Below are 144,179 nucleotides of genomic sequence, written 5' to 3'. Positions count from 1 at the left end.
TTGGAATTCGGAAGAAATGAATTGAGGGCCATTGTCAGATACGAGGACATCTGGAAGCCTGTGTGCAGCAAAAATCCCCCTCAGTACTTGAATAGTCTTTGCAGTGGTGGTGGAAGAGACAGGTACAACCTCAAGCCATTTTGAATGGCTATCAACTAGGACCAAGAAGAATTGACCCTGAAAGGGCCCAGCGTAGTCAATGTGCACCCTAGACCATGGAGACTGTGTTTCCTCCCATCTATGTACAGGAGCTTGGGGCATTTCAGGGCGCGAGCGTTGACAAAGGTGGCATGCATGCACCTTAGCTTCAATGTCTCTGTCTAACCCAGGCCACCACAAATGGCTGCGCACAAGCGCCTTCGTACGTACAATGCCAGGATGACCCTTGTGGAGGGAACCTAAGACCCTAGTCCTCATTGAGGCAGGAATGACAACTCTGCTCCCCCAAAGCAGACATCCCTGGAATGTGGATAACTCGATCCTTTTGGACCAGAAACTCTGAAACTCAGTGCCTGGACAGCTCTCTGGCCATCCAGATAAAACCCAAGAAAGGACACGCGAAAGTGTGAGATCTGTGGCTGATTCAGCAGCCACATCCCTGGCATCTAAAGGGGACTCAGGGAAGGCCTGAATGGAGAGGATATTGATTGTTGGTACAGGGTCAGCTTCTATTACCGGCAGGGGTAATCTACTGAGGCCGTCAGCATGGCCCATTTCTTTCCCAGGTTTGTGAAGTAAGGAAAAATCATAGGCAGACAGAAAGATAGACCATCTCAGCATTCTGGGGGAGATGATTTGGGGAGTTTGTTTATGTGTGGTAAACAGCCCCAACAAAGGCTTATGGTCAGTGAAGACCGTGAAATGCCTGCCATATAGGAAATCATGGAATTTTTTGATTCCAGCAACAACAGCTAAAGCCTCCCTGTCAATTTGAGCATAATTTCGCTCTGCAGAAGACAAGGTTCTGGAGTAATATGCAACAGGAACCTGAGTTCCATCTGATCTGAGGTGGCTTAGTACGGCTCCCACCCCATAAGGAGAAGCATCACAAGCGATGCACACAGGAAGGGATTCATTGAAATGTGCAAGCACACTGTTAGAAGTGAGTAAGGCCTTAACCTCATTGAAACTTGCTTCGTGTTTTTGTGACCACTGCCACACTGCCTGTTTGTCCAAGAGCCTATGAAGAGGCTCGGCTACACTAGCCTTGTTTGGAAGGAAGGAGTTGTAGAAGTTCAGAAGGCCCAGAAAGGCCTGTAGTCCAGCCTTGGACTTTGACCTAGGAGCATGCATAATAGCTTTCAATTTGGATTCAGCAGGGTGAATCCCGGTAGCATCAATTTTGAATCCCAGAAAATCTGTAGAAGGCACCCCAATTTTACATTTGTCCTTCTTAAGTTTGAGGCCCGTTTTCCTGAACCTCAGCAGGACAGCCCTTAATCTCTCAGCTAAGTTGTGTGTAGAGTCTCCTGCAATTAAGAAGTCATCAAAATAGGGGCAAACCCCTGGTATACCCCGTAGTGTGTTTTCCATTACGCTTTGGAAAATTCCAGGAGCGACATTTACTCTAAATTGTAACCTTTTTACCTTGAATGCCCCCCTGTGGGTCACAATGGTTTGAGCTACAGCAGCAGCATCATCAACAGGCAGTTGTTGATACGCCTGAGCAAGGTCAAGCTTTGCAAAAACGCGCCCCCCCCTTGAGGTAGGCCAGGATATGACTGACCACAGGAACAGGATAGCATGTTGCTGCAATGCCTTATTCAGAGTGCATTTGTAATCTGCACAGATGCGAATGTCCCCATTTGCCTTAAGAGGTGTGACAATGGGGGTCTCCCAAGGACTGGAGTCGACAGGTTCTAAAACTCCTTGCTGAATCAATTTGTCCAACTCGGTGTCAATTTTACCCTTCAAAGCAAAAGGGACCCTTCTTGCTTTAATTCTAATAGGGGTGACAGTGGGGTCTAACTTCAGTGACACAGGGGGTCCTTTGTACGTGCCCAGCTGGGGGCTGAAAACATCTGCAAATTCTTTGCAGACTTCTTGTAGGTCAATTGTTTGCCCTGTGATGTGTATTCCCAAGGCCTCAAACCAATCGAGTCCTATGAGACTCGTTCGTTCACCCCCTACTACTATTACATCTAGTGGATCTTCAAAATCCTTATACTGCACGTTAAGGGTGGCCTCCCCCTTAACACACACTCTGGAGTTTTGAAAGTCTGTTAACACAATATCGGAAGGCCTCAGCTTGGCCTGAAATCCGCTGCCAGAACAAATCTTCCTAAACGTGTGCATGGAAATGATTGAAAGTGCAGACCCCGTATCCAGTTCCATAGCCAATGGAACCCCTTGTAGCTTCACTTTAAGTGACAGCTTTTTCTTGATGGGCTTGTGTGTGCCTGTCCTATAAATGCTTCTTTGCAAAGCGCAGAAACCCACCCCGTTTTGGCTGGGGACCCTGGTACCTTTCAGCGCAATTCTTCCCGAGGTTGTACCTTCTGACGGCCCAGACACACAGCTGCAATGTGTCCCTGTTTTCCGCATGCTCTACAGATAGCGGAGCGGAATCTACAGTCGGTCCTCTTGTGGCGACCTCCACAACCGAGGCACTTGGGGAGAGCTGAAGAGCTTTCTTTCTGTTTCCTTTCTTTCGTGGGGTAGAGATGGTCTACTTCATCGTCAGGATCCTCCTCTGGGTTCCTTTGGACTCCTTCCTGGTGCACGGACACAGCTTCTGGAGTGCTTCTGATCGGCCTCATGTTCTTGATGGCGCCACCCGCTGCCTCTTCTGCAGTAACCTCTCTCAAGGCATCTTGGAATGATAAGTCTTCTTTAGCAAAAAGTCTCTGCTGTAATTCTCTATGCCTCAATCCGCCTAAAAATTTGTCTCTCAGCCGTTCTTCTAGATCCTTGAACTCGCAGTGTTTAGCGGCTTTTCTCAGCGCAGCAATGTATTCTTTGGCTGATTCTCCGGGTCGCTGATCCTTCTGTTCGAAGGTGTGGCACCAAGCGATGACGGACAACTTGGGCTGGAAGTGTTCCTTTAGGAGTTTTTTGAGATCTGTGTAGTTAACAGATTCTAGAGGTACAGGTGCTGCTATGTTTTTAGCAATTTCGAATGCATCTTGACCGAAAACGTACAGCAGGGTGGTGGTTTTTAAACTATCTTCTCTTACTTGATTGACTTTAAGATAGTTTTCCACCCTGGCTACATAGGACTCCCATCTTTCCGGATGCGAGACGTCGAATTCTGAAAGTCTTCCAACTTTTGCCATTTTTGTAGAAAAAGGAAGGGTCTATCAGTCAGCCTACCCCCGATGTTCGCTAGATTGGCGGGTAGCTGCCGAGTCAACGCCGTTCCTACTGCTCAGCTTACACCTGTCTTCAGTCAATGTAAGGCAATCTCACCTTCGTCGCCAGTGTTAAATCCTTCGCGAAATGGCAATGACACGAGAAGCAGTTGTAGTTCTCAGGAACTCTTTATTTCTGTTCAGCATACTGGTTACAAGACGCTGACAACGCCCAAATCTCCCTACCTCTTTTATAGGCGCTTCCCGGGCCAAACTGCAACATTTGGCGTGCCAGCACCCGCGCATGCGCGCGAGTGCTGGCGACAGCCAGTCTGGTCCCGGGCAGCTTGCACCTGCCCAGGACCATTGCAATGCCCCGAGCCTGCTTCCACAGGCTCAGGACATAACAGTCACCATGACTATTTTTGAAGTGACAGTTCTATCTTGAAGACTGGAGGTAAAGATGCCAACATGTCCCAACTCTGAATTCTGAATTATGGGAAGTGCAGTCTAAATTTGTATACTAATATACTTCTGATAAACTTGTTCTTTGTTATAAAATCTTGCAGAAACAAATTCCATATATTTTATTATATATTGTTAAATGCTGATCCTGATATATTGTTAATCAATTTCACCACTTCTTATTCAAAAGCAAGAATTATTAAAATAAGCAGAGTTGCTGGGATACTTTCAAAACCAGATAGAATGAGTTGTTCCTGACTTTTCCAGTCATCAAACAGTTCTGAGCCTTGCTGAGCAGAATAAGCAGCAGCATCCAGAAAGAACAGGGCTAACAACATATTTTGAAAACTGGAAGTCCATTTTGAAGAAACGCTATCTTCTTTATGACATTGACAAAATATAAGTAAGTACATAATCTAAAATATTTAAATATACCATTGTTCATGTTGTAATTCCTGTTAAGAAACAATAGTTTTATATAATCTGGCTTTGGGATTGTACTATTATCAATGATACAATGCACTGATACAGTTTTCTTGTTTTTCTCCCCGAGGCTATTTTAAATATTATCAACTTCAAATAAAGATCTCTCAGAAAGCTTTTCTGAATATAATTTTTGTTGTAACCAATAAAATATGCAATCAATCAAAAACAAGCAAAACAATAATAAAAAAGAGCCTTTCTTCCAGCTGAAAAGAACACAAGGTGGAAAGACTATGAAAAGGAATTATATACTGTATCTATAAATGATGCACAAAATGAAGTCTTCCAACTACATCCTATTAGAGCAGCAGTCCCAATCTTTTTAGGACAGTTTTGTGACAGACATTTTTTCCATGGACCAGGGGAGCGACGGTTTCAGTTTTGCTTGCTCACCCGTCACTCACCTCCAGCTATGTGGCCCAGTTCCTAACAGGCAAATTGGTTTTCAAAATGGGTTGCTTCACATTTGTCAATATTACAAACATTTACATCCTAGTAAATTTGTTTTTTTCCCCTCTTTTTTCTGACTTTTCAGTATCCACTAAATATACATAGATATCAAGATTCCACACTTCCAGCTATTATAATAAAATTAAAAGCTACTTTTGAACAAAAGGCCACTATTCAATCTTCCAGTGTTACAATATTACTTAGAAGATGACAGCATTGTAAAATAATAGACTGCAAGAAAACCAATCTGTGAAGTCACATTTCATACAGAAAAGGTAATTCATGCCAAAAGTGCTTATAAATCTGGAAGCAATGTGTTTGCATTCCAAGAATAATGACATGATTAAATGCTACAATTAGTTCTATTAATATAAAGCTGTTATGATTAAAATTAAAATCTGTGAAAAGCTATATTCAGAATACAGAAAATAAATGAAAAAGTTAAATCTTAACAACCTTCTTGGTTCTTTGAGGAAGAGAGAATGGGGAGGAAAGGATAGAATAGACTAGCACTGTTAAAAGACAAAGTGATGTGGTTTCGTCAGGTATCATCTATATTTGGGAAAAGAGAAATAGGTATTTCATACCCTGTTTGGCAATATTTAAGGTAGTCTACTGCTTCTTACCAGTATTACATGGAGAATGCTATCCCTTCAGTGACACTGTAGAAAGATTAAATTGCCCTTCCAATCAGTTTTTGCACATACAATATACAAAATGAGGAAGCATAGCTTCCTGTTCTCTACTCAGGTAATAAAATCTATCAAGGCAGCCCTAGGAAAAACATGTTGCATTAGGGTCTTCTATGCTGACCCATCTTAGCCAACTCTGTGTAACTTTTATCCATGCTTGTAACAGTAGTGATAAAAGGCAAAATATTTCACATAAAAGTTGAGTTTATGACACACAGAAGCATAGTCATACTCTAATACAATGAGATGATTAAATGCTCTAAGGCAACTTAATTAAAAGAGCTTAACTGCATTATATCTAATATACTGTAATTGTGGTTGTTCGTCCATCGATTTTGATGAGGACCTTGACATCTCGTGGATTATGGGCCATCAACGATGTATCCATAGATGGCTGATAAGACTGATTTTAGCACGGAATGTTCTGCCACATATTGAACAAAGAAATGTAGACACTGTTACTTCAGCATTTACAGCTCTGGCTGTGTGGAGTGCTCGCTTCTTTTGTGCCAAGATTTTCCTTCTGTGTTCATATGTCTGGCAAGCTTAGTACACCAAGGTGCGCCATGTCGGTTGATCATGCGCCAGAAGTTCCCAAGAGATGATGTTAATATCCAGGGACTTAGGAGAGGCTTTCAGCATGTCTTTGTATCGCTACTTTTGTCCCCTGTGCAATTGTTTTCCTTGAGACAGCTCACCATAGAAGAGCTGTTTAGGGATGCGATGATCTGGCATCCTTACAACATGGCCTGCCCAGCGCATCTGGGCTTTCATCAACCGAGTGTAAACTGATGATAGGCCTGCTCTGGAGAGGACATCTGTGTCTGGTATCTTATCCTGCCACCGGATCCTCAGAATTCTACGAAGGCAAGTCATGTGGAAGTAGTTCAGTTGCCTAATGTGCCTCCTGTACACATCAGGCTACAGATTCAGAAAATATCTTGTGTATTCATTCTGTATCAATGATTAAAAAATGGGTTTAAGAAAATAAAAGGATTTTGATGAACTTGGTAGAAGGATTTATTTTGAATTTATTATTATTTTAGTAAGGCAGGCTTTAAAGAAGTGTCACTGCTATCTGTGATCCTAGTTCACATTAGTTTTCAGACTAAATATTAAAGTATAGCATGACAATTTGGTTGTATCTCTGCACTCCATACATTTCTCTTTTTTTAGAAATGAAACAATAAGTATTAGTGTCTACCTTCATTTCCATTAGTTCCCTTTTTTGTGTTAAAAATAATTCAGAGCTACCTGGAGTCCCAGTAATGTACTCTGATCTGGTTGTGCTAAAAAAATCAAACAAAATGAATTGTGGTGGAAACACTGAGTAGTATCCATCACACTCTTTGCCATATTATGTTGCCTTGTATCTATAATGTATTCTGAAATAATTTAATATAATAAATTCTATTATCTATACCAGTGCCATGTCTCTTTATTTTTGAAATACATATATTTAATTATACAAGGTCATATCTGAAGTGATAAAACTCTTAAAGAGCAAGAAAATGGAACTCTTCCACATCCAATATATATTTCCTTTCTATAAAAAAAGAGCAGATTTTTTTATAATGCTAAAATTACATGATATTATCTTGAAATGGTATATGCTTTACTTTTATCTTGCAAATCCCTGGAATTAGGCTGAAGGATAAAAGAAAATGAATGGTTCTGAGAATTGGCTGCTCAAAAAAGAGTACACTCTCTCATTACTCATTCTTTTTAATTGGCAGTCTACCATAGGAAAAGAAAGAATGTGTCCACTGCATTAGGTGATCAGAGTTAGGATCTCCTCTTTATGATGTAGCATAAAAAAATATAGCAAATTACAACAGCTGTTACGGATGTATTACAAGTGCCAATATTCTGTTAAAAGATTTTCTTCCAAAAGATCTTGTTCCAAATTCTAAATTTAGAGGGAATTTGCCAAGCACTAAAAAGCTTAGAAGTACCTTTTTGTCATGCAAAGATGTCACAATTAAGTATGTAAAATGGCACAAAAAGAAAAGAAAATGGAAGCTATGTTCTCATGTTTTCTTTTTGGGCTACATTTTATTACCTTAAATTGAGAAGAGGAAGGATTTTTTTCTTCTGTTCAATTATGTCCAATTCTAGGAGACTACCTGAAGAAATCCCTGAATTTTTTTTGATAAGCTTTTTAACAAGTGGTTTGCCATGGCCTCCTTCCTAGGCTAAGAATAAGTGACTGGCCCAAAGTCACTAATTGGCTTTGTGTCTAAGGCAGGACTAGAACTCATGGTCTATTTAGAATCAGAATCAGAGTACAGCTGGAAGGGACCTTGGAGGTCTTCTAGTCCAGCACCCTGCTCAAACAGGAGATCCTATACCATTTCAGACAAGTGACTGTCCAGTTTCTTCTTAAAATCTTCCAGTGATGAAGCACCCACAAGGAAAGCTGTTCCACTGGTTAACTGTCCTCACTGTTAGGAAGTTTCTCCTTAATTCCAGCCAGAGGCGTCATTGAACCAGCAAAATCCCAAATGGGGGCTCCGGTGTTGTTTAAGATGGGTCGCTGAGGCTCTGCGTAGATTATAGGGGGTTAAACTGTGTGAGTGTGGAGAATAAGTACCCCTTCCCCTCCTGAAGGACCTACTAACCCATCTAGCAAAAGGCCGTATCTTCACCAAATTAGATCTAAGAGAAGTGTACTACCAAGTAAGAATAAAAGAAAGAGATGAATGGAAAACAGCTTTTAACTGTCTACTTCTGACCTTCTCGATCTCGAAGCCGAGTGCAGACTCCGGCCTGCCTATAAAATGACTCTCTCACACCCTGACGGTCCAGCCCTGATGATGCCGGCAGATGACGGCGAAAGCTTGGCGTTTTTAAATTAAACTCTTATAGTTTTAATCAATACCTTGGTGTTCATTTTATTTTAGATACATATATATATACATACATATATATATATATATATATATATATAATATATATATACATATACACATACATACACATACACATACACACACACACACACACACACACACATATATATATATATATATATATATATATATATATATATATATATGTTGCTAACAAAGAATAAAGAGAGAATGGTATAGCTATTTCGAGTTCCTTTAACTCTCATCAGCCAAACTTACTCTTTTGAGATTCGAACCTGGGCTATCTGCATGTTAGGCAGTTGTTATAACCTCTAAGCCACAGGTTCTCCTCACTTTGTCAGCTGTATCAGGAGAGAGACAGGGGGAGGAGATTTTTACCTTGAATGAACACCCTGTCAGCCCAAATATGGGAGAAAGAAATCTTCTTTCTTTTCTTTCCTTTTGCCTGTATCAGCTCAATCTACAGCCATCCACAAGCAGCAGTCGCCAACTGCGACATTATTTTACATTTTTAGGTTGCTAACAAAGAATAAAGAGAGAATGGTATAGCTATTTCGAATTCCTTTAACTCTCTTCAGCCAAACTTACTCTTTTGAGATTCGAAAGATCATATATATATATATATGATCCCTGGGTATATCCATATTTAAAATCAAACAAATAAACGTGAGGGAGTATTTAAAAATTTTTTAGTAAAATTTAATACAATACCAATAAAATCACCATAAAAATTAATAACTAATAAAACGCCTAGCTTTCGTCAGCAACTGCTGACATCATAAGGGCTCAAAATGCCGGTCAGTGGGAGAGTCCTCTTTTATAGATTGGTCAGAGTCTGCACTCAGCTCCTAGATCTTGTCAATGGGCCTGATGCAATAGTCTGTTTCTCAATTGCCGGTTTCTTATTGGCAATGATTGCTTTCTTGCGTTTTCTATTTGTGTAGTTGTCATTGGGTGTTTTCTCTTTGCCAAATTCGGGGTCTGATAAGACATCTCCCCTCTCCTTTTTTGCTTTACTGTCACCCCTATTTCATTTAGCTGCACCCCCCCCTCTCCTCCCCTTTTTTCACTCCATTCTGGTTGCACCGTCACATCGCACTGTCTCTTGTTTTCTTTGTGTTTTCCCCAGTCATGGTCTCCGCAGATGTTGTTCGAGTTGATTACTGTCACGCCCCTTGTTTCCTCCTTGCTCCTTGCTTGCACGATATCATTTTGAGAGCTCTTCCGTGCTGTCCGTTGACACGGGCAGATCGGCGTTGCAAAGTGGGGTGGGCGGGTTTTATCCTCCAAACATGCTAATGAGGTCATTCCTCCCCTTTTGGAGTACGATCTGGTAGTTGTTGCCCCCAGACGTCTCCTTTCTTTATCTCCGGTCTTGGTGTGTTCCATCCCAGCTCTAATCAACTCTCCTTGGGTGTTCTCTACATGGTAGCCAGGAGCGTCAGCCCTCATTGCTCTCTCTCCTCTACACTCGGAGTTTCTCCCATGCTTATCTTCATCGGGTTCACTCCATACCGCCCGTTGGCATGTTTGAGTCGATGTTGCTGAGTGGAGCGATCGAGTTGTTATAGATGGTAGGGCTGGAGAAGCTGCCCTTTCCTCTCCCAAATGTGGTAGGTGATTCAGCACTCTCGCCAGAGGTGTTTCAGATGTGGGTCTCTTATCGGGTGGCACTCCCCCCTCCAGGTGTCCTGGGGGGTGCGTGCAGTCCCTCAGTCCACACGTTGGTGCTCCTGTGTCTCCTGGCATTTCTCCAAGTGCTCGGAGAGGCCTAGCCATTCTGGAGGTGGAGGGAAATCCCGATCGTTGTCTACCTTCCGTTTGAGTATTCCTGGGCTGCGGATGGTGAAAGGGGGAATTCTTTTCCACAATCCTCTCCATTGGTATACTCCGTATTTCTTTAAGATGTCTCCAATGGGGTGGGGAATTGCCCATGCTCCAAGCTCTCAGCGTTAAGTGGGCTGGGCAAAGATCGATATGCCAATTGATTGAGTCCTTATTGGATAGCCATGCCTCCTTGAGCAAGCGGCCCCCTTTCGTATTGTCACTAGCCAAGACCTGTACGTTTTCAAAATCAAATCGGTGGCCTGATTCAGTCATATGTGCCGCAATCTGTGAGTATTGTTTGCCCCTCTTTACCGCTAGTTTATGTTCATGGACCCTAGTTCTTACTCTCTTGGCGGTCTCCCCAACATAGTTCTTAGAGCAGTCCTCGCAGTCGATCCTATAAATGACTGCTGACTTATCCATGGTGGGGAGTGGGTCCTTGGGGCGCATGATTGCGGCACGCAGCATCTGATTGGGTCTATGGGCTACCTTAACATTGTATGGTGCTAGTAATCTAGCAGTAGCTTCAGAGACGTTGCAGATATAGGGGAGGGTAACCAGTGTCGTCTGTGGTGCAGGTTCATTTGTACACGGATCTCTTCGAGGTTCAGGTGGCACACTGAAGCGCCTAATGAACCTTGTTGGATATCCATTACGTTTACATAGACGGAAAAGATGGTTTCTTTCCTCTGTTTTTGCTCTGGCAGTACTACAGTGGGATTCCACCCGTTTAAACAGGGCTCTAATGCAACTAACTTTATGGGCCACTGGGTGATTACTCTTATGATGGAGGATTCTGTCTGTACACGTTGGTTTTCGGTATACCCTGGTGTCAAGAGTTCCATCTGGCTGTCGATGAACTAATACATCTAAGAATGCCAGTGAACCTTGACTTTCTTCCTCCATCGTGAATTGGATGTCTGGGTATACCGAATTCAGTATGCCCATAAAGTTAGTTTTTTGATGCCTCTTGATGACAGTAAAGGTATCATCGACATAGCGGGCCCAGAATTTAGGTCGATATTGGGCCATTGCTATGCACTCCAACTGTTGGAGTACTACCTCAGCAATTACACTGGAGATCGGAGACCCCATAGGTGTACCTTTAGTTTGCTCATATATGGTACCCTGAAAAGTGAAATATGTCTTCAGGCATACTTTCACTAACTTTATGAGGTCTTTGATTTGGAGAGAGTCCTGCTGTTGACCCGAGCCCCTTTGGTTCAGGCGGTCCCTTAATACCGTAACCGCCAGATCCTGTGGGATGGAGTTGAAGAGTGAAATGATGTCAAAGGACACTATTAGCTCATCCTCCTCCACCCTCAGGAGTTTTATCCTATCCAGGAACTCTTCGGCCGATCTCACAGTGTTGGTGTTATCATTGGTCAGGTGGCCGATGTGATTGCTCAGCCACTTGGCCAGTTCTGAGGTAGGGGTGCCCTTAAATGCAACAATGGGGCGGAGTGGGACGTTTGGCTTATGAATCTTGGGCAGCCCATAGAATCTAGCTAGTGCTGAGTCATTGGGGCGTACCCTTCTCAGAACGTCCTCACTCATTCTCTTGCCCCGTTTTATACCATCTAGGAGTTTATTGGTGTGCTTCCTAAGTGCGATCATGGTGTCTTTATCTACCACTCTGTATGCCGCTCTATCTTTGAGCAAATCCAATGCCTTACTCGTGTACATCGCCTTGTCCATGACAACTGTTGCTCTCCCCTTATCTGCTGGGAGTATAACAATGGAATCGTCTCTTTTGAGTTGTTCTAAAGCCTCCACCTCCCTTTTAGACAATGTTTGGTAGCCCCTATGGCCCATCAGAAGCCCTGTAACTTGTTGTTTTAGGGAATTTTTAGTCTCTTCCCCTGCTCCAATGCGAAATATGGCGGGCTCTAATGCTGCTACAAAATCAAGTGCTTTGGCATCTCTAAGGTTATAGCCCACGTCTCGCTGTAATAGAGCGAGCTGCGATTGAGTCAGTGTCTTAGTTGACAAATTACATACCAGCCTGTCGGGAAAATTATTACCATTCCACTCACGCAGGCTGTTGATTCTGCATTGGAATACTCCCGTCATATGCTGGCTTGTTCTTTCGGCGGTTATCCGAATGTGCCGGCTCAGTGCCTGGAAATGTTGGTTGGTCAGTTCCATCTCGCACTGCTCTCGATGAACCTGTACCCATGCTTTTAAGCTGTCTATGTGCCTATGTTGGTCATTGATGAGCGCACGCATGGTATGGCATTGGAATTGTTGAACTGCTTGCCGGCATTCCAAGGAATCAATGGTGGGTTTTCTCCTCAAAGATTTGGGGGGTAGGTCTTCTTTGAGGCAGTTGTGCAAAAACGTCAGCTTACAGTAGTTAGTTGTAATACGCCGTGCAAACTTCTCCCACTTTCTGGCCACGAGCAAAACTGCTCTGTCATATCTGTTAACAATTACACTAAAAATATGATCCCTGGGTATATCCATATTTAAAATCAAACAAATAAACTTGAGCACCAGGGAGTATTTAAAAATTTTTTTAGTAAAATTTAGTAAAATTTAATACAATACCAATAAAATCACCATAAAAATTAATAACTAATAAAACGCCTAGCTTTCGTCAGCAACTGCTGACATCATCAGGGCTCAAAATGCTGGTCAGTGGGAGAGTCCTCTTTTATAGATTGGTCAGAGTCTGCACTCGGCTCCTAGATCTTGTCAATGGGCCTGATGCAATAGGCTGTTTCTCAATTGCCGGTTTCTTATTGGCAATGATTGCTTTCTTGCGTTTTCTATTTGTGTAGTTATCATTGGGTGTTTTCTCTTTGCCAAATTCGGGGTCTGATAAGACATCTCCCCTCTCCTTTTTTGCTTTACTGTCACCCCTACTTCGTTTAGCTGCACTCCCCTCTTCCTCCAATTCACGATGGAGGAAGAAAGTCAAGGTTCACTGGCATTCTTAGATGTATTAGTTCATCGACAGCCAGATGGAACTCTTGACACCAGGGTATACCGAAAACCAATGTGTACAGACAGAATCCTCCATCATAAGAGTAATCACCCAGTGGCCCATAAAGTTAGTTGCATTAGAGCCCTGTTTAAACGGGTGGAATCCCACTGTAGTACTGCCAGAGCAAAAACAGAGGAAAGAAACCATCTTTTCCGTCTATGTAAACGTAATGGATATCCAACAAGGTTCATTAGGTGCTTCAGTGTGCCACCTGAACCTCGAAGAGATCCGTGTACAAATGAACCTGCACCACAGACGACACTGGTTACCCTCCCCTATATCTGCAACGTCTCTGAAGCTACTGCTAGATTACTAGCACCATACAACGTTAAGGTAGCCCATAGACCCAATCAGACGCTGCGTGCCGCAATCATGCGCCCCAAGGACCCACTCCCCACCATGGATAAGTCAGCAGTCATTTATAGGATCGACTGCGAGGACTGCTCTAAGAACTATGTTGGGGAGACCGCCAAGAGAGTAAGAACTAGGGTCCATGAACATAAACTAGTGGTAAAGAGGGGCGAACAATACTCACAGATTGCGGCACATATGACTGAATCAGGCCACCAATTTGATTTTGAAAACGTACAGGTCTTGGCTAGTGACAATACGAAAGGGGGCCGCTTGCTCAAGGAGGCATGGCTATCCAATAAGGACTCAATCAATTGGCATATCGATCTTTGCCCAGCCCACTTAACGCTGAGAGCTTGGAGCATGGGCAATTCCTCACCCCATTGGAGACATCTTAAAGAAATACGGAGTATACCAATGGAGAGGATTGTGGAAAAGAATTCCCCCTTTCACCATCCGCAGCCCGGGAATACTCAAACGGAAGGTAGACAACGATCGGGATTTCCCCCCACCCCCAGAATGGCTAGGCATCTCCGAGTACTTGGAGAAATGCCAGGAGACACAGGAGCACCAACGTGTGGACTGAGGGACTGCACGCACCCACCAGGACACCTGGAGGGGGGAGTGCCACCCGATAAGAGACCCACATCTGAAACACCTCTGGCGAGAGTGCTGAATCACCTACCACATTTGGGAGAGGAAAGGGCAGCTTCTCCAGCCCTACCATCTATAACAACTCGATCGCTCCACTCAGCAACATCGACTCAAACATGCCAACGGGGGGTATGGAGTGAACCCGATGAAGATAAGCATGGGAGAAACTCCGAGAGTAGAGGAAAGAGAGCAATGAGGGCTGATGCTCCTGGCTGCCATGTAGAGAACACCCAAGGCGAGTTGATTAGAGCTGGGATGGAACACACCAAGACCGGAGATAAAGAAAGGAGACATCTGGGGGCAACAACTACCAGATCGTACTCCAAGAGGGGAGGAATGACCTCATTAGCATGTTTGGAGGATAAGACCGGCCCACCCCACCTTGCAACGCCGATCTGCCCGTGTCAATGGACAGCACGGAAGAGCTCTCAAAATGATATCATGCAAGCAAGGAGCAAGGAGGAAACAAGGGGCGTGACAGTAATCAACTCGAACAACATCTGCGGAGACCATGACTGGGGAAAACACAAAGAAAACAAGAGACAGTGCGATGTGACGGGGCAACCAGAATGGAGTGAAAAAAAGGGGAGGAGAGGGGGTGCAGCTAAACGAAGTAGGGGTGACAGTAAAGCAAAAAAGGAGAGGGGAGATGTCTTATCAGACCCCGAATTTGGCAAAGAGAAAACACCCAATGACAACTACACAAATAGAAAACGCAAGAAAGCAATCATTGCCAATAAGAAACCGGCAATTGAGAAACAGCCTATTGCATCAGGCCCATTGACAAGATCTAGGAGCCGAGTGCAGACTCTGACCAATCTATAAAAGAGGACTCTCCCATTGACCGGCATTTTGGGCCCTGATGATGTCAGCAATTGCTGACGAAAGCTAGGCGTTTTATTAGTTATTAATTTTTATGGTGATTTTATTGGTATTGTATTAAATTTTACTAAAAAAATTTTAAATACTCCCTCACGTTTATTTGTTTGATTATATATATATATATATATATATATATATATATATATATATATATATATCGCAGGTGTTTGTAGGTAGGTCTTTGGTTATTCGGGTTTTCTCCCACATAAAATTGGAAGTGTCTTGGCGATGTTTCGATGAAGTCTCATTCGTCATCTTCAGGCTGGTGCTTTCGGCTTCGTGCTTCTAGGAGCAATGTGTGATTGTAGCTGTTTCCTCCTTTTAACTGCCAGTGGGGGTATGAACTGATTGGATGAGAGCTTGGCTGTGTTCTGATTGGATGGAGGTGTGTTCTGATTGGTTAGGAGCTTGGCTGTGCTCTGATTGGCTGGGGGGGTTGGCTGTGCTCTGATTGGCTGGGGGGTTGGCTGTGCTCTGATTGGCTGGGAGAGTGTTCTGTTTGGGTGGGGGCTTTGTTGTGCTCAGGTTAGTCTGAGTTGCCGGGGGGTTTTAAATGTTGAGCTGCATTGCTAATTTTTAGCTTCGCGTTCGTGGTCGTGCCTCATCTTCATGGTGGGTGTCAGTTTGCTTCATGTATGGATTGGAGGGGTTTAAAGTGGCTAATGATGCAGCTGTGGTCTGGCTTCTGGTTTGTAGTCGTGCCTCATCATCGGTGTGGCTTTGGGTTTGCTTTTTGCATCGATGTGTGGTGGTGACATCCTGCGTGGTTTTTGTTAGTGTGGGTCTGGTGTCATTTTTTGTGTTAGGAAGTCGTTTGTCAATCAGGGCGGGTTTCCAAATGGCTGGTAGGCGGGAGGTATCATCTCATTTGTTCATGATGTGTGGGCGTTTTTCTATCTCAATGGCTTCTCTGATTATTCTGTTATTAAAATGTTCAGTTTTGGCGATAGTTCTGGTCTTTTTGAAGTCAATTTCATGTCCTGTGATTTTTAGGTGTTGGACCAGGGAAGAAGTTGGTTCCTCTTTTTTGACTGAGTTCTTATGTTCTTCAATGCGTGCACTTATTCTTCAGAAGAATTAAACAAAATAAATTAAACAAAAGATTTACAGAAACACAAGGAAGAATCTATTTGCCTATCAAAAGAAAACTAAAGTGATTTCAGTTGATTCTTGATAGGATAAAACACAGTTATCTAATACTGACCACTTGCCCCAAAAGCTGAAACAATTTTTTTGCTAAATTAATTCTGATTTGTTCTCTCATAATTTCAGAGTAAAAAAAGACATTTCTAATTAGGCATTATTACACTGTGAATTTCTTATAGTCGTGCAAATGTTCTTCAAAATGATATCAGATGTTGATTCATTCTCTCTGAGTTGGTTTTCAAGTTGTTTCATTGTAGAATATTCTGATTTGTTCTGTAGTTCTCTGAAAAATCAATGAATCAAAACAAACTAATTTGAAGGTATTGAAATAACTTTGAAATTTCAAAATAATTGTTATTTTAGTGACCTTTAGATGCCTTGCTATGTACAGAATAAAGTATATGTGAATGATTGTTTATTTAAATTACTGCTAGAATAAATTGATATCTCTTAATTCAAGAAGAGATTCTCTTTTTAATATCATTCTTCAAGAAACTGAAATTGGGTTTTGTTAGAGAATTTTAATTTCTCTGTTGGTGAAAAAATAAATCAGAAACTCTCACAGTTGACTGCATTTAGCTGATTCAAAATAACTTCTTTATATATATATATATCAAAATATTTACAATACCATACATTTTTCTTTACAGCAACATAGCTCAATTGAAGACTTCTTACAGAGAGATACAGAGACAAACCTGAGACTGGAAATCCAGCTCCTAATTCAATACTCTTTTTCACAGACTCAGTAGCACTTTCTTCACATTGGCTGACTGAGTTACCACATGACTCTTCCTGCTCATGAATATTCCAACAGGTTTTCTGCACTGCAATAGTGAACTTTCTCTTGTATTTATGAAATACATGTTGGATCATTTTATATTATTTACTGATAATATCTTTCACCTTTCTGAAAAAAAGGTTTGCATTCTCTGTCTTCATAAAGGATAAATGCAAGACTAGGCAAGAAAGCAGGCCCTGATTAGCTGTGGAGATATAAATATGATCTGATTTTAATAGAAAATCAACTCAAAATATATGCTGTGTTAAAATAACTTTATATCCTTTTAATCACAGGGTAACAGAAAACTGCAATATTTCAATACAGGCGAAGTACAGAACAAATGGGAAAACACTGATAATATGTATGATGATGCAAATGAAACATGCAGTTTTCCTAATAAAAGCAGAGGAGAAAATGCTTATACACACACACACATAATAACATAATAAAAAAGGACATAATAAAGCTACTGAAATAGAAAATATGCAAATCCCTTGAAGCCAGTTGCACAAAGAAAAAGTTGCTCTATATAACATCTGTCTAAGAGCCACTGAAAACATGTGCTCTGTTCTGTAAGGAAATATTGGGAGACACAGATCATCAGCTTGACTTCTTATAACAGGGCTTAAAGCAAGCATTATGCTTGACAGATAAATAACTGTATGAGACTAAAGGCTAGAAGTTATAATGCTATTCTTTATATCAGCCTGAAATTTGCTTTCCACACTCTTACACCTATTCTGCTTCTACTGTTTGTTTTAAATCATTGCTAGATGGTGTCCAGGACATAATAAGCAAAGTCACAGTTTTAATTTATTTTTATTTTTTTGCATCTGCAGCAGGCCATCAGCTAGTGGCTATCAGTCCCAGCACTATACAAGAATGGTCTTGACTTTATGACTCTTTCAAGCTTTTCTAACCTCTTTATGTATTCATCCTCTTATATCCCATTTTGTCACAGCTGAAGCTGAATATACTGTATGTATGTGTACACACACACACACACACACACAGAGAGAGAGAGAGAGAGAGAGAGAGAGAGAGAGAATCATCAAGAAAGCTGAGCCACTGAGAACAGTTTTATGGGGAAAGCATTTTATTTAAAATTTCTTCCTCTTTGCTTTCAGCCAAGCTTTTAGCAAACACTTCAGCAAAGAGTATTTGCTAAAAGCTTGGCTGAAAGCAAAGAGTAGACTTCCAGTTCTGGAACACGGCAATGCCAGTCGCGCTTGGTAACTTCTCTCCAGGCCGTCTGGAGTTTCCTTCGCTGGTAGACCCTGGAGGAGCGACCACCGAGGAGGAGGCCGGCTGGTAGATAGGGGAGGGTGGCAGCTTCTCTTAGGGCCGATGGAGCAAAGATTGGCCTATAAGATGGCCAATCACCCTGCTGCACCAGCCGAAAGTCATATCGTCATCTAAGCGTTAACGACCCACCGTGGATGATCCAGGTGAGACCCCTTTTGTTCCTCTCCATACCCCTGCTGTTTTTGCCTGTAGAAGCTGTTTGTGCTATTATTTCCCCGTCTGGAGAAAGCGGCTTTAGTAATCGTGGGAACAAATGCGTTTTACAAAAAGGACAGAATAAATAAATAAATATTCATTTAAAGACTATACTCTATTCCTACTTACATTGTTCTGTAGAAAAAACTGTTTTTTGTATTTTTTGGAGCGGTATTATATCGGCAGAGTATTTCTTTTTCTATTCTCCCTTTAAAAGATAGAAAAAAGGAAAAAAAACTGGCGTTTGAAGTTTTTTCTAGCTCACTGAGGACATCTACTGGTCAAAAGTTAATATTGGATTGTTGTTTATTTGGAGATGAGAGAGCTTTGGCCTTCAAACTGTTTTTCAAGAAAAAATATAATTTGAGCTAGCTGTGTGATCTGTGGGGGTGGATAATGTTCAACTGTAACCTTCACTAAAAAGGAAAAGGACTCTTCTTCAACTATTGCTAAAATGGAGAAGCCTCAATCAACTTAAACTGTAAACTTATACTGGAAAAGATCTATGATGCTAAAGAAGAAATATGTACTACAATAAAAGAGGCTACTACAGAACTAAGAGCCAGAATCTCTACTTTAAAACTTAAAACTGACTCCCAGACTACACTTGACTACTCTACAAAACAGATTATACAAGAAGAGGTTTTAACTGAGGATAAGGAGAATCTTATTTTGCCTTACAAATAAGACCAGGAAAAGCAAAGACCGAACTTTGGACTTCTGAAGCAACGAGGCTTTATGGACAAGAGAAACAGAGGATTAAATCAGAGATCAAGAGGGTCGGTATCGAATCAAGTGACACTACAAGCAGCAAAAAGAGACCTATTATCTGGAAGGGAAGCCCTATTATGGAAACCTACTTGGCAAAAGAGGAAAGCTAGAATAAGATTGAAAAATGAAATTTAAAATTTCTTAAATTGGATTAAAGGCAACCTAGAAGTATGGACTGATGTAAGGACTGAGATTTTGAGTTTGAAGTAAAAAGATGTCTTAGAGTTGGAGTGAATCAATAATTAATTGAATGTTAATTAAATAAGACGATTTGTTTGTCCTATAACACGTGAAATTTAAACTTTACTTAAAGGATTGAAATGATTTAAGGTTTGATATTAATTTGTTAATTCAAAGAGATTGATTAAGTGAAGGATTAGATATCTATAGAATAGTTTGATAAATACATACATTTAGATGTGTCTAGGATAGATTAATATTTTTGCTTAAAAATGAGATATCTTTCTATATAAGGGATTAAAGACAATTTAGAATACTAGGAATGTTCCTTTTAGAATGTTAGGTTTATTTCTATGAAAATTATGATGTAATGGAATGATGAAAATTGAAGAGATGTTTCAGATTTGAAGTAAACTAATAGTTAATTGAAATTTAATAAGATGATATGATTTTCTGATGATATGGACGTTATTAGTCATGATAATTAATTGGAGATTTGAATTTTGTTTAATAGAATGACATGATTTAAGGAATGATTTTTTTTTAGCTTGAAGAGATAGATCAATTGATAGATTTGATAGGTACAGGATAGATTAATATGTTACTCTAAATAAGGGAGAGTAATGGAAGAAGAAACAAATAAGATTTTGATAAAATTAAGAAAGTAGAACATATGTGGAAGGGATATTTGAATTGAAAATGTTTTTATTTAAAGTTAATTTGATTATGGTAGAAATTGATAAAACTTAAAAACAAGTTCAGGTTGAATAAATTTAAGCTAGAAATGGATATTCTAAATATATTATGCTATTTGAGGGAAAAAGAGAGGGAATATTTGACATATTTATTATATTATGTATATATGTCTTGTTTTAAGATGTTTGATTACCCCAACACCATGGTGTGTCCTGAATATGTTGCTTTAAGAACTTAAAAAACCAATAAAATTTGTTGAAAAAAAAAAGAATACTATGAACTACATCCAGGGAAACAACTGGCACTAATATTCCCAGATGCTCAAAAGGCATTTGATAGCATTTCCTGGCAATTTATGACTCAGCAATTACAAATAATGGACTTTGGACAGAACTTTATAAATATGATAAAAACAATATAAAACAAACAAACAGCCAAAGTTATCGTGAATGGAGATTGTACTGAGAACTTTGAGATAAGAACAGGGACAAGGCAAGGATCTCCACTATCTCCATTGTTATTCATTTTCGCTCTGGAAGTCTTAAACAGAAATATCAGACAAGATATAGAAATTAAAGGACTGGAAATAAAAGATGAAACATATAAACTACAAGCATTTGCGGACGATCTAGTATTTATCTTAGAAGAACCTTTGGAGATGATTCCTAAATTACTGGGAAAGGTAGAACAGTATGGAGAAATGGCAGGATTGAAAATAAACAGAGAAAAAACTAAGATAATAGTTGCAGATAAACAAAAAAAATGTCAGAAAAAAACAGAACTACAGATAGTTAAAAAGATTAAATATTTGGGTATTCATTTAACAGCAAGATGTTCAACAATAAAAGAAGATAATTATACAAAATTATTGAATCAAATAAAACTAGATTTGGAAAAATGGAAAAATTTGCAATTGTCAATACTAGGAAGAATTGCTACAGTGAAAATGAATGTATTGCTGAAAATCTTGTTTTTATTTCAAACAATACCCATAAAGCTTGAGAATTTTTTTTTCAAGATTTAAATGCATTAATTTTAAAATTCGTTTGGCAAGGAAAGAAAGCTAGAATTAAGATGAAAACATTAGAAGATGCTAAGGAAAATGGGGGATTTGGCTTATCGGAGTGGATTTTGTACTATCAAGCATCTGTATTAACATAGGTAAAAGAATGGATAACTCTTAGAAATAAAAGGTTGCTATATCTGGAGGGGCATGATTTACAATTGGCACGCTTTTCTATGGTATGGTAAAAATAAAATTCATAAATATTTCCAAAACCATTATATAAGAATTGCATTGTTAACAGTATGGGAAAAAATAAAAAGTAAAATGTATTTGAAAATTCCAGGGTGGTTGTCAACTATGGAAGCATTTTTTTTAATAACAAATTTTATTGGTTTTTTAACTTTTACAACAGAATGCTCAAGACACACTGTGGTGGTTAGGTGGTCAATCATCCAAAAACAAAATCATATACTAGCTCAAGTAAATACATTAAATGTTCCCTCTCTATTTCCCTCAAATGATATAATCTATTTAACATAATCCATTTCTATATTACATATCTATAAATCCTAATCCTGTTTTGAGCTTTATTAATTTACAATTACCATGGTCCAATTTAACCTTAGATAAATGAATTATCACTTCGGGTATCCCTTTTAAAATACTAATCCAGATATATTCTAATTCATAATCTCATAAACCAGTGATTTTATCACAGATCTCACTTAATACTTCAAATAGCATTTAAATCTCATTCAAATAATTATCATATTTAAAAAAACCACACCTATTATTACACAAAACATCGTCTTACTAACTTAACACACTCAATTAGTTGTTAAAGCTATCTGAATTTCTAAAAGCCTCTTTCATATTCTTATTCTCATTCCATTATGAAATAATTTTCATACAAATAAACATATTATTCAAGAAAATACATTCTTACTCTGTTTAACATATATATTCTAATAATCACAAATGTTCAACTCTAAATCTTAATCCTTAAATCAGTCCTTTTAATCCATTACATATAATTTTAAATTTCTCTTTTTAGTCTTATTCTGGCTTTCTTCCTAGGCCAAGCAGGCTTCCATAACAAAGCCTCTATTTCAGCAAATAGATCTCCCATTATTGCTTGTAATATCATTTGGGTCAGTAAAAGACCTCCCATTCTCTGTTTTTGATGCCTGGTTCCTGTCTGCTGGATAAAACACTCAATCATGTCCAATTTTATAATTAATAGTTGATTATCAAGGTTGTCATAATTCTCCAACAGTTCAAGTCGATTTCTGTTAGTTTTGCAATTGTAGATAGTTTAGTTACAATCATTTTTTGGTCATCCAAAGTCTCCGTAGGTTGTATGTAAATTAATTCTTCTTCTGTTGCTTTTTGGTCTGTAGAATGATCAAGTAGAGTCTGCAGGTCAGTTTGTAAATTCACAGTAGAATTTCTGTTTATTATTTCTGCAGTTCTCTCTCTTATTTGGGAACATATTTCCTCAGTAGCTTCATAAATTTTTTCCAGTATGAGTTTACAGTTGAATTGTGAGTATGATTTCTCTATTTCAATAGTAACACAAACAAAAAACAATTACAGTTAAATTTCTCCACAAGATGTCCTCAGTAAACTATAAAAGTCTCTTCCAGACATCAAGAATGAGATTAGCAAAGTCAGAGCTATGGAGTCTCTTTTCCGGTTTCTCATAGAGTTGTTGTTTTATTCAAACAATAAAGATTTATCCCTTTAAAAAAGTAAGTCCAGAACATAGAAAGACACTATTCTGCAGATTAGAAGATATAATAATTAAGTTTTATGACAAGGATTTTTCCAAGGACCCCAAGTAGCCAAAAGTAAAAATAGTCAATAAGAAGTTTTTTCCTTTGTTATGGAAAGCTTTTTTCCCAGATAAACAAAGGCAGCTCTTTCAAAGCAGGGAAGTAATTCCAAAAGGCTTTTGACAAGAGAGTAGTTAGGCAGAAGGAGAGAGGGAAAAATCTCACCGGGATCATCCACGATGGTTTCTTAATGCTTAGATGTTCTTTTGACTTTCAGCTGGAGCAGCTAAATAATCGGCCATGTTACTGGCCGATCTTTCTCTCCATCGGCCCTGAGGAGCTGCCTTGGACCGCGGAAGGAGCTGCTTCCTCCCCACCCGCAATCAACAAGAGTCCTCCTCATTGATAGTCACCCCTCAAGGGTGACTTTTCGACCCAATTAAGGGTCTACCGGCAGAGGAAAAGCAAGTAACGAAGAGAGAGAGCCTCTTTGTGTGCATACAGCCACTGCAAACCAAACCGGAAGTCCCAACTATGGAAACATTTGTATACCCAAATTTGGTGGACTTTGAAAAAAATTTGGACATATAAAGATATTTTAAATTCTGAAGGAAATCTAAAATCTAAACAAGAAATGGAAAATCAGGGTATCAACCTGTCATGGTGGGCACATTTACAAATACAAACTAGATATGAAAAAGATGTGAAACTGTATGGATTTTATAAAGAACAAATGACATTTGATAAGACTTTGTTAACTTGAAATTGAAAAAATATTTAGAGTTAACTCTTGGGTTGCAAAGCAAAGAAATCTGCCAAGAGATGTGGTAATCTATTTTGGAAAGAGATCTCTGCGTAATGAAATCATACAAGCTTTTTATAATAAGAGGTTTCAGATTGCTGCTCAAGATGTCATCAATTTAAAGGAGATTCCATCTAAAATTTTAAGAAGAAGAAAAGAGTTTGCTTTCTTAGCCAATGAACTTAAAAAAAGTTTGATGCCATTTAGATGGGAGATTCCGACGGGCATCGTGGTGAGTCATGGGGGGACGCGCTATAGACTTAACACTGTTTCTAAAGCAAAGGAATTTTATAAGTCGGTCCTGGGAGCAGGCTCATCACCACCTATGATGCAGAAAGTTTTGGATGGCAAGGAGGTGGAACAGCAGTCTGAAGAAGTAGTATTGATGGATGTTGGAAAATCACAGGCTGAGTGGTAGCAACAAGCAGAGATCAAAGAGCAAAAAATGACTCAAGCAGCCCATAGACGTAAAGAAAAGGAACAACAGAAGAAAGAAGTTAAAGAAGTTCTACAAGAATTTGCTTCGGTGCCTGTGGGAGGAGCAAGACCTAAGAGCTCTGCAGCACATTCTTCAATGGCAGATCTTCAAGCAGTCTTCTCCAGGCTTTTGGTCAAGGGAGATGGTAAAGCTCCTGACGTGGAATGCTAATGGTCTCAACTCCCCCCAAAAGAGAAAGAAAATATTTCATTACCTAAAGCAACATAACAATGATATTATTTGTCTGCAGGAAACACATATTATTTCTAAAGATCAAAAATATTTAGTTAATTTCGTTTGGGATCTCATTTTGTATCTTCTGCTCCCGGGAAAAAAGGGGGAGTAGTTATTTATGTTAAGCAAAATTTACCAGCCTGTTTAGTAGAATCTGATTCCCAAGGGAGATATGTTATGATTGAAGTGGGTCTGTATGGCAAGAAAGTATTTATAGTGGGTTTGTATGCACCAAATCAACAACAGGAACAATTTTACAGACTGTTACATCAAAAACTAATTTTGTTGGGCTATAGATCTGTTATACTAATGGGAGACTGGAATGGTGTTTTAGATACACAAAGAGACAAAAAAGGACCCTCTATTTCTTTTAAACAGGCTAAATTACCTAAAGCTTTTTTTGATTTGAAAGAGGACTGGGAGCTGCGAGATTACTGGCATGAACATAACTTGGAGGAGAGAGACTTTACTTTCTTTTCAGACAGACATCAATCTTTCTCAAGAATTGACTTTTTCTTGATTACAACGGATTTATATTTTAGGGTGAAGAATGTTAAGATTTTTCCTAGGACATTGACAGATCATAGTCCAGTTTGGATGGAATTGGTTAATGAAAAAGAGGAGAGGAGATCTTGGAGGATGAATGAAAATTTATTTAGACAAGAAAAGAATGTTCAAAAATTAAAGGAGCAATTAAAGGATTATTTTGCTTTAAATATGTATAAAGGAACTTCAATGCCAATGGTCTGGGATGCAGGTAAAGCTTACATGTGGGGGATTTTGATACAAATGAATAAGGTTTATAGACAGAAGCAGGTGCAGAAACGTAAGGAGTTGGAAGATGAGATTAAATTAAAGAAAAAGCTTTGATTTTAAACTCCACAGATGAGAAGATTAAGGAATCTATAAAATTGCTTAAATCACAATTTAATATGTTGATGGCTGATCAAACTGCAACCAATTTACTGTATATGAAACAAAACACATTTTGTAATGCTAATAAACCAGGGAGATGGTTGGCTTATCAATTGAGAAAGAAGCAGAAACAGAGAACTATAGATAAAATAAATTATAATGGTAAATTGGTATATCAGAAGGAGTTGATTAAGAAATCTTTTTTAGAATATTATCAAAAATTATATACGAGTACTAAAGTACAGGCTTCAGATATAGATAATTATTTAAAAGATGCTAATTTTCCTAAACTAACAGAAGATCAGAAACAAGAAATTAATGGCCTGATTACTAGTGAAGAAATAGAGATTGTAATTAAAGAATTAAAATTAGGTAAAGCACCGGGTACTGATGGATTGACATCTATTTATTATAAAACTTTGGCACAAGAGTTGATTCAACCCTTAAGGGAGCTTTTCAACAATATATTACAGAGTTCAGAGACCCCTTTGTCATGGGGTAGAGCTTTTATATCTTTGATTCCAAAAGAAGACCAAGATCTCACTTTACCAAAGAATTATAGACCTATATCTCTTTTAAATGTAGATTATAAGATTTTTTTCAAAAATCTTAGCTAATAGACTTATGAGGGTCTTGCATCACGTAATACATATGGATCAAACGGGTTTTATAACTGGAAGGTACATGAAGAATAACGTTAGACAAATTATTAACCTATTAGAATATTTAGATAAAAACAATCAAGTTTCTGCAGATTCATATTTTTAGATGCTGAAAAAGCTTTTGACCAGCTGAACTGGCAATTTATGTTAAGATTAATTGAGAAAATGAATTTTGGAGAAAACATATTACAAGCTCTTTGTGTTATTTATCAAAAGCAAACAGCACAACTTATAGTTAATGGGGGTTTGTCAGAGGTGTTTTCAATTCAGAAGGGGACTAGGCAGGGTTGTCCATTGTCACCATTATAACAGTGCCTTATAGAATTAACACCAAAAAATGATGTCCTTATCATCATGAGGGATTGGAATGCTAAGGTAGGAAGCCAAAAGATAACCGGAATAACAGGCAAGTTTGGCCTTGGAGTACAAAATGAAGCAGGGCACAGGCTAATAGAATTTTGTCAAGAGAATACAATGGTCATAACAAACACTCTTTTCCAACAACCCAAGAGATGGCTCTACACATGGACATCACCAGATGGTCAACATAGAAATCAGATTGACTATGTGCTCTGCAGCCAAAGATGGAGAAGCTCTATACAGTCAGTAAAAACAAGACCAGGAGCTGACTGTGGCTCAGATCATGAGCTTCTTGTTGCAAAATTTAGGCTTAAATTAAAAAAAGTAGGGAAAAGCACTAGGCCACTCAGGTATGAACTAAATCATATTCCTGATGAATATACAGTAGAGGTGACAAATAGATTTAAGGAATTAGATCTGATAGACAGAGTGCCTGAAGAACTATGGATGGAAGTTCGCAACATTGTACAAGAGGTAGCAACTAAAACCATCCCAAAGAAAAAGAAATGCAAGAAAGCAAAATGGCTGTCTGAGGAAGCTTTGCAAATAGCTGAGGAAAGAAGGGAAGCGAAAGGCAAAGGAGAAAGAGAAAGATACACCCAATTGAATGCAGAATTCCAGAGAGTAGCTAGAAGAGATAAGAATGCCTTCTTAAATGAACAGTGCAAAGAAATAGAAGAAAACAACAGAACAGGGAGGACCAGAGATCTCTTCAAGAAAATTGGAGATATGAAGGGAACGTTTCATGCAAAGATGGGCATGATAAAGGACCAAAATGGCAGAGACCTAACAGAGGCAGAAGAGATTAAGAAGAGATGGCAAAACTACACAGAAGAACTATACAAGAATGAGCTTAACATCCCAGATAACCACAATGAGATGGTCACTGACCTCGAACCAGACATCCTAGAATGTGAAGTGAAATGGGCCTTAGAAAATCTGAGCAACAACAAAGCTAGTGGAGGTGACAGTATTCCAGCTGAGCTATTCAAAATCTTAAAAGACGATGCAGTAAAAGTGCTACACTCAATTTGCCAGCAAATTTGGAAAACTCAACAGTGGCCACAGGATTGGAAAAGGTCAGTTTACCTTCCAATTCCAAAGAAAGGCAATGCCAAAGAATGTTCAAACTATCGCACCATTGCACTCATTTCACATGCTAGTAAAGTTATGCTTAAAATCCTACAAGCTAGACTCCAGCAGTATGTGGATCGAGAACTACCAGAAGTACAGGCAGGATTTCGAAGAGGCAGAGGAACTAGAGATCAAATTGCCAACATACGCTGGATCATGGAGAAAGCTAGGGAGTTCCAGAAAAACATCTACTTCTGCTTCATTGACTATGCAAAAGCCTTTGATTGTGTGGATCACAACAAATTGTGGCAAGTTCTCAAAGAGATGGGAGTACCAGACCATCTCATTTGTCTCCTGAGAAACCTATATGCGGGTCAAGAAGCAACAATGAGAACCGAACACGGAACCACTGATTGGTTCAAAATTGGAAAAGGAGTCCGGCAAGGCTGTATACTGTCACCCTGCCTATTTAACTTATATGCAGAGCACATCATGAGAAAGGCATGGCTAGATGAAACAAAAGTTGGAATTAAGATTGCCGGGAGAAATATCAACAACCTAAGATATGCAGATGATACCACTCTAATGGCAGAAAGTGAAGAGGAATTAAAGAGCCTCTTGATGCGGGTGAAGAAGGAGAGTGCAAAAGTTGGCTTGAAACTCAACATTAAGAAAACCAAAATCATGGCATCCGGCCCTCTCAATTCCTGGCAAATAGATGGGGAAGAAATGGAGGTAGTGACAGATTTTATTTTTCTGGGCTCCAAGATCACCTCAGATGGGGACTGCAGCCAAGAAATTAAAAGACGCTTGCTCCTGGGGAGGAAAGCTATGGCAAATCTAGACAGCATTCTAAAAAGCAGAGACATCACCCTGCCAACAAAAGTGCGTATAGTCCAGGCCATGGTTTTCCCAGTTGCAATGTATGGCTGTGAAAGTTGGACCATAAGAAAGGCTGAGCGCAAAAGAATTGAGGCCTTTGAACTATGGTGCTGGAGAAGACTCCTGCGAGTCCCTTGGACTGCAAGGCGTTCAAACCGGTCAGTCCTAGAAGAGATCAACCCGACTGCTCTTTAGAAGGCCAGATCCTGAAGTTGAAACTCAAGTACTTTGGCCACCTAATGAGAAGGAAGGATTCACTGGAGAAGAGCCTAATGTTGGGAAAGATTGAGGGCAATAGAAGAAGGGGACGACAGAGAATGAGATGGCTGGATGGAGTCACTGAAGCAGTAGGTGAGAACTTAAATGGACTCCAGAAGATGGTAGAGGACAGGAAGACCTGGAGGAACATTGTCCATGGGGTCGCGACGGGTCGGACATGACTTCGCAATTAACAACAACAACAAGTGATTGGGTTAATTTAACAAATGTAGAAATACTCCTCTTGGAGGGCTGGGATTTACTTTTTGGATGGCATGCCTATTTAATTTTTAATAAAAAGGTTGATAGGGTTTTTAAATCTCATATTATAAGGACTTCTTTATTTCGGGTTTGGAAGAAATATTATAGAAGTGATTATAAAATTCCCTTATGGGCTATACCATGGCATGCGATAGAAGGGATAAGGAGAGGAGTTAAGATGGATAATGTTTCTTATGCACAGCTACTTAGATGGGATGGTAAAAACTGGCAATTAAAATCTTTGGAAGATTTAACACAAGAAAATATTATTTACTCATGATTTCAGTATAGACAAATAGTGGAGAGGTGGAAGATAGATTGCAACGTGGGATTGCTTAGAGAAGATGAGAATTTGTTAAAACAAATAAAAGATCAAAGACGAACTCATATTAAGAGAATTTATGGGGTGTTAGTAGAATTGGATTCAGAAGCAGAATTAGTTAAAGAATGTATGGTTAAATGGGCACAAAATTTTGATGAACCGGTTCTATTAGATACTTGGGAGATTATTTGGGTGAGGAATGTTAAATTTACACAAGCCCAAAATTTAAGGGAAAATTTTTATAAAATGTTTTATAGATGGAACCTTGATCAACAAAAATTGTCTCGTATGTATCCTGATTTGCAGCCTAAATGTTGGAGATGTGGATGTTTGGATGCTACTTATTATCATATTTGGTGGTCATGTAAAAATATAAAAGCTTTTTGGATTAAGATATGGTGGAATATTCAAAGAATTTTCAGAAGAAGGATAAAATTTACCCCACAATTTTTCTTGTTAGGTATCGTTTCTGATTGTGATAGTAAAGAGACTATATTGATGTTAAATTTAATCACAGCCGCCAGGTTGTTAGTAGGGCAATGTTGGAAGAAGGAATCTTTGCCTACTTTGCAAGAGTGGTTTCTTAAAGTTTCTTATTTGGTGGAAATGGCAAAGATTTCGGCTTTCTTGAAAGATCAATCACAGGAGAAGTACCTCCTGGTATGGAAAAAATGGATAGATTTTATACAATATAAGTTGGATATAAAAAAATATTATTTAGTTTTTGAATAATTTATATTTAAAATTTAAGATATTTCATAGACATTTTTTTTTAATTTTTCTTCTTTTTCTTTTCTTATTGGATTTTTTTCTCTGTTTCTCTTTCTTTCTTCTTGTATTTTTTTATATATTGTTGTTAACTATTTTACAATTTGTTTAATGAATGTACTTAGATTTGCTTATGGTTTATATGTATCTTAAGATTTTTCTTAAAATTTTTTAACTAAGCCTGTATTCAGCTCTGGGAAGGTTGTGGGAGGGTAGGGGAGGGTTGGGAGGGTTTGGGGAAGGGAAATTTTTTTCTTTTTGTAAAATTTAAAAATTTTCAATAAAAAAAGACTTTGTTAACTTCAAATGAGAAATTAATTAAGAAAATGTATAATTTTTTATTAACTTTGGAAATGGAAAGCAAACAAGTTAAAGAAACAATAGGCAAACAATTTTGGATATAATATAGAATTAGAAAAATGGCAAATTTATGGGAAAGGGATTATAAACTGACAATGTCAACTTCTTATAAAGAATATTTATACAAAAATGTTTTATAGATGACATTTGTCACCAGCAAGATTAGCAAAAATGTTTAAGAATATGTCAAATAGATGTTGGAAATGTAAACATAAGTCAGGCACATATTATCATGTTTGGTGGACATGTGATAAAGTAAAGAATTATTGGAAAAAGATACATATTTGGGTAGAAAAGATGTTGGGAGAACATGTAGATTTTAAACCTGAACTTTTTTTATTAGGTATAATGCCAGAAAAGTGTCAATGCTAATAACATCGGATGTTTTTGCTTTGACAACATAGGGAGATGCAGCCTTTTTCTCTCCTATGCTTCACTCTTAGAATCAGATGATACTGGGAGGAGGAATGTAATGGGAGTTAGTTAGACATAACAATTCAGGGGCTTTTGAAAACAGAGATGATAAAGAAATGGCGGGTTGGAAAATGGAAGGGAAAGCTTGCATTTCAAACTAATTGGAGAATGTGATTTATTACTGTAAATCAGAGGAGGGAATTGTGCTTTGATACTATGTGTTTAGAGGAGGGGAATTCAGATTTTGGCTTCAACCATGTATGTACCAAAGCTATGCTACTTGAAAAAAGATTCTTTAAGGTAAACAATGCTTTGAAGTACTTTGAAGAGTTTCATTTGTCGTAACCATGATATTAAGCCGAAATCTACAACTTTTCCAAACTAGCTAGGGGTCCTGAACCCCAGTCACTGTTCCCAAGCTTGAGGAATAAGCTGATGAAGATTCAGGGAAGATTTCATCATGGAGAGAGAAAAATTGCTTGAAGTCAGCACCTTCGCAGCAGCTATTACCCCGGGGGGGGGGGAGCGACAGTGACTGAGCTGGAGGAGAAGGACCTTTTTCAAGCCTCCCAGCTGGGGAGAGCCACCAGGATGTCTGTCACTGAGGACTCAGGTGAGTGAAAATGCCTGTCTGCAGCTTGTAGCCAGTCACTAGAGAGATTTGAAGGGCTAGAGCAGAGAAGCAGAAATCAACTCCTGCCAAAAGAAACCTTCCAGCCCCTGAAGTCCCCTGCCAGTCTCCAGGACAGCCAATTCTCAGACTGGTATGCATATCAATCACCCAGTCTGGGCCCCCTGTAGCAATGGAGAATATGGCAGCCCCCGCAGGTGGAAATTCAGCAATCCCTGAGCTTGCAGCAGCTAATAGAGGCCTTACAACACCTTGGGGTGGTGCAGAAGCCAGGAAATCAGCAACTGGTGGGAAGATAACTGCTGCAAGGAGGTTGGTCACCGCCCCCGAATGTACAGCAACTGCTGAGGGGCCCACAAATGAGGGAGATCCAGCAGCAACACCCACCAATCCAACAACCATTGAGGGTACCACAACTCCATGCTGACCAGCAACAGAGAGGTCAACAGCAGCCCCCACCCAGGCAGCTGCCTTTGGGAGACCCCCGGCAACTCAGGAGGCTGCAACTGCCAGTATTGCAACCACAGCAGGGGGGTGGCCACAGCCCCCAAAGGTGCAACCCCTGGGCATGCAGCAGCAGCCAGGGTCGGGCCAGCAGCAACTTTGGGTGCAACAACCACAATGGGGGCCCCAGCAGCCAGTGATTGCTCCACCTTTCAAAGCAACCTTCGATGGGGACTCAGAGAAGCTGATTTTTTTTCTCAACAAAGTGTGCTCTCATTTGAACTGCTGGGCCTATCTCTACCCGGACCCAGCCGCTATGGTCGATGTGATTGCGTCCAGCTTAGAGGGAGAGGCATCCAAATGGCTGAATAATTTATACAATGAGCAAGCCCCCGAATTTGAGGATCCCCACCTCTTTCTCCTAGGACTGAGAGAAAGATTTGAGGACCCTTCCATTCCCTCAAAGCAGAAGAACAAATCCATAAGATCAAACAAGCCGGCAGAGTTTTGAAAGATAGCTGGTCGCATAGAGGAGTGACCTGAGCAATCCCTTTAGGATGATGCCACTGCTGAGGCACAAACAATAGTTACCCATAGAGGGGCATTCAAGGTTTGTCACCTGCGGTTTGGGGTCAGTGTAGCCCCAGGGCTCTTTCAGAGCATGATGGAACGCACGCTCAAAAATATTCAAGGTTTGTGTCCTTATTTCGACAATGTTCTGATTGCTGGGGAGTCAGCAGAAATATTAGCAGAACGTCTAAGGGCTGTTCTTCAGTGTTTCCACAAAGTGGGGCTGAAGTTCAAAACAGACAAATGTCAAATAGAAGTGAACTCCACAGAGTTCCTTGATTTCCAGATTGATGCTGCAGGAATACATCCTGCTGACTCAAAGCTTAAAGCTATTCTGCAGGCTCCCTGACCTAAGTCAAAGGGGGAGCTGCAAGCATTTTTAGGGTTACTTGACTTTTACCATGTCTTCTGTTCTGTTCCGAGCATTGGTAAGGCATTGAGATGAGACAGGAGTAACAACAGTTGCTTCTTTATTCAATCTTCAACAGAACAACACAAAATGGCACTGATCCCTTTTATACCCCCTTACAGGGAACAGCATCAACCAATCAATGCGATGTATCTTTCCTGCCTTGTGCATGCACAATAGGCTGGAGACAGCCTGTCTGGCCTGGGCAGCCACGTGGTCTGCCCGGGTCTCTTTGTAGCTTCTTGCATCTGCTGTGACAATCACAGCCCAGGACTTAACACCTTCCTTCCATATAAGCCAGCATTAGCAGAGCCTCTGCATAGGCTCCTGGATAAAAGGGCACCAGCATCCATGAAAATAGTTCCAAAGCAATCAAATCACTGTTGTCTTCAGACTCTGTGTTAACACACTTTAATGAAAACTGCCTATCAGTATTGCATGTGATGCTTCATCATATGGGATAGGAGTAGTTTTGAGCGAATTAATGGCTGATGGGAGGTAATATTATTCAATATTGCCTCCCATCAGCCAAATTCAAATAGTATATTATTCAAGGACACTTTCCCCTGCAGAAACAAATTATGCACAAATTGATAAGGAGGCATTAGCCATAGTAGCTGGAATAAAGAAATTCCACAATTTCCTTTATGGTCGCCCATTACGGTCTTTACAGACCACAAGCCTCTTCTAGGTCTGTTTACTGCAGACAAGCAAACCCTCAGATCCTTTCTCTGAGGATGCTGAGGTTGTCAATATTTATGGCAGCCTACAATTACAGGCTGGTCCATAAGCCTGGCAAGGAAATGGGCCACACAGATGCACTCAGCAGGTTGCCCCTGCCTAATTCAGAACCAGACCCCGCACCTGCTGCACACATCCTGTCAATTCAGGATCTGCCAGAATCTCTCCTTCATGCAGTTTTGCCATTGACAAAACACTCAGTCATGTTTTGAACTGGGTGCTGAGGGGGTGGCCAGGAACCAGTCTTGGGACAGAATTTCACAGCTTCATCAGAAGACAAGATGAGCTATCTGCATACAAAGGATGTTTTCTATGGGGAAGCAGGGTTATAGTCCCACTCACATTAAGAGCAAGGGTCTTAGAATCTCTGCATGAGGGACATCCTGGAATAGTCAGGATGAAGGCACTCACGAGAAGCTACCTGTGGTGGCCAGGGTTGGATAAGGAGAGAGAGGCTCAAGTTAAAGGATGCCAGGTTTGCCAGGAGACCAGACCTGGGATGCCTCAAGCCCCAGTACATCACTGGGAGACCACACAAACTCCTTGGTCTAGGATTCATATAGACTATGCTGGACCCTTTCAGGGACAGGTGTTCCTCATTGTAGTGGACAGTTACTCCAAGTGGCTTGAGGTAGCATCTGTTCCTACTATGACTACTGCCAGGACCATCCAAGAACTGCTCAGGATCTTTGTCATGCATGGCTTACCTGATGTAATTTTATCAGATAATGGGGCACAAGTTACTGCTGCTGAATTTTAGTCCTTCTTATGGACTAACATGATTAGACATGCTACCTCTGCACCCTTTCACCTGGCCTCTAATGGTCAAATGGAATGGATGGTCTGGACGACCAAGGAAGCACTTAAAAGGATAATGTCGGGTGATTGGCATCATCAGTTGGTAGACTTTTTGCTCTGCTAACACACAACTCCATGCACTTTAATGGGCTGTAGCCCAATGGAACTGAGATGGGGACGTCGGCTGACTGTGAAGCTGGACCATCTCCATCCAGACCGAGTAGCAACAGAGATAGTACAGCCCAAGCCTCTGATGAATTTGCAAGTGGGCAACTGAGTTTGGGCAAGGAACTACGGTCAAGGGACATTTTACAGATAGGTTGCTTTATGTTTATCTTATTGTCATATATAAATATGACAATAAGAATCTTATAATCAGAAAATGTGCACATGATGCTGTGAATGGTCAAGGTAAAATAGTAATTTAAAACAGTATCTTTCTGAATGAAAGTTATGAACAAGAGAAATTAAAAATTCTGAAAACTTTTGCTTTCCTTGTAAAGTTTATGCTAGCAACTAGATGCCTATAAATTATGTGTAACAGACATTGCTGTAAAATCTTATATATAGAAGAATAACCCTTTTGGCATCCAAGTAGAATATTTTTAAATGGTTTCTGAGGACCACAGAAGGCATGGCAGTGAAATGATGATGTCACTATCAGGTATGAAATTCATATTCTTAGTTGTTCTTTTTGCTATACCGGACTTTAGATTTTTAAAAAAGAAAATGGTGGTGCCTATTTTACATGTGGGCACATACTCCATAGACAGAAATACTATGCCAAAATTCTCATAAGATTTGGGACAATATCTTTAGCGGCACAAAAAAAGGAAAAAAAATAATCCAAAGAAACAAAGTAAACAAAGCTGAAAAAATTATTTACTTGTTTCAACTTGTTTTTTTCCTTATTGTTTTGTTTCAGTTTGCCAAGAATATATTTTAGAATATGCATTTCTTCAGACAACATTCTTTCAGTTTTTTTCTTGTTGTATGCTTAAAGCAGTGTAATCAAGGCCAATGATCCAAGTGAGTAACAGTCACATAAGCAATAAGATATTATGGAACTGGTAGACACCATTGTCACATTCCCAAACTGATCTGTAGTTGATCTTTCACACTCATAGTCATAGCAAACAAAAGTGTGAACACTATAATAAAGAATAAATAATATATCAAAGTTAGCTCTTTAGAGTATCTTCTACTAAATTTGATGAGATTGCTTTCCCCCCTCCAAAGCTATTCTCTCAACCTCAATCAGGAATGTATAAAATTAGATATCCTATATTAGATACACACAGTTCAAATATGTGAACAACCAGTTCTCTGTATGGATGTCGCTTCTGGAAGTCCATTCTGGGCCTGGGCAATAAAAAATTAGCTATTGGTTCTGCCAAAGTGGTGCGAACCGGCTGAATCCCATCACTTGGTACATACCTTTTCTTCATAGATTTTTTGCTTTATTACTAGGACAAGTATACCCTTTCTAACAGATTTTATACATTACTATATTAGACGCAGCAAAATATTCTAGCAAAAGAAAAATCCTTATTATAACTGTAGAAATGAGATTGTATTAAATAGATTAATATCTGCAATAATAGCATCCATGGATATTACATTGCTTTTTGATCCTAGTTTTTAAAAATGCCCGATTTCATTTACACTTCAAAGCTAATAAAAGGAATGTGACATCACTTTTGTACCTCTAATGTAAACTGTAAAATGCTTTTCTGCTCAAAAACTGTTTGAAAATAAATTTCAGGAATAGTTACAAATAAAATATTTTCTGAGAAAAATATAAACTATAAAATCATATAAAGCATTTGTGCAGTTTGTATGAGGCATGTGGAAACAAATAATGCAGAAGCAAGATTATATTGACTATATAAATAGACATATGCATAATGAATTTAATATAAGCATACATCAGTATGTGTCTAAAGTGTTTGTGTTTCTGTAATGTATATGTCTGTGTATTCATAAAATTATTAGAGTGCAGAATTAGACAGGACTTTATATCCCTGGCATGATTATGTTACCTAATAACAAGTGTGACAAACCATTAGGTAACCAAGTTTTTCTTAAATTGAAAAAAATTGGTGCATTTCTTTTGTTATGCTGCAAAAGCAGTGATAAAATATTTACTATGCAACTTTGAATATTAGTTGATGTAGTATGTTAATTAAGCATTAACATTTATGAACTAATAATTTGGCATAATTGAAATTTTCCTATAAAAGTTCATATAACAAATGCTTTAAAAAATGTGACCCACCTGGCTTTCATTTCAACTAATTTCTAGTTCAGCACTTTACAGCAGCCTGGCTTTCAATTAATTCAGTTAATTTGGTTGTTATTTATATATTCTGCAGAGATATTGCTCTTTTTAATGATAGTAAGCCATAAAGGGAAGGGTCTATAAATGCCTTCCAAATCTGATTTGACTGTGACTCCCATAATTTCCTACTTCTCGCTGGGGTTGGTGGCATTTGTAGGTCAGCATTTGTAGAGTTACATTTTTTCTATGAATACTTTGTAGAAAAGCCAAAAGATGAAGACAAAGATGAAGATCACAAAGAAGAAGAGGAGGAGGAGGAGGAGGAAATAATGCAATGAATGAAGTTTATACTCAAAAAACTATAAACAAATAGATGACTTTATGTAAAATTATTCTTGTGATTACTTATATATGTGAAGTTCAGATAGTCCTTGACATGACTGTCACTTAATGGTCATTTGAGGTTATGATGAATCAGCACTCCCTGATGATAGCACAGAGATGCATAAATGTTTGTTTTATATGAGGTTTATATTTTAAAAGTTTTTTAAAAATATATACCTCATAGTCACTAAAACATCTTCTGAAAAATTCTCTGCTCAGGCACAAAAGGTCAGAAAAGAAGGATTTTAGCTCTGTGTATCTGTTAATAACACGTGAGATCACTTAATGACTGCAATTGAGAGTGTTGAGATTGCAGTCATTGAGTGATCATTGATACGTTATTGAACAACACTTTGCTCAATGACTGGTCCCAATCATAGTCATTAAGTGAGGACTACTTCTATTCTTAGCAAACCTACAGCCTAATTTTTCAATAGAAAACCCTTTATGGTCCAGTTACAGAACATCTATTTGGATGCCCCCAAAATCACAAGGTCCAAATGAGTTTAATCTAGCAACATGGAAGTCAAAAGAAATCATTGCTTGCTTTTCTTTCTAATATTTCACCCACCCACACAAATTGCCTGTGATGACCCAGGGCACAGCATAGAGGCAATGCAGTCAGATGGCAATTCAAACCACCCTTTAATTGCTCCACATTTTCCCCAAATACTTCCATGTTTCTGGCAAGCCCCAGAACAAAGTAAGACACACACACCTTCAGCAGCCTCTGGCTGCAAGTAGTTTCACATACAGTTAGATTAGAAGAGTAATTTACTCAAGGCCACATAGATAACAAGGAATGAAACATACATCCAAAATCTAATGAGTCTGGAAATACAAGCTTGCCTGAGCAGTTTCAGAAGAGAAGCCAAAATACAATCTGAGGTCTTTGAACACAAATCAAGTTTTCAGCCAGTCCAATGGTCAGAGTTTCAGGGTTTCCAAGCAGAAACCACAACACCAAACAAGAGATCAGAGAGTTGTTTCCAAGATCAGCAACAGCACACAAAACTCCAAGAAATCAGCATTTGTTCCCAACAAATGCCCCTCCCCACAGCGTCTCCTTAAGTCTCAGTCTCCAGGTGTACCTTGTGGAAAGGGGTGAGGTGCTCTCCTCCCGAGTAGTTGAGCCTGCCTGCGTTATTCCCTCATTCTCTCTAGTCTCTGTGCTCTAGGATCAGGAGGGGGTGGCCCTTGCTCATTGCCTGAGCTCTGTCTCTCAAGTTCATCCTGCCCCAATCCTGAAATGCCCTGGCCTGCCTCAGTCTGCTCTTCCCCACATTCCTCTGAAGCCACAGACACCTCTCCCTCAACCTCCATAGGGTCCCAGTCCAGCTCATTTTCCTCAGCAGGTTTAGGCTCTGACGGAGGCATGACATTGCCCTCCTATTTCAGTGAGCTTAAATTATTTTAGAGAAATTCCAAATCCATTTTCCCCCCATACTTTTAAACCTGGTGGTTGAAAAGCCTTCCCACTCTAGGTCCCTTTTTTAAGTACCCTAACACTGTGGATTATTTAGAAAGCTACCGTAAATGCCGGCGTACAAGGCGACCTGGCGTATAAGACGACCCCGTCTTTATAGCCGGGCCTCATTCCTAGAACGTCGTCTTATACGCCGGAAACTACCAGTATTTCCGGCGTATAAGACGACTCGGCGTATAAGATAACCCCAAAAACTATAAATATGACTAATATTTTTTTATAGTTATTGATTGTGATACAAAGGAGGTTATATTGATGTTAAACTTGATTACAGCTGCGAGGCTGTTAGTAGGACAATATTGGAAGAAGGAATCTTTGCCTACATTGCAGGAATGGTTTCTTAAAGTGTCTCACTTGGTGGAAATGGCAAAGATTTCGGCTTTCTTAAAGGGACAAACGCAAGAGAAATTTCTTGCTGTTTGGGATAAATGGATAAAATTCATACAATTTAAATTTGATATTAAAAATACTATATAGTTTTTTCATAATTTTTAACTTTATATATATATATATATTTCCTATTTTATATTCTTTTTTTTATAAATATAATTTTTTTTAACTTTTTTTTAATTAAGCCTATATTCTGCTCTGGGAGGCCCTGGGGGGGGAAGGGGGGTTTGGGTAGGGGTGGGGGAAGGGGGGGTTTTGTTGGGTAATGTTTGTTTTTTATTTGTATATGTTGTTTCTTGTTTTTGTATTGTCTTTTATTTTCTGTAAAATTTATAAAACTCTTTAATAAAAAAAAAAAGACAACCCCCGTCTTTGGCGCCGATTTCAGCGCTCGCGGAAGTCGCCTTATACGCTGGCATTTACAGTATGTTATAAATTCAATACATAGTTCTGTATTGATTTCTCATCATTCTTCATTTCACATCAAACTTTTAATTCCTGTAAAGTTCAATATTTTTTTTACTCTGCAGGCACCAATGAATCAATAACTTGGATCTAAGTAACATCTCATTATCTGACAACTGAGTTACTCTTTTTTTCCATTCAGTCATCAGTCACTCGGATCTTTTTGCCTACCATTTTAATCAGTGTAACAAAGATTGTACTCATTCATGATATAAGCTTTATCAGTTCAATACTGTTTTAAGGTATTGTAATTTAGCAAGTTTTTTGGGTCACAGTTAAAGAATACTAGCAATAATTACATTTAAAAGAACTCAATCACAATTCAGCTAGGTTAAATGCACATTTCTTTTTTATGTTTAATCAATCATATCAGATTTTTTTCTATGTATGTAACCTTAATGGGCACCTGGCACAGTTATATTGGCATAAGCCCATGTTGGATGATTCCTACAGTATAGGAATATTAATCTGGGGAAAAATATTAGTCATAAATGTTTTATCATTTTTATTGAAAACTTGTATATACTATTTAAATCACACAGCTTGGTTTTAGTGGTAAATTTAGCATAAAAACAGTTGATCTAATAAATGCATTAATAGTTATATTGCCTTTAAAGCAGTGGTTCTCAACCTTTTTAATGCCGCGACCCCCAACCGGTCGTAAGTCAAGGACTACTCAACCAGTCGTAAGTCGAGGACTACTCAACTGGTGCAACACTGTTTGCAGAATGGGACTTTTGGCGGGCTCAGCAGGGCAGAGACAGCCTGGACAATTCCTATTGGCTTTTGAAAGCCAATAGAATTAGACTCTATTCAAGAGAGTCTATTCTATTGGCTTTCAAAAGCCAATAGAATAAAAGGGAGTAGCACAGCTAAGGAAAAGAGGAAAAAAATGGCAGACTGCGTTGTTTGGCGACCCCCGTGAAATGGTCATTTGACCCCAAATGGGGTCCCGACCCACAGGTTGAGAACCACTGCTTTAAAGTATTTATTTATTTATTTATTAAATTTATATGCCAACTATCTCATTGTTGAAGCAACTCTGGGAGCTTATAATTAGAAAAATTGATAGGGTTGCTCCAAATTCTTCTGGTGAATAGTTAAATAATCAGTCTTTCTATATTGAAAAGAATTGTTCTCCTGAAACTATCATTGACAGAACTGGGACAATATTTTGTTAGTGTATGAAATCTACAAGAGACAGGGGGTGAGGCATCATTCACCTTCTCAGATTTGTAGTTCTGAATTAAAATGAAACAAGCCAGAAAGCAAGGTCCAAAAGGACAGTAATACCTATAATAAAAATACCCATAATAAAAATGGTAAGACAAGCAACCATTCAGATACAGATGATATGTGATTTAGTGATCCTATTTCAGAATTTAGTAAAACTGAAGATCAGTAGATGACTCCAGAAATCTTTAGCAGAAACACTAGCTAAATGGTAATAAACTTTCACTGAACTTTCATTGAACTGCCTCTTCTTGCTGATTAACATGGCATGTACAAGCTCATAAGGGGACAATACGACTCCATATTATTCTTTATGACTTTATTAGTCATGAAGAACATGACTACAAATGACAATCAGTCATGGGCCACTACTAATTTCCTTTGTCACAATCGGCAAACCCTACTTGAGGTATTTGCCTGAACAAATGGAAAACAATATGCTCTATACATTTCCTGCCTCTCTTCAACTTGCCCACATTCAGGCAGGAAGTTTGCAGTGCTTTTGTTCTCATAGACCTGAAAGCACAGAGGGTGGTGAGAGACTGAACTGTGGGAAAGGCTCCAGTCTCTCCATACTTTGAGCCCTCTATATATTTAGACAAAAGAGACTGCAACTTGTTCTCCAAATTGCTGTTCCAGTTCCAGTTGTTGAGCAGTATGATTGCAAATGTATTTCTGGGCTTCTCACTTTCAGTGTAACAAAGGAAAAGTGGAACTTGGAATGTCCAGTGCTCTTATTCAGGATCACAATAGACAGCCGGTTGGCTAGCAACTGATTCTCTCAGATTTTATTCTTCCTATTTCACCCAGGTTACTTCTTAGATTATAAAATAGGATTAACATGTTTTGCCTATTACCTTTTGTGGTTTCTAAACATACCTCCATATGATGTTGGGAAAGGTATAATTTTGGCTTCATATCTGAATAGAGTATTAGTTGTAATTCAATGTGCTCTTAATAACATAAATATGTATTTGTTCAACTGTAGCTTGTTGGTATCTTAAGGAGATCATGGTTGCTTACAATCCATCAAACAAATGAGAAAATAAAATACAATTTTCAAGAATTAAAGTAATCCTCTTCCCTTATCTATTTTATTCTTGTAATAATTACCTAATCACACAAGATTACAGTGTCACCTGCCACTGAGTATCTAGATCAGTGGTTCTCAACCTTTTTAATGCCGTGACCCCCAACCAGTCATAAGTCGAGGACTACTCAACCGGTCGTAAGTCGAGGACTACTCAACTGGTGCAACACTGTTTGCAGAATGGGACTTTTGGCGAGCTCAGCAGGGCAGAGACAGCCTGGACAATTCCTATTGGCTTTTGAAAGCCAATAGAATTAGACTCTATTCAAGAGAGTCTATTCTATTGGCTTTCAAAAGCCAATAGAATAAAAGCTAAGGAAAAGGGGGAAAAAATGGCAGACTGCGTTGTTTGGTGACTCCCGTGAAATGGTCGTTCGACTCCAAATGGGGTCCTGACCCACAGGTTGAGAACCACTGATCTAGATGATCATTGTCACAGTAAAGAAGATACCATAACAAGTGGCATTGTACAGAGAATAACACCATATAGGAAACGGCAACACCTAGGAATAAAATTCAATTAATGTAGTGCACATTTAAATGGATGGTGAACAAGCTAACCATTTTATTCTTCCTTTTTACATGCTCTGATAAATACCTTTTAGAATTCCAGAAGAAAGTAATACTTGTTCTGAATAAAAATGTCTGTAATGATAACAATGAGTACTCAGACTGAATTTTTAAAATAAGTTTGATACTCTATAAAGAATTCAGCACTGTCAACAGTAGTAATTTATTTTCATCCAATTAACATCTAAGTAGGGGTGAAAAAAACTTACTGCAGACAATTAGAGTGAAAGACACAACTACTTGACAAATGAGGATTTCAAAATTATTCACTAAGCATCAAGTGTTAGTTGTTGATGGGATTGGCAGTGCTAATGCAGTCATTAAGGAAAGAACAAAGGACTGACTTGCAAAGGTCATAATTAGCATATTATCAAAAATTGTGTTTCTAGCTAATCTTGTGACCACCATAGAACAGATTAATCCTGCTAAAAGCAAGGAAAACCAATTATGTCCAAAGGTCTGTCTTATGTCAAATAGATGTTTTTAATGCTCTCAAATGGAAAACAAAAATGTTGGCAAAGATGTATCTTGATGCAGAACTTAAAAGTGGGGAACAGGATATGAAAGACAATATAGCCCTTGAAAGAGAAAATGCAGGCAAGGGATAAACATCCAAGCTCTGTTCCTCTTGTCCTTCTGATCACACATTACAAGAAGAGGGTGAGTATACCACCCTCTTTTTTATCATGTTGACACTGCTTATGATAGAATCCTGCTCTTCCAACAAACAGTTACACTCACAGATTGAAGCAGCCTCTGATACAGTCAAGTAAAGTGAATGAGAAAAAGGATAACAGGCAGAAATAATGAACTTGTCTTCGCCCTCTATAGCTGGACCAAACCTTTTGCTTTCCTTGAAAAATGGTGCTCCTCCCCCAAGTCAAAGCATAAAGTACTCAAAACTAATCTATTCCTTGTGGCAGATAATCCCATAAGCAGTGAAAAGCAACTGCAGTGCATTAATAATTGACATTTCACTGCCTCTAACTATACTAGAATTGTGCTGCCTGAGGCAGCCACTTTTCAGAGAATTAGTTTGATTTTTATATAGCTGTCTTCCTCTCCTCTGACTTGAACTTTGCTATTCTATTGATAATCCTGCTATCCTGCTTTAAAAATTAGTTTGTTATAATGGAAAGCCTCCTCCCCTAGACCCAAATGGCCCCAGCCACATTGGCCTTCCAAAAGGCCTTAACAACCTGACGTTTCCCTCAGTCATTATGGCCATTGTTAACTTTGCCTCTCTCTCTCTCTCTCTCTCTCTCTCTCACACACACACACACACACACACACAATGTTTTTTAGACGTTCTGGGATCCCTCATCTTCTTAACAAAGCCCATTCCATTCAACAGTGCCTCACAGATAGAGAAAGGGAGGAAATTTCCCTTTGCCAGCCCAGTTGCATGCATCAAATTTGGAGAGTTGCTATTTGAATAATAAAGAAACAAAAATACAGTTTCTTCAAATCTCTAATCTTCAATTCAGACAAAATCAGGTAGACATATCAAATTTACAAAAATATAGGATAATATTTCTGTGTGAAATTGTAAGTTTTACTCAGGCTTTTGATGCATAATTATCAGGAAAATATTCTAAAGATTTTGAACATTGGCTTAGCTTCCATTTCTCCTTTTTATTTATTTTATTTTATTTTATTTCACTTCATTTATCAAATGTGTTTGCCACCCAACTCACCGTTCAGGCAATTCTGAGCAGCTCCTTTTCCCTTTTCTAACTATTCCAGGAGTCTTGCATAGTGTTTTCAAGATTTATATTTGTCCTTCCAATTCTGTGTAGTTTAAGTACCAGAAATGATTATTTTAAATTAAAGATACTTACAGATTTTGGGCCCAGGGGAAAATGTATATAATCCACAAAATAAATTATCAAAGTAGTTTGGCAGAATATTCAATGATATGCCATGTGCTGAAACATTTTTCTAGTCTGTCACAGATGGTTCTTTATATGTGTGTCTATGTTAGCATAAGTAAGAATATAAAAAATGAAATGCAGAACTGCCTCCTTCCTTTATGCATTTTTACAGCCATGTTATGGAGTTAAACATTTGTGACCTTGCAAAATATCTGCAGTTTTGATTTGCATGTATCTCCACTATTTCCTTTTAGCACATTCTATAAAAATATTTTTATAATAAAAATTCTTATTATACAAAATCTTAGTTGGTCTGAAGACATTTAAGGAATATGAATGTAGTAAAAATTACCAAGCAAGGAATCCTGGTGTTTGGTGGACAACTCAATGAAAAGGTTAATTCAGTGAGCTAATTCTATATTTGAGAATATTAGAAGGCAACTGACAATACTATTGTCCTTATAGAAATTCATGGTAAGACTACACTTGGACTATTATGCACAGTTCTTGTCACTGTACCTTGTAAAAGCAAATATAAAGCAAAAAGGGGGCAACCAAGAATTATTAAGTGATGGAACAGTTCTCTGACAAAGAAATGTATCATACAAGGACAAAACTCCAGACCATCTTTTGGAGCTATATGCGGAGAGATTTGGAACTGACAGAAAGAAATATTTGTTTCACATAGAATATTAATAAATTGTTGCTTTTTTCTGGTAGGAGTTGTTGTTTGGATCTAGTATGGATCTTTTCCATAGAAAGTGACTACTTGGAATGTGGAGAAGGGGTTCACATATAAATTTAGGGATATTACTTTATTCTGTGATAGTAATATATGTCACCATATAATCTCAGAATTGGTGAATTGGTATGATAAAACATATGCCATAGTGTCAGATTGTGCAAGTTTGAATAGGGAAGAAAAACCTTACTTCAGCCCTGGCAAGATTGAGCGACTGCATGTATTTTACCCATCCAGGTTTGGAGATGTTTCAGCTTTAGCCCTTTATGTGGGGTTGCATTTTCCTCTTAGTGACTGTTGTGCAATTTGTACTCACAACTATTCCTTGAGGGGCAGATGGCAGATGAGGCTCACACAATGGCTTCATACATTTTTCCAGTGTACCAATTTTGTATCAGGAGAGCCTTATGACAATCATCATGCTTTGATCATCCAGTATGTGTATTACTGCAATTTGGTCTACATGGGGTTGCTCTTAAAATTCCACTGGGAGATGCAGCAGGCAGCAGATTGAACTGTATGGCCATTATCACAATTTTGCTTTGTGAGCTGCACTAATTACTAGTAGGCTTCTGCTGAAATTCTCTCTGGTGTTCCTACACAGATTGTTCAACAGAAGACTATTGGTAATCAGTGCAGAAGCTTAGATGTCTTTTCTGGACTCAAGGAAATACTGTACACAGGTATTGTTTTCATTTCTCATTTCCCCTTTTTCTCTAAAAATGTTGGTACTATTACTATATATTTACCTCAAATCACATAATTATTGTGGTCATAAACCAATGAAAAGCATATATTTAGCCACTCCTTCTGTATATCACATACCAACTTAGCTTCAAAACTACAAATTCAAAACTATGTTTTTGAGGCACATCTTATTTCTTTCTCTTAATTGTGCAAAAGATAAGATTTATCATCCAAGAACAACAAAATTCAAATATTTCCACTATCTATAGCATTATTATAGAAAAAGTTTGCAACAATTCATCTGGAGTAAGATAAGCATTTCATCCAAAGACTGGAAATAGTAATGAAGACAATATTTGCATCTGATAAATGCTTAGTTGCTATGGACGAAATCACATCTAAAGCATGTAATATCAACCTTAATAATTAATGCAACATATTTGCAACAAAATAACAAAGTTGATTTTACATCAAATTACAAAGAAACAGAAGTTGCCCTGAACCAACTGTTAGCAACAGATATGAAAATGAATTTTTCACATGTCTGCAAATCTTCTAAGGAATCAATGAAATTATATCTATTCAAACTAAAGATAGAGGTGGAAAATCTATTTTTTTTTTAAGGAGGGTTGGTTGCAAAGTTCCCAAGACAGCGATTTCTAACCATTGGGTTTCTAACTATTGTTAGAAATTTCAACTTTTGAAACTCCTTCTGGAGAATTGCAACTTTCGAAACTCATTCAGGAGAATTGGAGAATCCAAATAATATTGGAGCTGATATGGCAGGTTTTATTTATTTTTTAAATTTATATGCTGTTTATCTCACTATCCAAAGTAACTGTGGACATATAACAGTGATATAAAAAGCATAAATAAAAAAGAACTAAAAGCATTCAAATTAACAACTAAGAAAAGGTTAAAAGCAAAGGTTATACAAAAAAGAGAAATATTTTAAAATGGTACCCTACCTCCAGGAAAGGCTTTTACTAAATCATTTCTCTTTTTAAGATATAAAAGAAAACGTTTGTATGCAAAGGAGATTTCAAAGGAATTTCACATAGTATAAATAGGTCTCATATTAAATAGAGATACTCTAAATCTATAAATCACCCAACCTGCTGATCTCAAAAAGCTGAGAAAGATTGAATCAAATTAGTATTTGAACATAAATCTCAGAATTATAAGTTAGACTGGGAGGTAAAAAAATAATAGCTTGTGAGATGACAAAGCTTTTCTATATTGAGGCTAAGCAAACCCAGTGGACATATCCATGAAGTTACTTAGAGTTAAATCTGATTCAGCAGCTTTACTTTTTTTGTCAATCTGTTTCAAGAAATGCTACACTAGAATGCAAGTTGCATCAATGCATTTCACCAGGCTTACTCTGAAACATAGAGAGTATACTTAGGATCATATTCTAAACCTTAGTAAAAATGGGGTATATTTAACTGGAGATTAAATGTGTTTCACTGCAACATTATACTTTAATTTCAAGTGCTGTTATTTATGTGTTTGCAATATATAAGTTGCTTTTCTTCTAAAAAGTGGATAACCATAAAAATGGCTATTTATATGAGATGAATCATTAATATAAGCTCATAAGGAATTTTGGGCACAATGATTAGTCTTGTAAAAACAATGTATAAACACAGATTTCAATCTAAACCTCTTACAGGTCTAGTCTAATGCTTTAAATATTAATTACATTAGTTCTCTAATAAAGTAGAATAATGAGTACAATGAACATACATAGAATTTTGTTAAGTACAAAATTTAGTTCCAAGAAACAGTAGATGGAAATGCATCTGATTTTGCTGGATTGGTCCCAAAGAATTTGAGCTTACTCATATTTTTTAACAGTTTTTCTTTCTAGCCCTAAAAAATTGAATTTATAACATTATCATTCTAATGTACTACCTCATTATTAGGGCACAACTGTTAATCTGCATCATGCAATAAAATATAAAAGTTGTAAATCTAATAAAGCATCTTTATTAAAAGGTTTTCATTCAGATGAATACTACTATTGCTACTGCACATAAACAGGCATGCACATACTCACACTTATCTAGAAAACTACAAATACATTCAACAATTTAACTATTCTATCTTAGAGGAAAGGAAACACAAAACTTCTAAGCCTTCCTTTGTCATTTCTACATAATGTAATGGGAAAAAAAGAACTAAGCCAAATATTTTTTTTACTAATAATACCAAACTGAACACAAAGTTCCTACAAGAAAAAAAAGATTTTCCCCAAAGAAGAATTATAATTTGTAAGAAAATTGTAATCAACAATTGTGATGTGAATCTTGTTCGCTTTTTTCCTTACCTCTATCACTGAAGTCGTCCACAAGAATAATTTCTGCTATCAGGCTATTTGGTGTCCTGTTGATAATGCTGTGTATAGTCCGCAGAAGTGAAGTCCAACCTTCATTATGAAATGGGATAATTATACTAGTGTTTGGGAGCTTCTCCAAGTATAACTTGTTTTTACAGCTGAGGATGAAAAAAAAGAGGTACCATATAAAAATGTAAAAAAAGGAGAACTACATTTTCTCATTTATCTCTATCACTTTTTCCCAGTATATATATATATAGATATACAGATATACAAACAGATAATGATTTTTGTAATGGAAATCCTCCACTACATTATCAGTATTGGACATTCAAAATCATTCTAGACTGAAGAACTAGATTTTTGTTCTTGTTAAGACTGGTTTATATTGTTTGAAATGAAAATGCCTTATTTTGGTGAAATATTTCATTTTGGATAACATACTATAAAATATAAATATGTAATATAAAAAATAACCACTACCTAAACTCTTACTTCAGAATTCTCCAAGACTACTTTATATAGTATGGTAGGCTTCATATAATGAGCAAAAATACATAGATGCAAATAATCAATTCTTTAGTTTTCTAAAAACTCTAATATTATTTTATTTATTTGTATTCTGCCTTTGTTTTACAAATAATTCAAGCACACACACACACGAATCAGAGAAATCTTATAGGAAATTGTTGCCCAAACATCTTTGGAAGGTATGAAATGGATAAGCTGTATCATAGGACCTGACTGGAATCATTGTAGTACTGATATACAAAAGAAAAGGAAGTAGACTTGACCCTGTAAACTATAGGCCTATTAGTTTATTAAATACAATAAATAAACTTTATGCCAGATTTTTATATACAAAGTTAGTGGATTGGGTACAAAATGGAAATATTATTGTTGAAGAACAGGCTGAATTTAGGGAGGAATGTTCAACACTGGATCATTGTCTAATTCTGCATCATTTGGCTGAAAAATATTCTACCCCCTCTCATGGTTCTCTTTATGCAACATTTGTTGATTTTAAGTCAGCTTTTGATCTAATACCAAGGGAGAGATTGTGGTATAGTCTAAGACATTCCACGACTGATAAAAGGCTGTTGGTTCTTATTCAGTCACTCTATTCAAATACCTCCCTAAAAATTAGATGTACCCCCAGGGACATTTATCTAAAGCAGTTCCAACTTATAATGGTGTAAGGCAAGGTTGCATATTAGCTCCACTACTTTTTAATCTGTTTCTAAATCCAATAATGCAAGTACTTGCTGATCCAGCCCATCATCCACCTATCTTGGCTGATCGTGCAATTCTAGCACTATTGTATGCCGATGATATAGTCATTTTGTCCACTTCTCAGGTGGGAATGAGAAAAGCACTTAGGGCACTAGTTTTATTTTGCACAGAATACAAACTTTTGATAAATTATGAAAAAACTAAAATTTTAGTATTTGCCTCTTACCATCATAAGATCCATAAATGGCAAATTGATGGGACTTCAATTGAACAGGTGCGTACCTATAAATATCTTGGAGTGCAATTTCATGCCTTCCTATTCTGGAATACTCATTTTCTTTATCGGGCAAGTGTAGCACAGCATACCTCATCAGCTATCATAAAATTTTATCATTCAAAGGGAGCTTACTTTATCCCGGCAATTTGTAAGGTTTTTCAAGCTCAGGCAGTCCCTCAGCTTCTTTATGGCTCGCAAATATGTTCACTTGCAAAGCTTAATGCTATTGAAATTATTCAAAATAAGTTTATTAGAGCCATACTATTGGTACCTAAAAGTACAGTTTCATTGGAAGCTAGAGCATGGTTCCTTCTTCTTACCTTTTGGCTAAAGTTAATTTTGATGCCTGTAGGTTTAGCCCCATTAGTATTTATAGATCATTTTAAATCGTTGTGGGGAAAAAAGCCCTAGATAAAATTAAATCGCTGGGCTTCTCTATGGAAAGTCTGTGTTCATTAGGATTTGATAATGCTAGAACTGCCTTGAAACAACGAATCTGGGATATAGATCTCCAAACAAACCTAAGTAAGGTGGCACATTCCAACATTTGTCACTTGCTTCCAGAAAGATTCTTTCCAGCTTCTTATCTATTTTCCATTACAATTTCAAAATTTCGTAAAGCTTTCACCTTAGCCAGGCTGGATGCATTACCCTTGGCAGTCCTTTTTGGATGGTTTAAGGGCATTCCTATGCACATTCGGTTGTGTCCATGTGGTGATGGCTCTATAGAAATTCTAAGCCATATGTTGCTTCATTGCTCTTTATATAAAGGCTCTAGACAGATTCTTATATATCCGATATTTAAGAAATTTCCAGGCAGGGGATATGAATTTTATCTAAAGTTGCTACTTTCGGATAAGGATCTGAAAATATCAATTCAGGTTGCCCAATTTTGTGCCACCATTTGCACAATACACCGCACCATTATTAAGGTCTGAAAATATTTTTTTTAATACAATGTTTTATTTTGAGAATTTTGGATTATATTACATTGAATGTTTGGTGGTTTTATATCCTGTAAATATGGAAGTAAAATTGCTACTGTTGTTATACATTTTGATTATGTCTGGCCTTATGGCTGTAATAAACAGATTGATTGATTGATTGATTGATTTTTTTTATTATAAATTTTTACAATTTTACAATAAAAACCCCTTTCCCAATCCTTCCCAACCCACCCCAAAACCCTCCCTCATTCTTCCCAGAGCTGAATACAGGGTTAACTAGAACTTAAAAGAAAAAACTTTTAAACTCAAATAAACCTCAAACAAATATGATTACATTCAATAAACAAATTATTAAGTACATTAACTCCATTATATATAAAAAAAACAGAAAGAGAAAAAGAAGAAAAAAAAATAAAAAAATAATAAAAGGAAAAAAACAAAACAAAACTATTCTACACTTCTAAATAATATCTTAAACTTTAAATATAAATTATTCAAAAGCTAAATGATATTTTCTTATATCATACTTATATTGTATAAAATTTATCCATCTTTTCCACACCAAGAGATACTTCTCTTGCGATTGATCTTTCAAAAAAGCCGAAATTTTTGCCATTTCAGGTAAATAAGAAACTTTAAGAAACCATTCTTGCAAAGTAGGCAAAAATTCCTTCTTCCAATATTGTCCTATTAACAACCTTGCCACTGTAATTAAGTTTAACATTAAAATAATCTCTTTGTCATCACAATCAGAAACAATACCCAACAAAAACAATTGTGGGGTAAATTTTATCCTTCTTTTGAAAATTCTTTGAATATTCCACCATATCTTGATCCAAAAGGCTTTTATGCTTTTACATGACCACCAGATATGATAATACGTTGCATCCAAGCAACCACATCTCCAACATTTAGGCTGCAAATTTGAGTACATACAAGACATTTTTTGTGGATCAAGGTGCCATCTATAAAACATTTTATAGAAATTTTCCCGTAAATTTTGCGCTTGTGTAAATTTAACATTCCTCACCCAAATAGTCTCCCATGTATCTAATAAAATTGGTTCATCAAAATTTTGAGCCCATTTAACTATACAATCTTTAACTAATCCTGCTTCTGAATCCAATTCCACTAATACACCATAAATTCTTTTTATATGGGTTCGACTTTGATCTCTAATTTGTTTTAGCAAATTCTCAACCTCTCTAAGCAAACCCACTTTATGATCTATCTTCCACCTTTCCAATAATTGTCTGTACTGAAACCATGAATAATTAATATTTTCTTGTGCTAATTCATCCATAGATTTTAATTGCCAATTTTTTCCATCCCACTTAAGTAATTGTATATAAGAAATACTATCCATCTTAACTCCTTTCCTTATTCCTTCTATTGCATGCCATGGAATAGCCCATAATGGAATTCTTGAATCAATTCTATAATATTTCTTTCAAACCCGAAGTAAAGAAGTTCTTAAAATATGAGACTTAAAAACCCTGTCAACTTTTTTATTATAAATTAAATAGGCATGCCATCCATATAATAAATCCCACCCCTCCAAAAGGAGTATATCTACATTTGTTAAATTAACCCAATCACTAATTAATGTTAAAACCACAGCATCATAATACAATTTCAAATTCGGTACCTTGAGTCCACCTCTCTCTCGTATATCTTGTATAATTTTAAGTTTTACTTTTGGTTTTTTCCCTGCCCAGATAAATTTATTGATACCTTTTTGCCATTCATCTAGGTTTGCTTCTTTCTTTAAAATAGGTATCATTTGAAATAAAAAAAGAAACTTTGGCAAGACATTCATTTTAATCGCTGCTATTCTCCCCAATAGAGACAATTGCAGCTTTTTCCAATTCTCTAAGTCCTTTTGTATTTTAAACCACAGCCTTTCATAATTATTTTTATACAGTTTTGCACTGGAAGCAGATAAAATAACCCCCAAATATTTTACCTTATTAACAGTCTCAAAACCTGTCAGTCTAACTAAGATCTCCTTATCCAAGTTGGTCATGTTTTTTGACAATATTTTAGTTTTATTATTATTAATCTTGAAACCTGAAACTTGTCCAAACTGATTTATCAATTGTAACAACTCCATTACAGAATGAGTTGGTTGAGACAAAGTAACAACCAGATCATCTGCAAAGGCCCTTAATTTATAATCATTTTTGTTGATTTCTATTCCTTTGTGATTCACGAATTTTGATCAGCAAAATTTCCAAGGTTAAAACAAATAGCAAAGGTGACAATGGACAACCCTGTCTAGTCCCCTTTTCAATTGGAAATACCTCTGATAAACCTCCATTAACTATAAGTTGTGCCATTTGTTTTTGATAAATGGCTCAAAGAGCCTGTAAAATTTTATCTCCAAAATTCATTTCCTCAACCAATCTTAACATAAATTGCCAATTTAACTGATCAAAAGCTTTTTCAGCATCTAAAAATATCAATCCTGTAGAAATCTGGTTGTTCTTATCCAAATATTCTATTAAATTAATAATTTATCTAACATTATTTTTCATATATCTTCCAGTTATGAACCCATTTTGATCCATATGTATTAGTTGATTCAACACAGTCATAAGTCTATTAGCTAACATTTTCAAAAAAATCTTATAATCTACATTCAAAAGAGATATAGGTCTATAATTTTTGGGTAGAGTAAGATCTTGGTCCTCTTTTGGGATCAAGGATATAAAAGCTCTACCCCAAGACAGGGGGGTCTCTAATCCCTGTAATATATTATTAAAAAGTTCCGTTAAAGATTCTATCATCTCATCTATCAAAGTCTTATAATAAATTGATGTCAAACCATCAATACCCAGTGCTTTACCTACTTTTAATTGTTTAATTGCTGTAACAATTTCCTCTATAGTGACCAATCCATTAATTTCTTGTTTCTGAGCTTCTGTTAACTTAGGAAAATGAGCATCTTGTAAATATTTATCTATATCTAAAGCCTGTACTTTCCTACCCATATATAATTTTGTATAATAATCTAAAAAAGATTTCTTAATCAATTCCTTCTGATATACCAATTTATCATTATGATTTATTTTATCTATAATTCTCGACTTCTGTTTCTTTCACAATTGATAAGCCAGCCATCTCCCTGGCTTATTAGCGTTACAAAATGTATTATGTTTCATATAAAGTAAATTGGTTGCAGTTTAATCCGCCATTAACATATTAAATTGCATTTTAAGCAAATTTATAGATTCTTTAACCTTCTCATCTGTAGGATTCAAAATTAAAACTTTTTCTTTTAATTTAATCTCATCTTCCAACTCCTTACATTTTTGCACCTGTTTCTGTCTATGAACCTTATTCATTTGTATCAAAACCCCACACATATAAGCTTTACTTGCATCACATACCATTGCCATTGAAGTTCCCTTATGCATATTTAAAACAAAATATTCCTTTAAATACTCTTTAAGTTTCTGAACATTCATTTCTTGTCTAAATAAGTTTTCATTCAACCTCCAAGATCTCCTCTCCTCTTTTTCAGTAGCCAGTTCCATCCACACTGGGCTGTGATCTGTCAATGTCCTTGGAAATATCTTTACATTCTTTACCCTAAAATATAAGTCCATTGTAATAAAAAAAAGTCAATTCTTGAGAAAGATTGATGTCTATCTGAAAAAAAAGTAAAGTCTCTCTCTTCCATATTATGTTCTCGCCAATAATCTCGCAATTCCCAGTCCTCTTTCAAATCAAAAAAGGCCTTAGGTAATTTATCCTGTTTAAAAGAAGTAGAAAATCCTTTTTTATCTCTATATGTGTCCAAAACTCCATTCCAATCTCCCATTAATATAACAGATCTATAATCCAATAAAGTCAATTTTTGATGTAACAACCTATAAAATTGTTCTTGTTGTTGATTTGGTGCATACAAACCTACTATAAGTATTTTCTTGCCATACAATCCCACTTCAATCATTACATATCTCCCTTGAGGATCAGAATCTACTAAACAAACTGATAAATTTTGCTTAACATAGATAACTACACCCCCTTTTTTCCCAACAGAAAAAGATACAAAATGAGATCCCAATCGAGCATTAGCTAAATATTTTTGATCCTTAGAAATAATATGCGTTTCCTGCAAGCAAATAATGTCATTATTATGTTGCTTCAGATAATGAAATATTTTCTTTCTCTTCTGAGGGGAATTAAGGCCATTAACATTCCATGTCAGAAACTTTACCATCTCCATCATCCAGTAGCCTAGAGAAGACTGCTTGAAGATCTGCCATTGAGGATTGCACCGAAGATCTCTTAGGTCTTGCTCCTCCCACAGGCTCAGAAACAAATTCTTGTGAGACTTCTTTAACCTCTTTCTTCTGTTGTTCCTTTTCCTTACGTTTATTGCAGCTCAATTCATTCTCTGTTCTTTCATCTCAGCTTGTTGAAACCACTCAGCCTGTAGTTTTCCAGCTTTCATCAATACAGCTCCTTCAGACTGCTGTTCTGCCTCCTTCTCATCCAATGCTTTTAACATTGTAGGTGGTGATGAGCGTGCTCCCAGGACCGAAGTATAAAACTCCTTTGCTTTAGAAACAGTATTAAGTCTATAACGTGTCCCCGCATGACTCACCACTATTCCAATCGGAATATCCCATCTAAATGGCATCTGCCTCTTTTTAAGTTCATCTGCTAAAAAAGCAAACTCTTTTCTTCTTCTTAAAATTTTAGATGTGATCTCCTTTAAAATTATAACATCTTGTGCAGCAATCTGAAACCTCTTATTATAAAAAGCTTGTATAATTTCATTACGCAGAGATCTTTTCCCAAAGTAAATTACCACATCTCTTGGCAGATTTCTTTGCTTTGCAACCCAAGAATTGACTCTGAATATTTTTTCAATTTCTCTGGATATTTCCTCTTTTTCTCTGTCCAAAATCACAGCAAAATCATTTGCTACCATCTCTCTCAAGTCTTGTTGCATATTCTCTCTCAGACCCCTAATTCTTAAACCAAATTCCATCTCTCTATATTGAAACATAACAATCTCATCTTGTGAATTTTCCATCTTATTTTCCATTCCTTCAAATTTTTCCTCCAACACCTCCACTTTATCTGCAACTTCTTCAACACGAGAATCCAATTTTTCAACCAGAGAAGCAAGTCCTTTTAAAGCCAAAACTATATCTTGCCTCAAAATACTGTTATTCTCCACTAAAATCTCTTTCACTTCACCTCTGATTTGAGATATAACATTTCCCATTATATCTTGCAAGTCTTTTACCATTATTGGTTGCATAGGAGGAGAAGATGGTGGTGTGGCTTTAGGTTGTTGTGCTGGTAATATCGCCGGAGAAGAAGCCACCTTAGGTACTGTAGAAGTTACTTGGCGCTTTGAAGCCATCTTTTTTAAAAAAAAAAAAAAAAATTCTTCTTTCTTCCTTCTTAAAAAATACAAAGAAAAAATCCCTTAGAAAAGTAAAAAAAATAAACAAAAAAGAGGGGAAATAATCCTCCTAAAACCCAAGTCCTCCTTCAAAAAATCATTATAAAAAAGAAAAGTGAAAAAGAAATAATTAAGTAACCAAGTTCGTTCCGTTCCCTTAAAAAAAGAGAAAACCTCCAATTGCCATTTTACTTTCCCTCTCAACAAAAGAAAAAAGAAAAAATAAATTGATTGATTGATTGATTGATAAGCTGTATCATGTAAAAGTGGCTTAACTGAACTAAGAATTATATAAATGGTTGTCAGACATTTACAATTTAATTTATTTTAAATGTGGAATACTATGTTTTTTGTAATAAGTTTTTAATCATTTGATTAAAATCAGCTAGTTCCCCACATCTGTAGAAGATGTACCCATTGTCAGAAGCTTGGCTATCCAATTTGTAGAGAGGACCTTCTGTATTTTTACTTCCTTCTAAACGGTGAGAAAATTTGAAATCCAGAACACTATTTACTGAGTATTTTCTGGAATAGGGTATGATTATTTAGACAATATCTTGCTTCACAACATTCTTGCTTCTGCCCCCAGCACAGTATGAAGATATAACTAACATATAATCATAGTCCTGTAAATTATTATTTTTTTTTATTGAAAATTTTTAAAAGTTTTACAAATAAACAACAAAAACAAAACAAAACAACCCTTGCCCAATCCCTCCCAAACCCACCCCTCCCTCCCCCTTCCCCGAGCTTCCCAGAACTGAATATAGGCCCATTTAAAAAAAAATTCAATAAAATATTTATGATATAAGCATTAAAAAATACTTTAAAAAGAGAGAAAAAAGAGAGGAAAGAGAGAGAGAAAGAAGAAGAAAAAGAAAGAAAGATAAAAGATAAAAGAAAAAGAGAGGAAAGAAAACAAAAGACGGAAAAAGAAAAAATATAAAATATCAAAAAAAATTTTTTTTTAATAAAAGTTATAAAAAAGCTAAATGGTATTTTTCCATATCCAAATTATATTGTATAAAATTTATCCTTTATACATGTTTAAAACAAAATAATCCTTTAAGCATTTCTTCAATTTTTGAACATTTTTTTCTTGTTTAAATAAATTCTCATTCAACCTCCAGGATCTCCTCTCCTCTTTCTCGGCAACCAGTTCCATCCAGACTGGACTATGATCCGTCAATGACCTAGGAAAAATTTTTACATTCTTCACCCTATTATATAAATCTGTTGTAATCAGGAAGAAATCAATCCTTGAAAAAGATTGGTGTCTATCAGAAAAAAAGGTAAAGTCTCTTTCCTCTTGATTACGTTCACGCCAATAGTCTCTCAATTCCCAATCTTCTTTCAAGTCAAAAAAGGCTTTAGGTAGGTTAGCCTGTTTAAAAAAGATAGAAAAACCTTTTTTGTCCTTTTGTGTATCCAAAACACCATTCCAGTCTCCCATTAATATCACAGACCTATAATCCAACAAAGTTATTTTCTGATGTAACAACCTATAAAATTGTTCCTGTTGCTGGTTTGGTGCATACAAACCCACTATAAGTATTTTCTTACCATATAAGCCAAGTTCAATCATAACATATCTTCCTTGAGGATCTGATTCTACCAGGCAAGCTGGTAGATTTTGCTTAACATAAATAACCACACCCCCTTTTTTCCCAGGGGCAGGAGATGCAAAATGAGATCCCAAGCGAGCATTAGCTAAATATTTTTGATCTTTAAGTAAAATATGAGTTTCCTGCAAACAAATAATATCATTATTATGTTGCTTTAAATAATGAAAGATTTTCTTTCTCTTCTGGGGGGAATTAAGGCCGTTAACATTCCAGGTCAGGAACTTTGCCATCTCCCTCAACCAGGAGCCTGGAGAAGATTCCCTCGAGATCTGCCACTGAAGAATATGTTGCAGAACTTTTGGGTCTTGCCCCTCCCACCAGCATCGAAACAATCTGATGAGAAGATTCTTTAGCTTCTTTCTTCTGTTGTTCCTTCTCCTTACGTTTATGTGCTGCACGAGTCATTCTCTGTTCTTTAACCTCTGCTTGACGCATCCATTCCACCTAACCAGCAGCCATCAAACCTGGTCCTTCAGACTGCTGTTCCACCTCTTTGTCACTCAAGGCTCTCTGAATCATAAATGAAGATGAGCCTGCTCCCAGGACCGTATTATAAAATTCTTTAGCTTTAGCTACCGTGTTAAGTCTATAACGTGTCCCCGCATGGCTCAAAACAATACCCATTGGAATATCCCATCTAAATGGCATCAATCTTGTTTTAAGTTCATTAGCTAAAAAAGCAAAATCTTTTCTGCTTCTTAAAATTTTGGATGGGATTTCCTTTAAGATGATGACATCTTGGGCAGCAATCTGGAATCTCTTGTTATAAAAAGCTTGTAAAATCTGATTGTGCAGAGACTTCTTAGCAAAGTAAATCACCACATCTCTTGGCAGATTCTTCTGTTTTGCAATCCAAGAGTTAACTCTGTAGATTTTTTCCACTTCTCCACGTAGTTCATCTTTATCTATATTCAAAACAACAGCTAGATCATTGATCCATCTGTCTATACTGAAACATAAGAATATCATCTTGTGAAGTTTCCATCTTTTTTTCCATATCTTGGAATTTATACTCAAGAAAATCTACTTTTTCTGCAACTTCTTCCACTCTGGAGTCCAGCTTCACGACCACAGGAGCCAATCCAGATAAGGCTGAAACTATATCTTGCCTCAAAATGGTATTATTCTGGGCAAAAAGCTCCTTAATTTCTTTCTTCATTTCCTCCTTACTTTCAGACTTGCTCTGTTCAATAAGTTGCTTCACTTCCTCCCTAAATTGAGACACAGCATTTCCCATTATATCTTTAATGTCTTGTACAGACGAGCCTGATGGGGGAGGAGAAGGTGGAGATGTAGCCTTAGGTTGCTGCACCGGTGGTGTTACTTTAAGTTGTTGTTGAACAGTTGCAATAACAGGGGAGGAAATCACCTTAGAAACTATAGAAGCTGGTTGTCTCTTTGAAGCCATTTTTTAAAATTAATCTCTCTTTCTTTCTTCTTAAAAAAAATTGCTTAAATCTTTACAAATAAAAAAGACCAGGAAAAATACAATAAAAATAAAAAACTTACAAAGCACTTTGAAAGAAAAAAGAAAAAGAAACTTAAAAGGGAAAAAGAAAAAGCAATGCTAAGCATACATTTCATTTAGTCCGCCTTTTCTTTCCGGAGATAAAAAAAAACTTTCAAAGTGCCATTTTACTTTCACTCTCACTCTCACTTTCCGCCCAAAGAAAAAATAATAATAAAAAAAAAAATCAACATAAGCTAAAAAGAAAATTAGAAAAAAATAGATCTCTAACTCTAAATAAAATCCTTTAAACAGTTCTGTCCGCTTTAAAAATCACTCACCAGAAAGCTTTAAGCGCGGAGATGGTAGCGGCGTTTCACTGAGAGGCGGAGAAGGCACGAACTTCGAGGGAGCACTCTTTCTACCCCCCAAAAAAGAAATCCAGGGAAGGTTAAGAGGTTCTACCTCTATTCATGCAGTCTCTACCCCTTCCCTTCGCCCGGGAAGGGGATTTCGAACCGTGGGCCAGCTGATGTACGCTGTGCTCCGCGGATCTGACACCGTCTCAGGAGGACGGCTACAAAGTAGCCGCCATCACCGTCGCTAACCACCGGAAGCTCGTAAATTATTTTTTTTATTCGTCATCTCACAATGTGACTCAGGGTAGCGTACAACAACATTAAAAACACAAATGTACTAATTATTAATATAGTTAATATTAAAAGCTTTAACATTATAAAAGGCACAAAACTAAGAGAGAATAAAAAGACATTTTACTTGGACATTGGACAGCCTTTTGTTTGAAACAATATAGGGTCTCCTGCTTGAGGAAGGGATTGTACTAGAATATCTCCAAAGCCCCTTCCAACTTTATTATTCTGTAGAGAGTAACATAAGAGGATGGAAAGTAAAGAGAAAATGAATAAACTCTTTATTGATTAGGTCCTTTAGTTTTGTCTCAAATAACATACCATAATTCCTATTATCTTCCAATCAGCTTTCAGTTCAATGAATTGAAAACATCAATTCATCATTTCCCCAACTTAGAGATAAATTGCCATATAATATCTGTTATTTTAATCATTTTCAGATAACTACAATTAGGCAGGAAATTTAAGACTGTAAATCTTATTTTTTCTTGTGTGCATCTAATCTGTAGATGAGTAGAAAGTCAATTTATAAAAACAAGTAAAACAGAATTATTTAATTTCCTTTACCTATCTTCAATCATGCCCTACTTCATATAAATGCTTCTAGTTCTGCAATGTTCATTAAATGAACATGCAACCTCCATAGAATGGAAGGATTGTAGAACAGATATTTATCTTGCAGGGAAAGAAGTGAATTTGATGTGTCTATCTCTGGAAAGTTTGTATACAGATGAATATAAAAGTTGTTTTGAAGAAAGAATTACATAACCATTATGTAGCCCATACAGAAAGGAGCAGGTGAGAAAATCTCAAGTTTACCGTTAGGTTAATACAGGAAGGAATCTCTGTCAGGCTTTCAAGATTTTGCTACTATGCCCTATAATAATAGAGCTCCAGTGTTTCATGTAGTGTCTGCCTTCTAACCTGAATTGATTGGTAGTTTGTGCTGGAAGTGAGGTGTAATAAAATGCTGTTGAAGCATAGCTGTTGTTTTCTGTGATTGGCATATCCATTGTAGGTAAGGATCCTAAATTGGTTTAAGATTAGCAGATCCATCATTCAGCACAAAACCTCTTGTTCCTTTTTTCTCCTTCTGCTTGTAGTCTTTATAAAAATAAGCCTTAAAATGAAAGGGAGGAGTTGGTTATATGTGACCCAGGTATACAACTGTATTTTATATGAGAGATACAGATAAAACAGGAATGAGGAATGGGGAGGAAACTGAAGTCTGCCTGAGAGAATGTCAAATTTTTGCTTGCTGGTGAAGGAATTCCATAGGCAGCAATATTGTTGAAGTCTTATATAATATAAGCCTCACTAATGCAATTCTAACAGTGCATTTAATAATAATTAGCAATATTAAACATAAAATGTGAGTGCAAGTATATTTCTAGAGAAATAAGCTTGTATGAACTGACAAGTAAAAGTGAATATTCAAGTATAAGTGGGAAAGCCAAAAAGCTACTTCATGAACTACTTAATAAGGCACCAAACGTATATATATATATATATATATATATATATATATATATATATATATATATATATATATATATATATATATTGCTAGCAATAAGATAACATTAGAAGTTCAATATTTTATCAGAATGTTGAAACAGAATTTCAATAATGAAGTTGAAATAATGAACAAAAAGTAGACATTTCTTTGTTTTTAAAGAACTTCCATGATTTTAAACAATTTGCTAATCTTGTAGGTGGTAAATGCCATCTATAAAACATTTATATAAATTTTCCTTATAAGTAGTTTCCCTTGTTATTTTATAGTTTCTTTCCCACAAGTTTTGCCATTTTTCTAATTCTACATTGTGCCCAAATTTTTTTTGCTCAAGTTATCATTGTTTCTTTAGCTTGTTCATCTTCCATCTTCAGGTTTAACAAAAATTTATAGAGTTTCTTAATCAGTTTTTCATCTGATAACAATAGTATCTGGTCAAACACTGTTTGATCTTTATAAAAACCATATGTTTTAGCATCTTTTTTATATCTAATTTACATTTGCAAGTGTGGCCATCATGATAGCTCAATGTCCTGTTCTTCCAATTCTTGTTTAGTTTGTAATTTCTCTTTCAAAATGTCTCTGTATGTCACAAGTTTCTCATAGTTGATTAAATTTGGGTGCACAAATGCTTCCATTGACAAGATCCATCCTGGTATTTTCATATAAATTTTCATTTTTCTCTTTTCCTATGTCAAAAGCAAGGCATTTCTTATATAGTGATTTTGAAAATAGTTATGGATTTTGTTCTTCCCATACCATAGAAAAACATGACGTCCAAGTTGTAGGTCATGTCCTTGTAGATATAGTAATCTTTTGTGTCTAAGGGTTATCCACTTTTTTAACCATGTTAATGCAGCTGCTTGATAGTATAGAACCCAGTCTGGTAGCCCAAAGCCTCCATTTTGTTTTACTTCTTGTAACAATTTCAGTCTTATTCTGGCTTTTTTCCCTTGCCAGATAAATTTCAAAATCAATGCATTTTACTCATAAAAAAAAATTCTCTAATTTTATAGGTATTGTTTGGAACAGAAAAAGTAGTTTTGGTAAAATATTCATTTTCACCATCGCTATTCTTCCCAACATTAATAGTTGTAGATTTTTCCATCTTTCCAAATCTAATTTTATTTGTTTTAATAGTTTAAGATAATTATCTTCTTTTAATATTGCACACCTTGCTGTTAAGTATATTCCCAGGTATTTAACTTTCTTAACTATCTCGAGATCTCTTTTTTCTGACAGTTGGTTTTTTGTTTATCTATAAGGTTTTTGACTATCACTTTAGTCTTATCTCTGTTTATTTTCAATCCTGCTACTTCTCCAAATTCTTCAATCTTTATCAATAATTTAGGACTTGTCTCCAAGGGATCTTCTAGTATAAATACCAAATTGTCCACAAATGCTTGTAATTTATATTTTTTCATCTTTTATCTCCATGCCTTTAATTTCTGGGTCCTGTTTAACATTTCTATTCAGCACTTCCAGAGTTAAAATAAATAATAATGGAGATAGTGGATACCCTTGTCTCATGTCTTTTTTAATATTAAAATTCTCTGTAAAATCTCCATTTACAATTACTTTAGTCGTTTGTCTATGATAAATTGTTTTGATTATATTTATAAAGTTTTCTCCAAAGTCCATTTAGTTTAATTGTTGTACCATAACTTGCCAGTTAACATTATCAAAAGCTTTCTGCGTATCTAAGAAAATTAATACCATTTGTTTCCCTGGATGCATTTCGTAATATTCCAGAGTATCTAAGATCATTCTTAGGTTGTTCTTATTTGTCTCTTTGGTAAGAATCCATTTTGGTCTGGATGTATAAATTCAATCAAAAATCTCTTCAGTCTTTCTGCTATTATTGAAGCAAAAATTTTGTAATCCACATTTAATAAAGGTATTGTCTATAATTCTTTATCTGAGTCAAATCTGAATCTTTTTTTGGTATTAAAGAAGCTGGATTTAACAACAAACCGGGAGGTGAGAAATTTCTGTGTCATTACAACCCTGTCCCCGGCAATTTAAAAACTATAGGGCTATCAGTGCATGTAGCATAGATGTGTGTGTGGACAAGAATACCAACCTTGCTATCAATCAAAATGAAGCCTCTAATAGCGAGTGCCACATAAAGTGCACTAACCAAATAGGTGGTAAGACAATAGGGGAACTCAGGCACCACACAGGCTATGTAGAAAGGAAACACAGGGCCACCCACAAAGGACTCAAATGTTTATACACCAATGCACAGAGTATGAACAGCAAACAGGGTGAACTAGAAATTCAGGTTAATGAGGGCAGATACGATATTGTTGCCATTACGGAAACATGGTGGGATGAAACTCACACATGGAACACACAGCTAGAGGGATTTAAATTATTTAAAAGAAACAGACCAAATAAAAGAGGAGGTGGAGTTGCTCTCTATATAAGAAATAACTACATCTCACAGAAATAGAGTACAACAATGATAAAAACTGTCTTGAATGCATTTGGGTCAATATAAAAGGGGGGGGGAAATGACATTGCCATAGGTGTATACTACAGACCACCCAACCAAACAGAGGAAATAGATGAACTTTTTGCTAGTCAGCTAACTAAGGTATGTAGGAAGCACATCACAATAGTAATGGGGGACTTTAACTACCCTGACATCAACTGGGAGACAAACTCCGCACCAAGTGGAAGATCAAACAGGTTCCTGGCAAACCTAGCAGACAACTTTGTCTCCCAAAAAGTAGAGAAGGGAACTAGGGGATTAGCCATTTTGGATCTAATTCTCACTAACAGAGATGAAATGATAGACGGTGTTGAAGCCATAGGAACCCTGGGAGGAAGTGATCATGCAATATTAGAATTCAACATTATAGAAGCACAACCAATAGAACACAGTCAAACTAGAGTCTTGGACTTTAAGAGAGCTAATTTCAATAAACTTAGAGAGGGCTTGGGAAGGATTCCATGGATGAGAATCCTCAAGGGGAAAACAACTCAAGAAGCTTGGGAAATTTTGAAAAATGAGATAATAAAAGCACAGTCTAGCACAATACCAACAAAGAGTAAAAACAACAGCTCTCAAAAGAAACCAGCATGGCTGCATAAAGAACTCTCTGACAAATTGAAAGATAAAAAGGACAAGTATAGAAAGTGGAAAGAGGGGAACATAACTAAGTCAGAATATCAGCAAATAGCCCGAGCCTGCAAAGATGAAGTGAAGAAAGCCAAGGCTCAAAATGAACTAAGGCTTGCGACCAAAGTCAAAAATAACAAAAAAAGCTTCTTTCAACATGTAAAAAACAAGAAAAAAGTGAAGGAAATGATTGGTCCATTAGTGGGTGAAAGTGGCAAGAAGGTGACAAGCAACAGGGAGAAAGCAGAACTATTTAACTCATTTTTTGCATCTGTCTTTACACAAAGGGAAAAAACAGACCAACCTATCAAAAATAGTGCCATAAAAAACAAAACAGAAACACAAGTTAAGATAGGCAAGAAAATGGTTAGGGAGCACCTGTCCAGCCTAGATGAGTTCAAATCGCCAGGACCAGATGGATTACACCCCAGAGTTCTCAAGGAACTGGCAGATGTAATATCGGAGCCACTGAACTATATTTTTCAAAGATCCTGGAACACAGGGGAACTACCAGAGGACTGGAAAAGAGCTGATGTAGTTCCCATCCTCAAAAAAGGAAAAAAAATGGATCCAGGAAATTACAGACCTATCAGCCTGACCTCAATACCTGGGAAGATCCTGGAAAAGATAATCAAACAACGAATCAACGAACACCTAGAGGCAAACAAAGTCATTACTAAAAGCCAACATGGGTTTGTCAAAAATAGATCATGCCAGACAAATCTTATTGCATTCTTTGACCAAGTGACAAAATTAGTGGATCAGAGGAATGCTGTGGACATAATTTACTTGGACTTCAGTAAGGCATTTGATAAAGTAGATCACAACCTACTACTTGACAAGATAGAAAAATGTGGGGTAGACAGAACCACCACCAGATGGATCCGTAGCTGGCTGACCGGCCGTACTCAGCGAGTGGTCCTCAATGGAACTGCATCTATATGGAGGGAAGTGTGTAGTGGGGTGCCCCAGGGCTCTGTTCTGGGCCCAGTACTCTTCAACATCTTCATCAATGACTTGGATGAAGGGATAGATGGGGAACTCATCAAATTTGCAGACGACACCAAGCTGGCAGGAATAGCCAACACTCCAGAAGACAGGCTTCAGATACAGAAGGATCTGGACAGACTTGAACACTGGGCACTAACTAACAAAATGAAATTCAATGGTGAAAAAGCAAGGTTCTACATTTAGGCAAGAAAAACCAAATGCACAAGTACAGCATAGGTGGCACCATGCTCAATAGTAGTAACTGTGAGAGGGACCTCGGAGTCCTAGTAGACAATCACTTAAATATGAGCCAGCAGTGTGCTGCAGCTGCCAAAAAGGCCAACACAGTGCTAGGCTGCATTAACAGAGGGATAGAATCAAGATCACGTGAAGTATTAATACCACTCTTAATGCCTTGGTAAGGCCACACTTGGAATACTGCATCCAGTTTTGGTCACCACGATGTAAAAAAGATGTTGAGACTCTAGAAAGAGTACAGAGAAGAGCAACAAAGATGATTAGGGGACTGGAGGCTAAAACATATAAGGAACGGTTGCTAGAATTGGGTATGTCTAGTTTAACGAAGAGAAGGACAAGGGGGGACATGATAGCAGTATTCCAATATCTCAGGGGCTGCCATAAAGAAGAGGAATTAAGCTATTTTCCAAAGCACCTGAAGGCAGGACAAGAAGCAACGGGTGGAAACTAATCAAGGAGAGAAGCAACCTAGAACTAAGGAGAAACTTCCTGACAGTTAGAACAATTAATCAGTGGAACAGCTTGCCTCCAGAAGCAGTAAATGCTCCAACACTGGAAGTTTTTAAGAAGAGACTGGACAGCCATTTGTCCGAAATGGTGTAGGGTTTCCTGCCCAAGCAGGGGGTTGGACTAGATGACCTCCAAGGTCCCTTCCAACTTTACTATTATTATTATTATTATTATTATTATTATTATTATTATTATTATTATTATTGCAACAGAGACTTGGTTTATTTATCTCTTTGGTAAGAATCCATTTTGGTCTGGATGTATAAATTCAATCAAAAATCTCTTCAGTCTTTCTGCTATTATTGAAGCAAAAATTTTGTAATCCACATTTAATAAAGATATTGGTCTATAATTCTTTATCTGAGTCAAATCTGAATCTTCTTTTGGTATTAAAGACACTGGATTGAACAACAAACCAGGAGGTGAGAAATTTCTGTGTCATTATTGCAACAGAGACTTGGTTAAGGCCCTCTGTTCCAGATAGTGCTGTTAGCTTGAAGGGTTTTTCAACATTTCGGCTGGACAGGAGTTGTTCTGACCCAGACAGAACCACTTGCATATTTGTCCAATCCAGGGCAGACAGACCACTCAATAGAAATGATTGCAAAACAGATAAATATGTTTATTCAGAGAAAGTACTTGCTTTTACATTGTTGCTTCTTGATAACACATCTCTGTTCATTTCCACAGTTAAATTGATAATTAATGTTCCCCTCTTCTTCTGCATAAGCATCACATGTTAGCATAGGACCTCCAAGCCGTGTGGCTGGGAGGCATGAGTCTGGATGAACAAAGGCATTCCAAACTGGCCACATAGCCAGTATATCCTGAGAGGAACTCAGAAACTTCTCCCACTGACCCATTAACATGAGATGACTGACTAAACTGCATTTCCCATAATCCATCTCTTAAGGAAACAACACTAAACTCAATAAATGCCAGATATTTTAACATACTGATACATGCTCTCTAGTTAGGGTTACATAGAGCTATATGATCCAGAACAGGAGTCTTGCCCTTAGTGACAAATCCCGGGTAGGAGGTGTCTGTTTTTATATAAATGACAGATGGTGTAATAATGCCAAGGTGGTTTCAAGTCTGTACTCCCCAGATGTGGAGCTTCTGACCATCAAATGTAGACCCTTCTATCTGCCTAGTGAATTATCTGTTACCATTATCACAGCTGTGTATATCCCCCCTGATGCAAACAGAGAAGAGGCCCTGAAGTTTCACTGTCATACCATCAATGACTTACAAACTCCTCACCCAAAGGGTGCATTTATTGCAGTGGGAGACTTTAATCAAGTGGTTTTGAAAGCTACCCTGTCACACTTCCATCAATATGTGGACTTTGCAACCAGAGGGGAAAATACACTGGATCTTGCTTATTTCAACATCAAGAAGGCTTGCAAAGCTATCCCCCACCCCCACCTGGACTTCTCTGACCATCTCTCAGTGCTGCTTATTCCAGCATATAAACCTTTACTAATCAGAGTGAAACCTACAGTAAAGCAGGTGAGGGTGTGGACAGAGGGAGCTATAGAAGCATTAAAAGACTGCTTTGAATGCACAGATTGGGGCATGTTTAAGGAAGCAGTTACTGGTAACCAACTTACAAATGTTGAGGAATATGCCACCACGGTGTCTGCAAATATCCAAAAGTGCATAGAAGATGTCTGTGTCCTGAAAAGCATTATTGTGAGGGCAAATGAAAAACTGTGGCTGACTTATGAGGTCCACAAGATGCTGAAAGCATGGAATGTGGCTTTTAAATCTGGTGACATGCTGGCACTTAGAACAGCCAGAGCAAATCTGAAAAGTGCCATAAAAGATGCAAAGCAAGCTCATTGCCAGAAAATTAAAAAAAAAAAAAAAAAAAATTCAGGACCTAACAAACACCAGGCAAATGTGGCAAGGGATCCAGGCCATCATGGATTACAAGGTGACTCCATCAAGATGCAAGGACAACACAGACTTCCTAAACAAACTGAATACATTTTTTGGTAGATTTGAGGCATTAAATAATACTCCTGCTAGGAAAGTTGTGCCCCATCCTGACGAGCAAGTGCTAAGTTTTGATGTCATCTCTGTCCGGAAAACACTGTAAAAAGTTAACGTTCAGAAAGCAGCGGGCCCAGATAACATCCCTGGACTTGTCCTCAAGGAATGCATAGAGGAGTTTGCTTGTGTTCTCACAGATATTTTCAGTCTCTCATTGCAGCAGGAAGTGGTCCCATCATGTTTTAAGACAGCTATCATCTTGCCAGTGCCAAAAAAGTCCACAATTACAGGCCTCAATGATTACCGTCCAGTTGCACTGACATCCACCATTATGAAATGCTTTGAGAAGCTGATAAAGGATATTATTATATCTAGCCTCCTGCCAGCATTTGACTCGCTTCAGTTTTCCTACCGACTGAATCACTCTATGGAGGATGCTATTTCTTCTGTTCTCCATCTGAGCTTGAAGCACTTAGAGGAAAGAAACGCTCATGTGCGTTTGTTATTTGTCAACTTCAGTTCAGCATTTAACACAATCATTCCCCATCATCTAGTAAACAAACTGGGCCTTTTAGGCTTAAACATTCCTTTGTGCAACTGGATTCTTGATTTTCTTACCAACAGGCCCCAATATGTGCGAGTTGGAACAAATACTTCTAATACCATTTCCTTGAGCACAGGTTCTCCTTAGGGCTGCATCTTAAGTCCACTGCTGTTCACCCTGTTGACCCATGACTATTGTGCTAGGTTTACCACCAACCATATTTATTTATTTATTTACAAATATTTATATGCCGCCCAATCCCAGAGGACTCAGGGCGGCGTACAAGGTTAAAAACAGTCATAAAAGAATAAAATAATCCAGTCATACCGCGAGTCCGGTCATATCCCGGCCCCCTGAGGACATCAGCCCCAGGCCTGCCGGAACAGGAGAGTTTTAACGGCTTTCTTAAAGCCCGGCAGGGTGGGAGTAGTTCGAACCTCGGGGGGAAGTTGATTCCACCAGGTCGGAGCCACCACAGAAAAAGCCCTTCCCCGAGGGCCCGCCAGCCGACATTGTCTGGCCGACGGGACCTGAAGGAGGCCCAATCTATGGGACCTCACCGGTCTCTGGGAACTGTGCAGCAGAATGCGGTCCTGTAAGTAACCTGGTCCTAAGCCATGAAGGGCTTTGAAGGTGATAACCAACACCTTGAATTACATCCGGAGACCCACAGGAAGTCAGTGCAGCTCGCGGAGGATAGGTGACACGTGGGCGTACCTTGGCACGCCCACAATCGCTCTCGCGGCTGCGTTCTGAACCAACTGCAGTCTCCGAACGCCCTTCAAGGGTAGCCCCATGTAGAGCGCGTTACAGTAATCCAGTCTTGAGGTGACAAGGGCATGAGTGACTGTGAGTAAAGCCTCCCGGTCCAAATAAGGCCGCAACTGGTGCACTAGGCGAACCTGTGCAAAGGTCCCCTGGCCACAGCCGATAGATGTTGTTCCAAATTTAGCTGTGAGTCCAGGAGGACACCCAAGTTGCATGCCTGCACTGAGGGAGGTAAATTTGCCCCCCCTAGGACTAATGATGGACCATCCAGTTGGCCTTTGGGAGGCAAGACCCAGAGCCACTCGGTCTTGTCAGGGTTGAGTCTAAGCCTGTTCACCCCCATCCAGACCCTCACATCTTCCAGGCACCGGCACATCACGTCGACTGCTTCACTGAAAGGACACGGGGTGGAGATATATAATTGGGTATCATCCGCGTACTGATGATACCTCACCCCGTGTCGCCGAATGATCTCACCCAGCGGTTTCATGTAGAAGTTTGCAGATGATACAACAGTAGTGGGCCTTATTCATGATGACAAGATGGAAGCTTACTGCAAGGAGGTTGAGGGGTTGGTGAACTGGTATAAGGAAAACAGTCTAGTTTTAAATATGGGAAAAACCAAAGAGATCATTGTTGATTTCAGAAAAGGTAGGCATAGCCACACATCTCTGCACATAAATGGTTACCAGCATCAAATTCCTGGGTGTGGTTATCAGTATCAAATTCCTGGGTGTGCAGCTAATGAGTAGGCTGCCGTGGTTGCTCAACAGTGAGAAACTGGTAAAGTGAGCAGAGCAGCGCCTGCATTTTCTGTGTCGCATGAGAAAAGCACATCTTCCTTCCCCTGTCCTGACCACTTTCTACAGGGGACCGATCGAGAGCATCCTGTCATATAGCATCACAGTCTGATTTGTAAGCATCACTGCTTCAGATAGGAAGGCGGTGCAGAGAGTGGTGAGAATGACTGAAAAGATCATTGGCAATCCCCTCCCTCCCATCCAGAACATAGCACAGAAGCACTGCTTGAGCGGGGTCCATAAGATTATCTGGGACACTACACATCCTCTTCACGACCTGTTTTCCTTATTACCTTCTGGGAGAAGGCTTCGTGGTATCTGCAGCAGAACATCCAGATTCAGCCATAAATATTCGCATTTTTCCTCACTTATTGCATCTGCAGAATCTCGCCCTGCCGCCCTGTTTAGGGTGACCCGTTCCCTACTTAACATTCGGAAAGCCGGGGAGCCCTTACAGGGTAGGGCGGAAGAATTTGTGCAGTTTCTATCAAACAAAATCACTCGGATTCGGACAGACCTAGACTCCGATTGGGCAGGGCCTTCTGAGATGACCAGGGCAGGTCTTAGCCCAGTTTTATGGGATGAATTTGAGTCAGTGACCGTTGAGGATGTTGACAGAGCGGTGGGAGCGATGAGCGCCTCCACTTGTTTATTGGACCCGTGTCCTTCCTGGTTGGTCTCGGCCGCCGAGGAGGTGACACGAGGCTGGCTCCAGGTGTTGATCAATGCTTCGTTGAGGGAGGGGTCTTTCCCGCAACCCTTGAAGGAAGGGTTGTGAGGCCCCTTCTCAAGAAGCCTACCCTGGACCTGGCTGATTTAAATAACTTCTGTCCAGTCTCCAATCTCCCCTTTTTGGGGAAGGTTGTAGAGAGAGTGGTGGCACTCCAGCTCTGACGGTCTCTGGATGAAATGGATTACCTAGACTCTTTTCAATCTGATTTCAGGCCTGGCTTCAGCACAGTTACTGCTTTGGTTGTGCTGATGGATGATCTCTGGCGGGCCCAAGACAAGGGTTATTCCTCTATCTTGGTGCTACTTGACCTCTCAGCGGCTTTTGATACCATCAATCATGGTATCCTTTTGCGATGACTTGGAGGGGTGGGAGTGGGAGGCACTGTTTTACAGTGGTTCTCCTCCTACCTCTCTGGCCGGTCGCAATCAGTACGGTGGGGGGGCAGAGGTCAACCCCGAGGCCCCTTGAATGCGGGGTGCTGCAGGGGTCGGTCCTCTCCCCCCTCCTATTTAATATTTACATGAAGCCACTGGGTGAGATCATCAGACAGCATGGGGTGAGGTTTCATCAGTATGCTGATGATACCCAGCTATATATCTCTTCCCTGAGCTCTCTCAGTGAAGTGGCTGATGTGATGGGCCGTTGCCTTGAAGCCGTGAGGGTCTGGATGGGGGTTAACAGACTCAGGCTCAATCCTGACAAGACCAAGTGGCTTTGGATGTTGCCTCCCAAGGATCATGTTAACTGTTCAGTGTTGACTCTAGCAGGGGAAAATATACCCCCTTCGGAGCGGGTTCACAACTTGGGTGTCCTCCTTGATCCACAGCTGAAATTGGAACATCATTTGACAGCTGTGGCTGGGAGGACCTGTTCACAAGTTTGTCTGTTGCACCAGCTGCGACCCTACCTGGACCGGGAGGCTCTCCTTACAGTCACTCATGCCCTTGTCACCTCACGCCTGGACTACTGCAACACGCTCTACATGGGGCTACCCTTGAAAAGTATTCGGAGACTATAGTTGGTCCAGAATGCAGCCGCACGAGTGATAACCGGTGTTCCTCGGTACACCCACGTTACACCTATCCTCTGCGAGCTGCACTGGTTGCCTATTGGTCTCCGGGTCCAAATCAAGGTGTTGGTTATTACCTTTAAAGCTCTATATGGCTCAGGGCCAGGCTATTTGAGAGACTGCCTACTACCTCATAGTTCCTTTCGTCCAAATAGATCCCACAGGCTGGGCCTCCTTCAGGTCCCATTGGCCAAGCAGTGCCATTTAGCGGGACCGCGGGGGAGGGCTTTATCTGTGATGGCGCCCATGTCTTGGAACCACTCCCCCCCGAGATTAGGACCGCTCCCACCCTGTTGGTTTTCCGCAAGCTGCTTAAGACCTGGCTTTTCCGGCAGGCCTGGGGTTTATAAAATCTGACCCATGGATGAATGTTATTGTATTGTTTGTTTTGTTAAGTTATATTGTGTTTTTATTGTTAGCCGCCCAGAGTCCTGCAGGAGTGGGGCAGTCTATAAATTTTAATAAATAAATAAATAAATAAATAAATAAATAAATAAATTTCATTCCATATAGCATTAACCTTGTGAATTCTCAAGCTTCCTCCTTCCATTATATATTCAAGATGGACTATATTTAATATTTATTTGTTATGTATACGTAGGGATGTGGGTTTATACATATGTTGTATATAGTATGTGTGCCGTTGTGCCCACAATAAAAAAATGATCATAAAGGTTATCTTATATTGGCTTCTGTTCATGTACAGTATTTGGTAGTTTGGCCTCCATAATACTTCATTACATACTTCTTGCATTAATGGGCTGAGTATATCTTATAGGCTTTTATAAAATTCTGTGGGTAGCCAATTTGGGCCTGGTGTCTTATCATTTTTTTTGTTTTTTTATAGCTTCTGTCAGCTCCATCATTGTTATTTTCCAATTTAACATGTTTTTGAAATTCTCTGGAATTTTTGGTAGAGTAGCATTTTCTATATATTGCCTTATTTTTTTCCTGAGTGGTTTCTTCTATATCATAAAGTGTTTCATAAAATTCTTTAATTATTTTTTTTATTGTATCATTTTGGCATTGTAAATCGCCTCTCACACCTTGCAGTTTGTTTATCTGTTTTTTTCCTCTTTCTTTTTTCAGTTTATAGGCTAACCATCTACCCGGCTTATTGGCATTTTCAAAAAAGTTTTGTTTTGCTCTTTTAATTTGTTGGGCCAATTTTTCAGCTTCTATTAAATTTAATTTGTGTTTTATTATCTCCATTTGTTTTTTAAGCATCTTCTTTTGTGGGTCTCTTTGTAGTTCTAATTTCATCAATTCTTCCTTTAGCTTTGTTTGTTCTTATTTTTTTTTTTTCTTGTTCTTTTTCGCCATTTAAGTCATGGCTAATCCTCTAAAATATGCTTTGGCTGTGTCCCAAACATTTTGGGGTGATGTATCTTCTTTCTCATTTTCTTTAAAGAAAAGTTCCATTTCCTTTGCTACTTTTTGTTTAAATTCTTTCTCTTTCAGTAGAGATTGATTCAATGTCCATCTTAATTTTTTCTTTATTCCTTTCTACATCATCTTTATCAGATTGATCTGCCCATATATTAGTTTCTATCTCAATCTCTTGTATGTTCATTCTTAGTTCAGGAGATATCCATATCATATTGATTCTAGACCATGATTTATGCCTGTTTGAGTAAAATGTATATTGAGATTTCTTTGGATTTTTCTCTCTCACATACCTGTATACAAATTTCTTCTGCTATTTTTTAAAAGGCTTTAGGTAAAATGTTCCTACCTTCCTATACTATTCAACTGGGACTCCAAAAGATACAGGTTGGACTCTGTCTTTAAAGCAATGAAATTTTATGAGAGACAGAGCTTTTTTTGGAGAAGGAAGCTTGGAACTTCAACAAGAATGGGAATTTAGAAAATAGACAGAGACAGCAATAGAAAGGGTGGCAAAACAAAGAGAAGAAGAAGACACAGAAAACATAAATCAAGAAGAAGGGGCAAAGGGAAAAGAAGAGAGACTGATAAGAACAACTAGAAGAATAAAACCTAAATATAACTGAAGAAGATGGAGAAGGATAATGGGATTCTCTCAGTGAATATAAGTGGATTGAACTCCTCCTTAAAAAGGAAAAAAAATTACATGACTACAAAAACTAAAAATGAATGTAGTTTGTCTTCAAGAAACACACATTAAAAGACAACATTATAAATTTCTGGAATGTTCAAAAATTGGGAAGCTTTTCTTTTCATCAGCACAACAAAAGAAAAGAGAAGTAGCCTGTGGGTCGGGACCCTATTTGGGGTCGAACGACCATTTCACGGGGGTCACCAAACAACGCAGTCTGTCATTTTTTTCCTCTTTTCCTTAGCTGTGCTACTCCCTTTTATTCTATTGGCTTTTGAAAGCCAATAGAATAGACTCTCTTGAATAGAGTCTAATTCTATTGGCTTTCAAAAGCCAATAGGAATTGTCCAGGCTGTCTCTGCCCTGCTGAGCCCGCCAAAAGTCCCATTCTGCAAACAGTGCTGCACCAGTTGAGTAGTCCTCGACTTACGACTGGTTGAGTAGTCCTCGACTTACGACCAGTTGGGGGTCGCAGCATTAAAAAGGTTGAGAAGCACTGTATTAAAGAATATCAAAATATTTTCTTAGTAGGAGACTTTAATGCAAATGTAGATGGAAAGCTAGACTACAGAAGTAATAAAATAGGGAAATAAGGTAAGTACCCTTTATGAATAAATTCGTTTTTGTGAAAACTCACTAAATGTTCATACCTGGGGGATTACCTGTATTTAAGTACATAATAGGCAAAATTTATATTGTCATATCAGAATGCATGTTCCATCAGTCCCCCTCCTTTCCCTCAAGAATGCCTATGAATACATATTTATCTCAGGACAACTGTAACAATGAAAAGACTGATGAAAGGAAAATAGAACCCAGTGTCCCTTCTTTCACTTATGCCTTGCTAAGCCTCCATCTAGCTCAGTGGTTCTCAACCTTTCTAATGCCATGACCCCTTAATACAGTTCCTCATGTTGTGGTGACCCCCAATCATAAAATTATTTTCGTTGCTACTTCATAACTGTAATGTTGCTACTGTTTTGAATTGTAATGTAAATATCTGATATGCAGGGTGTATTTTCATTGTTACGAATTGAACATAATTAAAGCATAGTGATTAATCACAAAAACAATATAGCAATGCTCGCTGGAGAAGCTTACTCTTCCTTGCTCAAAAATGTTGGGAGGGAGGGAAGGGGAAGGAAGGAGATGGAGATGGAAGGAGATTGAAGGGGAAAGGAAGGAAGGAATGAAGGAAGGAAGGAGAAAGAGATTGAAGTGGAAGGGATGGAGATGGAGATGGAAGGAAGGAGAGATTGAAGGGGAAGGGAAGGAGATGGAGAAGGAAGGAGATTGAAGGGGAAAGGAAGGAAGGAAGATTGAAGGGGAAAGGAAGGAGATGGAGAAGGAAGGAGATTGAAGGGGAAAGGAAGGAAGGAAGGAGAAAGAGATTGAAGGGGAAGGGATGGAGATGGAGATGGAAGGAAGGAAGATTGAAGGGGAAAGGAAGGAGATGGAGAAGGAAGGAGATTGAAGGGGGAAGGAAGGAAGGAAGGAAGGAAGGAAGGAAGGAAGGAAGGAAGGAAAGAAGGAAGGAGAGAGAGATTGAAGGGAAAGGGATGGAGATGGAAGGAAGGAAGGAAGATTGAAGGGGAAAGGAAGGAGATGGAGAAGGAAGGAGATTGAAGGGGAAAGGAAGGAAGGAAGGAAGGAAGGAAGGAAGGAAGGAAGGAAGGAAGGAAGGAAGGAAGGAAGGAGAGAGATTGAAGGGGAAAGGATGGAGATGGAGATGGAAGGAAGGAAGGAAGATTGAAGGGGAAAGGAAGGAGATGGAGAAGGAAGGAGATTGAAGGGGAAAGGAAGGAAGGAAGGAAGGAGGGAAGGAAGGAGATATTGAAGGGGAAGGGAAGGAGATGGATGGAAGGAAGGAAGGAAGGAAGGATTGATCTTTGGAGAGTCACGTTTTCCCAGATAGTGATGAATTGCAACTCCCAGCATTCCCCACTTTTCCACAGTGCTTTTTAGGGCTGCTGGGGATGGTAGTCTGGAGCCCCCCATCCTCATCTTGGCACCTCTTGCCCTCTCCCTGCCGCCCCCCGGGACCTGCCTGCCCCTCCAGCCTTCTGAGCATCATCACAGCAGCAGGATCGTGGGAGCCCCTTTCCAAACTGCGCAGCCCTTCACCGCCAAACCCTTCCCCGACTCATCACATGTAAGAGGGGTGCGGCCGGAGTGCCAGCTCCCGTTCAGAAGGCACCGCTTCTCCCCTTCTGGCCTGTATGGCTGCCCTCTGATGCACATGCGGGCATTGCCCTCTTCCCCGCCGCCTGGCCGCTTCTGAGGCCCAGAGCCGGGTGAGCTGGGAAGGAGTCACTCCTGGCCGCCAGCCCCAGGGCCGCGCCAGGCTCCAGAGGGCCAAGGAGGCCTTTGACATTGAGGGAGATGGGCCGGGCAGTGTGGGGAAAGCTCCGGCACAGCACGGAAGGCGGCCAGGGGCAGAGTGTGGCTGGGCAACCAGGAGGCATGGGGACCGGCTCAGTGCCGCAGCTCAGCTCAGCCAGCAGCAGTGGCAGTGGCGGAGCATCCCAGTGGCAGTGCCAGCAGCAGCCCAGACCCAGCTCGGCTTGGACCGGCCACCCAAGCAGCTGAGCCGGCCTGGGGCAGTGTCAGGGGCGTGTTTCAAGCCCCTGGGCTTGCCATGAGCCGGGAGACGGAGAGGACACAGCCAGCAGCCAGCCGACGTCCGCATGGCCCCAGGAGCATAGCCCAACTCCCAACAGTCAGCTGGGAGTTGGGTCAGCATCCGGACGTTGGTGGGGAACTGGTGGGGCCACTACACACTGCCCGGCTCCCGACAACCAGCTGAGAGTTGGCCCCACACGTGCCATTACCCTCCCAGTTCCGGCCGCTGCCCCACTAGCCTTACCTTGCCTTACCCATTCGGTGCAGCAGCAGGCAGGCCCAGGTGTTCCTGGGTGGCCATGGCAAGCGGCAGCGATGGCGCAGGCCGACCACTAGCTGGGCCACCAACTGGCTCAGCCCAAGGGAGGTAAGCCACCCACTGGGCCCCATGAGCGCCAGCTACCCTCCCAGCACCCGCCATTGCCCCGGTAGCCTCACCATGGCCACCACCCGTTTGGTGTGGTGGCAGGCAGGCCCAGGTGCTCCTGGGAGGCCCTCCCACCCCTGGCCCTCTTTTACTTACATTTAGTAGTTGCTCAGCAGGAAAGGGTGGAAACTTCCAAAAAGCTCGCCTTAGCTGCAGACAACTTGCAGCAACGTTTGCCGACTGGGACTTTTGGTGGGCTCAGCAGGCAGAGAAAGCCTGGACAATTCCTATTGGCTTTTGAAAGCCAATAGAGTTAGACTCTATTCAAGAGAGTCTATTCTATTGGCGTTCGAAAGCCAATAGAATAAGAGGGAGTAGCACAGCTCAAGAAAAAGGGGAAAAACAAAACAAAACAAAAATGCCGGACTGTGTTTCATAAGGATTCTATGACGAAAAACTCCAGGACTTTGGCGACCCCTGTGAAATGGTTGTTCGATCCCAAAAGGGGTCGTGACCCACAGGTTGAGAACCACTGATCTAGCTATTAGTGAGAAGCAAGTACTTTAAGAGGCAGCTTGGTTCTCTGGCAGGAAAGTCCACAAGTCCACATATGTCAATTTAGCTAAATAAAAACATGAAGCCTTTGGTACTGAAACTTGGCTTGGATGTATACATGCATGTACTATTGCAGAAAGTTAGAGAAGGGAAAAGAGCTCCAAGACAGGGAATGGAGGGAACAACTGCATTAGGAGATAACAATAGCAGCAGCCCAGAAATGATACAGAAACTCCTGCAATAGCTGAGGCAGGGACTGCAGAAATCCGCAGGAGAAATTATAGCAATTCCAAGTAGCTGAAGAGAGGGCTAAGAATGTGGGAAAGTAATCTGGTGTAGCAGTGGAAAATAGCACTGAGACTAAAATGTCAGGAAGGAAGGCAGTAGCAGCTGGGAAGATCTCAGAAGGAAGTACAGACAGCATAGAAAGGCAGCTCTGACACACTCAGAAGAAAATGGCAGCAGGTGTATTGTCAAGTGAAGCACAGAATCCACTGCCAAAATAGCCTTATCATAACATTCAGCTAAAAAAAAGTTCATCTAGGAAGCAGGAGGTGAGAAACTGCAGTTATTCCATGCCCATACCACTTTATAATGCCTTGGTAAGGCCACACTTGGAATACTGCATCCAATTTTGGTCACCGCGATGTAAAAAAGATGTGAGACTCTAGAAAGAGTACAGAGAAGAACAACAAAGATGATTAGGGGACTGGAGGCTAAAGCATATAAGGAACGGTTGCTGGAATTGGGTATGTCTAGTTTAATGAAGAGAAGGACGAGGGGGGACATGATAGCAGTGTTCCAGTATCTCAGGGGCTGCCACAAAGAAGAGAGAATCAAGCTATTTTCCAAAGTACCTGAAGACAGGACAAGAAGCAACGGATGGAAACTAATCAAGGAGAGAAGCAACTTAGAACTAAGGAGAAACTTCCTGACAGTTAGAACAATTAACCAGTGGAACAACCTGCCTCCAGAAGTGGTGAATGCTCCAACACTGGAAGTTTTTAAGAAGAGACTGGACAGCCATTTGTCTGAAATGGTATAGGGTTTCCTGCCTGAGCAGGGGGTTGGACCAGATGACCTCCAAGGTCCCTCCCAACAACTTCTTCTTCTTCTTCTTCTTCTTCTTCTTCTTCTTCTTCTTCTTCTTCTTCTTCTTCTTCTTCTTCTTCTTCTTCTTCTTCTTCTTCTTCTTCTTCTTCTTCTTCTTCTTCTTCTTCTTCTTATTCTTCTTCTTCTTCTTCTTCTTCTTCTTCTTCTTCTTCTTCTTCTTCTTCTTCTTCTTCTTCTTCTTCTTCTTCTTGTTATGGATCATTGCACAGTCAGCCAGATATTCAGACTGGATTTGACATTTTGTCTACCTATCGAGTCCTTACCCAGGACCTAGGATAGGCAGATGTGGATGTTTGATGGTATTATAGATATCATCGCAGGATAGAAGCAGTTCCTAGTAAGGCCGCCTTTTGCAATTGACTAATAGCGAATTTGTCAATGCCAATGGTGTTCAAGTGGTGCTCCAGTTGTTTTGGGATTGCATCCAAGGAGCCTATTACTATTGGTATTACCCTTGCTTGCTTTTGCCACAGTCTTTCTATTTCTATTTGTAGGTCTTTGTATTTTGTTATCTTCTCCAGTTCTTTCTCGTCTATTCTGGTGTCTCCAGGCACTGCCACGTCCACTATCCAGACTTTTTTGTCTTTCTTATCGACAATTGTTAAGTCTGGGGTGTTATGTTGCAGGTGCTTGTCTGTTTGAATTCTGAAGTCCCAGAGCAGTTTAATTTTATCATTTTCTATGACTTTCTCTATTTTATGATCCCACCAGTTTTTGCTTACAGGCAAATGATATTTTTTGCAGATCTTCCAATGCACCATTGTTGCTACTTTGTCATGCCGCTGCTTGTAGTCAGTCTGTGCAATCTTCTTGCAACAGCTTACCAAGTGGTCCACTGTTTCTTCAGCTTCTTTGCATAGGCGGCACTTACTGTCTGTTGCTGTCTTCTCAATTTTGACTTTGTATGCATTTGTCCTTAAGGTTTGGTCTTGTGCAGCCAGAATTAGTCCCTCGATCTCTTTCTTCAATTTTCCTGCTCTTAGCCATTGCCAGGTCTTGTTATTATCTGCTTTCCCAGCTATTTTTTTAATGTATTGGCCATGTAGTGCTTTGTCTTCCCATGCCTCTATTCTGTTCTTCATTTGGTCTTTCTTGTAGGCCAGTTTGGTCTCTCCAGTAGTCAGTAAGCCTTCCTGATATACTAATTTCAGTGCATCTTCATCATTGTTCTTCAGATATTCTTCCAAAGCCATTTTTTCTTCTTCAACCATCTGATGTACTTGTAGCATTCCACGCCCACCTATTTGCCTTGGTAGATAAAGTCTATCAATGTCACTGCGTGGATGAAGGGCATGATTCATTGTCATTATTTTTCTGGTCTTCCTATCCATTGCTTTTAGTTCTGCTTGAGTCCAGTCCACTATTCCAGCTGTGTACCTAATGACTGGGATTGCCCAGGTGTTGATTGCCTTTATGGTATTTCCTCCATTGAGTTTGGACTTTAAGATCTTCTTCACTCTCTTGATGTATTCACCTCTAATCTTTTTCTTGACTTCAGTGTGCTTGATGTTGTCAGCTTGAAGGATACCCAAGTATTTGTAGTATTCTTCCTCATCCAGACTCTTAATGTTATTTTCGTGGGGCATCTTGATTCCTTCACTATTTTTCCTTGTTTGATAGTAAGTGTGGCACATTTGTCCAAGCCAAACTCCATTACAATATCTTGGCTATATATACGGACAGTGTTGAGCAGCGATTCTATTTCAGATGATGTTTTTCCATACAGCTTCAGATCATCCATGTAAAGGAGATGGGATAGTCTGGTAGATGTTTTTGATGTTTGATAGCCATGTCCTGAGTTATTCAGTATTGTTGACAGAGGAAACAGTGCAATAACACATAGTAATGGTGACAATGAATCTCCTTGAAATATTCCTTTTTTGATATTAACTTCTCCCAGTCTCTCACCATTGATCTGCAACTATGTCTTCCATTGTGCCATCGATCTTTGCACAAATTTTGTGATGTTTCTACTGACTCCTGTTATTTCTAGGCACTTGATTATCCAGTCATGTGGCAGAGAGTCAAATGCCTTTTTGTAGTCAATCCATGCCACATTCAGGTTGGTCTTCCTTCTCTTGCAGTTTTCCAAGATCATGTTGTCTATTAGGAGTTGATCTTTTGTTCCTCTGCTATTGGGGCGGTTTTCTTTCTGCTTGGGTGGAAAGAGATTATTTTCAACTAGATGCTGTTGTACTGCATCAGCTACCACACCAGTTAGTAATTTGAAAGTTGTTGGTAAGCAGGTAATTGGCCTGTAGTTACCTGGTGTTGCCCCTTTTGCTGGATTTTTCATTATTAGGTAGGTTTTCCCAGTTGTTAGCCACTTTTCAATTTCTCCTCCTTGTAGTATATTGTTGAACTGTTTGGCAATGAGTGGATGTATAACAGTTAGATGTTTCAACCAAAACCCATGCAGTTCATCTTCAACTGATGCTGACCAATTTTTGATCTTCCTTGCTCTTTTTTCTACCATTTTTGTTGTTATTACTAGTTCTTTCATTTCAACTTCTGTTTTATTTGCATCCACCCCTTTTAACCAAGCCGCATCCTTGTTGTATTTCTTTGGGTTATCCCATATCTGCTTCCAGAACTGCACTGTTTCTTCCTTGTCATGTACTGACTGATTCATTGCAGTTTCTCTATTGATGGATTGGTAGAAATGTTTCTGATTGGATTGAAATTGGAGGTTCTGCCTATAGTTTGCAATTTGAGTTTCATATCTACTGATTTTCCTGGCTATAGCTGTTATTTGTTGCTTTATTATTTCCAGTGCTTCCTTGATCTTCCTTGTTTCTAAGTGGTATTTCTTGATTAGGTATTCTTTGGTCTTCTTGTTCTTCAGCTTCTTTTCTTTCATCTGTTCTAGCTTGCTTGCATGTGATCTTAACTTGCTGATCTTATTTTCTAGTCTAACCTTCCATTTTTCTGGTACACTTTTTGTTTGTTTTTCTTCTTTGTTGATTTTGCATCCCAGGTATTCAGTTATAACTGCAGCTGTGCTGTACACTAGTTGGTTTGTTTCTTGCAGTGAATTGGTGCTTATACTTAATATTGCAGTATTTGCATCTTTTAAGGCTTGTGCTAGTTGTTTCTTTGGAACAAGCTTCAATGCAGGCAGCCTTATTCTGTTATTTTTGTGCTGTTCTAGATGCTCAGTTATTCTTTGTTTCAATTCTTTTATTTCTTTAGTTAGAAGGTTTTGTTCTTCCTGAGGTAGAGGTGTCTGGTTTCCAAATGTGAACAGTTGTATATCTCTGCTGGATTCCTTCACTGCCAACTCCCCCTGGTTTGCCTCTACATTCTGAATTACTTCTGGTAAGGCTTTGATTTCTTTGCCCTGGGTAAACCTTTGCAGTTTGTCCAATTCTGTTTCTGTGAATACTTTATTTTGTATTATAAATCGGTGTTGATCTGCTAGTCTCTGTTCTGTTATTTCTGATTTGGATGTTGTTCTTTCCAGAACTGGTGCATTCATTTTAGATATCCTCTTCTTGTTGGACTTGATCTATAGTAACAGATCATTATTTCTTTGTTTTCAATCACTGTGTATCTGCGACGGGTAAACACCTTTTCTTCCAGTAGTTCTGCAGCTGCTGGCCCTGGTTGCTCAGCCAACAATCCTGAGTCCTGTAGCCCATTTTTCACCAGATATCCAGGAACTCCATTATCTAGCACGGACCTTGTTAACCAAGGTGACATCCGAGCCGGTATGGCATTCTGAAATGTACATCTCACCATATTTTTTATGGGAGAGACACTCTTTGTCTGACTCCTCTGATAAGACCTGTCCAGTATGGTTGAACCTCTGGCATAGCTCTCATCTTCCTCGGAGTACACAAGCCGCACAACCACGTCAAGGTAATACCTCACTGGGGGTTGTTGTTGTTGTTGTTGTTATTATTATTATCCCATCCTCTTAACTCTGAAATTCTTATCAATTTGCTTTACAGAGACATTTTCCTTTGTTTGACCATCTTATCTCACTTGTTCAAAATGTCTCCAGGAGAAATCTGAAAACAAAACAAGAATTGGAACAAGATATAGACTGAGAGATTGACTGGTGGACATTTACACAAATTTAATCTAAATATACAGAGGACAAAAAATTATATGAAATACAAAAAGAGCCACAAGAATTGGATAAAATTATACATGGAACAGAAATAAAATTAATTAGCAATTTATACAAATACCTATTGAGATATAAAATGGAAGATGAGGTTGTCAAAGACACAATGATCAGATGGGCAAAAAATTTCACATATAATATAGAATTAGAGAAATGGGAAAAAATATGGGAAATAAACATAAAATTGACTATGTCAGCGGCATTCAAGGAAAACCAGTTGAAGATGTTTTACAGATGGCATCTTCCACCAGCAAAGCTTGCCAAGATGTTCCAGAACAATTTGCCAACATATTGGAAATGTAAAAAAGTACATGGAACATATTATCATTTATGGTGGATATACCCAGTTGCGCAAAAATACTGGACTGCAATAAGAAGATGGATCAAAGAAATAATAGACCAACCCTTAGACTGGAAAACAGAGATCTTTTTGTTGGGTATTTTAAACAGAAAATATAGTAAAGAAATAAGGTACTTAATTCTACATATAACAGTGGCAGCAAGAATAGCATACGCACAGTTCTGGAAAAATGAGAATATACCATCAGAGGAAGAAGTAATAAGAAAAATCCTGGATTGTGCTGAGATGGACAAATTAACAAAAGAGATAAAAGAAAAGGAAGACAGAGAGTATTATCTAATATGGGACAAGTGGTATGACTGGTTGGAGACTAGAAATAATAGAAAAGAATAAATGTGGAAAGGTCAAAAGTGGAAAATGTGTGTATAATAAAAACAACGGGACAACAAGAATAAATATTCTAAAAAAGAATAAGGAAAATGTAAATAATAGAAGATTACCGTTACAAAATTGCTGTTAAAAAAAGGGAGAGGAGTATACATTGTGTGTATATGTGTGTTATGTTTTGTTTTGTTTCATTTTGTTGGTTTAAAAAATAAAAAAAATATAAAAAAAATGTCTTCAGGAATCAGCCCTTCAGATTTACTGCTCTTGAATCCCAAAATGTATAAAGATACTGTTCAGGGTCCTTCTTTCTCACCAAGCAGGTAAGAAAAAGCAAGGAAAAGGAGGGGGGAGAGAAAGAAAGGGGGAGACAGAGGGAAAGATAGAGGGAAGAGTGGAGGGAGAGAGAAAGAAAAAGATGGAGAGAGGGATCCCACAGAAGAAGTGAAAGAAAAGAAAGGAGTATCATGCTAAGGAAAAAGGGCCCCATTATTTCAACTTTACTCAGCTGTGGGATAACCACAGCAACTCTTCTTATAGTAGTAAAAGTAACAGTGGAAAGTGGGACACCAGGTGATCTCTCCTTTTTTTTCTACACATGGAAAAATAATTTTGTGGACAGGGAGGCCGTGTTGCACCAAGAAGAATTTGCATTAATCTTTCAATGATAAACCATCCAACACTGGGAATGAACAGAGAAGAGATAAAAGCATTAAGTATTAGAAATTTGGCTGCAGAGCCTTAAAATATTAGCTAGAATAAAACATCAACAAGGACAGAGATGAAAAAAATGAGAATGATTAGCTAAGCTGTAAATAGAAAGGCACAAAGATAAAAAAAATAAAATAGGGTATAAAATGATAGGGTAAGATAAAAATTAGAAATAGAAAATTGAAAAATAAGAAACAGATTGTACATTAATGCTCAGAATCTAAGAGATAATATCAGAGCACTTTTCTTCTTCTTTTTGTGCCATATCCATTATTGGACATTGGTGGTCATGTTGGAGATCCTGTTTTTATCAGCAACCGCACGAAAAAGTGCTGCTGAGTTTTGTCCAAACCAATCCCTTAGATTTTGAAGCCACAATGTTCTTCTTCTGCCTGGACCTCGTTTGCCTTCAATCTTTCCTTGGAGGTTTAAATGGAGCATGCCGTATTTTTCTGGGTGTCGCATCACATGTCCGAAATATTCTAGTTTTCATTTTTTAATTGTTTTGATGATTTCCCTTGGCTTTCCCAGGTGGCTTATCACCTCCTCATTTCTGATCTTGTCAACCTAGCTTATACGTAACAGCCGCCTGTAAATCTACATTTCAAATGCTTCTAGTCTCTTCAGGTGGTCTTCTGTCAGAGACCAACTCTCTACTCCATAGAGCAGGATAGAAAAAAATATAGCATCTGATAAGCCTGATTTTCAATCTTAGGCTTATCTCGTGACTGCAGAAGACCTTTTTCATTTTGAAGAATGCTGTTCGGGCTTTTTCTATCCTTGCCTGTACTTCAATGGTCATGTCCCAGCTTTCATGTAAATTAGAACTGAGGTGTGTGATCCTTTCACCTTTTTCTAGTGGTATTCCTTCTGAATTTATTGGTGGCAAATTAACGGGTTGTTTGCTGACGACCATGATTTTTGAGGTGTTAAGTTTCAAGCTGTATTTTTCAGATATTTCTGTGACTTTGTTGATGAGGAGCTGAAGGTCTTCATGCTTACTGGCAAGAACTGTATCATCAGCATATCTTAAGTTGTTGATCCAAACACCATTTACTTTGATGCCAGCATCGATGTTCTCCAGTGCCTCGTTGAAGATTGTCTCAGAGTAGATATTGAACAACAGTGGAGACAGAATACATCCCTGCCTGACCCCTCTTTTTATTTCTGCATCAGCTGAGTATTTTTGGCCTAGTCTCACATTTGCTACCTGATGCCAATACAGATTCTTTGTTATTTGGATGTCTTTGTCATCTAGTCCCATTTGTTTCAGGATTTCTAATAGTTTGCTGTGTCTTATTTTATCAAAAGCTTTTTCGAAATCAATGAAGCACATGTAAACACTGTGATTGACATCTCTACAACACTATACAAGAACCTGAATGCTGAACAGGGCATTTTGTGTACCAAGATTGTTTCTGAAACCAAATTGTGAGTTACCTAGATGCTCTTCAATTTTGTTGTATATTTTTGTGTGAATTATTCTCAGGAATATTGTCAGAGCATGACTCATTAAGCTTATTGTTCTGTATTCGGTACACGTCTTTGCATTTATTTTTTGGAGGATTGTCACAAAGGTTGATTTTAGCCAATCATTTGGTATCTTTCCTGTTTCATATATCTGATTGAAGAGTTGCAGTAAAAAATTCTTCCCATTGTCTTCCAGCAATTTTAAAATTTCTACTGGGATATCATCAGGTCCTGTGGCTTTTCTTGTTTTTGCTATTTTTATTGTATGTTCAACCTCTTCCATAGTGATATTTGGTCCAGTTGTTATACTTCCCATATCTATATCATCCCTAGTGTCCTCAAAAAGTTCTTCAATATATTCCTTCCATCTTTTTAGTTTTTCATCCTCATCTAAGATAATTTTTCCCTCTTTGTCAACTAAGTTGTTGGTGTTCTTTTTGTAGAGGCCTGCTGCTTCTTTCACTTTTTTGTGTAAATTGAAATTATCATGTATTCGTTCTGTCTCTTCTATTTCCTTGCATCTCTTTGCAAACCACTTTTCTTTTGCCAGTCAAATTTTTCTTCTAATTGTTTTCTGCAATTCATTGTATTTTTCTTTGTTTTTATTTTTATAAGATCTTCTTTCATCCATGAGATGAAGAATTTCCCCCGTCATCCACTGTTGTTTCTTGTGGTACCCCTCTCTCTGTTTTGAATTTATTACCTCTACTATTGCATTTTTAAATTTATTCCAGTTCGCTTCTACATCATCATTCAGGTTGTTGGTTTCCCTTAAATGATTTTCTAGTTCTTCTTTAATTTTACCTCCATCTTTAATAATGAAGTCTTACAGCATAAGAATTCAAGAATTAAAAAAAGGTAAATCAAAAGGCAATTGGAAAATAAATATTTTTTGTATGATTTATTGTTGGTGGTTGCTAACATAAGTTAATTTATGTCCTTGCTCCTAATCTCCTAATATGGTGGCAAAACATTCCATTTAGGAAGAATGTTGAAGAAATAGTAATTGAATATACAAGTAGTCCTTGATTTATGACAATTGGAACCAGAATTTTCATTGCTAACCCTAACCTTTGTGCCACACTTGTTAGGCAAATCAATGTAGTTAAGTGAATCACTGGAATGAATATTTCTAACATCATTTTCTTGAGCACAGGTTCTCCTCAGGGCTGTGTCCTAAGTCCACTGCTGTTCACCCTGTATAGCTGCTGAAAGTTTATTATTATAAAAGAGCAGATAAAAACATGCTTTTTCTTATCTGCTCTTTTATAATAATAAACTTTCAGCAGCCCTTTTTTAAAAAGTCTACAGGACAACATTTCAAAAGAGCTTAAGCTTTTTTAAAAGGTAAAAGAGGGTCGGCACCATTTCAACAATTTTATTAAAAAGGTCAAATAAAAAAAAATAAAGTTTATTTGATTCCATAGTTATAGCAATAATATCTTATACTTGTTATGAGTGGGAGACCACCTACCACCTATCATCATTTTATGCCTTCTTCACATATCAACGGATTTTAAAATGCCCTTCCTACTGGAAAAAGCATATATAAAGAAAAAAAATACATAAAAGAGCCAAGTATATCTAGTAGTCGAGGAACCAGGCTAGAAATCAGGAGTCTGTGGTTTCTATTCTTGCCTTAGACATGAAAGCCAGCAATGTGACTTTGGGGCAGTCACTCTTTCTCAGCCCAACTCACCTCACAGGGTTGTTGTTGCAGAAAAATAGGAGGAGGAAGGTGTATTATATAACTTCTCTGTCCTGAGTTATTTATAAAAATAATAAACATGGAATAAAAACCAACCTAAACCAAATAAATTGCAAGAGAGATGATATGTTCTCTACAAAACCTTTAGGAAATAAATGACTTATAGTAATTCAGATGCAATTAAAGTAACCCCCACACCAATTTTCAAAGTCAGAACAAAGAGATAATGCAAGTTTCAATTTTCCATTCAGTTTTTGACAGCTTTTGTAACTACTGTTAGTAGTGGGTATTTTAAAGACAGACAGAGAGAAAGTGCTGACCTTTTATTTATCAGAGAAACTACAATACTACCTGACATCAAGCCAGCGACCAATATGCCACAGAAAAATACCAGTCTAAAACATTTTGAAGCAAAGATTTACATAGTAATTATCTCAGTCTGTCAAAGAATTCCATTTACAGGAGTTAGCTATAGCCATACTAGATTTTTTTTCAATCTAGCCTTGTCAGCTGAACTGGATAAAGCAGTGATAACTAGTAATTTCCACAACCATTTGACAGGTCTGTAAAATTAGTAAGGTGGGAGAAATGAAAATAATTTCATCAATGATGGTAGTGCATTGCCTCAAAGCTTTAGAGCAGTGGTTCTCAACCTGTGGGTCAGGACCCCATTTGGGGTCGAACGGCCATTTCACGGGGGTCGCCAAACAACGTGGTCCGCCATTTTTTCCCCTTTTTCCTTAGCTGTGCTACTCCCTTTTATTCTATTGGCTTTTGAAAGCAATAGAATAGACTCTCTTGAATAGAGTCTAATTCTATTGGCTTTCAAAAGCCAATAGGAATTGTCCAGGCTGTCTCTGCCCTGCTGAGCCCGCCAAAAGTCCCATTCTGCAAATGGTGCTGCACCAGTTGAGTAGTCCTCGACTTACGACCGGTTGGGGGTCGCGGCATTAAAAAGGTTGAGAACCACTGCTTTAGAGCATGGGTGTCAAACTCACCATGTCACGTGATGTGTCGTGACGTATCGCAACTCATTTTGCATTGCCAGCAATGGGGTGGGTGCAGCTTCAGTTTGATGAAACCGGCCCACAGGCCAGCAGTTTGACACCCCTGCTTTAGAGGGTGCAAACATTACAGCATATTTCTGCATCAAACAGGAAATTAAAATGCTAATATAAAACTTAACTCACCTGTAAAGCCAGAGAACCTGGACAGAACTGGTTCCTAAATCAGCTTTAAAGTACAGTTTAATTGGTTTGTGTGTAACTACATTGACCTCCAGGGATTTTTATAGAAAGACATCAGTTCATAGTATTATTTTACTTATGTGCTGTTCATGTCACTATAAAAAGTATGGAACTCTCACATATGATTATTCAAAAAATAGAATAGAACAGAACAGAGCTGGAAAGGACCTTGGAGGTCTTCTAATCCAGCCCCCTGCTCAAGCAGGAGAACTATACAGTTTCAGACAAATGCCTGTCTAGTCTTTTCTTAAAAACTTCCAGTGATGGAGAACCCACAATTTCTGGGGGTAAGCTGTTCCACTGGTTAATTGTCCTCACTGTTAGTAAGCTTCTCCTTAATTCCACATTGCTTCTCTCTTTGGTCAGTTTCCAACCATTGTTTCTTGTCCTGCCCTCTGGTGCTTTGGAGAATAGTTTGTTACCCTCTTCTTTGTGGCAGCCTCTCAAATACTAGAACACTGCTATCATATCACCCCTGTTTCTTCTTTTCTTTAGACTAGCCAAACCCAAGTCCTACAGCCGTTCTTCATATGCTTTAGTCTCCAGGCCTTTGATTATTTTAGTTGCTCTTCTCTGAACTTTTTCCACGGTCTCAACGTCTTTTTTGTAGTATGGTGACCAAAATTTGTTGCAGTATTCCAGATGAGGTCTTACTAGGCTTTTATAAATTGGTACTAATACTTTGCGTGATCTTGATTCTATGCCTCTGTTATACAACCCAGGATTGTATTAGCTTTTTTGATTGCTGCTGCACAAATGCTGGCTCATAGTCAAGTGATCATCCACTAGGACTCCAACATAGTTACTGTTTTTGAGCCAGGTCTCACCTAATCTGTACTTAAACCTTTGATTTTTCCTGCCTAAATGTAAAATTTTGCTTTTTTCCACATTAAAACTCATTTTGTTGGATAGGGCCCATTGTTCAAGTTTGTCAAGATCTTTTTGGATCCTGAGCTTGTCTTGCTGCCAGTTTAGTGTCATCTGCAAATTTGATGAGCTCCCCTTCTATTCCCTTATCTAAGTCATTAATGAAGATATTGAAGTGTACTGGGCCTAAAACGGAGCCTTACTTACTGCTTACTTCTCTCCGTGTGGATGTAATACCATTGAGGACTACTTACTGAGTATGGTTTGACAGCCAGCTACAGATCCATCGGATGGTGTTGTTGTCTATTCCACCTTTTTCTAGCTTACTAAGCAGCAGGTTGTGGTCTACTTTGTCAAATGCCTTACTGAAATCTAAGTATACTTTGTGCACAGTGTTTCACTGGTCTACTAATTTAGTCACTTTATCGAAGAATGAAATAAGATTGGTTTGGCATGATCTGTTTTTAACAATCCCATGCTGGCTACCAGTTATGACTTTGTTTGCTTCTCGTGGTCCATATAAATATAAGTCAAGCAGCTGCTAGAGCTTGCTTCTGTGAGAACCTAACAAAGAGCTGTTATTTCAACTTCGTGTCTTCAATGTCTCACTATTTCCACTATACAACACTGGTGACGAAGGTGGGATTATGCTGCTAGGAGGAAAGAGCTAAGTCACTAAAGAGGTAAGACCAGGCATCAGTGCCCTGGTTGGAATTGTGTTCCCCCCTTCTGCCTGCCAGAACGCAAATGCTGGAGGTAGCACATTCCTTGGGACCTGTCCCTAGGAAACTCACAGAAGCCCTAACAGCATAAGACATTGGAGACACAGTAACAGCCAAACCATGGCCAAAGTTGGCAAGCTTTCAGAATTTGACGTGACACACCCCGAAAGATGGAGTTCATATGTCTCAAGAGTAGAAAACTACTTCAGAGCGAACCAGGTCAGAGAAGATAATTTAAAAGCTGCAACTTTGTTGTGCATGTGTGGCCAAGCCACCTTTGATATAGCAGAGAACCTAATCGCTCCTGCTACATTGGAGTCAGTCACCTTTGCTGACTTGAAACGAAGACTCAAAGAGTGCTTCAAACCTAGACTGTCAATTATCACATACAGACACGTGTTCGAGCAGAGAGAACAGCAGCCAGGTAAAACCATTGCTGAATTTGTGGCTGCCCTACGCCAAGTGTCTCGGCTATGCAAGTTTCCTGACCTAGAGGACCGGCTCCGGGACTGACTGGTATGTGGCTTGAGAAGCAGAGACTTACAGCCAAGGCTGTTTGCTAAAGAGTCCCTGACATTCCAGGACGCACTGAAAGAAGTGATGGCAGAAGAAGCCGCAGGTGGAGCCATCAAGGCTTTACATCCTTCAAAGAATTTTCCCAGCCAAACGGCTGTGCATCATGAAGAATCAGAAAGAACAGAAGACCCAGACATAGACAATGAGATCGACTGGGTGCAGAAGATCCCAGAAAGAAGGCAGAGGCTGCTTGACAAGGCAGTTCCCTTCCCTAGCTGTCTTGGCTGTGGTGGACGACACCAGCACTCAGAATGCCGGTTTCACACAGCTGTGTACCGAGCATGTGGCAAACAAGGCCACATTGCTACCGTCTGTAAAGGTCGCCAGAGGGAATCTCCATGTGAAGACTTCCCCAGGAGAGGTAATGGGGTCCCAGGGCAGAATAGAGTAGGATTTTGCTCCGGAAGAAGGAGCATCCTCAGAACTGGAGCCTATCACCCCTTAAAAGAAACGCCTAGACTAACAGTCAAGCTGCAAGGAATTCCATGCTCCATGGAACTGGACAATGGATCAGCTGTGTCTATAATTTCCTATAAGACTTTTAACTTCATCTGCAGACATGGCGGAAAATGAGTCAGACTCAAGCCATCAGATTTAGTTTTGACAGATTTTCAAAACTCCTGCATAGCGGTTAAAGGAGAAGCTATGATGAAAGTGACATTCAAAGAGTTTGAGGGTCCCCTCAGTGTCGTGGTGGTGGAAAGCCAGCAAACAAGCCTGATTGGCTTAGACTGGCTTGATGCCCTGGGCATCCATGTGACTGGCATTAACAGAACCCAAACAGCAGATTTGGCAGCTGTCTGCCAGGAGTTTGCGGGCGTATTCAGTCCCAATTTAGGGAAGTACAAAGGAGCATGAATTGCTCTCCACCTTGATCCAACTGTAGCCCCAATCAGAATAAAGCCTCATAGAGTGCCTTTTGCCCTTAAGCCCAAGCTTGATGCAGAGTTAGATAAGCTCATTCAACAGGGAGTCTTGAAACCCATTGACAGCTGTGTGTGGGAAACCCCCATAGTTACACTGATCAAGCCTAACGGAGAGGTGCGCATTTGCACTGATTATAAGTGCACTATTAATAAGGAACTGGAGCAGCATGCTTATCCGATACTTGTAGTTAGCCACATTCTGGCATCCTTACAAGGAGGTCACTTATTTGCAAAGCTGGACCTGGCACAGGCTTATCAGCAACTGGTGTCCTTAATGCTGAGAAATACAGGCAGATACTCATCCATCATGCCAGGGAAGTGTGTGATTGGCTCCAAATTTATTTTGTAGCAGGACAATGGCCCCAAACATATAGCCTTCATCAAAATATTGTCCATAGGACTTCAGAAGCTAAATTTGCACAATATTTTGATCCACCTAATATCAAACTCTTATTAGAACAAATACTATAAAATAAAATAAACCAAAACATACAATAGAGGAATAGACCTGTGTTCCAGTTAGAAGTTGTCCTACATATTCAGATCTTGTCTGACAATGACAGTGCCCTTAGCACAGGGATGTCAAACTGCCAGCCCGTGGGCAGGATGTGTTATGGTGAAACCACGCCCACCCCATTGCCAGCAATGGAAAAAAAGTCACGATATGTTGTGACACGTAACATGACATTGCAAGTTTGACACCCCAGCCTTAGCAAGACACAGAAGCTAAAACCAAGAAGAGATTTCTTCCTATGGAGAAAATTAACCAGTTCAGACGTTGTAGGTGCTTCATTATGGGTGACTTTTAAGAAGAGACTTGACAGCACTGATCTGGAATGGTATACAGAGTCTTGCTTGAGCAGAGGGTTGGATTAGAAGACCTGTAAGGTTCCTTCCAACTCTATTATTTTTTATTCTGTACATAGGTTCATGAAATAAAAATGATAATAGAAGATCAAGAACCAAAATGTTAATGCTCCCAATAAGTCAGTGCTGATAACACCTTATTTCCAAGGTTTCTTAAGAAATGTCATGGCAAAAATCAAATTTACAAGAATAGTTCAACAAATACAATAGGAGAAAGTGGCAGTTCAGCTTCACTGTGTCACAAATGATTTTTCATATTGTTTCCTTTGGCACTGTTTTGAACACAAATAGAAATTAGGATAGCCTTTCAGAGCAAAAGCTATTATGTACCACCTTCTTATCATGCCAACAATGCAACATAATGCTACTTCAATGCTCTATAATTATGTATTAAATTCCATGTAACTGGAAGCAGTCTTGGCCAAAAGGAACTGCTGTAGATAATTTCAGGTGATTTGAATTAATTTTCCCAGCCAAAACCAAAATATTTAAAATTGATAGATCAGAGTAAAATGCTGTTAATTTGTTCAATTAATCATTTGGAAACTTGTATAAAGTGATAGAGATTAATATATGGCTTTTCAACATTTCATGCTTTCTCTTCTTGAAAGAACTTTTGATATATTAAAAATTAGATAAGCATCTCTAAAAACTGAAAATAAAAACTTTGATCAATGTTTCCCAACCTGGTACTTTCCCAACTCCTAGAATTGTTGTTTATACTGGTGGAATTCTGGAAATTTAAGTCCCAAAATGTGAAGAAAGTGCCAGGAAGACTGGAATACTTAAACATAACTCAGTATAAATAAATGTTATACTAAGTTCTTCCATGCATAATCCACAAGCAAAGTTTTTGATGCAACTCTATTGGAGAATGCAGTGGTGGGACCTTCAAGGGGCTTGAGCACTTGATATTTTCACTTAGCAATTAAATTAACAAGAAGACTAACTTAAGTAAAATTAGCACTATTCCTCTAATTTACAAACAACTCACAATCCTGTTCTGGTTATTCTGATCAGTCTTCTCACACAGCAATTTTACAATATCTGTGGTATAAAAATCACCACAAGCTGCCTTCCAGTTTGTCATCACGGCGGAGCCGCTGGAAAGCGAGCTCTGTCTTCGCGTTTGATTTTGTTCTGCTGGGGGACCCTGGAAAGGGTCGAAAGTCACCCTGTAGGGGCAACGAGCAAGGAGGAGACCCCCGCCAGATTTTTGTCATTATTTCAAGAAGAATTCTAGGAAATATTATCCAATTAAACAATAGCAGTCCAACAACATCTGACTCAAATCAATTTGAATGTATTCAACATCTAGATTGCTAGGAAAATGTCACAGGGTCCTCTGAATTTTCTACATTTATCTGTCCTTAGATTTACTTTCATTTCTAAAGATGGGTAAATGCAGAAAATTCAGTGGACCCTGTGGCACTTCCCAGTAATCTAGATATTGGATAATTTGAAACACGTTTGAGTCAGATCACACCTTGAAGTATAAATTAAATCAATTGTACATCAAAATAATAGTTTCTTAGACTTCCTGGACAATTATTAAACAGAGAGAAACAATAAACATAATTAATGTGTGTCTTTTGTTTATCAATACAGAGTAGAACTTTGTATATTTCAACCCAGTCGAAGATAGGCTTAGGATCCTACTACTATTTCCTATGTTCTTCCATTACTATGTATGAACAAAAATTTCACAATTACCTTGGATTAGATAGCCAATCACAGTCTGTAATTAAAATAAGAAAAGCAGTGTCTTTTCTTATGCATTATAAAGACTGTAAATAGAAGAAGAAATCTCTAACATTATCGGCTTTACACCATTTTTCACTGTCTATTGATTCAAATGCTTCTATGTAAGAAAGTAAACACAAAGATATTACATGAAAGTAATAATAATCAAACTTAGTGTACCTACTTAGGATGTCGAATGTCTGGCAGTGATCGCTCCAAGGCTATATTGTTGCTTACAAAAATATTGAAACCATTTTCCCGATAAGCAGAATCATCACTATCTTCTTCTGTGAGAGGATATGGCTTTCCTTGTTCACCTTTCCCTGAAATGGTATTAAATCAAAATGTGATCAGAGATGAACAAGATCTCAGAAATGGTTAGCAGTTTGTCTGTAAATTAGAATGTGGCAAGTTTGTGCCAAGCCAAAAATGAATTGACAATTCTCAAACTGTCACTCTATGCCTTCAGGTGAATTTTTCTCCCATCATAAGCAGGAGACTAACTAAGGAATGACAAGCAGGCCTACCATATTGAGGCTTATTTTTACACAGAAGTATTATAACAATTTGTGTTGTTATTATTGCTGTTTTCTAAAACTCTCTCTCTCTCTCTCTCTCTATCTATCTATCTATCTATCTATCTATCTATCTATATATATATACATACATACATACATACATACATACACACACACACACACCACAGACAGACAGACAGATAGATATATATATGATACCTCCTGCCTCCCAGCCATTTGGAAACCCTCCATTATTGACAAATGAGCCCCTAACACAAAGAATGACACCAGACCCACACCCACGAAAACCACACAGGATATCACCACCACACATCCATGCAAAAAGCAAACCCAAACCCACACCAATGATGAGGCACGACCACAAACCAGAAGCCAGACCACAGCTGCATCATTAGCCACTTTAAACCACTCCAATCCATACATGAAGCAAACTGACACCCACCATGAAGATGAGGCACGACCACGAAGCCAAACAACAGCAACATAGCTCACCATCTCAAAACCCCCTGAAACTCAGACTAACCTGAGCACAACAAAGCCCCCACCCAAACAGAACACTCCCCCATCCAATCAGAGCACAGCCAACCCCCATCCAATCAGTTCATACCCCCACTGGCAGTTAAAAGGAAGAAACAGCTACGATCACACATTGCTCCTAGAAGCATAAAGCTGAAAACACCAGCCTGAAGATGATGAATGGGACTTGGTCCAAATATTGCCAAGACACTTCCAATTTTACGTGGGAGAAAACCCGAATAACCAAAGACCTACATATATCTATCTATCTCTATCTATCTATCTATCTATCTATCTATCTATCTATCTATCTATCTACATACATATACATACATACATACATACATACATACATACATACATACATACATACATACGAAGGGTCAGATGAAAGAATATATGTGCAGATGAGGCCCTGAGGATCAGAAGAAGGGTCATATGTGGAGATAGGACCTAGTAGATTCTATTTCAGATGATGTTTTTCCATACAGCTTCAGATCATCCATGTAAAGGAGATGGGATAGTCTGGCAGATGTTTTTGATGTATGATAGCCATGTTCTGAATTATTCAGTATTGTTGACAGAGGAAACAGTGCAATAACACATAGTAATGGTGATAATGAATCTCCTTGAAATATTGCTCTCTTGATATTAACCTCTCCCAGTCTCTCACCCTTGATCTGCAGCTGTGTCTTCCATTGTGCCATCGATCTTTGCACAAATTTTCTGATGTTTCTACTGACTCCTGTTATTTCTAGGCACTTGATTATCCAATCATGTGGCAGAGAGTCAAATTCCTTTTTGTAGTCAATCCATGCCACATTCAGGTTGGTCTTCCTTCTCTTGCAGTTTTCCAAGATCATTTTGTCTATTAGGAGTTGATCTTTTGTTCCTCTGCTATTGGGGCGGTTTCCTTTTTGCTCAGGTTATTATTATTATTATTATTATTATTATTATTATTATTGTTGTTGTTGTTGTTGTTGTTGTTGTTGTTGTTGTAGTAGTAGTAGTAGTAGTAGTAGTAGTAGTAGTAGTAGTAGAAAATAAGATTCCACTGCATTTAATAGGACTTAATTTCAGCATACCCACAGAATTGTGTTAAACTGATTAATCAGCTGTGTCAGAATCCAATTATATTTTATCTCTAGTTATCAATTATAAAAAATCCCATTTCTGCCTTCTATGGATTCTGCCATATGATGAAGGGAAGGGGGTGAACAAAGGGGCTTTATGGCCCTCACTTCCTTTGGTACACTTCAAAGGAACTGGTTGTGTGTATTGCCAAAAGAGCTAACCATAAGAATGGGGCTATTACTTTTCATGTAGTTTTCTTTGAAGTCTCCATCCAGCCAGCAGTAAGAAAAAGGGGGTGGGAATGTAATGCCTGAGATTGTCGCTGGAAGAGGGGGGTGATTGGGTGGGGCTACTGGGGAACCCCTTAAAACCTTGAATGGGAGAGCTTGGACCCCAAGTCCTGTCTAGAATGCCTGCAACCATTTTCTCTTAATAAAGGATGCCTGTTGGAAGAATTATTCCAATAGGTATTTTGTAATTTAACCTATAATAATATTTCTTCCAGACTTGAAGTAGGGCACTTCTTAAAATATGCAATTTAAAAGCCCGATCTACTTTCTTATTAAAAATTAAATATGCATGCCAACCATATAATAAATCCCACCCTTCAAGAGAAAGAATATTTTTATTTGTTAAATTAAGCCAATCACCTATCAAAGTTAATGTGGCTGCATCATAATGTAATTTCAAATTAGGCGCTTTAAGCCCTCCTCTTTCTCGAGCATCTTGCAAAATCTTAAACTTCACCCTTGGTTTCTTTCCAGCCCATATAAATTTATTGATACCCTTCTGCCACTCATCCAAATTAGCATCTTTTTTTAAAATGGGTATCATTTGAAACAAGAAAAGAAACTTGGGTAAAACATTCATTTTAACAGCTGAAATTCTCCCCAACAACGATAATTGCAATTTTTTCCAATCTTTTAAATCCTTTTTTACTTTTGTCCATAATACTTCATAATTATTCTTATATAATTTCCCATTAGAAACTGTTATATATACTCCCAAATATTTAACCTTCTTCACTATCTGAAAACCTGTAAGTCTAACTAAAATTTCATTATCCTTCTCAGTCATATTCTTAGATAATATCTTATTATTATTTACTTTGAAACCAGAAACTTTCCCATATTGAGTTATAAGTTCCAATAAATAACTAACCGATTGAATTGGTTGTTGTAAAGTTAACACCAAATCATCTGCAAAAGCTCTCAATCTATACTCATTCTTATTTATTTTTATTCCCTTAAGTACTGTAGACTCGCGAATTTGAATTAACAAAATCTCCATTGTTAAAACAAATAACAAAGGAGATAATGGCTTCCGGTGGTTAAAGCGGTGGAAATGGCGGCTACTTTGTAGCCGTCCTCCTGAGATGGTGTCAGATCCGCGGAGCACAGCGTTCATCAGCTGGCCCGCGGCTCGCAATCCCCTTCCCGGGCGAAGGGAAGGGGTAGAGATCGCATGAATAGAGGTAGAACCTCTTAACCCTCCCTGGATTTTTATTTTAGGGGGGTAGAAAGAGTGCTCCCTCGGAGTTCATTGCCTTCTCCGCCTCTCAGCTGTCTTTGTTTCTTTGGAAACAAAGCGAAACGCCGCTACCATCTCCGTATTTAAAGTAACCGTGAGTAATCTTAAACCGGACAGAACTGTTTAAAGGATTTTATTTATAGTTTAGTTTTATTTTATTTTTTTTTAGTTTATTTAGTTTATTTAGCATGTGTTGATTTTTTCTTATTTTTTGAGCTTTCCCTTTTTTTTTTTTTTTCCCGGGCGGAAAAGTGAGAGTGAAAGTAAAATGGCGTTTTGAAAGTTTTTTTTTCTTTTGAAAGACGGACTGGCTGAACTGTTGTTTAATACTGCTTTTCTTTTTAAGTTTTTCTTTATCTTTTGGGAGCTTTTAAATTGATTCCATTTTATCCTATTTTACCTTATTTTTAATTTTTGGACTGTTTATTTTTTATTGGTATTTTTATGAAGAAAGAAAGATAAATTGAAATGGCTTCAAAACGACAACCAGCTACTACAGCTCCTAAGGTAACTTCTTCTCCTGCTACCTCTACTGTGCAACAACAACTTAAAATAATACCCTCAGTGCAGCAACCTAAAACTACTCCACCCTCACCTCCCCCATCTGGCACATCAGCACAAGACATTAAAGAAATAATGGTAAGTGCTGTGTCACAGTTTAGGGAGGAAATGAAGCAACTTTTGGAACAGAATAAATCTGAAAGCAAGGAAGAAATGAAGAAAGAGATGAAGGAGCTTTTAGAACAGAATAATACTATATTGAGGGATGATATACTTCTAGCTTTATCTGGAGTGGCCTCAGTGGTTGTGAAGCTGGACTCTAGAGTGGAGGAAATTGAAGAAACAGTAGAACTTTTGGACTATAAATTCCAAGATATGGAGAAAAAAGTGGAAACTTCACAAGATGATATTCTTATGTTCCAGTATAGACAGATGGAATATGCTTTGAGAATAAGGGGCCTGAAAGAAGATAAAACTCAAGATCTGATGAAAATGGTGATTAATGACTTGGCTGTTATCTTGAATATAGACAAAGATGAGTTACGTGGGGAAGTGGAAAGAATTTATAGAGTTAATTCTTGGATTGCAAAACAGAGGAATCTGCCTAGAGATGTGGTGATATATTTTGCTAAGAAGTCCTTGCGAAATCAGATTCTGCAAACTTTTTACAATAAAAGATTCCAGATTGCTGCTCAAGATATTATTATTTTAAAGGAAATTCCACCTAAAATTTTAAGAAGCAGAAAAGATTTTGCTTTTCTAGCAAATGAACTTAAAGCAAGACAAATGCGATTTAGATGGGAGATTCCGATGGGCATTGTTTTGAGCCATGCGGGGACACGTTATAGACTTAATACAGTTGCTAAAGCTAAGGAATTTTATAAAACGGTCCTGGGTGCAGGCTCACCTTTGCCCATGATGCACAAAGTCCTGAGTGATAAAGAGATGGAACAGAAATCTGAAGATACAGGTGCGATGACTGCTGGACAGGTGGTATGGATGTCTCAAGCAGAGGTTAAAGAACAGAGAATGACCCGTGCAGCACACAAACGTAAAGAAAAAGAACAACAGAAAAAAGAAAAAGAAATCAAAGAATCTACTCAGCAAATTGTTTCAGTGCCGGTGGGAGGAGCAAGACCCAAAAGCTCTGCAACATATTCTTCAGTAGCAGAATTTGAGGGGATCTTCTCCAGGCTTAAGGCCAAGGGAGATGGCAAAGCTCCTGACCTGGAATGTTAATGGATTAAATATTCCTCAAAAGAGAAAAAAAATCTACCATTATTTGAAACAACACAACAATGATGTTATTTGTTTGCAAGAAACTCATATTACATCTAAAGATCAAAAATACTTAAACAATCCTCGTTTGGGATCTCATTTTGTATCTCCCGCCCCTGGGAAAAAAGGGGGTGTGGTAATTTATGTTAAACAGAACTTATCTGCTACCCTGTTAGAATCAGATCCTCATGGAAGATATGTTATGCTTGAACTTGGTTTATATGGCAAGAAAATTCTTATTGTGGGGTTGTATGCACCAAACCAGCAACAGGAGCAATTCTATAGGTTGCTACATCAGAAAATAACTTTGTTGGACTATAGATCTGTGATTTTAATGGGAGACTGGAATGGTGTCTTAGACATACAAAAGGACAAAAAAGGCTCTTCTACCTTTTTTAAACAGGCTAAACTACCTAAAGCCTTCTTTGACATGAAAGAAGATTGGGAATTGAGGGACTATTGGCGTGAACGTAATCAAGAAGAAAGGGACTTTACCTTTTTCTCAGATAGACACCAATCTCTTTCAAGAATTGATTTCTTTTTGATTACAACAGACTTATACAACAGGGTGAAGAATGTAAAAATTTTTCCTAGGACATTGTCTGACCATAGTCCAGTATGGATGGAACTGTTTGCTGAGAAAGAAGACAGGAGATCCTGGAGGGTGAATGAGAATTTATTCAAACAAGAAAAAAATGTTCATAAATTAAAGGAATGTTTAAAGGAATATTTTGCTTTAAATATGAATAAGGGAACATCAATGTCAATGGTGTGGGATGCAAGTAAAGCTTTTATGCGTGGTATCTTGATAAAAATGAATAACTTGCATAGACAGAAACAGACTCAGAAACGTAAAGATTTAGAAGAGGAGATTAAATTAAAAGAGAAACTTTTAATTTCAAATCCTTTAGACGAAAAGGTGAAAGGAGCTTTAAAACTGTTAAAAACACAATTTAACATGTTGATGGCTGATCAAGCTGCAACCAATTTATTATTTATGAAACAAAATATATTTTGTAATGCTAATAAACCAGGGAGATGGCTGGCTTATCAGTTAAGAAAGAAACAGAAACAGAGGAATATAGATAAAATAAATTATAATGGTAAATTGGTTTATCAGAAAGAATTGATTAAGAAATCCTTTTTAGAATACTATCAAAAATTATATAAGAGTGCCAATATTCAAACTACAGATATAAACAATTATTTAGGTAAAGTTAACTTTCCTAAATTAACAGAAGATCAGGAAAAAGAGATTAATGGCTTAATTACTAAAGAAGAAATTGTTACAGCTATTAAACAATTGAAATTGGGCAAAGCGCCGGGTACGGATGGGTTGACATCTATCTATTACAAAACTTTAGTAAAAGAGATGACTCAACCATTGTGTGAATTGTTTAATAACTTATTACAGGGTTTAGAGATCCCTCCATCTTGGCGTAATGCATTTATATCATTGATTCCAAAAGATAATCAAGATCTTACATTGCCTAAAAATTACAGGCCTATATCTCTTTTAAACGTGGATTATAAAATCTTTGCAAAAATTTTAGCTAATAGGTTTATGGGGATCTTGCAGCAGTTTATACATAAGGATCAATCGGGTTTTATAACTGGAAGATATATGAAAAATAATGTTAGACAAATTATTAATTTATTAGAGTATCTAGAAAAGAATAACCAAGTCTCTGCAGGCCTGATATTTTTGGATGCTGAAAAAGCCTTTGACCAAGTGAATTGGCAGTTTATGTTATGTTTAATTAAGGAGATGAATTTTGGACAAAATATATTACAAGTATTATCTAATATATATCAAAAACAGACTGCTCAACTTATTGTAAATGGGGGTTTGTCAGAGGCTTTTGTAATAGAAAAAGGAACAAGACAGGGATGCCCGTTATCTCCGTTATTGTTTGTTTTAACATTGGAAATTTTGTTGATTAAAATTCGGGAGTCTCAAGAAATAAAAGGAATAGAAATTAATAAAAAAGAATATAAATTAAGAGCCTTTGCAGATGACTTGGTTGTTACTCTGTCTCAACCTACCTGTTCGGTGGTAAAATTATTACAATTGATTCAACAATATGGATGTGTTTCTGGTTTTAAAATTAATAATAATAAGACCAAAATATTAGCTAAAAATATGACTAATGGTGATAAACAGGTTTTAGTTAACTTAACAGATTTTGAAATTGTTGATAAGGTAAAATATTTGGGGGTCACATTATCTGCTTCTAATGCAAAACTGTATAAAAATAATTATGAAAAGCTGTGGATGGAGGTACAGAAGGATTTAAAAAACTGGAACAATCTACAGTTATCCCTTATGGGTAGAATTGCAGTTATCAAAATGAATGTCCTGCCAAAGTTTATTTTTTTGTTTCAAATGTTACCTATTTTAAAGAATGAACGTAATTTAGATGAATGGCAAAAAGGTATTAATAAATTTGTTTGGGCAGGGAAAAAACCAAGGGTGAAACTTAAAATAATGCAAGATTTTCGTGAGAGAGGAGGACTCAAGGTACCAAATATGAAATTGTATTATGATGCTGTAGTATTAACATTGATCAGCGACTGGGTGAATTTAACAAATATAGAAATACTTCATTTGGAAGGTTGGGACTTACTTTTTGGATGGCATGCCTATTTAATATTTAATAAAAAAGTGGATTGGGTTTTTAAGTCTCATATTATAAGAATCTCTTTGCTTAGAGTGTGGAGAAAGTATTATAAAAGTGACTTCAAAATACCATTATGGGCTATACCTCGGCATGCCATAGAAGGCATAAGGAAAGGGGTTAATATGGATATGGTCTCTTATGCACAGTTACTTAGATGGGATGGCCAAGATTGGCAGTTAAAATCTTTGGAAGAATTAACGCATGAAAATTTAACTTATTCATGGTTCCAATACAGACAAATAGTGGACAGATGGAAGATGGATTGTAAAATGGGCTGGCTTAGAGAAGATGAAGCTCTTTTAAAACAAGTAAGAGATCAAAGGCCAACCCATATTAAGAGAGTTTATGGGGTTTTAGTGGAATTGGACTCAGAACCTGAATTAGTTAAAGATTGTATGATTAAATGGGCACAGAATATTGGTGAAACGATTTCAATGGATACTTGGGAACTTATTTGGATAAGAAATGTTAAATTCACACAAGCGCAAAATTTAAGAGAGAATTTTTATAAGATGTTTTATAGATGGCACCTTGATCCAAAGAAAATGTCCATTATGTACCCTAATCTGCAGCCGAAATGCTGGAGATGTGGACATTTGGATGCTACTTATTATCATACTTGGTGGACGTGTAAGCATATAAAAGCTTTTTGGATTAAGATATGGTGGAATATCCAAAGAATTTTTAAACGGAGGGTAAAATTTACTCCGCAATTATTTTTACTAGGTATTGTTACTGATTGTGATGCTAAGGAGGTTATATTGATGTTAAATTTGATTACAGCCGCTAGGCTGTTAATAGGGCAATATTGGAAGAAGGAATCCTTGCCTACTTTGCAAGAGTGGTTTCACAAAGTTTCGTATCTGGCAGAAATGGCAAAGATTTCGGCTTTTTTAAAGTAGCAATCTCAAGAGAAATTCTTTGCAGTATGGGAAAAATGGATAAATTTCATACAATATAATTTGGATATGGAAAAATACCATTTAGCTTTTTTATAACTTGTAATGATTGTTTTTTTCTTCTTTCTTTCTTCCTTTTTTCTTTACGTATTATTATTTATATATATTATTTTTATATATATGTTTTATTTTTCGTCTACTTTTTTCTTTTTTCTTTCTCTCTCTCTTTTCTTTTCCCTTTTTTTTCTTTCTTTTTTAGTATATATTATTCATTTTAAAGCTTATGTTATGCATATTACTATTATATATATATTATTATATATATTATTGTTATGACCTTTATTATTTTTATTAATTATTTTATAAATTGTAAACGTTATTTTTTAAAATTTGTTAAATAATCCTATATTCAGTTCTGGGAAGTCGGGGGGGGGAGGGTGGGGTGGTTTGGGAGGGGGGGGATGTTTATTTGTAACATTTTTGAAAAATTTCAATAAAAAAAAAAGGAGATAATGGACAACCTTGTCTTGTACCCTTTTCAATATTAAAAGTCTCTGTGAATCCCTCATTAATAATAATTTGAGCAGACTGCTGCTGATATATAGCCTTGAGAGCATATAAAAACTTATCTCCAAAATTCATTTTCTCTATTAATAAAAATAAAAATTGCCAATCTAATTGATCAAAAGCTTTCTCAGCATCCAAAAATATAAATGCTGCAGGAATCTGATTATTCTTATCCAAATAGTCAATTAAATTAATAATTTGTCTTGTATTATATTTCATATATCTTCCTGTTATAAATCCTGACTGATCACTATGAATTAAATCCTTCTTAACCTGCATTAATCTGTTTGCCAAATCCTTAGAAAAAATCTTATAATCTACATTTAAAAGAGATATAGGTCTATAATTTTTAGGTTCAGTAAGATCTTGATCCTCCTTCGGAATCAATGATATAAAGGCCCTTCTCCAAGAAGGAGGAATTGAAGCTCCCAATAAAATACTATTAAAAAGTTCTTTTAATGGCTCTATCATTTCTTCAAATAACCTTTAGCCGTTAACCCATCTGTACCAGGGGCTTTCCAACCTTTAACTGCTTAATAGCAAAACCAATTTCCTCCAAAGTAGTTAAAAAATTCATCACATTTTGTTGTTCAATAGAAGGTTTAGGAAAATGTACTAATTGTAAATACTTCTCTACATCTAAAGCATGTATATTATCGCTAGCATACAATTTTGTATAAAAATCTAAAAAAATACTTTTTAATCAAATTCTGTTGATAGACTTCACTACCCTTATATTTTACTTTCTCTATAATTTTTGCTTTCTGTTTCTTATGCAATTGATAAGCTAATCACCTCCCAGGCTTATTTGCATTACAAAAAGTATTATGTCTCATATAATGCAAGTTAGTCGCAACCTGGTCTGCCATTAACATATTAAATTGCTCCCTAAGCATATCTATAGAAGTCTTTAACTTATTATCTGTTGGATTCAAAACAAAATCCTTTTCTTTTAATTTAATCTCTTCTTCAATTTCTTTACGTTTTTGTGTCAATTTAGACCTAAAAGCATTGTTCATATGAATCAAAACTTCCCTCAGGTAAGCTTTGCTGGCATCCCAGACCATAGACATTGAAGTACCCTTATTCATATTTAAGACAAAAAATTCCTTCAAATGTTCTCTACATTTTTGTACAAGCTCCTCCCATGTAAATAAATTTTCATTCAGTCTCCAAGATCTTCTATTCCCATCTTCCACAAACAACTCCAGCCACACAGAACTATGATCAGACAATGTTCTAGGAAAAATCTTGACTTTTTTAACCCTGGAAAAAAGATCAGTAGTAATTAAAAAGAAATCAATCCTAAAAAATGATTGGTGTCTATCCGAATAGAAAGTAAAATCTCTTTCATTTGAATTCCTTTCATGCCAAATGTCAATAAGTTCCAAATCATCTTTCATATCAAAAAAAGCTTTAGGTAATCTAGTTTGATTAAAAGTTTTAAAAGAGCCCTTTTTGTCCTTCCTTGTATCCAAAACTCCATTCCAATCTCCCATCAAAATAACTGATTTATAATCCAACTGATTTATTTTTCCATGCAAAAGCTTGTAAAATTGTTTCTGTTGCTGATTTGGAGCATATAATCCAACAATAAGGAATTTCTTGCCTTGTAATAGTAACTCAATAATGACGTATCTTCCTTGAGAATCAGAATCAATTAACTTAGCCAATAAGTTTTTTTTCACATAAATCACAACTCCCCCTTTTTTCCCTGGGGCTGAAGCTATAAAATGCAATCCTAAATGAGAATTTATCAAATATTTAGAGTCCTTCAAAGTTATATGGGTCTCTTGCAAACATACTACATCATTGTTATATTGTTTCAGATAATGAAACACTTTTTTTTCTTTTCTGTGGTGAATTCAAGCCATTAACATTCCATGTCAGAAGCTTTGCCATTTCTGGCAGGTTGAAGCCTTTGAAGCATAACCTGAAGATCAACTGTAGAAGATCTCTTTGGTCTTGCTCCTCCCACAGGCTCTGTAACAATAGTTCCTTCTATTTTTTCACTAGCCTTCTGCTTCTGGTCTTTCTCCCTGCGCTTATGCGCTGTGCGAGTCATCCTTTGTTCTTTTATCTCCAAAGTCTGTACAGCAGACTCCACTTGTAAATCTTTAGCAATTAAAGAAACCGCACCTCCAGTTGTTTGCTCTTCTCCAATTTTACTAGCTTGCGGAGATGTGGGCGAATCTGCCTTCAGAACAGAAGAATAAAAATCTTTTGCTTTTAAAACTGTATTTAATCTGTAACGCGTTCCTAGGTAGTTCACCACTATCCCAGCTGGAATTTCCCATCTGAACTGGATTTGATGACGTTTAAGCTCCTCAGATAAAAAAGTGAATTCTTTTCTTTTTCTTAAAATCTTTGGAGGTATTTCTTTTAAAATTATGACATCTTGATCTGCAATTCGAAACCTCTGTTTGTAGAAAGCTTGTACAATTTCATTACGGATTAATCTTCTAGAGAAACAAATGACCACATCTCTAGGTAGATTTCTTTGTCTAGCAATCCATGAGTTTACCCTAAAAAATTTTCAATCCCATCCCAAATTTCCTCTGGTTTCCATCCCAAATTAAAAGCAATATCTTTAACCACTAACTCTTTTAAATCTTCTTGCAGGTTTACTTTCAAGCCTCTAATGCACAATGCAAATTCCATATCCCTGTACCGTGAAATAATTAATTCATCCTGTGTCAAATCTATCTTATTCTCAACCTCATCAACTCTGCTTTCCATTTTTGCTGCGCTTTCCGTCACTTCATCCAATCTGTCATCAATCCTCTCAATATGCACAGCTAGACCTTGAAAAGCAAAGATTATATCCTCCCTCATTTCTTTGTTCTTTTTCTCCAGTAATTCTGCCATAGCAGCCCTCTCTGAAGCCATTTTAATATCCAAAAGATCAGCCACCTCCTCTTTGATGTCTAAAGAATTTTTTTAAAGCTTCTTGTAAGTCTTTAAGTGAAAATGCAGGTGGAGGAGGAGAAGGAGGGGGTGTTTTTGGCTTAGGCTGAGAAACAGTCTGCGTTATCAGAGAGGAAATAGAGGCTTTAGGAACCGAAGAAACAAATCGTTTTGAAGCTATTTCTATAAATTCACAGTCTTATATTATAAAATCAAGAAAAAGAAAATACAAATACAATCCCAAAAACAAAGAAGAAAGTTCTTGCCTTATATATTAACTTTGTTGCAAAAGATCAAACAAGAAAGCCAAGCGCCATCTTTAACTTCTGTCACTTTCCCTTTCTTTTCTTCAAACAACAAAAAATCTTTTTGAAGAAGATACTTTTCAGGAGTTAAAGTCCCAGATGATCACAAATCTAATTTCTCCTGGTCAGCTCCGTCTGCTTTTAAATACTCACAATCTCACTTTAAGAAGCAGATGTGGAAGCGGCGTCTAGCTTTGTTCCTAAATTTCGGAACAAAGACATCCTGGAATGTGGAGTTAAACTTGGGCTCCAAGGGAGCTCTTCCCTCCGACCTCCCTAAAATTGTGAGGGTCCAGGGGAGCTCTACCTTTACCCAAGAAGCTCTCCTCTTCCTCTTCTCCCAAGGAAAGAGGTTTTAAGCTGCGGAACAGCTGATTTTAGCTGTCTCTACCGACTTTTATGCGATCCCAGGGCAGACGGCTAAAAGAAAGCCGCCATCGGCTTTCTATATTTATTCTGTTAATTGTTAATAAAACTTTTTAAATAAAAAAAAAGATTGTGTTTCAGCAGTTAACTGAAATGACTCCCACTTTTGTATCCAGGGGATGCATAGTACATCTTCTATTTAGCCCAGCATCGCCCAATAATACAACAAAACAGCTCAAATGCTGTTTTCCATTTAACTTAAGAAAACCCTGGCACTTGATGATCTCCCAGAACAAGTCTTATGAACTGCAAACAAATAAGTGTCTGAAAAAGTACTTATCAGCCATCACATTAGAAATAGTTGTACTTTGTTCATTTTGGTACTGGTACTGCTGTCGTAGTGATTAATGTTGGAAAAGCTAGCTTTGGGCACACGTCAAATCTTTACTCGACCATGAAGTTCACTGAATAACTTTTGGCTAGATCTCAGACTAATCTTTTTTGAGTTATTATGGACATAATCAGTGGCATTAGAGAGAAGAACTATATATGTCATCTTGAGCATCTAGAGTAAGATGAAATGTTCCTGGAATTCAATAATGATTCTTCTGCAAATGAAGAATTGATTCAGAATATTTGTGGGATGTCAATTGGCTCATTTATGATTCAAATCTTCAGTCTGATTTGAATTTCCTAATAATATTGTCAAACTGACTTAATCCAACCAGGTTATTCTGATGGGAGTGGCACAGGGGAGAGAGACAAAGCCTTTCAGTACATATCCCAAAGCCTACTAAATAAATAGCTCAATTTAGAGGCCACATTTCTATTTATTTTTAAAATTATATTTGGTGATCAAAAACCACAGGGAAGCAGACTGGTGGTTTAATGACATTAGTCTTCAGTTGTTTCTGAGGATGTGTTTTAGATGCTGTAAGTAAATCCAATACACTTTACATACTTCGTTGAATTTCTTGTAGGATAGTAAAAACCAATTTTTTCAGCTTGTTGCCTCAGAATTTTTCAGTGTTATTCTTGGATGCCCTGGAGACCACAAAAGAAGACTTTAGGAGCTATATATAACTCCTCTGTTCTTAGTTATCCAATTATATGGAACCAGAAAACTGATATTCAGATTTACTCTTTACCCTAACCCTAACTTTAATAGAAGGGCTCAAAGCCAAAAACAATTTATGATTTTGTGCAGCATGTGAGGCTAACCTCTGAAAGTATATTTAAACTTTCTAAATTGCGAACCATTATCAAGATTTATGTTAAGAGTTTCTCAGCCACCATTTGTCTAGTATATTTCAGGTAATCCATAGCCAAGGTCATCCCTGAAAATGTAGTAGGTGCCAATGGAATATGACTAACAGAAACAATCAGAGTAACTTCTGGCCAGAAGTCAAAACTCTTGATGCCATGACCTTTTTAGGAGATATTTTAGCTAGTCTAATCAAATAAAAGTGATATTGTCACATTGCATGGTCTGTAGTTTTCTGGAGCTCAGCTGTTTGTAAGGACATTAAAGAAAATGAATTATAGATCTTCCAGTGGATCTGCGCGTGCGATGGCGGCTACTTTGTAGCCGTCCTCCTGGGTAAGTGTTTGAATCGCTATGAACAGCGGCCATCAGCTGTTCAGCGGTTCAAAATCCCCCTCCCAGGCAAAGGGGGGAGAAGAGGGTTGTCTGAATAGTGATAGAGCCACTCTCATGCACCCCCAAGGCTTTTTTGGGGGGGGTGAGAGGAGTGCTCCCACGGAGTTCAGACTGTCTCCGCTTCCCAGCTGCTTTTGTCCCTAGGGACAAAACAAGCCGCTGCAACCACCTCTGCGATTAAAGTGATCTGGTGAGTTTTTTTTAGAGGCGGACAGAGCTGAGTAGAGGATTTAGCTTTTGCTTTCTTTGACTTTATTTGTATTTTAAGTTTAAAGATTTACTTTTACTTTTATATTCCCTCTTTTTATTTTTTCCTTTTGTTGAAAGGGAAAGTAAAATGGCGATCGGCAAGCCTTTCGGTTTTTTTTTTTTTCCTTTGGGAAGGTAGAATGGCGATCGGCAGGCTTTTTGGTGTTTTTTTTTTATCCTTTTCCTTTTTTTTAATGATTGGAACGTAATGTGGATTTGATTTTGATGTTGGGTTTGGATTTTAGAAGCATTATTATTTTTGTTTAACTTCTTTGTTTTGCTTTTTGTACTTTTAAAAAAATGGAATGGATTTTTTCTATTTAATTATTTTTTTCTTCTTCCCTTTTCTTTTTTTAACTCCTTTCTTTTTATTATAATGATCTCCTTTTGAAGGATTTTTTGAATTTTTTTGGACTTAATCTCTCTTTTTCTTTTGCTTAATTTTTGTAATTTTTAAGAAGGAGTAAAGATTTTTTTTAAGATGGCTCCAAAGCGTCCAGTAATTCCTACAGCTCCTAAGGTGGTTTCTTCTTCGGTGTTATCATCAGTGCAACAACCTAAATCAATAGCTTCACCCTCTTCCTTGGTACAGCCAATAATTGTGAAGGATTTGCAAGATATGATGGGAAATGTTATATCTCAAATTAGGGCAGAAATGAAAGAGATTTTAGAGGAAAATAATAAGATTTTGAGGCAAGAGATAGTTTTGGCTCTAAAAGGAGTTGCCTCTGTTCTTGAAAAGCTGAACTCTTGTGTAGAAGAGGTAGCAGAAAAAAGTGGAATTGATGGAGGGAAAATTTGAAAGCATGGAAAAAGAAATGAAAAATGAGATTCTTATGCTTCAATATAGACAAATGGAATATGCCTTAAGAATCAGAGGTTTGGGAGAGTCTGTGCAAGGAGATCTGAGAGAGATGGTTGCAAAGGACTTTGCTGTGATTTTGAATAAAGAAAAAGAGGAAATACTTAGTGAAATTGAAAAATTATTTAGAGTTAACTCTGTGGTGGCAGTGCAAAAGAATTTGCCAAGAGATGTGGTAATTTACTTTGGGAAAAGATCCCTGCGCAACGAAATTATACAAGCTTTTTATAAGAAGAGATTTCAAATTGCTTCACAAGATGTTATAATTCTAAAGGAGATCCCATCTAAAATTTTAAGAAGAAGAAAGGAGTTTGTTTTTTTAGCAGATGAACTTAAAAAGAGACGAATCTTGTTCAGATGGGATGTTCCGATTGGAATGATGGTGAATTACCTGGGGATATGTTATAGACTTAATACTGTTTCTCAAGCAAAAGACTTTTATACTTCGGTCCTGGGGGTATGTTCATCGCCATCTATTAAGTTTAAAGCTTTGGAAGAAAAGAAGGTAGAATTGCAGTCTGAAGAGCCTATACTTATGAAAATTGGGAAACCTCAGTTTGAGGGGCCTCAACAAGTTGAGATGGAGGAGCAGAGGATAACCTGTGCAACATATAACTGTAAAGAAAAGGAGCAACAGAAGAAGGTTAAGGAAGCCTCACAACTATTGGTTTCTGAATCTGCGGGAGAAGTAGGATTTATAAATTTTTTGGAGCAACCTTTAAGGGTAGAATTGAAGTCTGAAGAGCCTATATTAATGAAAAATGGGAAATCTCAGTTTGAGGGGCCTCAACAAGTCGAGATGAAGGAGCAGAGGACAACTCGTGCAACATATAATCATAAAGAAAAAGAGCAACAGAAGGAGTTTAAGGACGCCTCACAAGTATTGGCTCCTGAGTCTGCGGGAGAAGCAGGATTTATAAACTTTTTGGAGCTACCTTTAAGGGCAGATTTCAAAGCACTTCTTTCGAGATTTATGGATAAGAGAGACTGACAAGGATGGAGATGAAAATTCTAGATAAGATGTTTAAGTTTAAGTACTTAGTTTAAGTATTCAAAAGAGTACTGAATCTGTGGGAGAAGCAAGATTTACAAACTTTTTGGAGTTAGCTTTAAGGGCAGTTTTCAAAGCACTTCTTTTGAGGTTTATGGACAAGAGAGACTGATAAGGAATGTGTTTATTGTGGATGGAATTTGTTATTGGTAAAGATTTAAATGTGTATAAGGGAATTCTAATGTTTTAAGTAATGTTCAAATTTGTGTTTTGGAGGGAGTTTATAAAGAATGATGGATAATAACATAAGTATGATATGAAAAGGTTCAGAGTATATTATAATGTGTTTAATGATTGGGTTTATTATTATTATTATTTTAAGAGAAGATAACTTGTTTAATTAAATGTACCTAGATTTGTTTAGGATTTATATGTCTTTTAAGTTTTTTTTTTTGATAGGAGAGAAGATTATGGAGATTGAATGAAAATCTTAGATAAGAAGTTTAAGTTTAAGTATTTAGTTTAAGTATTCAAAGAGTATTTAGTTTTAATGGTATAATGAAGGTTTATATGTTTTTTTTGTGTTCTAGGATAAAGAAAGAGGGAGAGATTAGATTTTATATTGTAGGTATAGATATTCAAAGAAAGTAATGTTTAAATTTGTGTTTTGGAGGGAGTTTATACAGAATGATGGATAATAATATAAGTATGATACTAGAAAATGTTTAGAGTATATTATAATGTGTTTAATGATTGCAATTATTATTTTTTAGAGAAGATAACCTATTTAATTTAATGTATTTAGATTTGTTTAGGATTTATATGTGTTTTAAGTTTTTCTTTTCTTTTTCTGAAAAATTTTAATTAAGCCTGTACTCAGCTCTGGGAAGGTTGGGGGAGGGTTTGGGAGGTTTGGGGAGGTGGGGGAGGGTATGGGAGGGTGGGGGGGTTTGGGGAGGGGATTTGTTTTGTAAAATTTAAAAAACTTTCAATAAAAAAAAGAAAATGAATTATACTCAGATAATTAAAAAACAATGTGCTAGAGAGGCCTTTCATAGTCTGTATGTGTGTGGGGGGGGGCAATTAACTAGTTACTGTTAATTGATCTTTGTTAACATAACATCCCTGTTTGTAAAGTGACTGTTAACATGAATAGATTTTAAGAAAACATATTGAACAAGTTATTAATCAAGAAATGCAGCTTTTCTTATTAATTTCAACCTTCAGAGGTGCAGTGAAAGATCATTTTTAGATTAATATTGATATCTTAGACTGAAGCTGTGATGCCTCATCTGCACTAGAATAATGGAGATCTATTAAATATACTTTACTTCATCCTTTCTCCAAGGGCTAATCCCAATACAAGTAAATTAGTTTATCTGAAATATTACTCATCTAAACTCACTGTGTAATATTAAGAATTAAAAAAATGTATATCTGGGCTATTTTCGGCTTAGCCTGATGCTGTGTTCCAAAGATAAGCAACTTGTTCTGAAAATTGGTGAATTCCTAGAAAATGGGGCCAATGATAATGGATACTGCACATTTTAGTTCTGGGGCATCTGAAATGGGCCCCCTCCCCCCTTTCCATTCTCAAGATCACTGGACCAAACGTTTCAGCTTTTCAATCCTCAGACACCCTGCTGTGAAATTCTGCTTCATACTGTATATTGATGATGCAACTGTACTGTTTCTTATAAGCCAAGAAATAAGTCTTTGAATAGACTTCGTAAAATATTATTGCTCTCCCTGCTAATTCTTAAATACTATCACATTGTAATTCCTGGTTACATAAAATAGTTGACCACCCTTCCTCTGGACCATTTTGGATTTTAATGGGATGCTTTGTTACTAAATTTAGAAAGTCTTGAAACAGTGTGCTTTATATACTATTAATTTTCAAGGTAAACATGTATTGATGCTTTTTTTTCATACTGTAAACAACCAAAAAGATACAGTGCCAATTCTTTCATGAGTTTGTAATCTTTTTACTCCTTCTCAGTTAGGATCAAACTTAATTTGATAAATAAGTTTTAAATATGACCTGAAGCCCATTGTGCTTCTGTGATCTTTGTTTAGTTATAATGTATAAAATATTGAGATGGGCTAGCACACTTTAATATACCTATACTAAACTATAATTTATAGATTAACTCTTGATTCCCAGTTTCACAGTTACACTGGAAAAATGTGCTTTTTATAGCCACTTCCATACAAATGAAAGCTACTTCCATTCAAATAAGGAATTGGAGGCCAACACAAGAACAAAGTCTCACTTAAGCTGCACAAGGCACCATTGGAAATATATGTCTATCTAACTCAGTATTGTTATGATTAATATTGGACTGCGACTAGGAACAGCTTGGTTAAATCCCCACTCAGCAAAGAAATTCCCACTTAGTCACTTTGCTTCAGCCTCACAATTTTAAAAACAAACTAGTAAGAATAGTATATAAATCATTCAAAGGTTTTTGGGAAAATAATTTAATTTTTTACAAGAGCTGAACTTTAAAGGATAAAAAATATAAAAACAGGGAAAGGATACTTTAAAATTTATTCAGTGACAGTGATAAGGAACAGATCCATTTTTCTTTCTATTTCAAATGTGACAATTCATAGTGGCATCCATAAGGATGGAGGGAAAGGGTAAAATTAGCAAGATGGCAGATGGAATGTCACACTAACTTACCTTAATATTTCAACTAAAATGTACACTATAGTTCCAACCTCTGCTTCTGGGCATCATATTTAGCAATCTTTCTGGCACTTCTGGCTAGACATTGACTTTTAAGAAATAAATGATCAGCAACACACCTCAGTTTAATGAAAGTGGATTTCCATGAAACTGAGTTTGGTGTTCAACATTTTGCATGATATTTCAGATACTGGAAGATATCTCTGTAGATAATATTTATCCAGGTCTATTGCAAAACTACATAGTCCCTAGGGACATAGATGTCCAGCAAAAACCACAATAATGTGAAAAAGAAGAAATGTGCATAGTGACATCACAACACAAACTGTCCTTTCATGGTTGTATTTTGACATTGCTCACAAGTAAGTAAATAATGTAGTTCTCTCATTTCTTCCTCTTGCCATTCCCAATTGCCTACATGTATGGGTCAAGTACCTTAAGCATCTCACCTAAACGGATGGCATCTTTTTGAATATGTTCATAGTCATGCCAGTCCTTTCTTTTCAAGCCATCTGTCCAGGTATATAGTTGTCCATCTCCAAACCTCACTGGCAAGGTCTGCAAAGGAAACAGTTATAATTATAGTATGAAAAGGAAAACAAATGACAGCAAGTGCTCAATTTTTGTTGAAACTCAAACTTATTCAAAAGCAAAAGCAAGCACTAATTAGGCTACTTGTATGCACCATAATATACACATGGAATTCTTGCATATGCTGGCTGATTTTTCCATTCATTTGAATGACTGAATCAAGAATTTCCTATGTATAAAAATATACCAGTCTCTCTCTCAAATACTTGCTTATTTGAGTCAGCTTTAAATGTTTAGGGTTCCCCCCCTCCTTTTTTTTTTTTTTTTTTTAAAAAAGGAGGATGTTATTTTCTGGAGTTATTTGTTTATTTAGATTTTTGGTTTTGTGAGGAAAACTATCCAGGACTGTACAGTTATTGCATTTTTGGTTCTCCTTTTAAAATACAAACTATCTTGATTCTTAACATAAAGAATGGAACTAACGTAGACTAAAATGGTAACAAATCCATTTGAAGAGCTAGCTGATTTAGCATGTACTATACTATAGTACATGTATATACTATACTACTATACTATACTACTATAGTACACTACACTACACTACACTACACTATACTATACTACTATACTATAGTACATATACTACTATACTACTACACTACACTACACTACACTACACTACACTACACTACACTACACTACACTACTATACTATACTATACTATACTATACTATACTATACTACTATACTATAGTATATGTACTATACTATAGTACATGTATATACTATACGTTTCCTTCTCTGTCTCTTTTAATAAAATAAAAAAAGTTTGGAAATTTGGGATTGTTGACAATTTTTAATAAAAAGAGCTGAAGCTATGGATACCAAATGCTAAGATCATATAGATAGATATAATTAAACACATGATAACCTGGAAAGTGTGTTCCATTCTGATTTTAATTCAAAGATATCTAATTGGTTAAGCATCAATCCCTGCCTTTCACATTGACATTTCTTTAATAATATTTTATGTACTGTGGCATGCCTTAAAACCAAAAAAACAAATGAAACAATTATTGTATATACTGTGGGAAGAATCCAGATAAAGAAATATTTTGGGGAATATTAAAAAGGCAGAATATATTTCCCCAAAGGAATAATGGAGAAGATCTTTAAAAAGACAGAAACCAGCCCCCAGAAACCAGCCCCAGCCACTCTCCCCCAAGCAGAAACTAGGCAGAAGCCAGCTTTTAGAAAGGCAGTTGTAAGCTGGAGCCAGGAAGCTATTAGGAAGACAAATACACCTAAAATCTAAATACCCCCACCCAAATTCTAAAGACAGGAGACATAATAGGATTAACCCACCAATACCAAAAGGGCACACTCAGACTCAGGTCAAAGTACATCACAGGAAATACAAAGCCTCAAACAGGAGCAGAAAACAACCTCAAGAGCCCCAGAGGGTATAAAAACCCACCACTCCCTGCTACATGTGGTCATCTTTCCCAGAGCCATCTTTCTGTCTGGCTCTCCTCTTCAATAAACTGCAACCTTCTTTCTAAAGCAGTCTCCATTTTGTTTATTCCCAGCTTGGACTGGACCCTGATGAAGATTTTTCTTTCGACAATACAATACAGAATCATCTTTTCATTTTAATATAGAATGGAAAATCAGTACTTGTATTGACTTTTGAAACTTTATCCTGAGTGTCACTCTGTAAGAAATAATTTATAAAATGTATACAATGATCTTGGGAAGATTTCTGAAAAGCAAAATGTGGTTATAACTATTTTTCTAACATTGCCTGTTATTAAGAAATAAATATCAATGAGCCATATGGAAACATATTTAATGCTATTTTCTCTAAGTATACATAGAAGAGATACTTTCTTATTCATGGTTCTGAGACAAGATGTTATAAATTTCCAAAAACCGCAGTATTACACTTTGTAAAGCAAGCAAGGAATTTGAAATTAGGGGATACAAACATTTGAAGATGCCTGCAATTCCCCAGTTACTGATTTCCCTTGTTAGCAGCCAAACATCTAGAAACTTTTTTTTTTGAAGTCTTGCTATGGGTTTAACAAGATTATGCTAAAGCACTTTAGAAAATAATTTCCTTGACTTGCTGAAGGCAGAGGAACTTCTGTTTGATAAACCTTATTTCTGAAGTGTTATTTTGGGGGCTGAGAGGCTTACGACCTCAGCAGGAATATCTAATATTACATTTAAAATCAGGAAAATGAATTAAATAATAAAAATGTAATCACATTAGTTAAATGATTTTCTGTTCAGTATTAGAAGCAGTCATTTTGCTTCTTCCATCCCTATTCTTAAAGAGGTAAAAGTAATAATTACAGATACAGTTGCTGGTCAATGGTGATAGATGGAAGATATTAATTTCAAGAGTGGAATTTCAAGGAAACTCTCTCTGTCCCTGCTACTGCTTGTCTTTGCATTGATTCCTCCATCAACTATATTGAATAACTCAGACCAGGGATATCAAACATCCAAAACATCCTCCAGGTTTTACATGGACAATCTGAAACTACATGGAAAAGCATCATCTGAAGCAGAACCCCTTTTCAACACTGTTTGTATATACATCCAAGACATTACAATGGAGCTTGGATTGGACAATGTTCTACCTTCACCATCAACATGGGAAAACTGGTGAAAATTGAAGAAATCAAGTTGTCCTATGAATATAACATAAAAGGTCTGGATGAAGACAATCACTACAATTCCCTGGCATCCTTCAAACTGACAACTTCAAGCAACTTGAAATCAAGAAGAAGGTCAGAAATGAATACATCAAGCGATTAAAGAAGATCTTAAAGTCAGTGAAGAAAATACCATCAAAGCATTTAACACCTGGGAAATTTCATCAATTAGATAGACAGTTGAAATAGTGGACTCAAGCAGAACAAAATATCTGAAGGACAGTGAGGAAAATTAAGCTATAATACCGGTCAGATCTATTGAGTATTGAAGGAATCACATTGTCCTTCAAGAAAAAAAAATGAGGAATGGGAAACAGACATGGCAAGACAAAGTATTACTTGGCTAGTTCTTAAAAAACTAGCAGAAAAAATAGATAATTAAGTGGCTAAGTGCAGGAAAGTTGAAGAAAGAAACAGAGGGGGTAATTCTGGTTGAACAAAACAAGTCTTAAGAACAAATGCATACAGAGCCATAATTGATAAGATCCTACAGACAAGAAATGCTGCCTCTGAAAAGAAGTGGACCATCTAGTTAACTGCTACAAGAAGATTGCATAGACTGACTACCATTGCATGACAAATTAGTAATAATGGTGTCTTGAAATATCTGCAAGAACCCTGTCTTTCTATGGGAATGGGAATTCCTTTTCTCTTTCAGGTTCTGCCATTCTTCTGGGGGGAGGGGGAGCTTGGGGCTGCTACAGTGTATTTCCTTTGCTTGTTTCCTTGCTCTATTCTCTTTGATGTTTCTTCCTTCTGCCTTATCTCTGGGCATAGAAGAAGAGGTATGGAGACCTAACAGACTTGGAAGCAGTGCCTTATCGCTCTGTTCCCAACATTTTCATACCTGCAGATTGGCCTATTTGATCCGTCCGGATGGACACTTGAGTGGGTTTCTATTGATTCTTCTGACATTGATTCACACAGGAAACCCTTAGATCCTGCTGTCAACACCTTCCAGTAAAAGTTCCTTTTGAAATGATGCCCATTTCAAGAGTTCTGCTTTCTTGGGAGACTTAATTGAGGCAAGACCTTACATTAGGCAGAATCTGCAAAGTAGTCAACCCGGAGGGAAAACCCCTACCGTGGGGACCATGCAAAGTGATGTCAAACCACAGTGGTGAGATGGGACAAAGCAACTTTTGCAGGGAAGCTCCCCTCAAGGTTGGCCTGAGCAGCACCAGCTTGTCCGACGAAGCCATAACCAGAGACAGTCGGGAAAAGCCGAGATGGTCAATTGGCATGGGCAAGAAGGAAGAATGGGAGGCAAAAGCCAGAAAGGTGATCCTCAAGTGTGGCAGCTATCAACTGGGATGGAAGTGAGAAATGGAGAGGTCTCTCAACCTCAGTGAAGAAGAAGATGAGAGACCAACTCAGTCTGATCGCTTCCTTAAACAAGCCATCAGTCTGGTGGTGGAAGCTTTCAAAACCCTTAAAGAGGAAGAAGAAGACGACCACTGCTGGGACTCATTGTTGCCAAGACTGGCAGAGGAGGAATGCTGAGAGGGCAAGTTGGCAAATCCTGGTGCCTCAGAAGCTATAGAAGCAATGGCTGCAGCAGCAATGCTAGCATGGGTCATCCCAACTGGGGGAGACAGGTGCTGAGCCAGATGAAGGAGGACTCACCAGCCTAATCAAAAGGTCCCATTCTTGGGAGTGAACTACAGTGGGGCACCCCACCAACTAGGATTTTTCCTAACCCATGTCCTGAGCTACATGGAGGAATATGGCCAGGATATCCCCAGCCACAGAGGACGGGTCAGGGTGGTGACTATAGCCCTGGAGGGAGCAACCACTCGGTGGATGGTGACCCTGCATAAGACTGACACCCTTGAGCTCCAAAACTTCAATCAATTTATGGCTGCTTTGAGGCAAAGATTTGAGGACTCCTTAGCTGACCAGAAAGCCAGAGAGCACATCAAAATGGTGAGGCAAGGTCATTGCCCAGTGGCCGAGTATATGGAGGAGTTCAGAGGCATTTTGCTCAACTGGCTGGAAGAAGTCCTAGTGGACCATTTCAAAGATGGGCTGAACGATGATCTGTACCAAGTGTGCATTGCCTGGGGAGCTCCGGATCACCTCCACAACTAATGCATCCTGGCCGAGGAAGCCGAGATTGACCAAGTCCGAAGTCAATGATGACTTGGCTGGATATGGAGATGCTCCCCCCCCCAGAGGGTAAATGAGAGGCGACCAAAGTCCCACTGCAGCACCATGTTCAACTGCCTGCTTCAAGTACTGTAAAGAAGGACACCGGGCTGCAAAATGCCATTTGAAGACTCCTGTATGCAACTCAGACCGATCTGATGGAGGGAAGCTTGGGAAGACTCCTCAATGACCCAGGGAGACCTCCATGAATAGCGCTGAGGTCATCAAGGTTCAATCCCCCAGGATCCCATGGGAAGGAATTCTGGCCCTAACAGGAAAGCCACCAACTCGCCTGATAGCGACTCTGAGGACGAACAAGAACAATAGAACTGTTAAGTCCAGGGATGCCGAGAAAAGTAACCCTGTAGGCTCTGTTGAACTCAGGTTGTACACATTGCTTAATAAGCTCAACCTTAGTGGGAAATCTAGGGATTCTAGTGAAGAGGCATTTTCATTTGACCAGTTAGATGAGTCCATCTCAGGGGGGATCCAAACTACCCTCGCCATACAGCCAGTCGAACTCATGATGGGGGATTATGTTGAGACTTTAACTTTTATAGTGACCCCTGGCATGGAGTGGCCCCTAATTTTGGGGGTGACATGGCTGAGGAAGTGGAACCCAAGGGTGGACTGGAGGACAGAAGAGTTGAGGTTTCCAAAAGAGAAGCTCACCGAATTGGGGGGGGCACAGACCCAAGAGGAAAGGAGCTCCTGACATGGTAGCAACTGCAAAAGATCGGGGGTTGGAAGCTGTACCCAAGAAATATCGGGATCTAGCTGAAGTGTTCAGTGAAGAATGATCTGACGAGCTGCCCCCTCATTAGCCCACCGACTGCATCATTGAGATCCTACCAGGAGCCAAATTGCCTAAGCTCAAACTGTACTTAGTGACTCCATGGGAGCTGGGAGAGTTGCAGAAATTTTTAGAGAAAAATCTAGCATGATGTTTCATACAGCCAGCAAGACCAAAAATGGCAGCCCTGGTGCTGTTCCACAAAAAGAAAGACGGGTCTCTTCGCCTCTGTGTGAACTATATATCCTTGAACGTGGTGTGGGAAAACAATATCTACCCCTTGCCGCTAATGAAGGACATGTTGGCTCTCCTAGCAAAGGGGGAGATATTCTCAAAATTGGACCTATGGGAGACATATTACCAGGTGAGCCTTAGATCCTGCCTTCTACTACTGCTGACCACACCTTCCAATAAAAGTTCCTTTTGAAATGATGCCCATTTCAAATGTTCTGCTTTCTTGGAAGGTTTAATTGAGGTAGGACCTTACAAATACCATTTTCCATCATAACATATCAGACTTAAGAATTGTCAATAAAAAGGACAAAAAAGTCCAGGTGTGGCAATACCTGGAGACAGCAGAATAGAAAAGAAAGAACTGGAAAAAATAACAAAAAGACCTGCAGACAGAAATAGAACTGTGGCAAAAGGAAGCAAAGGTAGTGTCAATAGTAGTAGGCACCTTGAATGCAATCCCAAAACAACTAGAGTACCACTTAAACACCATCAGCATTGACAAAATCACAACCAGTCAATTGCAAAAGGCAGCTTTACTCAGGACAGTTTAGACCTTGTGACAATAACTTTATCAAATGCAAAATTTTGGGGAAGGACTCAATAACTGTACAACTAGCAAAGCCAGTCTAAACAACTCACTGTCTATATAACCAACCATAAAAACTAATAATAGTAATAATATACTCCCAATGCTCTGCACATGACATGTACTTATCTTGATTCCATTGTCATTTATGTACAAATACCAATAAAAATGAAAGGATGAAACATTTGGCTACACATTTGGACACATGGAGATTCCTACCCAGCAAGTGCTCTGAAAATCTGGCTTCTGTTTAACTGTAATCCTATACACAAAAATGATCCTACTCTGTATTGACAATTTCACCATACCTGCAGATATTATAAGGTGTACAATATTACTTGTTATAGATCTTCTTTCTACTAACTCTAGCAATTTATAGATGCTAGAAGTTTAAATAATGCATGAATAAGGTTAAAGAGTTAAATCAATTGAAGACTCTCTCTCCCTCTCCCTCTTACTCTCCCTCCCCCTCTTGCTGAATAATGAAAAGAATTTGGTAAAGGAGGATAAATTGCATTTAAGTGATTTAAATTTAAACATCTGTGCTCCTGAAGGTACCATAACAGGAAATCAGATGTCTGGATTTGATGGGGATTAAGGGGGGAATCAGGACTTAAAGTTGCTGGCTCCCATCTTTCCCAGGTATCCCAGATATCCAACTATACAATTAACAATTTCTTAACTAACAATCTTCACAGAAGCACATTACAATTCTGTTGCAGTCTCATTCATTGACTCACAGTAGGCTTACAGTGCAATTTAAAGTACTAGTGTAGACCTACAATACCTTGTTTCACTGGACCTCTAGATACAACTAGGAATACATTGTATACTTGATCCAATCAATTTGGTTTTCAGGCAAAACTGTTAAAAGTATCCCACTGTTGTGAGGTATGTGGAGGTTTGGAGCTCCGTAATTCAACTCAAGAGAAATGCCTGGAATATAAACTCACTAAAATCAGACTTGCTCCTATCTTGATTTCATTTTGAAAGATGATCAAGGCTGAACGCATCTACAGAATGCTTTCCTAAGAGACTGAATGCCAAATAGATTTAAATATTTAATCAGTTGTTCCCTTCAGACTAATTATTACATAATTTTAAAGATGCATTCTTAAAGATGCATCTTCATGAAGGAGTACTATTATGCGATATGTGGAACTGTACAGTTGGACTCATTTAATTTGCAATCACTTGGTGGTTTTGAAATGGCTTATGATTTCCCAGACATCATGAAAACCATGAGGTTATCCCAGGTCATGTTCTGCACAACACAGAAGTGGCCACACACACTATATTTGGTTTATACCTTGGAGGAGTTGAGATGTAACTAATAGTAAAATATATCAAATATACTTATGGATTAATCATTTTAGAGTGACTGTGAGGCTAACCTGAGATACTATTATTTTATTAAACATAGTTTGCTAATGTTTTATGAAGACAAGCAGTGTGGTATAATGGTAAGGAAGCACTGGACAAGAGCAAAGAGATCCAGATTCCAATTTTCTCTTAGGCATTGAAACCAACCGAGTGACTGAGAGATACCAGTCAGTATCTCTCAGTCCTAGAAACTAGGAAATCAAAAACCATCTCCCTAACATTCAGCACTGGACCAATGTGTACACTGCAGTTCATTACCTTCAATTAAGAAGTTTTTATTCTACTGAAAATTGATTTAGGTAACAACAACAATTATATATGTTATTTTTTGTTTACATGAAGTTGATTGAAAAATAGCATAGAAGTGATCAGTTGTTTGTGGAAATGATATGACCACCAACAAAAAATTTGTTTTCCCTGTATTATCAGGCAAAGTTTATTTTACAAAAGTGCTTAAACAAACTTTATGATACTTATTTCTTGTTACTTAATTCCTACCACTACATCTACCTCGATTTCTATGTGGCTATTCCTATATATGTTATAATGTGTCTAAATCTAAAAATGTCTATATACAGTTCTTTTTTTCCTTGATTGACTTCTTTACATCTGCATAGTCTAATAGGCTTAACTCTTAATTGAAGATTATGGACCATCCTCAGTCTGAGATATAAAAACCTCATTGATTTGAAATACAACCACAACTTTAGCTTGCATTTAGCTATGCCAGAGTTATTTAGCTCTTTTGCTGGCTGGTAGTCTAATATTTCCAATTCAGTAATGTTGGCTCTGTCCTGAACTCCTGCAGAGGCTTTGGCATTGTAATCTTTCAATTTGTGTTGTGAGGAAAGGGAAGATGCATCTTCAGTTGATGGCTAGCTGTTAGCTATTAGCATCTTTGGCTGCTAAGCTCTGCCAAGCTCTGCCAAGCTCTAGTTCTCGATTCAGTATTTAGTTGTTGGTTTGTCAGAATTTACATCTAAACTTCCCATGCCATCAGTCATCCATTACACACTATATACTTTACCTTGGCAGCTTCTCCTCTCTTTCCCTGCAATTTCCTCTTCTCCTATACAACAATCATATCCTTTCAATATAACACCAATACTCACAAGCATCCTCTTTTTACAGGTGGAATGAAGACGTGCTACTCATGCTGCTTTAGGTTCCCAAGTGAAGAGAAAAGAAAAAGTGAAGGAATGCCTTGTGATGACTATTGAGATGCTTCTTTCAACAAACAAACTATTGTGAGGCTTCTTTCAACAAACAAACAAAAGCAAAAAACACATGCTGTAGTATTCAGCAGGCTTTCTCTGCCTCTGATTAGAAAAATGGATCTCAATTTGGAAAGTATGAGGTTTATCATTTATGACTCTAGCCTTTTTGCCATACTGTAGAAAACTATGAAATGCCTCTTTTGACCAGTAATTGAATGTTACCATAATAATAATAATAATAATAATAATAGTAAAGTTGGAAGGGACCTTGGAGGTCATCTAGTCCAACCCCCTGCTCGGGCAGGAAACCCTACACTATTTCGGACAAATGGCTGTCCAGTCTCTTCTTAAAAACTTCCAGTGTTGGAGCATTTACTGCTTCTGGAGGCAAGCTGTTCCACTGATTAATTGTTCTCACCATCAACTTCATTTTTTTAAATCAATGCTATTACAGGGTTATTTTGAATCCTTGAAACTTCTTTGTTCCAAACTCTTTTATAAGGAAATTGACTATTAAGGTTTGTAAGAACTGGGTAGAATTTGGACAGAAATCCATGGTATATTTTGATGGCTAAACCAGGGGTTCCCAACCCCCAATCCATGGTGTCAGGGGAAAAACTTGAGAGAAACAAGAGACAAAACACAGCAAAATTCTCGCTTTAGGATCCAAAGGTTTATTTAAATTTGACACACAATTCAATACTTACATTCAACAATTTATTACAATATGAACCAAGTGGACTAGCAGTCACTATGTATGATGGCTGAGCCAAGAGGCAACACCCAAATCTTTGAAGCAAGTTTTATATCAGTGGTTCTCAACCTTCCTAATGCCGCGACCCTTTAATATAGTTCCTCATATTGTGGTGACCCCCAAACCCCCATCCAGCTGGCCGGGGGGTATCAAAAACTTGACCAAAAAAGAGGAAAAAATGGGAAAGTATAGGTAGTCCTCGACTTACAACAATTCACTTAGTGACTGTTAGAAGTTACAACAGCACTGAAAAAGTGAATTATGATCATTTTTCACACTTATGATTGTTGCAGCATCCCAGGGTCATGTGATTTACATTCAGATGCTTGACAACTGATTCATACTTATGACATGCACAGTGTCCCAGGGTCACGTGATCAATGGTCAGGGGGCGTGGCCAGCTGATCACTCAGGTTGCAGAGTGCCGGTGGGGATTGAATCTGGGATGGGACTGGGGTGGGTACCTGACTTCCTTCCCTCCCCTTGTCCCTTCCTTCCTTCTTTTCTTCCTTTCCTTCCCCTCCCTTAGTCTCTTTCTCCTTCCCTCCCTTTCTCCCATTGTCCCTTCCTTCCTTCCTTTCCTTCACCTCCTGCTTAGTCTCTTCCTCCTTCCCTCCCTCTCCCATTGTCCCCTCCTTCCTTCTTTCCTTCCTTTCCTTCACCTCCTTCTTAGTCTCTTCCTCTTTCCCTTCCTCTCTCCCATTGTCCCTTCCTTCCTTCTTTCCTTCTTTTCCTTCACCTCCCTTAGTCTCTTCCTCCTTCCCTCCCTCTTTCACATTGTTCCTTCCTTCTTTCCTTCCTTTCCTTTACCTCATTCTTAGTGTCTTCCTCCTTCCCTTCCTCTCTCCCATTGTCCCTTCCTTCCTTCCTTCCTTCCTTTCCTTCACCTCCCTTAGTGTCTTCCTTCTTCCCTCCCTCTTTCCCATTGTCCCTTCCTTCTTTCCTTCTTTTCCTTCACCTCCTTCTTAATCTCTTCCTCCTTCCCACCCTCTCCCATTGTCCCTTCCTTCCTTCTTTCTTTCCTTTCCTTTCCCTCCCTGTTAGTCTCTTCCTCCTTCCCTCCCTCTCTCCACTTGCCCCTCCCTCCCTCCATCCATCCCTCCCTCCCTCCCTCCCTTCCTTTCCTTCCTTTCCTCTTTGTCCCTTTCTTCCTTCCCTCCCTTCCATTGTTCCTTCCTTCCTTCCCTCTGTCATTGTTCTTTACTTCCCTCCCTCTTCATCCCTTCCTTCTTCCCCCCCTCCGTGCCCAGGAAGGGACAAGGGGAGGGGGATAGGCTGCCAGCGTGGCTGGGGGATTTGCTGCCAGCAAATCTGCCTGTGCAAAGGCAGAGACAGAGGACTCAGCTCACTTGCTCAGCTTCACCGAGAGACATGCCTCTTGCTAAGTTAGCAGAAGCTCCAGGATCAGCACTGGGCTACAGCTGATTTGCGCTTTTGCTAAATTATCAAGCGACATGTTTTCTAGCAAAGCTCGAGCAAGTTTGCTGGGCAGGAGCCAAGGAGAGCAGCTACAGCTGCAGAAGTGTGAATCAGCTGTAGAGGCTCGCCCCGATCCTGGACAAGAGGAAAGGAAGGAAGGATGGAAGGGACAAGGGAAAAGAGGGAGGGAAGGAGGGACAAAGAGGGAGGTGAAAGGAAGGAAGGAAGGAAGGAAGGAAGGAAGGAAGGAAGGAAGGAAGGAAGGAAGGAAGGGACAAGGGGGAGAGAGAGGGAAGGAGGGACAAAGAGAGAGGTGAAGAGAAGGAAGGAAGGAAGGAAGGAAGGAAGGAAGGAAGGAAGGAAGGGACAAAGGGAGAGGGAGGGAAGGAAGAAGAGACCAAGAGGGAAGGGAGGAAAGGAAGTTCCAGCCAGCAGAGGCTTGGCAGCCTGGCTGCCGAGGAATAAAAGAGCACAAAACCAAGGAGAAGAAGGTGGCAGTTTCCTCCCAAAGGCAGCTCCTTTTCTCCACCCCTTCCCTGGGTTTGTGGGGAATTTCTCATCACCAACGCTGACAGGTGCTCCTTCAAGCCTGCTGTGAGCTTTCTCACCCCCTTTGCTTCTCCCCCTCCCCTGCTTTTGTAAGGATTGTGGCGCCCTTGGGAAGCCGATCATGTTTTGAAGCTTAGGAGAGGAGGAGGAGTCCCTTCCTCCTTCCCTCCCTCTCTCCCTGTCAAGCCCTGGCAGGCTCAAGATGAACGGGTGGAGGAGACGAGGACGGGCGGGGTGGAAAAGGAGACCGGCGGCCATTGCCAGACCTCCCGGCTGACAAGCGCAAGTTCGGGGGTCGCCAGCTGATGGGCGTAGGAGTTGGGTGCTGCGACTTGCATGCACAAGAAGAAGTCAATCCGGTTGCTGCACAATGACTCTCTGGGTAGGGTGGGGCCTTGCTCTGCGCCTGAGCTCTTCATGTGCCCCCAGCAGGGCACATTTGGTAGAGTTTGTGCAGACTGCCGCCAAGCAGCATATTTTCCACAAACAAGTGAGGTGGAGCAGAGGGGGGGGGAGAGAAGGCAGTTGACAAACCCTGCCTAAGACCATCAGAAATATGTGTTTTCTGATGGTCTTAGGCGACCCCTGTGAAAGGCTCACGTGGCCCCCAAAAGGGTCATGTCCCATAGGTTGAGAACCGTTGTTTTATACCTTAGCATTGTGCCCACCTCTAGCATTCTGGTGCCACCCAGCAGCCATCCCATTTCCTTTTTCTTGTTAAACACATAATCACATTTCTCAGATCTCTCCTTCAGGTCACCTCTCAATTCTTGGAACTGACCATTACATTAGTTTCTTATTCTTCCACTCTTGTCCTGGTTACTGGACTACTTCCCTATTCTTTCTTGTCCTTGGTCTAACCTCCACTTTCCTCACTATCATTCTTACATATGTCATTGCAAAGGTTGCACCCATACACAAAGTTTCTCTTTTCTCCTACATTCTTGTTTAATGTATTTGTATTTGTATTTAATTTTATTTATATGCCGCCCAATCCCAAAGGACTCAGGGCAGTGTACAGAGATTAAAACAATCATAAAACAATAAAATAATACAGTCATACCGCGAGTCTGGTCATATCCCGCCCCCCCCCGGGGACATCAGCCCCAGGCCTGCCGGAACAGGAGAGTTTTAACGGCTTTCTTAAAGGCTGGCAGGGTGGGAGTAGTTCGAACCTCGGGGGGAAGTTGATTCCACCAGGTCGGAGCCACCACAGAAAAGGCCCTTCCCCGAGGGCCCGCCAGCCGACATTGTCTGGCCGACGGGACCTGAAGGAGGCCCAATCTATGGGACCTCACTGGTCTCTGGGAACTGTGCGGCAGAATGCGGTCCTGTAAGTAACCTGGCCCTATGCCATGAAGGGCTTTAAAGGTGATAACCAACACCTTGAATTGCGTCCGGAGACCCACAGGAAGCCAGTGCAGCTTGCGGAGGATAGGTGACACGTGGGCGTACCTTGGTGTGCCCACAATCGCTCTCGCGGCTGCATTCTGAACCAACTGCAGCCTCCGAACGCCCTTCAAGGGTAGCCCCATGTAGAGTGCATTACAGTAATCCAGTCTTGAGGTGACAAGGGCATGAGTGACTGTGAGTAAAGCCTCCCAGTCCAAATAAGGCCGCAACTGGTGCACTAGGCGAACCTGTGCAAAGGTCCCCCTGGCCACAGCCGATAGATGTTCCAAATTTAGCTGTGAGCCCAGGAGGACACCCAAGTTGCGTGCCTGCACTGAGGGAGGTAAATTTGCCCCCCCAGGACCAATGATGGAACATCCAGTTGGCCTTTGGGAGGCAAGACCCAGAGCCACTCGGTCTTGTCAGGGTTGAGTCTAAGCCTGTTCACCCCCATCCAGACCCTCACATCTTCCAGGCACCGGCACATCACGTCGACTGCTTCACTGAAAGGACACAGGGTGGAGATATATAATTGGGTATCATCCGCATACTGATGATACCTCACCCCGTGTCGCCGAATGATCTCACCCAGCGGTTTCATGTAGATGTTAAAAAAGAGGGGGGAACAGGACTGAGCCCTGAGGCACCCCATGATCGAGGCGCCTAGGCGTCGATCTCTGTCTGCCCGCCAACAACGACTGTGACCTGTCAGAGAGGTAGGAGGAGAACCACCGCAATACGGTGCCGCCCACCCCCACCTCTCCGAGACGACGCAGAAGGATACCATGGTCGATGGTATCGAAAGCCGCTGAGAGGTCAAGAAGCACCAGGATAGAGGTATAACCCCTATCCCGGGCTCGCCAGAGGTCATCGGTCAGTGCGACCAAAGCAGTCTCAGTGCTGTAGCCGGGCCTAAAACCAGATTGAAAAGGGTCCAGATAATTAGTTTCATCCAAGGATCGCAAGAGTTGGGATGCCACCACCTTCTCTACAGCCTTCCCCACAAAGGGGAGGTTGGAGACGGGATGAAAGTTCTTCAAAACAGCTGGGTCCAGGGAAGGCTTCTTGAGGAGGGGCCTCACCACCGCTTCCTTTAAAGGTTGCGGGAAAGACCCCTCCATCAAGGAGGCATTGATTATCGCCTGGAACCAGCCTCGTGTCACCTCCCTACTGGCAGAAACCAGCCAGGAGGGGCATGGGTCCAATAAACAGGTGGTGGCATTCATTGCCCTCACGGCCTTGTCCACTTCATCAGGGGTCACAGGCTCAAACTCACTCCAGATAACATGACTAAGACCAGCCCCTGGCAACTCGGCTGGCACTGCCCAGTCGGAGTCCAGGTCTCTCTGAATCTGAGCGATTTTGTCCGAAAGAAACTGAACAAACTCCTCAGCTCTCCCCTGCAAGAGTTCCTCCGTCTCCTCCACTTTAAGAAGGGAGCGGGTCACCCTAAACAAGGCGGCCGGGCGAGATTCTGCAGACGCAATAAGTGCGGAAAAGTGAACACGCTTTGCCGCCCTTATCGCCACTAAATAAGTCCTAAGATAGGCTCTTAATAGTGATCGGTCAGATTCAGAGTTACTGGCCCTCCAACTTCGCTCTAGATGTCTCTTGTGGCGCTTCATCTCCCGGAGCTCCTCAGTAAACCAAGGCGCCCTCCGGGGACCACCACCACAGAGAGGTTGCAAAGGCGCAATTCGATCCAGGGCCCTGGACGCTGCCTCATTCCAGGCCGCAACCAGGGACCCGGATGAGTTGTGGACAAGGGAGTCAGGTATTTCCCCAAGCTCCTCCTGGAACCGATCTGGGTCCATTAGGCGCCTGGGGTGGAACCACCTAGTCGGCTCCCTCTCCCTGCGATGGGGGAGTGATGCTCTGAAGTCCAGCCTCAATAGGAAATGATCTGTCCATGACAAGGGCGAGATCTCTATTCCCCTTAATTCCAGATCATGTCTCCATTGCCCCAAGAGAAACACAAGGTTGAGTGTGTGACCACCCCTATGAGTTGGATCCTGAATTACCTGGGTCAGGTCCATGGTTACCATGGAAGCCATGAACTCCATGAAAAGCCATGAAAAATGTTCCATTTTTCTTAAGAATTTGTGCCGACCACAAACAGTCATCTTTTTCTATGAAAAGGTCAATAAAGTAGTGAAAGCCAAGTGCTAGTTAGAAAGTTCAAATATGATTAATTAATCAGTTCACTCATAGAATAGGGATTAATATAATTTTCCTTTCACAGCGGCATGTGAGACACTGGTCTGCGCAAACAAGCAAAGCCCCATCCACAGGATGCAGGCAGCATGCGAAACCACATCCCCTCCAGTCCATAGAAAAACCTCTCTCCATGGAACCAGTCCCTGTTTATTTATTTATTTATTTATTTATGAGACTTATATACTGCTTTAAGTGCAAGCACTCTCTAAGCGGTGTACACCAGTAAGCAATGTATATATATATTTACATTGCCCCCAACAATCTGGGTCCTCATTTTACCTACCCCGGAAGGATAGAAGGCTGAGTCAACCTTGAGCCGGTGAGATTTGAACCACTGACCTGCTGAACACAGTCAGCTAAAGTGGCCTGCAGTACTGCACTCTAACTGCTGCACCACCTCAGCTCCTGTTGCCCAAAAGGTTGGGGGCCACTGGACTAAACCAAAGGAACTTCCAGTTGAGTCCTGAAATCTAATTTCAAATTAAGTATAATAGAAATAGAAGTGCCCAGAAATAGAAGTGTTACTATTTCCAATCTCAATAGCTCTTCAACAGTTTTCCTAGATATTCTTAGGAAAACATTCAAATTAATCAAATCTTTACAGATTAGTTTGAAGTAATTTGCATAATAAAATGCAACTGAGTACCATGAAAATGTATTTATATCTGTATTTAAAAGCGTACTTTCAATAAATGTTTTTTTTCTTTACTTACTTAACAATAATTAAAGAAAAATATGTCAAGTAATGATAAATCCTGGAGCACCAGGGAAATATACGAGGATTGGAAAAGGGCTGATGTTGTCCCCATTTTTAAGAAATGGAAAAAAAAACGAAACTAGAGTTTAACATCAATAACTTGGAAGATCCTAGAAAAGATAATACAAAAATAGATCTGTGAACAACTAAAAGAAAACAAAGTTATAACTAGTAGCCAGCACAGGTTTGTTAAAAACAGATCATGCCAAACCAATCTCATTTTATTCTTTGACAAAGTAACTAAAATATTAGACCAGAGAAACACAGTGGATGTAGTATACTTAGATTTCAGTAAGGGATATGACAAAGTAGACCACAACCTAATTGACAAGCTAGAAAAAGGTGGAATAGACAACATCACCACCAGATGGATCTTTAACTGGCTGACAAACCACACTCAAGGAGTAGTCCTCAATGGCACTACATCCACATGAAGAGAAGTAAGCAGTGGGGTACCAGAAGGTACCACCATCTTAGGCCCAGTACTCTTCAACATCTTCATAAATGACTTAGATGAGGGAATTGAAGGAGAACTCATCAAATTTGTGGATGACACCAAACTTTCAGGAATAGCCAACACCCCAGAAGACAAACTGAGGATCCAAAAAGATCTTGACAAACTCGAACAATGGGCCCTATCCAACAAAATGAGTTTCAACATGGAGAAAAGCAAAGTCCTACACTTAGGCAGGAAAAACCAAAAGCACGAATACAGATTGGGCAAGACCTGGCTTAAAAGCAGTAACTGTGAGAGGTACCTTGGAGTCTTAGTGGACGATCACTTGACTATGAGCCAGCAGTGTGCAGCAGTAACCAAAAATGCTAATACAATCCTGGGTTATATAAACAGAGGCATAGAATCAAGATCAGGTGAAGTACTAGTACTGCTTTACAAAGCTCTAGTAAGACCACACCTGGAATACTGAAGCCAATTTTGGTCACCATACCACAAAAAAGATGTTGAGAGTTTAGAAAAAATTCAGAGAAGAGCAACTAAGACGATAAAAAGCCTGGAGGCTAAAACATATGAAGAATCGCTGCAGGACTTGGGTTTGGCTAGTCTAAAAAAAAGAAGAAATAGGGGAGACATGATGGCAGTGTTTCAGTATTTGAGGGGCTGCCACAAGGCAGAAGGAGTCAGGTTGTTCACCAGAGCACCAGAGGGAAGGAAAAGAAACAATGGTTGGAAAGTGATCAAGGAGAGAAGCAACCTGGATTTAACTTCCTGACAGTGAAGACAATCAACCAGTGGAACAGATTACCCCCAGAAATCGTGGGTGCCCCATCACTGGAGATCTTTAAGAAAAGACTAGACAATCACCTGTCTGAGATGGTGTAGGTTCTCCTGCTTAAGCAGGGGGCTGGACTAGAAGACCTCCAAGTTCCCTTCCAGCTCTATTCTATTATTATTATAATAGATGAGTGAGACATAATAAATAATAGAGCTAATACAAACTAAATAAATTATATTACATGCTGCACTTATCTGCCAACATATATTTTATGAAAAGCAATGGCCACTTTGTTAATTATTCCATCATACTTGTGGTTTATTTCTTTTAATGATCCTGTAATTCTTTGCATTGGGGTGGAGTATGGGAAACTGAATGGAGCTGAGCATTTACTGGCCAGATGCCCTTCCTGACACCTTTGTCGAGTTTGTAGCAGATATTTTCCCTTTGTGCCCTGAGAGAGAAATATATGCTGGTACCTAGGATTGAACTCATAGCCTCCTAACTGTGAAGCGAGAGCTTCACCTCTAGGCCACCATGGCGCTCATTCTGTCATACTTGATTAAAAGCAAATATTCCTGTTATTGAGAAATATATGTTCAGAACTGTCAGCAATGTTTTACCTGCCATTAGTAAGGGGGCGGGAGCCGAATAAACCGGTAACACGCTCGTTAGCCAAATGCTTGGCGTTACAGAGACTATAAGAACGTGATTCTCAATCCTGGTTAGAACTCTGATGATGTCAGCAGATGCTGACGAAAGCTAAGTTGTTAAATAAATTCTGGATATTTTCCAGATCATTTTCTATGGGAAATCAGAGTTGGAAAGAGTCTTTTGCTGGTTGTTACATTATCTGAAAGATCAAAGAGATCTGTTTAAATGATTCTTAAACATATGTATAGCATATTCTCCAGCCATTTGTTACACCTGGTAGACATCTGCAGCTAGCATATTTTTAAGTGAATTAGGTCAGAAGGTATTACCAAAACAGCAAAATTACATGCAAAGTCTCTCTCACCATTTGATTTTTACATTAACCTGCAAACCCTATGAGATGCCAGTCTAATAAATTACTACATAAATTACTACAAAGATCCATCTTCTCTAGAGAAAATTTAACATCTGGTTCAATTATAGAAAAATGTGATGAGCCAAAAAGAAACATGATTATCAAAGAGACTCACAGATTTATTAGAACCCTTCGAGAAATAAAACATAGCTTTTTTCTTATTGACATTTGAGTGATGAACTTTAGTAACAGCTGCATTTCATTGAGAAATTAATTTGTTTTAATTTCATTCAATGAAAATATAGTGCAAATTTGAAAAATATATCTTTTTTAAAAATGGTAATGTATCATGAAAATTCATAAAAAATAAAAAGGAATTTATCTAAGTTTGGGTGTGCTGGTGATTTTGTCTAGGAGAAAAAAAGATTAATATAAAAATTGTGGTTGTATTTAAGACTAGACTTATCATTTAATATACTGTATACTTTCATCTTACTTCAATAAACCAATACAGCTAGATGAAGTACCCCAAAAATGGTTTGATAAAGGAGAATGTTAAAAATCCAGGAACATTGTTTTCTAGTTACACTTATGCTTGCCTTGTTAGTTATTTTTTTAAATATGAAACAGACCCAATAAAAGAGAAGATGGACTTGCAATATATATAAAAGTTCACTACATCTCTACAGAAATATACAAAACCACATCAGCTCTTTTCCAATCCTCTGGTAGTTCCCCGGTGTTTCAGGATTTTTGAATGATATGATACAATGGTTCTGAGATAACATCTGCCAGCTCCTTCAGAACTCTGGGATGTAATCCATCAGGTCTCAGTGATTTATATTCATTAAGGTCAGACAGGTATTCTCTTAACATTTTCTTGCTTATTTTAATCTTTATTTATAGTCTGTTTTTTATAGTTATGTTTTTGGTAGTTTGGACTATAGTTTCTTTTTGTGTGAAGACTGATGCAAAGAATGAGTTAAGCAGGTCTGCTTTCTTTCTACTGCCTGTTACTTCCTTCTTCTCTCTTTAGTGGACCTACTGCAGGTATGTCAAACGTGTGACATCACGTGACGTCACACAACATATCGGGACTTTTTCCCCATTGTCGGCAATGGGGTGGGTGCGGTTTTGGTGTGACACATCCATCCCACAGGTTAGCAGTTTGACATGCCTGACCTACTGTTTCCTTGACTTTTTTTTCTTATTTATATGTTGAAATAAACTTTTTAAAATTATCTTTGACTTTTGTTGCAAGTCTTTGTTCATTCTGAGCCTTTGCTTTCCTGACTTCATCTTTGCAGATTCGGGCTATCTGCTAATATTCTTCCTTAGTTATGCATCTCTTTCCATTTTTTGAACTTATCTTTTTTATCTTTCAGTTTATCAGAGAGATCTTTGTGCAATCATGCTGGTTTCTTCTTGGATTTCTTATTTTTTTTCTTTTTTAATGATATTGTGTTGGACTGGGCTTTTATGATTGTATTTTTCAGTGTTTCCCATGCTTCTTGGGTTGTTTTCCCCTTTAGGATTTTTATCCATCAAATTGTTCTTAGACGCTCTCTGAGTTTGTTAAAACCCCTAACCCTACAGACCAATCAGCCTGACATCAGTACCTGGAAAAAACAATAAAACAATAAAAACCAGATCACGAACATCTAGAAACAAATAAATTTATAACTGGTAGCCAGTACGGGTTTGTTAAAAACAGATCATGCCAAACCAATCTTATTTCATTCTTTGACAAAGTGGATAAACTAGTAGACCAGCGAAAAGCTATGGACATAATATATTTAGACTTCAGCAAGGCATTTGACAAAGTAGAACACAACAACCTACTTCTTGGTAAGCTAGAAAAATGTGGGATAGACAACATCACCACTAGATGGATTTGTAACTGGCTGACAAACCATACTCAATGAGTAGTCCTTAATGATACTACACCTACATGGAGGAAGTAAGCAGTCGGGTACCACAAGGTTCCATCTTAGGCCCAGTACTCTTCAATATCTTCATAAATGATTTAGATGAGGGAATAGAAGGGGAACTCATCATATTAGCAGATGACACTAAGCTGGCAGGAATAGCCAACAACCCAGAAGACAAGCTCAGAATCCAAAAAGATCTTGACAGATTTGAACAATGGGCCGTATCCAACAACATGAAATTTAATGTAGAGAATAGCAAGGTTTTTAAACCTGGGCAGGAAAAACCAAAGGTACAAGTACAGAATAGGCAAAACCTGGCTCAAAAACAGTAACTGTGAGAAGGATCTTGGACTCCTAGTGGACAATCACTTAAACATGAGACATCAGTGTGCCACAGCAGCCAAAAAAAGCTAATACAGTCCTTGGTTGTATAAACAGAGGTATAGAATCAAAATCATGTGAAGTATTAGTATTGTAAGACTTAGTAAGGCTATACTGGAATACTACAACCAGTTTTGGTCATCACATTGCAAAAATGGTGTTGAGACTTTGGAAAAAATGCAAAAAATAACAACTAAGATGATTAAAAGCCTGAAGAAAAAATCAAATAACTTTATTAAGGTCGTACACCAGCAATAGCCATCACTTTTTACAATATATTAAATAATAATAATAATAAATAGTACTAACATTAATTGTAAATAATAACATCACTGTTAAGAAAATACATGTTCTCAAAATGTTAAGGTCACTCCCTAGTTCAGGGCTTTTCAACCTGTTCACCCATTGTACCACTTTTAGGATATGGCAACATCCGAGTACCACCAGTCGCCTAGAGTTTGATTTTTATTTTCCCCATCTGCTGGGTGGTTGCAGCAGGTTTTAGTCACTTCACATGACCCTGGGACACTGAGACTATCATAAATATGAAGCAGTTGCCAAGCATCTGAATGTAAATCACAAGACTCTGGAGATGCTACAACATTCCAGCTGATTGGCGCTTCTGGGCTCAGCAGAAGCGCCAGGATCAGTGCTGCTTTCCAGCTGATTGGTGCTTCTTCAGGGCTCAGCAGAAGCGTCAGGATCAGCACTGAGATCCAGCTGGATCCTGGTGCTGATCCTGGTGCTTCTGCTGAGCCCTGATAGCCCCAAAGCGCTGGTCCTGGTGCTTCTGCTGAGCCCTGACAGCCCTGCAGCTTCAGCCGTTTCTCTCTCAGGCTTGTGCGGTGCTGCCACTGGTTCAACTCATTCCCCTCCCCTGCTACCACTTTTCTAGGATGGCCGCGTATCACCTGCCAGGTGCCAATGTACCACAGGTAGTATCCGTACCACTGGTTGAAAAGCCCTGCCCTAGTTTACATGAGAGGATAGCTGATTAGTGTGTGAGTAAATATAATGTTCCAAACATTATTAGATATATCTCCCAAAAAATTGGCACAAGTTGACGGCTATAGATCTGTAACCAAATTTTTTCTTGTGGACATTGCCGCAACACAGTATTTTGTCACTGCATGCGTGATAGAAGGGTTTGAGTCCTGGAGGAGAAAGCCTACATAAAAACTGTCTGCCCTCCCTGGAAATCTCTCTAATAAGGGGAGAATATATACTGTTCTATTAACTCGGTATAACTCACAGTACAATAAAACATGTGAGATGTCTTTGACTTCTCCTTTACCACATATACATACTCATTCTGCTATTGGTGTTCTCTTATACCTGCCCCGGAAGAATGCTGAGGGAAGAATGTTAAATCTGGCTCTGAAGAAAGCTATTCTTTGTTTTGGGAAGGTCAGATCATTCAGATATCTTGCCGATTCCCACACATCCTGTTTGATTCTATTTCTACCGTGGCAAGGCAACCTATTTAGTTCTTCTTGGAACTCCATGTCCTTTATTCTATTGGCTATTACTTGCTTTGCTTGGTCAAAGCCTAGGGACATTAAGAATATCGAAGAAAGCCCATAAGAGCCCAGTTTATGATCTATCACCTGCTTCCAGGGGGAAGGAAAGTTGTCAATCAGCACTAATGGGGACGGTCCCTCTGGAAAGAAATGCATTTTAAGCCAGTGAATGATCATCATCTTCCAGGCTTTTACCTGGATTTGGAGCATGCCTGTCTCAATTCTTAATTGGGCATTTGGGGTCCCTTTGGGTGCAGCTAAGATAGCTCGCAGGAATTTGGATTGTATGGTTTCCAGCAAGTTTTTCTTTGAAAGGATTCCTATTTGTGCCCCATATAGAATTTGTGCCAATGTTTTGGCCTCAAAACGTTTTAAGGCAGCAGGTACTAATTGATCTCCACCTGTGTAAAAGTAATGTTTGATTGCATTTAGGGACCTATTGGGGCCTGAAGACTAAAACAAATGGAAAACTGTTGCAGGATTTGAGTTTGGCTAGTCTAGAGAAAAGAAGGACTAGGGGAGACATGATAGCAGTATTTCAGTATTTGAAAGGCTGCCATAAGGAGGAGGGTGGTCAAATTATTTTCCAAAGCACCCGAAGGCAAGACAAGAAACAATAAATGGAAACTAATTAAGAAAAGAAGCAACCTGGAATTAAGGAGAAACTTCCTAATAGTTAGAACAATTAATCAGTGGAACAACTTTTAGACATTGTGGGTGCTTCATCACTTGAAGTTTTTAAGACGAGACTGGACAGCCCCTTGTCTGATATGATATAGGGTCTCCTGCTTGAGCAGGGGCTGGACTAGAAGACCTCCAAGGTCCCTTCCAATTCTATTCTGATTCTGATACTGTATTTTTTCATTATTAGAAATTAATGTTGAAGGAAAATACTTCATGATTTTTAACATTAGGAAAAACTGATACTGATTTTATAATATAGCAAAACTTGAAAAATGGAAAAGTTGTATATATTTAGGAACTACACAAAATTTTAATTGTATCTTTCTGATGATGCCCATTCAGATAACTGCTATGAAATATTGTTTTATTCTAAGAAAAGGGGGGAGAGAGTGAAACCTAGAAGAGAGTGAAACCTAGAAGAGAAATTTAGCTTCCTTGGAAATGGGATATCATCAAGAATGTTAACTAAAATTTATAAAGTAAAGGGGAGCTAAATGATAAATTATGAACAGCAACAAAGAGCTAGTTTGTTTGTTTTATTTATGTAAGGTGATTCTTGGAAGCTTACAGTATAGTCTAGTGGTTGAGGCATGAAGATAGAAAACAGGAGATTGTGAATTCTAGTGCCAGCTGGATAACTTTGGATCAGGCATTGTCTCTCAGCCAAACCCACCTCATAGAGTCATTATTGGGGGAAAATATATATTAAATAAGTTTGTCACCTTGAGTTACTTATAAAAAATAGTAAAGATGGGATGAAAAGTAAATGAATAAATGAATTAAATATCATCAATTTTATTATCAATACTGATGGAAAAGCATATAAATTAAATAAAATCTTTATTGTGGTCAAAGGGCAGCATAGGGAGATAAGGAACAAGAACTTTTTTAAAAATATAGAAAAACAACAATATAAAAATAATCTAAAAAGCAAGAAGTAGGAGTGGTAAATAGGTGTTAGAGAACATGGCAAACTAGTATCACAATAGAGACCACTCTAGAATGATGAACTTTGTGCTCATTAAAACTGGTTTAGAGCACAGGTCATCTTCTGAAAGATTTTAAGTGCTGATGCACAAAACCTGGTACCATTATATGAAGTAGAGTTGGTATCTGAAAACAACAGGGAGATATAAAATTGTTCTGTGTATTTATGCAATAATGGTGAGATGAGACTAATACAAATGTTTCTGTAGTACAGACACTAGAGAAGTACATATAGAAGTATTAAATAACACAGTTCTTCCAAAAATGAACATAAAACCAAAGATTTTGTAGCTGCATCTTTACCTTTTCATGAATAACAGATACTATAATAACAGAAAAAGTTTCTATTTCAATGGGTTTCTTATACTGACAAATACTGGGGATTTTTTTTTTTTGTTACTATTATTAGAGTTTTATGATGGAACTGGTCAAGAATAGTCTTTGTGATGGATATTAAAAATTGACTTATTAGTTAACTGAAGGCCATTGTGGATATAAAAGTGGTTGGTCTTGAATACAAACTATTATTCTATGCTGACAATATATTATGCCATATGACAATAATAAATATATGAAAATTTATCAGTTTATTCAATTAATTGTAACATCTCATATGCTTCCCAAAGCTATAACTTATCTATAACAAGTTGAAAATGATGCATTACTTAGTGTTTAATTATTTTAAATATCTTGCAATAATTACCTCAAGGATTTTTTATACACACTATACATACTAGATATATAAATTTCTTGAGTGATATTTATATCAAGAGTATTCTTATATTAATGTTTAACACATTACAAATATAAAGGTAAGTAATTACATTTTCACAAAAAATAGCCTATATTTTCTTTATATAAATTATAATTGCACATTAGAAAGGCTCTATAATTGTCTGAGAACATCCTGAGAGTAAGACAAATTCATTATTTGGCTTAAACACATTAACAGCAGTATATCTCCTAAATTATCATTAGTATAGAAATATGCTACAGATGATTCCAAATGACTGTTTACAAAAATTAAAAAGTACTGTTAAGGTTGATACTAATTATTTCAACTGGATATCAGTTATTTACAAGAACATTCAAGTAAAACTTGGAATACACTATGTTAATAAATGAGTAGTTAACAAATGTTTCTCTCTCTCTCTCTCTCTCTCTCTCTCTCTCTCTCTCTCTCTCACACACACACACACACACATATTCTGTTTATTAAAGTAATAAAAATAAAAATCTTAGGAATGCTTATCAGGAAGTATTTTGCTACTCTCTTGGGTTTTTAAAAAAACAATACTAGAATTATATTAGTTTCTTTCCAGTCCTTTCAAATAGAAGCCAAATGTAGCTTTGTTGCATAGTACCACTAATTTATCATAACAATACTTCAAAAATTGTCCATGGATATCTCTGTACCTAGTGATTTATTTACTGTAGTTTCAGTTTTTCATTAAACTCAAGAAGCTTATCTCTTGCCTTCTTAGTTTTTTTTGTGCATTGAAAGTAGCTACAAAAAAATCATTTAGTTCCTCTGCAGTGTCCTGTGTTTAACATTTATTTAATTTCCTTGTCTCAAAGTTGAATTACCTTCTCAACTGAGCACCTGTTTTTGATATATTGTTTTGTTTTACCTTGTTTCTATCACTGATATCATTTCTGATTGCATTTCTTAATTCTAAAATGAACCAGAAATAGTTTCTTTGCTTATACAACTGAATATAGCAGAATATGCAATTTTTCTACCCTGATTATCTTGACTAAATATAATTAAAATGGAATCCCTCCCTCCCTTCACAAAATTGCATACAGACGACAAGGAGATGATCCTAGAATGATTCAACGTGCTTGAATTCCTTAAATCAAAAACAGAATATGAGAATAATTTTCCATGTACTTTAATTTGAATAGTATCTCTCATCTGTGAGATTTCAGAATCAGTCAGGATACTACTGGGGGGGGGTCTGGCAATAAAAACTTAAAGGTAGGAAAAACAACACACACACACACACACACACACACACACACACACACACACACATATATAAAACCAAACAAATAAATGTGAGCACCAGGGAGTGCTAAAAAAATTAATAAAATTTAGTAAAATGTCAATAAAATTACAATAAAACCAATAAAACGCCTAGCTTTCATCAGCAACTGCTGACATCATCAGGGCTCAAAATGCCGGTCAGTAGGAGAGTCCTCTTTATAGATTGGCCAGGGTCTGCACCCGGCTCCTAGATCTTGTCATTGGGCCTGATGGGATAGGCTGTTTCCCGGTTGCCGGTTTCTTATTAGCAATAATTGCTTTCTTGCATTTCTTGCTTGTGTAAATGTCATCGGGTGTTTTCTCTTTGCCAAATTTGGGGTTTGGTGGAACGTCCCCCCCTCTTTTTTTGCTTTATTGCCACAACCACTTGTTTAGTTGCACACCTCCATCCCCCCCTTTTTCACTCCGTTCTGATTGCCCCATTGCAATGCACTGTCTCTTATTTTCTTTGTGTTTTCCCCAATCATGGTCTCCGCAGAAGTTATTCAAGTTAATTGCTATCACACCCCCTGTTTCCTCCTTGCTCCTTGCTTGCATGGTGTTGTCTTGAGGGTTCTTCCGTGTTGCCTGTTGATACGGGCAGATCAGCATTGCGAGGTGGGGTGGGTGGGTCGTATTCACCAAACATGCTAATGAGGCTGTTTCTCCCTTTTTTGAGTACGATCTGGTAGTTGTTGCTCCCAGGCGTCTCCTCTCTTTATCTCCGATCTTTATAGTTTTAACTAACTTGCCCTGGATGTTCTCTATACGACAATCAGGAGCATCAGCCTTCACTGCTCTTTCCCCTCCACTCTTGGTGTTCATCCCCGTGCGTCTTCATCGGGGTCACTCCACACTTCCCATTGGCACGTTCGGGTCATATCTGTATATGACCCAAACGGAATATATCAACAGAGAGGATTACCATCCACAGCCCAGGAGTATCCAGAAGGAACGCAAACAACGATTGAGACCCCCCCCCCAAAAAAATGGTCAGACATCTCTGAGCATCTGAAGGAACGTCGAGAGACGCAGGAGCATCAACGTGTGGACTAGGGGTTGCACACACACCCCGGGATATCCGGAGGGGAGAGCATCGCCTAATAAGAGATCCATATTTAAAACACCCTTGGCGGAGGCATTGAATTGCCTGCCTTGGAGGGGAAACAGTAGCCTCTCCAACCTCACTGCCTGTAACAACTCGATCACCCCGTTCAGCAGTACTGACTGAATGCGCCAACGGGAAGCAATTGCTCCTCAAAGCACGAAGCTGAAAGCACCAGCCTGAAGATGATGAATGGGACTTCGTCGAAACATCGCCAAGACACTCCCAATTTTACGCGGGAGAAAACCCGAACAACCAAAGACCTACATACAAACACCTGCGAAAACCTCAGAAAACATACACACACACACACACACACACACATATACGTATACAGATACAGATACATATCTTGTATGTATAGACCTATGTGTTGTTTTGTGTTATGTGTGTATATATATGTGCTCTGCTGAGGGCCCAGGATCGGCGTGCACACTCCAGCTGATCAGGGCTTCCAGTAGCCTCTGCTATCACTGGGAGCAGCAGATAGGCTTTGGGGTGAGAGAATCAGCTGGAGCTGCAGGGCTGCCAGGGCGAGGCAGAGGGCCCAGGATTGGCCCATGTGGCTACATGCTGATAGGTGCTTCCGTCACACTCAAAAGAAGAGGGGGGAGAGGGGAGGATATAAAAGAAGGAAGTTTTGGTGAGAGATGGAGAGAAGAAAATGAGGGGGAAAGAGAAGGGGATGGAGAAAGAGAGAAGAAAAAAAGGCAAGGCTTCTGTGAGAAAAGCAGAGGGATCAACAAATGAGCAGAAGCTGTGGAAAGAGAACCCAGCAGGTAGAGAAAGAGAGGACAGGGAGAGAGAGGAAGAAGGGCTGACCAGCCACCGGACCACCAAGGTAGTGATGCATATTAATAAATATGGATAAATTCGTCATACTTTCATCAGTGCAAAGGGAAAGTGATTCAGCAAAAGAACCGCCACCAAAGAAATTAAAACCGGCACCAAATTGAAAATACAGTGAAGATTATTTGAAGTTTGGATTTTATTTTGTGGAAGAAAATCAACAGCTTCTTGTTTGTGTTATCTGCAATGAAATACTATCCAAGCATTCCATGAAGCCTTCTTTGCTCCAGAGACATTTAACAACAAAACATAAAGAGTACACCGAAAAGCCAGTAGCATTTTTCATGAAGAAGAGAGACAAATTTATAAAACGTGCTGCTTTCGTTAAGTTCACAACCATCTAAAAAAAAATGTCTGGAAGCATCTTGTGAATTGTCCTTGATAGCAGCTAAATGAAATGAGACACAAACAATTGTTGAAGAAGTTGTAGTTCCCTCTGCCGTTGCAATTGCTTCAATTCTCTTAGATGAAAAAAATGGCTGATGTTATTTGTAATATTCCATGTTCTGACAACACCGTCCAAAGACAAATACAAGATATGGCCACAGACGTTACTAACAAACGGTGGAAAAGATCACAGCAGCAGAAAAATTTGCATTTCAATTGGTCAAAAGCACTGAGATCGCTGGTGAAGCACAATTATTTGTCTTTGTGTGTGTTCCTGATTTAGATGATATACTGGAACACATATTATTTTGCCATCCACTACCTGGCACAATGACTAGGGAAGAAATGTTAACAATAATCAACAATTTTTTCAGTGAATCTGGAATATTATGGACTTGGTGTGTAACAGTTGTTCTGATGGTGCAGCAGCTATTACAGGAAGCTATTAGCACAAGCTAAGACAAGAAACTTCCATTATTTCAAATTATCGCATCTTGCATAGACATGCACTTGCTTCTAAACAGATGAGCCTATTGTTACATAACATTTTGAAGGATGTTGCAAAAATAATAAATTTCATCAAAAGCTGGCCATTGAATAGATGTTTATTCTGACAATTATGCAAGGATTTGGATTCTGAACACAGCAGTCTTCTCTTTCATACAGAAGTACATTGGTTGTTGAGAGGTGAAACATTATCGAGATTATTCAACCTATGAGATGAAATGCACCTTTCCTGAGGAATGTTTCATCACCCCTAGCAGAAAAGTTTGAAAATGTCTTCTGGGTATCCTGCCTTGGCTATTTGGCTGACATATTAAAAAAGCTAAATGAACTTAATCAGTCACTGCAGGGCCAAGGTCATAACGTGTTTATCATGGAAGACAAAGTTTGTGCATTTTTCAAGAAAATCTCCCTGTGGATAGGCCAAGTAAAGAAAGGAAATATTGACTTCCGGTTTGCCGCCGCAGTGGCCTCAGCCATTTGGAAGATGAACTCTGTCTTCCACATCTGTTTTCACACCAGTGGGGGACCCTGGAAAGGGTTGAAAGTCACCCTGTAGGGGTGACCAGCGAGGAGGGGATCCCTGCTTGATTGCAGGAGGGCAGTAGCCCTCCTGCTCGATCCAGGGCAGCCCTCCAAACCAGTGGATGAAAGACCGGCCATAGAAATATGGCTTGTTGCTAGTCTGCAGACAGCTGAAGTCAAATATACCACCTGTCAACTATAAAGCAGCACAGATGAGACTGGGTGAGATCTACCTCTCTTAAATACTCTTACATACAAAAAAAGTAAAACTGAAAAGACTATAAAAAGTTTGGACTTAAAAGAAAACTCTAAATGGTATGGGTGACATCTTGTGTCTAAACCTGATATTACAACTTGTTATTGCTTAAAAGAGACTTGGCTTGTAGCCCAGACTATAGATAATACTTTTGTTGGAATATTCATGAGCAGGAAGAGTCATGTGGTAACTCAGTCAGCCAATGTGAAGAAAGTGCTACTGAGTCTGTGCAAAAAGAGTATTGAGTTAGGAGCTGGATTTCCAGTCTCAGGTTTGTCTCTGTATCTCTCTGTAAGAAGTGTTCAATTGAGCTATGTTGCTGTAAAGAAGAATGTATGGTATTGTAAATATTTTTATATGAATATAAAGAAGTTATTTTGAATCAGCTAAATGCAGTCAACTGTG

The 144,179-nt window shown here is 38.4% G+C and overlaps 1 protein-coding gene across 1 annotated transcript; it reads right to left on the bottom strand.

Annotated features, from left to right (window-relative positions):
- Nucleotides 1-47,239: 47,239 nt before the first annotated feature.
- On the bottom strand, nt 47,240-118,506 carry LOC120318068 (polypeptide N-acetylgalactosaminyltransferase-like 6). The gene is made up of 6 exons (XM_039365306.1): nt 118,327-118,506; nt 116,852-116,902; nt 114,121-114,229; nt 94,236-94,374; nt 47,732-47,898; nt 47,240-47,274 (listed from the first exon to the last, which is right to left on the bottom strand). The coding sequence occupies exons 1-6, from the start codon at nt 118,504-118,506 to the stop codon at nt 47,240-47,242; spliced, it is 681 nt and encodes a 226-aa protein (XP_039221240.1).
- Nucleotides 118,507-144,179: the final 25,673 nt, after the last annotated feature.

Source organism: Crotalus tigris, unplaced genomic scaffold, assembly GCF_016545835.1.
Source record: "Crotalus tigris isolate CLP2741 ecotype Arizona unplaced genomic scaffold, ASM1654583v1 scf7180000020027.212742, whole genome shotgun sequence".
Taxonomy (NCBI): domain Eukaryota; kingdom Metazoa; phylum Chordata; class Lepidosauria; order Squamata; family Viperidae; genus Crotalus; species Crotalus tigris.
This window is presented reverse-complemented; position numbering and strand designations above follow the sequence as displayed.

Excerpts from the sequence above, each read along its gene's own strand:
- LOC120318068 (XM_039365306.1), bottom strand. The coding sequence starts at position 118,506 with ATGACCCATGCTAGCATTGCTGCTGCAGCCATTGCTTCTATAGCTTCT. Across the intron at positions 116,903-118,326 it reads CTTCCACCACCAGACTGATG|GACAACTTGATTTCTTCAAT; the intron begins GCTTGTTTAAGG and ends TTATATTCATAG. Across the intron at positions 47,275-47,731 it reads GGACGACTTCAGTGATAGAG|GGCTAGAAAGAAAAACTGTT; the intron begins GTAAGGAAAAAA and ends TCAATTTTTTAG.